This window comes from Lepidochelys olivacea (genome assembly GCF_965140295.1).
Source record: "Lepidochelys olivacea isolate rLepOli2 genome assembly, chromosome: 21".
Lineage (NCBI taxonomy): Eukaryota > Metazoa > Chordata > Testudines > Cheloniidae > Lepidochelys > Lepidochelys olivacea.
In genome coordinates, this window is record NC_140431.1 from 14316365 (window position 1) to 14424299 (window position 107935).

The window sequence follows — 107935 nt, forward strand, 5'->3', positions numbered from 1 at the left end:
CCTCCCTTCAATCACCGCTTGCAGAGGCAATAGAATCATAGAATCACAGAATATCAGGGTTGGAAGGGACGTCAGGAGGTCATCTAGTCCAAGCCCCTGCTCAAAAGCAGGACCCATCCCCAATTAAATCATCCCAGCCAGGGCTTTGTCAAGCCTGACCTTAAAAACTTCTAAGGAAGGAGATTCCACCACCTCCCTAGGCAACGCATTCCAGTGTTTCCCCACCCTCTTAGTGAAAAAGTTTTTCCTAATATCCAACCTAAACCTCCCCCACTGCAACTTGAGACCATTACTCCTTGTCCTGTCCTCTTCCACCACTGAGAATAGTCTAGAACCATCCTCTCTGGAACTACCTCTCAGGTAGTTGAAAGCAGCTATCAAATCCCCCCTCATTCTTCTCTTCTGCAGACTAAACAATCCCAGTTCCCTCAGCCTCTCCTCATAACTCAGGTGTTCCAGACCCCTAATCATTTTTGTTGCCCTTCGCTGGACTCTCTCCAATTTATCCACATCCTTCTTGTAGTGTGGGGCCCAAAACTGGACACAGTACTCCAGATGAGGCCTCACCAATGTCGAATAGAGGGGGACGATCACGTCCCTCGATCTGCTCGCTATGCCCCTACTTATACATCCCAAAATGCCATTGGCCTTCTTGGCAACAAGGGCACACTACTGGCTCATATCCAGCTTCTCATCCACTGTAACCTCTAGGTCCTTTTCCGCAGAACTGTTGCCTAGCCATTTGGTCCCTAGTCTGTAGCTGTGCATTGGGTTCTTACGTCCTAAGTGCAGGACCCTGCACTTATCCTTATTGAACCTCATCAGATTTCTTTTGGCCCAATCCTCCAATTTGTCTAGGTCCCTCTGAATCCTATCCCTGCCCTCCAGCCTATCTACCACTCCTTCCAGTTTAGTGTCATCCGCAAACTTGCTGAGGGTGCAATCCACACCATCCTCCAGATCATTAATGAAGATATTGAACAAAACCGGCCCCAGGACCGACCCCTGGGGCACTCCACTTGACACCGGCTGCCAACTAGACATGGAGCCATTGATGACTACCCGGTGAGCCCGACAATCTAGCCAACTTTCTACCCACCTTATAGTGCATTCATCCAGCCCATACTTCTTTAACTTGCTGACAAGAATACTGTGGGAGACCGTGTCAAAAGCTTTGCTAAAGTCAAGATACAATACATCCACTGCTTTCCCTTCATCCGCAGAACCAGTAATCTCATCATAGAAGGCGATTAGATTAGTCAGGCATGACCTTCCCTTGTTGCTTCAAATTCATGCATTCTTTATTAATTCATCACACAAATAGGAGGATAACTTCCAAGGTAGCCCGGGAGGGGTGGTGGAGGAGGGAAGGACAAGGCCACACAGCACTTTAGAAGTTTTAAACTTTAAAACTTATCGAATGCCAGCCTTCTGTTGCTTGGGCAATCCTCCGGGGTGGAGTGGCTGGGTGGCCGGAGGCCCCCCCCCACTGCGTTCTTGGATGTCTAGGTGAGGAGGCTAAGGAACTTGGGGAGGAGGGCAGTGGTTACACAGGGGCTGTAGCAGCAGTCTGTGCTCCAGCTGCCTTTCCTGCAGCTCAACCATATGCTGGAGCATATTAGTTTGATCCTCCAGCAGCCTCAGCATTGAATCCTGCCTCCTCTCATCACGCTACTGCCACCTTTCAGCTTCAGCCCTCTCTTCAGCCTGCCACCTCTCCTCCCGGTCATTTTGTGCTTTCCTGCACTCTGACATTGTCTGCCTCCATGCATTCGTCTGTGCTCTGTCAGCGTGGGAGGACAGCATGAGCTCAGAGAACATTTCATCACGAGTGCGTTTTTTTCACCTTCTAATCTTCACTAGCCTCTGGGAAGGAGAAGATCCTGTGATCCTTAATACACATGCAGGTGGTGGAGGAGAAAAAAAGGGACAGTGGTATTTAAGAACAATGGGTACACTCTTTCATGGTAAACCTTGCTGTTAACATTACATACATATCACATGTGCTTTCGTTCCAAGGTCGCATTTTGCCTCCCCCCACCACATGGCTAGCCCCTCCCCGCTTCATGTGGCTAACAGCGGGGAACATTTCTATTCAGCCACAGGCAAACAGCCCAGCAGGAACGGGCACCTCTGAATGTCCACTTAAGAAAAGCACCCTATTTCAACCAGGAGACCATGAATGATATCACTCTCCTGAGGATAACACAGTGAGATAAAGAACCGATGTTGTTTGAATGCCAGCAAACATTCACTGCAATGCTTTGTTCTACAATGATTCCCAAGTACATGCTACTGGCCTGGAGTGGTAAAGTGTCCTACCATGGTGGACGGAATAAGGCTGCCCTCCCCAGAAACCTTTTGCAAAGGCTTTGGGAGTACATCCAGGAGAGCCACAAATGCCAGGGCAAATTAATCATTAAACGTACTTGCTTTTAAACCATGTACAGTATTTTAAAAGGTACACTCACCAGAGGTTCCTTCTCCGCCTGGCGGGTCCAGGAGGCAGCCTTGGGTGGGTTCGGGGGGTATTGGCTCCAGGTCCAGGGTGAGAAACAGTTCCTGGCTGTCGGGAAAACCAGTTTCTCTGCTTGCTTGCTGTGAGCTATCTACAATCTCATCATCATCATCTTCTTCATCCCCAAAACCTGCTTCCGTGTTGCCTTCATCTCCATTGAAGGACTCAAACAACACGGCTGGGGTAGTGGTGGCTGAAACCCCTAAAATGGCATGCAGCTCATCACAGAAGCGGCATGTTTGGGGCTCTGGCCCGGAGCGGCCGTTTGCCTCTCTGGTTTTCTGGTAGGCTTGCCTCAGCTCCTTAAGATTCATGCGGCACTGCTTCAGGTCCCTGTTATGGCCTCTGTCCTTCATGACCTGGGAGATTTTGACAAATCTTTTGACATTTCGAAAACTGGAACGGAGTTCTGATACCATGGATTCCTCTCCCCATACAGTGATCCGATCCCGTACCTCCCGTTCAGTCCATGCTGGAGCTCTTCTGCAATTCTGGGACTCCATCATGGTCATCTCTGCTGATGAGCTCTGCACTCACCTGCAGCTTGCCGTTCTGGCCAAACAGGAAATTGAAATTCAAAAGTTTGCGGGCCTTTTCCTGTCTACCTGGCCAGTGCATCTGAGTTGAGAGTGCTGTCCAGAGCAGTCACAATGGAGCACTCTGGGATAGCTCCTGGGGGCCAATACCGTCTAACTGCATCCACAGTACCTCAAATTCGACCGGGCAAGGCCGATTTCAGCGCTAATCCCCTTGTCGGGGGTGGAGTAAGGACAGCGATTTTAAGAGCCCTTTACATCAAAAAAAAGGGCTTCATCATGTGGACGGCTGCAGGGTTAAATCCATTTAACACTGCTAAATTTGACCTCAACTCCTAGTGTAGCCCAGGGCTGTGACTGAGGTTAACCTGAGTCACATTTTCTCCCCTCCTTCCACATGCCCCAATGGGGAGGGGATTGGACGGCAGCAGGAAATTACAACAGTCCTTGTGCTAAATGATTTCCTGAATAATGGGCCAGATTGAAAACTGCAGGCAGTAAGAAAGCAAAGTGTATGCTCTCTCAATGTAATCTTGTAAAAGACACTCCGATACCAAGCTGACAAATGCCCTATATTTCTTATAACAATAACACTAAAAGATCTGCATATGCATTAATCCCAACAGTAGCCAATAGTATAGTTTGCTATGCCATCTATATCTTGCTCTTTCTTCAGACATGTACAATGGTCTCCATAAATAAAATCACCCCCTTTTTTGTTGTACAATTTTTATTGTATAAAATCTAATGCCCAGATCAAATCATCTTTATTTAAACACTAACCACTAAAGTTTTGAAACAATGTAATGTTATAGTTTATTTCCTGTAATTCACAAGTCAGCATGCAGTAAAAATAATAATAAAAAAAAATCTACAGTTGAGGTTTGCAATTCACATTTCATTTCCAAAAAACAGGTCTTGAAATTCCAAAGCACGAGAATTTTCTAGCACTAGTACAGAAAGCTCTCACTCTAAAGGCTAGAGAATACACCGCACTGAAAATTAAAGTAGCATATCTTCTGCACACTAAATTCTTTGACACACATGGGCTCCCCAAAAGTAGAATTCTGGACAACCCAGTTCTTACGTTCCTTATTCCTGGAATCTACTCTCCTCTATATACATGCATTTTAGCTCCCATTAATGTCCTGTGAATACCAGAAAATTAGATTATATGTTCATTTTAAACGTTCAGCGGCACTGAACCAAATTAATCTCGTTTGAATCACCAATGTCAAGGGAGTCAGAATGAATACGGTCCAGATTACTAGTTAGATTTTTCAGGTCTGCTGCATCTTTTTACGAATTTCTTCCAGTGCTGCCTCTCGTTCTCTTAATAGCCGTTTCAGTCGTTTTATTTTTTCATCCCTGATTGTTTCATCCAAGTCTGGTGGAGTCAAAGGGAAAGCATCTTCTCGAAAGGAACTTTCACTAGTCGAAACATCATCTTCAGAAAAAACTAAAGCTGAACAGCAGGTGTCTTGAACTTGGTTATCTTGAACACATGGGTCTTGCTCAGAGTTCCTCCCTAGAGAAGATCCGATAGAGCCTGTGGAATTTTTCTGCTGTGATAAGACTGGTGTGGATGAAATACGCTTGTTAAGTATTACAGAACCGGTGCTGTTGTTTTCCACGCTTGGATTTATGGCTGATTTGACCGTCATTTTCCTTCTCTTTCCATTTTCTGGCACTGGTGAGAGTTTTGCTTTTCTTTTTTTAGTCAAATCCTGTTCCAGGTCCAAAATTATCTGTATATCAAGAAAAAAAAAAGTGTTTACATTAAATTGTATATCATTTCAATGGTTTTATCATCAAGGTAAATTAAGCACATACTAACAACTGTTTGTTGTAGTTATCTAAGGTTACTGTGCTGAAATAATTTTAAAAACTGTTTGATGCAATATGCTCCAAAGTTAAGGTTACCCTTTAGCAAATAAATATTAAAAAGTATGTAAACCGGCAGTGACAAGGTCGGAGCAGATGGCTACAGGAGAGTGATAGAAGGCAGCTACATTAGCCCCAGATTAAGCAGTTCCCTTTCCCCTGGGTAAGGTAACAGGGGCAGTTCCAGAACAATCAGGAACTTGCTGGAACCAATTAAGGCAAGCATGCTAATTAGGACACCTAGAGCCAATTAAGAAGCTGCTAGAATCAATTAAGACAGGCAGGCTAATCAGGGCACCTAGTTTAAAAAGGACCTCACTTCAGTCAGGGAGGGGTGCACAAGGAGCTGAGAGTGAGAGGGTGTGCTGCTAGAGGACTGAGGGGTACAAATGTTATCTGGCATCAGGAGGAAGGTCCTGTGGTGAGGATAAAGAAGGTGCTGGAGGAGTCCATTGGGGAAGTAGCCCAGGGAGTTGTAGCTGTCACACAGGTGTTACACGAAACACTGTAGACAGCTGTGATCCAGAGGGCCCTGGGCTGGGACCCGGAGTAGAGGGCGGGCCTGGGTTCCTCTCATAACCCCCACTCCCCACTGGATACAAGAGGAGTTGACCTGGACTGTGGGTCCCATCTGAGGGGAAAGTCTCTGGCCTGTCCCCCTGACCCACTAGGTGGATCAGCAGAGACTGCGGGGATTGTTCTCCTCCTTTTCCCCCATGCTGGTCAGTGATGAGGTTAGCTGAGTGAACAGCGGCTTTGAGCCACAAGCAAAAGTGACCAAACTGAGGGCTGCCGTGAATCTCTGAGGCAAGCAAATCTGCCAATAAGCGCAGGACCCACCAAAGCAGAGGAAGAACTTTGTCACACTGCAATTAATTAAATGTTACCACTGTGTGTAATTCACTGCTCATCATCCAGTATTCATACCTGAATGGGGCAGGGGTCCTGTCAAATTACTGGTTTGTAATCACGTCATTGAAGACTGTATTATAAGGAAGACCCACAAGGGGACAGAGTTCAGGTTTCATGGGTAAACTCAGCTTTGGTGTTTCCTGGATTTCAAGTGCTTTACTGTGATACCTTAACACATTTTTAATGGAATTTCCTATATTTTTTGAAGAAAGAAAACCCTCCCCAAGTTTCTACTTCCACTGGAGCCAATGGCAAAACTTCCATGGTCCACAATTAAGGACCTCAATGCACACAGAAAATCAGGGTTGGAAGGGACCTCAGGAGGTCATCTAGTGCAACCCCCTGCTCAAAGCAGGACCTATCCCCAACTAAATCATCCCAGCCAGGGCTTTGTCAAGCCTGACCTTAAAAATTTCTAAGGAAGGAGATTCCACCACCTCCCTAGGTAATGCATTCCAGCGTTTCACCACCCTCCTAGTGAAAAAGTTTTTCCTAATATCCAACCTAAACCTCTCCCACTGCAACTTGAGACCATCACTCCTCGTTCTGTCATCTGCTACCACTGAGAACAGTCTAGAGCCATCCTCTTTGGAACCCCCTTTCAGGTAGTTGAAAGCAGCTATCAAATCCCCCCTCATTCTTCTCTTCCCACAGACTAAACAATCCCATTTCCCTCAGCCTCTCCTCATAAGTCATGTGTTCCAGTCCCCTAATCATTTTTGTTGCCCTCCACGGGACGCTTTCCACATCTTAAGTTATCAATGGAGCTTCATCAAATGAGTGTGAATAGGCCCACTTATGGACATTTTAACATTTGGGATAAAGCTTTCAGTATCAATGAAAGAGGCAACCAGAGTAGTTCTCCCAAATCCAGGGAGAATATATTTTTGGATCATCCTGTTGACCTATTTCCCTGTTCAACCATGATGTAAACATACCGACCAAGGTTTCAGCAACTATAACATGATATATATTACACACACACACACACGACAGGCTTCCTCCAAGACAGGACATCTAACAACGTTGGATGTGTGCTGGGAGCTACCCACTTTGCCTAATCAAAGGAGAATTCTTGGCTATCACAGAGTTGCCAGCCTTGCTCTAAGACTTTTAAAGATGTTTATGAAAAAAAATTGGGGAGGTTGCTTGGACCTCTCTCTTCCCCCTCCCCTCCTCTCCTCTATGGCCACTGAGGAGGCTCAACCAATGCACTCTTGTGTTCCCCTATCCCAAACAAAAAGAAGGGGAGGACCGACCCTAGGAAAGCTGCCCTCCTATCCTGCCTAGGGTCCTTAATTATCTTGGCCAGTCCTGGGCCTAGACCTCCCTGGGCAATGGAGAAGAATGCCCCCTGTGGCTGCAGCACTAATTGCTGTGTTCAAACCTGAGTGGTGGTGAGTGAGTCTCTCTCTCTCTCTTTCACACACACACACACTTTATATATGTAAAATGTGCAGGCTTGCAAAATCAGTAGATTGAAGCCTGAATTAGTAATTTAATAATTGCATTAAAAATCCAGATAATTACTGAAAATCAGGGAGAGCTGGCGTCTGATATTATTATTATATCATGAGAAAGCTTTTGATTGGGTAGTGTGGAAATATTTGGTGTCAGACTTTGAACAATATGGAGTTGGATACTGCCTTCTTAGATGCATAAAAGGACTCTTACTTCTATGCATCTTAATGATAATTCTACAATACAATAAAAGTTACTGTACCACTGCAATTATTTCTCAGAAGAAATAAGAGTGCCAGAACAACAGGGAAAAGCCAACAAAGCACTAGTCTTCAAAAGGCAAAGTAGTAGCAACTACTACTCCTTAGATCTAATTCCTATCCTTAATAAAATAATGGAACAAATACTGAAGGGGAGGGTGGTATTAATGAAAGATGACAGAAGCAAGAGCAACAAGCAGAATGGGTTTATAAAGAACAGATCTTTCCAGACAAACTTCATTGCTTTTTGTTCTTGTTTTTTAACTAGATGTACGAAATAAGTGAATGAAGGGACAAAGTAGATACATCACATCTGGATTTCAGTCAAACAGTTTCTGAAGAATTTAGAAGCTTTCATTTAAAATTAAGTTTCTAGCTCTTGTGGTTGTGAAGATATTGTCCTGCACTTGAGGAACACAGCTTGATCTTCCCTAATCTGCAGATTGTGTGATGCTTTAGCAAAAAGGGCTAACATTTTAATTGGGGTACAGACAGAGGAACATCAAGAAGGAGGAGGGAGATGTATATGGCATTGGTAAGGCAACTACTGGAATAGTGTGTCTAGTTCAGAGACTCACACTTTAAAAAAAAAGAAGTTGAAAACTGGAGAGGATTTACAGAAGAGCAGCAGAATAATGGGAGATGTGGAAAATAAGCCTTACAATGAGACTAAAATAAACTCAACTATTTTTCTTATTGATGGAAAGGTTAAGAAGCAACTTGATCATGCTCTATAGTTACCCACACAGGGAGAAAATATTTGATGTCAGAGGGCTCTTTAATCTAGTAAAGGCTTAAAATGATCCAGTTGATGGACGTTGAAGTCAACGAAGTTCAGACTGGAAACAAGATGCAAATTTTGAACAGTGAGTAACTGAACATTGAACAGGTTACCAAGGAATATGGTAAATTCTCCATCACTTGAAATGTTTACATCAAGACCAGAGATAAAATAGTCAAAAGCGCCTACGAGACTTAGAAGCCTAAATCCTGTTTATTTCAAGTGAAACTTAGGCTCCTAAAGAGCCAGATGTACAAAGGAAATGAAGCGCCTAGAGATACAGGTGTCTAATGGGATTTGTAAAAGAGTCTATGGTTAGGTGTCTGACTCCTATCAAAATTAAGCCTTGTCAGCTTATTGGCTGAGTTGTCAGAGGACACGTGACGTCTTGACTAACCTCAGTTCTACTCTGCCCAGTGGTAGAGCCTCTCAAGAGTCTGTGGCTCTTTATGCTCCTTTGTTTCAGATCTGTAATACCACTCACGTGGCTTCAGACATGGTTTTTGTTTGAATGAGCCAACAACACAGGCCTGCTTTTCTTATAGCTTTGGCAATAAACAACAATCATTCTGGTAAAGGCACATGTATTTGGATGTCAGACCAAAAGGCAAGGGTTTGGACTGGAGTGAAGTGAGCTTTCCTGGGAACAAACTCCTGATGCATGTGGGCAATGGACACATTGGGCAACCCTGAGATCAGCTAAGGCAAAGAAATCTTCTTAGTCCCTAGCTGCCAGAATAGAGTGGAGAGAGATACTCCATCTTGAACTTCTGGAAGTGGCTGAATTTTCACAAAATGTATCCAAGAAGGATCTGACTGCTCTGGATTTTGGGGAGGAAGGGAGACCATAATTTAAACTGAGTTGACTCTTTATAGCAACTGGCCTGATGGGAACAGAAAAAAGGCTCCAACACTGATTAGATGATGCAATCTGTTGATGATATGATTTCTTTGATGAGGGATCATGAATGTGAGAAAACAGTTGTCAGAGTAAAAAGGGTCGGAAGGAGGAGGGCTGGAATTCTGGGATATTTCCGTCTCCACAACACAAGAAACACTTGTCTAACAGGATTATGGGCTAACCCTCAAGGAGAGGGACAATTCTCTCACTTTGCCCAACACCACTGACACCCTACCTCCTAACGAGAGAAGACTCTTGATTCCAGCTGGATATTCCCTATCTCTGAAAGAAGTAGACTTCACTACTGGTCTGCAAGACACAATATGCTGGTATCTGGGTTTACTGTACTTAATGCGAGACCTCTGGATGTAAACATGTTGTTCTATTCTTTAAAAACAAGGATAATGAATGCATATGTCAAGAATCTGAAAGAATGATTTCTTCTCGAAGACCTAATTCAGGGTCAAGTCCATGAGGTCAAAGAACTTAAAAATAAAACACTAGGTTCTTTGAAGGTCAGGGCCAGGATACTCAGTCTTGAAGAGAAGACTCTTCCTCAGAGGGATTACACAATCTGACAGCTGTTTGGCACGGCCTGCTGTAGGCCACTGTTGAAGGTCATCCTGTCCCATGTCACTAACTGCTGATTGCTAGGACAAAAACTTAGGTGGACCAACTTGAGGAGACAAGCAAATGTCTTGTCTGATTTAAGACTTCTGTTAGGTACTGAATGGCTGCTCTGGATCATAGGAGACACAGACCTCAGTAAGCACTCAAGTGGATGCTATGATGGTGGCTATTTGAGGGAGAGTTTTACAAGCAAATAATTTCCTCCCACCTCCAGATTTTCATAGACTAAGTTAAAAAACACCGTAAAACTTGTCAAGATAACAGCTCTGCCTGAAGTTCTTGCTGCTTCTCTGACGATGTTAGTAGCAAAAGAGGATCTGCAGGAACCACTGATGGAGGCTGTGAGAGGTGGTTTGAAGGAATCTGGGAGAAAAGAAGTGTTTTTAGCAACCTGAGTGCCATCTGCGTGCCAGATGAGTGGCAACCAACACTGCCTGTACTTATGACAGCTACAGTCTGGAACCAGTGCTGAACCGCTAAGTATGCTATTTCGTCTCCTCTTTCCCTCACATTAATTTCACTTGTGTTAAATTGTAATTTAATTAGCAGTGAAATTCTACTTCTTAAAGTGTAAGCATAGGCTATTGTAGGGATACACATCAAAATACGTAAACACTGAGATACCTTTTCCTCTTCACCATGGTCCTGCTTCTTGGTTGTTATCACCGTTTCTTGTGGTGATGCACTCCAAGAATCATTATTCTTTTTAATGTTATTACTGGAGCACACACTTGCTTCTGATCCTGCAGGAGGAATTCCACAGGGAATTCTATTAAGGTATACTCTCTCCTCTTTAAAAAGACCGAATTTCTTTCTTAATTCATGGTATTGTTTCCCATGGGGTTCTCTTTTGTGTTTGATTTCAGTGGCCTTTTCTGATGAGCACACTTTCTCATTTCGAATCTGAAATAATAAGAATACAGTATATAAACAGAGATACAGCCACTCATCAACACACCTGGGATCATTAAAACATTGACATTCTGGTAAAAAAGTGTTCATTAAACTTTAGATATTGGCTTACTTGGAGAAATTATAATATAATATGATCATTTGTCTTTTCATTGCCATGTTCATTTATTTATTTATTTTAAACCAGCATATAAATTAAAGTTATCAAATCCTGCTACTATACTAACAAAGTGCTATGAGAGGCAAGGTAGCCACTTAACCTAAGATCCCAGAATTACCAAGAAACAGATGACTAAATAGGAAATATTCATCACAACGACACTCTCCTGGATCACAGTGTGTTTGCAGGTGCCTACATTTCAAAGATGACTGATAATTCTAGAAGTTTGGTATTAACAGTTCTCTGTACATAATTTTGTTGTAACCTGATGCCACTCTTAACCATCAGGCCCTGTCACACAACAAACACCTGTTTGAGCATGCACATGTGGGAGGAGAGAAGAAGAGAAGAAGCAACGCATCTGAAACTATCTGGTCTCCACAAAGGCCTCAGGAACTGAGAAAGGTCTGACATAAGGGTACCATAAAGCAGATGACAGAAATAAATTCAGTCCCATTTTGGGTGCAGAGGTACATAATGAACTAAAAAACCCAAAACCAGACCCATAATTTGTAGCAGTGATTTAAAATACATATAAAATGACCATAAGTGTGCCCGGCTCACGTGAATCTTTAGGTTGGCAGAAGGGAGGCACATGCCAAGATGGGACTAGAGACAAAGAAATGAAATAATATTTTAAAATAATAAATTTCTCATCCAGAGGTTCTCAGCCTTTCTTAGTCTGCAACCACAAAATGGCCAAATAAACTGATTTGCCACTCACTGTATCCTACAATCCTTTGTGGGTACAGAAGATTGTGGGATTTGGGTCATGGTATTATTTTTTGGCTATTATGTGGGTTAGGGGTATAAAAAAGTATCTAGTGTAGGCTGGGAAGCATTGTTGCCAGTAAAATTGCTACTCTGTCTCCTTCAAAGTTGCTCTCTGCCTCACCCCACCCCATAACCTAAAGGGAGTGGATCTCTCTCCCTCAGAGCACTACATTTACATACCTGGATTGGGAAGGGGCTGGTGAGTGTCATCTCTCCCACCCCAGCTTGGCATAGCCTGTGGGGGACCAAGCACCTCCTCTTTCCCCACAATGCATTTGGCAAGAAGGAAACAACTCTTGCCTCTAGTTCTCCCTGCCAGCTGAGCCTGGAACTGCTCCGTGCTGCTAAGCAGAGCTCTTATCTCCACTCAACAGCTAGTCAAGAGCCCTGCATGGGAGGAAAATGCTGAGGGCTGCAACACTCCCAGGCCTGGGAATAGCCTCATGTTCCCTCCTTTGCTTCTCCTGAAACTCCCTGTGAGTCACAATCCACAAGCTAGAAAACCCTGCAATAAATAGTTAAGAACAAAAAACAGGGCTGTACTACCCACTTGCCTGTCCCAAAGGGAACAGGTATGACTGGCGTCATATTGCATTGTTCTCTCCTCGTCCTCTGTTGCTATTCTTTTGAATGAGGCACTTAGTGGGACGGTAATGACATAAATAACTTAGCCAATTATCATACAGCAAATATGACTTTAGTTTAGTATGGTAGCACGTCCCAGGATGACATGGTAATTGCTACTCTGCATCGTCCTGTTATCTTCTCTTCTGTCCTTGCTTCAAAACCTTTCCTTCGCTCCCCATACCTGATACATTCTCCTGTCAACAGCTTGTTGCTATGTAGGAAGACTTTGATTTCCTCTACCAGAGCAAAGAGAGATAAGTATAATTTCACCACAGGTCTAGAGAATCAAAGGGTCCGCTACATTTTCATTTTCTACCCTCATGGATTGATTCCAGGAAAAACACTACCAACTCTCACCATGTGCATCTGCAGAACATACTCCTCCTGGAGAAGCTTAAAAAGGTGAAGTTTGCTACTGCACGCAGGGGCATGGGGGGCAGGGGGGTTTGCCCAGGAGCAGACGCTGCATCCTGGTGCAATGAAAACGTGTACAAACCTCACCCCAGCAACCCAAGCTACCCACATAGAGAACGGTTGACCTCAGCAAGGCATGGGGCCAAGCTCAGATGAGGTATCAACTGAATAACCACCTGGTGAGGCAAAAAACTAAGCTGAAGCCCTTGACCTCAGACACAGGTCCCACTCATAGTTTAAACCCACTCCCCACCAGGAAGGAACCGCAGGGAAGAGCTCGATAACCTGCTGCTCCCGGGGACAAAAGGGGAATATGAAGAAAGAACGCCCTTGGATGCAATGAGACTACACTCATTGAGGGATGGGCAGCAGAAGAGGGGGCCTGTAGGAGGATTCCCCCCAGTTGATGGTAGCAGGATCAGTCCAAGGGAAGGCGGTTGTGACAGTCTGTACCCCCAGGTTCACCCCTTTTACAAGACTATGAGAAATTTTGTACAAAGCATACTGTGTAAGGTATCATTTGAAAGCTCATGATTTGCTGATCATTATTGTCCTGGTAAATTATGTGTGGCAATGCTGTATGTAAAGATACAAGATTCCACCATATGATTTTGCCCAGGCCTTGTTCCAGCATGCTCTGGAGCGCAGTCACAAACAAGTTCCTGGCCACACAGACTTTCTGTCTCCTGAACATCAGTGGGAAAGGATTCTTGCACAAGAGAAAGGGCTACAAGAGGGCAGCGCCCCAAATTTTCTCTCCCTTGCTTGCTGCCCATGCCATCATCAACCCCTGAAGAACAACGGAAGCAGCACTGGATTGGGGGAAGAAGGGAAGGGGAGATCCTGACTTAAAGAAGTTCAGCCAGTCCCTACAGGAAGCCGACCTCACAGCTAACCCATCTAAGTGTAAGTTGGCTGTGACAGAAGTAACTTACTTTAGGGTATCAGATAAGAGGAGGCATTGTGAAACCTCTATTAGACAAAGTCCATGAATAAACTCATGCCCCACGCTCCAGACAAGGAGAGAGATATGGCGCTTTCTGGGCCTGATAGGATACTATCACTGGTTCGTCCTCAACTCTGCATCAATCACAGCTCCCCTGACCGATCTGCTAAAAGGCAAAGACACTGATTGGTGTGATGAAACCTTGAATACGCTGAAGATGTGACCAAGCCAGGCGCTGGTCCTTGCCAACCCACACTTCACCCGGGAGTTCATTTTCTATACAGATGCTTCCGATGTTTGCCTGGGAATGGCACTCTCCCAGAAGCATACCCAATCTCATATTTAGGCAGGAAGTTGTTTCCCAGGGAGAGACTGAATTATTGAGAAGGAAGCTGTGGCTATCAAATGGGCTGTGTACTTCCTCAGGTATTACCTGCTGGGTAGTCCCTTTTCTCTAATCACAGACCATGTGCCCGTGCAGTGGTTACCCTCCATGAAGGACTCAACCTCCCAGATTATGCATTGGTATCTGACACTCCAGCCCTATAGCTTCAGGGTGCAGCACCAAACAAGGAAAGAGCATGCAAATGCTATTTCCACCCCCCCACAACCCCTCCCAGGGAGATGGGACTGTGGAAACACTTGAGCAAGAAACTTTTCTGGACTTGAAGAGCAGAGGTATGTGATGGGTTACGCCCCCATCCCACTGATGGAAAGGCAGAGCATCCCTGCACTCAGGCAGTGCCAATAAGGTGCACTTACAGAACATGCTCCATCAGGAAAAGGGGAGCTTAAAAAAGTGATGCTCACTACTGCGAAGGGGAGGAGGGAGTTTGCCCTGGAAGAAAGGCTGCTGGGGACTGGCAGTGAGCTCCAGTAGCAAGGGGAGCCCAGGCCTGGGTAGTGGCTGCCCTTTCCTTTACCCCACAACCCTCTTCTTTGGGGGAAGACTGACCCTGCAAGCCTCATATGGACAAGAGGCCCTTGAAGGCTGCTCCCAGCCAATAACTGGTGGCAAGACCTGGGGAAAGCCAGCATGGACTAGAGATATTTGGACTCAAAAGAGAACCTGGGAGTGAACTGAACTCCTGGCAGAAGGGGTGAGATTGCCCAGAGGGTTGGACTCCCGTAGGGAACCCAGGGGCAAGATACTACGGCAGAGCTCAGGCTGAGGGCAGCCAACTACACCCTATGAAAAAGGATATCAGACCATTTTTTGGTTTTATTTTTTGTGGGCATGTTTTTTATATTAAAGTCCTCACTTCTACTTACGCACTGTGACTTTTTAACTTAACTTTTTACTAAGCTCTTACGGAAAGAAACTATGAAAGTCAATCACTGGCCTTTCTACTTGTGTCTTCCTCCCCTCCAGTTGGATATCATCAGAGATAAGTCTATGGTTGCCTGGCATCCACTTTTGCACCTGCTAGCCCAGTCCCCTTAGAAGACTTTCAAGGCTTCAGTTGGTTTGCACAAATACCTTTATCTCACACTGCAGTGACTCTGCTGGTTCAGTCTTTGTCTCTTGCAAAGTGAGCACAAAGCAGTTTCAAATAAGCATTCCCCTCTTTGCCAAATACCCAGAAGAGGCTGGGACTTGGCTGGTAGGAAAACAGACTGATGGGACCGGACTCACTCTTCCTTCCGGAAGGAGAGCTCCTCCTCGGTTCCACCTGAAAGGGAGCATAGCTTGGAATGAGGGGTATGGTTCAGTAGGAGTTTTTAGTTAATTTGTACCAGATTAAAAATGGCAATCATTGGCTAACAGAGAAGTAAGCTTCCCTTTCTTTCCTTTTCTCACGTTTGTTCATTTGCATAATGCACTCTTACTGATTAAAACCTTATTACTTTTCTTTTTGGTAAATTAAGAAACATTTGGGGGGCAGCATGCTTGTTTAGAGAAAAAATGTGATTTGAATGACACTGGCTTCAGTCACATAGAATCAGGATGTAGAAGTCATTTGGTATAGATAAATGTGGGCACATTTTGCTGTAGACAGTTACCTTTTGTGCTTCTTCACTGAAAGCATAATGTTGTTTTGATTGAGGTGTAACAGCAGTTGCTGCTTTGGGAGAGTGACTCTTCTCTTTGCTGTTAGAATGCATGTTTTCATCCATCACCATTTTTTTAACTGGGTTCACTTCATTTGAAATCCCCCCTGTTGAGGACAAAGGCCTGCACTGGTTTGTAGTAATAATATGCTGATTCACACTTGGTGTTGCAAGTAGAGTGGGTGCAGGTTTTAAGTTCTTTCTTAAATCAGGCTGTGGAACAAGCTTTGTATTTACACTTGGCTTTGGACCCTTTTTGGTAAGTGTCATACCTTTATTTTTTGACAACACTAGATTTACCACCTTATTGGTGATCAGCTGAGATGTGTCCTTTTTAAAAGAAGCATCAGTACCTGGAGAGGCTTGTTGGTCAATTTGGGCTGACAGAACATCAGACCCTCTTTTAGTCAGTAAATACACTTTCCCATTGTACATCACCAGAGCATTATCTTTAATGGGAGTGATTGTCTGGCTTCCACTAGCGCTGTTAGAACAGATTGGTAAAATATTTGCAGAATTTTTTTCTACGTTCTTCATATCTGCCAAGGTTTTCAAGATCTTTGAAGCCATGTTATTTGATGACTTCACAGGAACAAGGTAAGGTATTGATGCCTGGGAATTTTCTTGCACGACCCATTTCATCGGAGTCTGCTGGCGCTGTTGGCCATCAGAAGTTCCCACTGGTGGAACAGAACTCTTTATTGTTGTTTGTGTAGTTGTCATTATTACTGGTTCTGAAACTTCTGTGACAGGTTTTGGGCAAATGGTTTGCAAGCGCTTGGGAACGACTGTTTTCACTGTATTTACTGGTGACACATAAATAACAGTTGGTGTTTTTGTGGCTTCGGCTGCTCCAGAGGCATTTGTAGCTGCAGCTGCAAGTATTTTCTGCTGTACTGTAGGTGGTAAAGAAGAAGCTGGGACAGATTTCACTTCTGCATGAGCTGGTATCTGTAGGTGATGCCCAGAAGGCAGCACAGGAGACTTCACAGTCACTGGAAGACTTTTTGTGTTGACTAACACATATGCTGTATTACTCTGGTTAGATGAAGTTGACACAGCAACATTTTGCAAAGACAATCTATCAACTGAAACAGAATTACTCTGAACATTAGAAACTGGTTTTGTAGTCAAGCTCTCTTTTTCAGGGATCACGCTAACATTTTCCTGTTTATCCAATGTCCTTGTAAGAATGATCTTTCCAGGATTAGTGGACTTAAAAACAGGTATCTTGACAGATGAAGATGTGGTGCTATTGGCAATCTGTGTCTTAAAAGTAAAATGAACTGGACTTGATACATTCCCTTTAGCAGTATCAGGCACAACTGATGACTGAACTAGTGGCATAAAATTTCCAGACGATTTAGAGATTGGAAGCAACTTCAGAAGGTTTTTTCCATCCGGCCCAGTCGTCTGAACTACTTGGTACATACAGCCTGCAATGCTTAAAAAACAAAAGAAGAGGAAGAAGAAAAGAGTAGCGTAAATGATCAGAACACAGATATTTTGATTAATATGCACCAATGATTGTACACAAACCATAGTCTTATCTTGGAAGCTAGATAACTACAGAAAATAACAGATAGTCTTCAGTAATTTCAATGGGAAAACTTATGCTTCTCTAGTGATACACATCACTGCGTCGGCTGTTACAGAACATTGTCACTTAGTCTGTACTCACACCTAATTATTATATACTAGAGAAGAATGTCATTCCCTGCTACTCAGCTAAAAATCAAAAACCCCAAAATATCTTCCTCCTCTGCCTATAAGACCCCTCATTCTGAGGTATAACCTTTCACTGTTCCTGGGAGAAGACATCTCACGACCACTCTATTGCTCTTACATTTACCACTTCCCCTCCACATCCCCATCCACCAAAAAACTGGAGCACTGTGGGGGAAAGAGCATGACGCTGAATGTAAAAAGAGAAGATGAGATATCCACTCCTCTTTCTATGCTTCATACCTCCAGGACTCTGGAGAGAAGAGAAGCAAGAAGCAGGTTGTTAACATTCACGCAGGGAGGAGAGGTAACTGCTGGCTCCCTGTCTGCACATGCGTCCCTAAGTGGGGAAAGCTACAAAGAAAGACAGACTTGTCTATTTGATAACTTATTCTGTTATTTAACCAGATCCACCAGTTCTCACTAGAGGGTATTTACTGCTCCTGCAGCCACAGGGCTCAGTTTCCCCGGAACACCTGCCTGATTGTAATAACCACCACATATACACAGGGGTCTACCAAATTCACAGCCATGAAAATTGTGTTACAGACCGTGAAATCTGGTCTCCCCCATGAAATCTGGTCTCTGGCCGCTCAGCTGTAAAGGCAGAGCAGAGAGTGGCGGCTGCTGGAGGGGCACCGAGCTCTGAGGGCAGCACCAATTCCAGCGGCAGTGCAGAAATAAGGGTGGCATGGTATGGTATTGCCATCTGTATTTCTCTGCTGCTGCTGCTGCTGGCAGCAGCACTGCCTTCAGAGCTGGGCACCCAGCCATCAGCCACTGCTCTCCAGCCATCCATCTCTTACTTCTGGGGGAATTCTGCGCCAAAATATTAAAAATTCTGCACCAAAAAATTAAAAATGCACACAATATTTGAAAATTCTGAAAAATTCTACATATTTTGTTTGTCGAAATTACACAATATAATCATGCCATAAATTATTTTGGTAATTTATTTAAAAGTATCTGTCAGCAAGTATGTCTGTAACAATACAGACCCTTCCCCCCAAAAAAAAGATTCTGGTATTTTTTTTTTAAACCAATAGATTCCTTACTAGGCATATTAATACAGAACTTTGTGTAATTAATTTAAATTACAATAGAGAACTGTATTTCCTGCACCTGTCAGAAGCAGTGCAAAGGCTTGGTGAAGTCAGGGATAATGGAGGAGATAAGGGAGAGGGAGGGAGCCTAGGAGTGAACCTGGAGGATGTTGGGTGTGGATGGGAGGTTTTTCTTTTGGGAGAGGGGATTGTTAGGGTGTTGGGAAGCCTCCCCCATGCAGACCGTGGCTGACCCCAAGCCTCTCCCATTCAGTCAGGCACGTCTGCCCCTGTCCCCGCACCCCTCATCCCAATGGGTCTCTGCAGCCCCTCCTCTCCCATCCCCAGGCTCAGCAATGTCACCCCACTAGTTCCTGAGCCCATGCTCCAGTCTGTCCCCTCCACTAGCCATTCTGAACCCGTCTGTGACCCCAACAGCCCTATGTGCCCCACTTTGACCTAACCTGGTTCTGCAGGCAGGGTGCTGTGATAAACTTCTACTCCTAGGGGAATTCTGCAGCACTGGGCATGGATTTTTGTATTTTTCAGCATAAAAACATTTTGCCTAAGAAGTGCTGCAGTTCCACCTTTTGCCCACAAGAGGCCGCTGTGGCACCACACCAGCGAGCTGTGTTCACGCTGGCTGTTCTAGCGCCACAGCAGCCCCTAATGGGCAAAGGGCAGAACTTCAGCACTTCTAAGGCAAAATGTTTTTTATGCGGGAAAATACAAAATTATGCAAGACATGAATTCTGCATGTCCGCAGATGCTCAGAATGTCCCCAGGAGTAACCTCTCAAGGAAGCACAGAAATGAAGGTGGAATACTACAACTGCCCCTACAAGAGGCTTGCAACCCCGTTTTGGGTTGCGACCCCCAGTATGAGAAACGCTGCAGACAAATCACTACAAAAATATAGTCTGCTCCATTTGGGCTGAGACATACTGACTCCTGGTCTCAACCCCTCAGACAGCACGAAAAGGCTGGGGGAACTTACAGATTAGTTTATGTAAATGTCGAGGGGGCCTTAAGTTATTTAAAAGCTTGACCTCCTTGTGTGTGAACAAGCCTTGAGGAAACATCATGGCAGACTAAATGCTTGATGGAGTTAGAATCAGAGCCATTTTACATATTTGGAGTGAGGATCCAGAAGCACCTTCACCTTATGGAACATGGTGTAGGGAGGGTCAGTCCTCAAGTCCGAATCTCAACTAACTCTCTGGGTTTATGTTATAGCTATGATTAATTCCACCTTCAGGGAGATGACACAGAAAATAACCTGATAAAGGTGCAAACAGAGGCCTCATGATCATTGTGAGAACAATATTTAAATCCAGTCGTAGAAGGGGCTCATAAACCAGAGGGAACACATGGAGCAACTGTTCTGTAACTTGGTTACTGAAGGGTGAATGTAGACTGTCAGCACACTGGAGGGCTGAAAGCCAAGATGGCAGCCATATGGAACCTGATTGATCTCAATGAGTTTTGACTGTTTCAATCAGAGTTGACAGTCCAAGTCCACAACATGAGAGAGTCAATGAACTAGGAAGTAGGTTTTATGGTTCTGATATCAGTTCTGGAAGTTTTGAGAACCAAAACTGCGAAGAAATCCAGGCTGGGGTTATAAACAGCATCTTGGTTCTGTTCCATTTGACCTTCTGCTTCAATAGCATCATGGGACATGCATAGAAGAACTACTGACCCCACTGAAGATGAAGGGCCTCCATCAGCAATGCTGAGTCCAGCTTGCTCTTAAGAACATCTGGAAGTATGTAGTATTCTGTCTCTGGTAAGTGAGCAATCTACCCGGGCCTTCCAGCCCTTGTGGAAAAGGATGAGTCTTTGAGGGATCATTCATGCTTCCAACTGTAGCATCTGCTCAAGAAGTCTGCCAACATATCGTCCTTTCAGAGCGAATATAGAGCCACTGGGGTGATCCAATACTGGATGCTCCACTCTCAGAGTAGGACAATTTCCTGCCACAGCTAAAGAGGTCAGGCTCCCCACTGGTGGTTGGTGCAATACATCATCACCATGGTATTGTCCGGATGGTTTTACCCTGTAGAGCTTTCCTCGCTCTGAAATCTAGAAAGTTAAGCTCTCTGCTCCAGCACTTTGATATGAAACCTCATTTCCAAGCATATTTTATGTTCACTTTGCCAGAGTCTAAATGTTGCACTCCAGTACAGCAGGTAGAAATCTCTGCAGCACCTTCATTTAAATAAATAAATAAATAAATAAATATTTAACATTTCCCCCATGTTTTCATTTTCAATATTCCACATACTTTTGAATTGACAACCCATATCTGCAGTGTGGAAGTTGAGAGTGGAAAATGGAGGTTTTATGAGCTGAGTAGGACACAGATGGGAGTTTTGGCACCAGAAGATATGGGTAAGTACTTCAGCTAAGTGTTTTTGCTTAAATGATCCCAGTGAAACAATTAATGTGGACACTTAAATAGCTGTCATGTTTCAGAATAAAACATCCTATTGAGATGAATGTTTACTTTACACCTCCCAAAGCTATTGTTCATGCAGACTCAGGAAGACAGCACCTGACTTGTGGGTCACACGCAGGTCTGTAACACATGGTTCATATTTTGAAGGTTTCTTTCATAACCACATGGTCTAGAAATTTTCTTCTTTTAGATGCAAAAGCTTAGATTCTGCAGCCAGGAGCAGAATTTGCAGAAAATTCCCTAGCCATGGAACTGCTAAATATCTGGGGCTCTGCACATCTCCTGTGGAGTCCACAGGCACCCCAACCCACTCCCAAAGTGACTATTAATGAAAATAGGAAAGGAGTAAGAATGAACTCCATGATAAGCATGCTCCTCCTTCCTCCACCCCAGAAAGGAGTTATGGCTTTGTTTTTTTGTTTTTAATCACTCAAATGATCACGAACAAAGGAAGAAACAGATGATAGAGGCATTAAAGATAGCGAGTATGCTCTGGACTCTCCATATCTGCTGGACAGAAAGAAGTGAACAGGTGTTTGCGCCATACCCCTAATTATACCTGTGGAACTCTGTGTAAGAGGAAGGCAAAAGGTAAGCTTCACCAACAGATACTGTTTTCTAGACAATTCCAAGCTTGTGCTGTAAAGGTACACTTGTCTTATGGACAATTCGCTAAGGAGGACTAACAAGTTGTAGCATTACAAGACACTGAAAGCTGAACAATGGGGAAGGAAAGGAATTTTTAGTCAGACAGTTTAAAAGTTCTGTTTTGTTTACATCTGTTTAATTCAAACATACACTAAACAATTAGGAGAAAAAGCAGTCTTTGTTAAGATGTGACACTTCTCTTGCTTCATTTAATGGTTGAGAAAGCTCATCATATACACTGGAGATCACTGATGAGTCTTTTAGCAAAACTAGGAAAGACCTGGATTGACATTTCAAATGTTTTTTAAAAAATAATAATAATTTGAATTTTTTAAAGTCTCAACCTTTCTTTACACATCATAAAGTGGGTGGAGCAGAGAGACTTATAAGCCATTTTTCTCCACATTGCAGATCTCTTTTCCTTTAGAGAATATGATTATGAATTATTTTGTATATTTAAATGGAACGATGAGTCACCAGTCAGTCCACTCACATGTGAGTAAATGGCATCTATTTTTTAAAATGAAGCTTAACTCCTTTAGTAAAGAATTATGGGTAAACTCCTCCTATCATTCAAGCAGAACTTAACAGCTCTGGCACTGATAAAGGAACAGGGAAGAGGACCCACCTCCAGTTACTAATTTTAGTTTTACGCTCCTTGGTGACATTGTTGATAAAGAAATCCTTAAAATGAGTTTAACAGTTTCAGATTTTTGTGTTTTTCTACATTTCACTCCCCTCGCTTTTTAAAAATATAAAATAAAATGAAATTTTAATAGAAACTTTCCCTAGTTCTTCAATAAGCCATCCCAATCTCTCACTGCCATTTTACTGTAATTATAGGGTGTCTATTTTCCCCCTGGGGTCATGACTCTTGACAAAGCACTAAATCTTGAATATAAGCCAAACTCTCGAATAGAACATGAAGGTGATGAACTTCCAGGAAGAGAAGCAGTGATAAAATGGTTGAAATCTTCTCTAGAATGATCCGTCCAATTTCTTCAGTATGAAATTTAGGAAGAGAGCCCAGGTGTAAGTGTCCTACCTTTTTTCAGCACGTGACAGATAAAGGAAACTGATATAGGGATGCTACCTTTACTGAACTTAAGAGCCAGAGTTTTTTTTGTCCAGGTGTGACAATATGCATGACAATTTTTTTAAACTTCCTGTTCAGAAATGGGAGTGGTGGGAAGGCAGCAGAAAATGCTTGAACAGGGTCAAAAGTGAACTGCAAAAGCAGAAAAAAATCTGAGTTTGGGCCATTTTTTAATGCTTTTTGTTGTTTTTGATATAGAAAGGCAGTCTGAGGATCTCCATATCAAAATAAATAAATATTTTTTTTTTAAAATCCTGATTCTTTCTTACCTTAGAATAATCAGGAATGTCAAATCTGGTGTGCCCGAGAGGTCACATATTGTGAACTTTCTCAGCTATTAACTGAAGGGGAAGGGTGTTGAATCCTTAAGAACCTGTTCTCCCAAATGTTTATCCAAGCATGTATGTTAATAGGTGTTAGTTCAATAGTTATTTCCCTCTCCTATCTCCGTTTGAACAAAAATAATATTCCCCTGAGTCAGGGTTAACTAGCATGGGATCTCCACTATAGTTTTACCAGCTCTCTATGCTATTACAAAAGGCAAGTCCTCAATTTCTAATGTGAAAGACATAAAGAAGAAAAAAAAGTACATGCATCTCTCTCTGAAGAGGAAAAATTTCAAAACAAGCAAAAGCCAATACCATTTCAGTCCTGCAGGATACCTTAAAGAAGCAAGAGGACACCGTCAGTTTCCCTCCTTATCTTTTAGCTACCTTTTAGTGTGCCTTTAACCACAGTCATCAAATTGTTCATTTTGTGAACGTCAGTGTGATTAAATCCACTAGCGGACAGCTGACTCGCTACAAATTTGTGACGACACCATGATTCAGGCCCCATTCTCTTAACAGGTTAACTCTGAAACCTAAAGATGACAATCTAATGCATATTGTAAATTGGAAGTGTGTGGCCAGCGTAAAATAAATTGAATATAAAAAACAAACTCCACAAGGAAATTAACTGCATATTTTTGATAATTAAACCTAGAAAAACCTAGAAAAAAAAACCAGAAACTGCAGTGGAGGCTACAGGAGCTAAGGGTCTTTCTCCAGAATTTAGGTCCGGCTTGTTCTTGAAAACCTCCAGCTTTCTCTAGAGTACACAGGGCTTTGGCTTTACCAGATGGTTCTGGGAGAAGCATAACAAATCCTTTTCTTTTTCAGGATTGTGAGGACGAGAACGTCTTCTAACTTTGAGTACTCAAGGCTTGTAGAATTGGTGGCTTTTCAAGGAGTTGCAGACTGCCAGAACAAGAATAACTATGTTAACTTCTGAACCAGAGCTGCGCCAATCACAGGAATCATTGGAATGCGTTACCTAGGGAGGTGGTGGAATCTCCTTCCTTAGAAGTTTTTAAGGTCAGGCTTGACAAAGCCCTGGCTGGGATGATTTAGTTGGGGATTGGTCCTGCTTTGAGCAGGGGGTTGGACTAGATGACCTCCTGAGGTCCCTTCCAACCCTGATATTCTATGATTCTATGAAATAAAAAAGCCTATGAAGCCATTGCTGCAATTCCATGTCCACTTTAAATCTTGATACTACACAGCAATCTAATTTCTAAATCTCAGAGGGTGTGAAGAACTTTAGATTTCACAGTCATGATTAGGAACAAATAGAGTCCAGGTATCATTCAGACTGTAGGGCGTTTTCAACGGACTCAAGATTCAATAAGTAAGCTCTGTTTTCACAGTTAGTTGCTTTTCTGGATATTTGGAGGTCTAGGACTAGACAAAGAATGTTTTTTGTGAATAGTTACAACTCTAAAGTGTATTCCAGCTTACCATTTTCCAAACTCATCTGTTTGATAGACTTCTCCTGTTCCATAAGAGTTCCATAGGAAACAACCTGTCCTGATTCACAGTCAGAACCTGATTCTGAGCAAGAGAGCTCCTCCTCACTGTTTTCAGTGAAAAAGTTGATGCAAGAACAAGACCTAATGTGTTTGCTCCATTTTTTTAAATGTATTTTAGACATCATGGAGTTTCCTCAGTTGCCTCTTGGGAGAGAGAAAGAAACACAACAATGTTGAAGGCTAGAACTGCAGTTAGCGGGAAGTAGGTAAACTTAGCTTACTGGAGAGATCAGTGCATCCCAGATCTTTCTGTAACCTGTAGGATAGGGATTCTGTGACTCAGAAGCTACATGTCACTCAGTCACAACAGCATTGCAGCTCTCCTCTCATAGAACTGAATCGTTAGGCACTCCTCTAACAAGGAGCTACCTAGAAGACAAACTAAGCACAATGGTCCTGGCTTAGTTATTGACAGTGATAAGCTATTTCTAAGGACTGTTTAGATTACAATTATTATATTGCACTGATTAGATTTGGCTTCCTCCCTTTAAAAGGTTCTTAACCCATACCTGCAAAGATACTGACTGACAAAAAAGGCTCAAGTGGGAACCAGTAACTGCCCTTCTCTATATTAGTATCCAGTATGGAGTACAAGACCTCTCCATCTCAGAGGTGTAAAAAGGGGAAGTCTTGCTCTGAATCATGCTCCTGAGAGAAACCATCTTTGGCCAACTGAGAGGGATTTATTGCACCTATAGACCCACTACCCGTACCCTTCCCTGGGAATAGCCCTGCAGCCAGTCCTGTCTGCATAAGAAGAGACCCTTCTATACCTTTTATTGGGAGAAACCTGAATTCTGTGTGATGTTCATGGGAGAAGGAGTGAAAGCAGTGCTTGCCCTCCTCCTCACTGATGGCTGCCCCCTTAAGACTTTGGGACAGCCTTTATCTAGTTTGACACTATTGGCTTAGATCCCACTCAGTCTTTCAGGAAAATTGTTGCCTATATACAGAGCAGGTCTTCTGAGACTGATGCACCATGCCCACGATGTCTTTAAGCGACTGACCTAGAGCAGGGAACCACAAACTGGCTCCCAAAATTAAGGAAGTTTTCCTTTGATAAAGCAACTCTGGCCACTAGAAAAAGTTGCCAAATCAAAAGCAAAACACAGGTTTACAAGGGAATAACGTGCTCTCTTCAACCATGAAGGCAAGACCAGGTCTTGTCCATATCTGTGTAACACAAGTGGGCGCACACGCTCTCTGCTGTTCCTAGGTAGCGGAACGGACAGAAAACATACCACGCGCCAATCCAGCATTGGGGCAGAGCAGGGAAAGTCGGCTACACCCCCTCTGCCCCATCCTTCCCGACCCGAATCCGATTCCCATTCCCTGTCAGGATCCAGCGCAAATGTCTCCCCCTGTCCTCGTAACCCTCCATGAGCCCAACGAAGCCTGCTACTTACCCGGCTTCACACTGTGCTTTGAGGGGGCCTGGGAGCCCCGAAGCTGGGTTCGCCCCAGTGACAAACCACAGCCCCCCAGGGCCTCGGGGTCCTGCTCCCGCTGCGGGGCGGCCCTAGCTCAGCGGCAGGCCAGACCAGCTCGCCGGTGCCCTCCCCTGCCGTGGCTGCCGCCTCCAGGCCCGGCCCGGGGGCAGCGGCGGGGCCGCCCGGCCGAGAGGATCCAGCCCGCGGGCCCTTCCCCGGGCACAGCCCCGCGCTGCCCTGCGGGCGGCCCGGCCGGGACCCCCTCGGGGGCGGATACTCACCACTGCGCGGCGCTGCCGGGCCCTTCCTCGGGGCTCTGCGGCGCCCCCAGCGGCGGCCCGGACATGGCGCGGGGGGCGGGCCCGGGAGGCGCCCGGCCGCCCGCGGCGCAGGGGGGCGCTGTCCAGGGCACTCCCCGGGCGCGGCGGCTCCTCCGGAGCGGCCCCGGCCCCGGCGCCAGGCGGGTCCGGCGACTCCCCCTGCCGGGCGCGGGCGGCTCCCTCCAGCGGGGCCCGGCGCTGCCCGCGGCCCACGTCCCTGCCCCGCTCGGCGGGACGGACCCCGAAGGAGCCCGTTAAAACGCACTTCCGGCGGCAGGAGCCTCCCGCCGCTCCCACTGGTCGCCTCGCAGCGGGGCCCTGGGCGTGCCAGCCAGAGGGAAGCAGCCTCCCTCCAATCACCAGCCACTTCCGGAGGGAAAAAAGAGGAAGGAGCGGAATTTGCCGCCCGCCGCCTTTCTGCGCAGGCGCGATTCAAGATCACTTCCGGGTGCTTGGGGAAACACTTCCGGGACGTAGGAACTACTTCCTGTTACGCAAAGGAGAATTGAACAGGTTTATGAACACTGTCCAACATGTGCAGATCAGATCGTGACTCCCCAACTGCCCCCTGACCCCCCCATCACCCCACCTGACCCCCCCATTGTACCCACTAGCCCCCATTGGCACCCCTCATCCCATCCTCCTCAACTAACCCCCAAAGCAGCCGCACTAACCTCCCTGTGGATCCCCCATCACCCCAACTGACCCCCTTCGTTCTCCAACCTCACACTGGCCCCTTCTTTCTCCAGTCAACCCAACAGACCCCCAGTTACTTCTCACTGACCCTCTACCAGGGTTGACAACCCTTCCGGTTTCGCCGGGAGTCTCCCGGAATCGGGCTCTATCTCCGGGAGGCAACTGAAGACAAACTGGGAGATTTTAGGCCGTTGAAAGTCTGGAGCCACGGCAGGGCTAAGGCAGGTTCCCTGCCTACCCTGGCCCTGCACCTCTCCCAGAAGCGGCTGGCACGTCCCTGCAGCCACTGCGGGGAGGGGCAGGGGAATCTCCGCGTGCTGTCCCCGTCTCAAGCACGGACTTCTCAGCTCCCGTTGGCCAGGAACCGTGGCCAGTGGGAGCTGTGGGGTCGGTGCCTGCAGGCAGGGGCAGAGCACGGCATCCCCTATTCCCTCATCCCCGGGGCCCCAGAGACATGCCAGCTGCTTCCGGGAGTGGTGCAGGGCCAGGGCAAGCAGGGCACCCTCCTTAGCCCTGCTGCGCCACCGACCGGGAGCCACCAGAGATAAGCGCCGCCCGGCTGGAGCCCACCCCCCCCCCACTCCCTTCCACTCTCCAACCCCCTGTCCCAGCCCTGAGCCCCCTCCCGCACCCAAACTCCCTCCCAGAGCCTGCACCCCCTCCTGCACCCCAACCCCCTGCCTCAGTCCTGAGCGCCCTCCCAGAGCCAGCACTCCAAACCCCCTCTCGAACACAAACTCCTTCTCAGAGCCCGCACCCCCTCTTGCACCCAAACTCCCTCCCAGAGCTTGCACCCCACACTCCCTCCTATGCCCCAAACCCCTGCCTCAGGCTCAGCCTGGAGCCCCCGCCACATTCCAAACCCCTTGGCCCTAGGCCAGAGCCAGCACACACCCCCCCCGCCCCAGCCTCGTGAAAGTGAGCGAGGGTGGGGGAGAGCAAGTGATGCAGGGAGGGAGGATGGAGGGAGGGGGGCAGGGCTTTGGGGAAGGGGTGGGGCTGGGGTGTTTGGGTTTGTATGATTAGACAGTTGGCAACCCTATCATTACCCCAAGTACTGACCCTCAGTTACCCCTCACTAACTTCCACATTGACATCCCTACACCCCATCACCTCCAACTGACCCCCAGTTAACCGTCATTAACCCCACGTTAGGCCCTTCATTCTACAGTCACCTCAACTGACCCCCCCAGTTACCCTTCGCTGACCTCTCCATTGACCCCCCACTCCCCATCACCCCAGTTGATCCCCAGTTACGTCTTAACTTCTCCACTGACCCCCCCTACTCTTCATCATCCCCAACTGACCCCACAATTACCTCTCCCTGTCCTCTTTCTAGCCCTCCACACCAATCACCCCAGCTGACCCCCAGTCACACCCAACTGACCCCCCAATTACCCCTCATGGACTCCCCACTTCCAAATAATCCCTAACTGACCACCTAATTCAGGGTTATGAATAAAGACAAAAGATTGCTATGGTATATTTTGGGACGCAAGGAAACAGATGGAGTCCTTAACCTGTGAGGCAAATGACAGTATTCTTGTCTCATGAAAAGAGGGTCACAGCCAACCTGGCTGTAAAGTGTTGCAAGAAGTTTTGGTGAGCAATACTTGGTTAGACTTAAGAGTATCTTGTTAATTAAGTCTTAGGCTTTAAAATGAATGTTATGATTTTATTTTATATGTAATCATTTGTTTCCAATACTTGGTTGCTACTGCTTGAATCTCTATGCTTTGTTAAATAAACTTATACTGATTTCACTATAAACATACCTCAGTGCTGTGTGGTAAGCACAGCAGTGATCTGAGGTGGAACTGGTAAGCTGGGATGTACCGTTTCTTTGGAAGCAGCAAATCTGTGACTATCAAAGAGAAGCTCAAAGGGCTCAAGGGTTGGGGTGCACCAATCTGTAACTTGTAGGCTGATGTCAGGGCCTGTGAGGCCTAAAAGGGAGTACTTAGATGCCGTGGCTGGTGGGGTTGGGAAGCTGATCCACAGCAGACACAGATGAGGCTTTCTCATGCTAAGGTAGCGAGGTGCCTCACAACCCAGGGAAGCATCACCCCTTCACCCCTCACTGGGCCCCACATTCCCCAGTCAACTCTCACTGACCCTCCCCACTAGTCCCTTCACCTCCCACTGTCCCTGCTACTTCACAATTGCCACCCAATGACTTGCTTCACTGGTCCTTCCACACCCACGCTGTAAAATGTAATTGTAAATGGTGAATCATCATTGGGTGGATATATTTCTAGTGTGATTCCACAGCGATCAGTTCTTGGCCCTACACTTTTGTCAATGACTTTGAAGAAAATATAAAATCATCACTGATAAAGTTTGCAGAGGACAAAGTTTGGAAGAGAGATAAATAATGATACAGAGTGATTTGGATCACTTGGTAACCTGGGTACAAGCAAATATCCTGTGTTTCAATATGTAAAGTTATACACCTAGGAACAAAGAATGTAGGCCGTACTTACAGGGTGTGGAACTCTATCCTGGGAAGCAGTGACTCAGAAAAAGACTTGAGCATCATGACAGATAATCGGTTACACATGAGCTTCCAAAAGCTGTGGCCAAAAGGGCTAATGCAATCCTTGGATGTATAAACAGGAATCTTGAGTAGGGGTAGAAATTATATTATCGCCTTGCACCCCCACAGGCTCATTTGCTGGGTCAAGGCTTAGCAGAATAAACTATTTCAGAATAGTTCCTCACGGGAGCACTCTTATTCTGGAATGGCGATAGCACTTTAAATCCACACCCACCATATTCCAGAATAACTTCCTGATGTAGACAAGCCCTGACAATCTGGCCCTTAGTGAGTACAATTTTGTTTTCAGGTTTGAAGCCACTTAAGACTAGATTTTGCATTACATATGCCTGACCAATGGCAAAATGCTTTAGCAAACATTATCCCAGATCAGAGGGGTAGCTGTGTTAGTTTGGATCTGTAAAAGAGGCAAAGAGTCTTGCCGCTTTTACATTATCCCAGATGGATTTGTTTATAAAAGCTTTTGCAGAAGAGCTAGATTTGTGGCAAGGTGATGAATAAACTTGGAGCAGTATCACACAATCTCAGAAGGTGCATGACTTATGCTTATCATCTAGGACAATTGCATCAAGAGTGGCTTTCAGTGAAGTAGGTTGTGTTGTAATGTCCCCTAAGCAGTTGACGGGTTATTCCGTATACAAATATGGCATCCCTTGAAAATGTTGCGTTATTCTTTGTGACACAGAAGCTAAGCACATCTAGGGTGACCAGATGTCCCATTTTATAGGGACAGTCCCGTTTTTGGGGGCTTTTTCTTATATAGGCGCCTATTACCCCCCACCCCCGTCCCGTTTTTTCACAGTTGCTATCTGGTCACCCTAAGCACATCCAAAGAGTACATGCGCATATCTGAATAATCCTTCAATCACTACAAATTCTAGGTGATTTCAACATTCTTCTACCGAAGGTATCTGCTGACATGCAGTCCAATGCAGTAAATACTAGAATTAGACAGAACATTTAAAATGAAATAAAAAATGTTGATAACAATAAAAATAATATTAAAAAGGAAAAAAATGGAAAACATTTTCATGACATTTCTCCTTGACTACTAACCAGCTCTTGTAAACACAGGATGGGTAAAATTGGAAAGGAATGATGGTCCAGTGGCTAGGTTACTATTTAGTACTTGGGAGACTTAGTCTCCTGTCTCTGCTCCACTACTGATTCCCTATAAGACCTTGGGCAAGTCACTTAAGCCCAGAAATTCAAAGATATTTAGATGCTTAATGCCCATTGATTTCAATGGGAGTTAGGCTCCTAAATTCTGGGTTCTGGGCCTGGCTCCCACATCTATAAAATTGCCCTGCCCTGCCTCACAGGGGTGTGTGAAGATAAATACATGAATGATTCTGAGATGCTCAGATACTATGGTGATGGTGGCCAGATAATTACTTTGGTCCATAACAAAAAAAATTCATTTATTTTGGTCACTAGCCATTTCATAGAATCATAGAATATCAGGGTTGGAAGGGACCTCAGGAGGTCATCTAGTCCAAGCCCCTACTCAAAGCAGGACCAATCCCCAACTAAATCATCCCAGCCAGGGCTTTGTCAAGCCTGACCTTAAAAACCTCAAAGGAAGGAGATTCCACCACCTCCCTAGGTAACGCATTCCAGTGCTTCACCACCCTCCTAGTGAAAAAGTTTTTCCAAATATCCAACCTAAACCTCACACACTGCAACTTGGGACCATTATTTGTATTTGTCCTAATGAACTTTGAACTTTTATGAATGGATTTACCCTCTCTAATGAACCAATTGATCCAGTTATGGCACGGACTCTGTATTTCCATATGTTAGGACTCTCTTAGTGAAACTTTTTTAGTTTGTGTTAGAAGGAGGTTGTAGTTAAAAAAAAAAACAAAAAAAAAACAGTGTCTCAAATCTCCTTGCATAATCCAGACAACTCACAAAAACTTCTTGGAACGCATTCACCATAGGTGCTTAGATAGCATAGTGATGAGATAAACATAGATAGATTTAAAGGCTATGTCTACATTGGCATACATACTGGGGTACTTACCCATGTTTATGCGCCCACATGTACCCCATTCTCATGCTGAGTGTTCACATATGCTGTGCTTGACATGGGTACAAGCTGTATACCCACATATACCCATATACACGCTTCCACTTTTTGGTATATATGTTTGGCGTTAGCATTTCAGGAGTGGTATTCCAGCATTCTGTGAATTACAGGAGACACTCTAGGAACCTCCTTGCAGTGTGTTATTGGTACTGTCCACTACTTTCACACATTTGTCAGTGGGTGTTTCTGCTGATCCCTATCTCCTGCTAAACTTGGTGGAGGACATAGCAAGTGACTGAATATGTGTTTCTGCTCCTGATCTTTCTTGCAGGACAAATGTGCATGCACTGCATACACAACTGGGGAGCACCTTGGGGGAATGAACTTGGACCTTCCTTACAAATCAAAGATGGGTAACTGTGATGGTGACTGATCCACTGGCATCCCATGACACAGAGATGATGTCCCTTTGCTTAGGATGATGACCCGTTGCTGCAGAACTTCAGAAGGAGGAAACAGTCATTCCTGGAGCTCCATGAGGAGCTGGCCCCAACACTACAGTGGCAGAACACTCAGTTCTGTAGACCCATATTGGACGCTCTCATCTACTCATAATGTAGATGGTTGCCATCACCAAAGGTCCAGAAATTAGAGCTGGGTTCCAGAGAATGGGGTTTCCAAACTACATGGGGGCCATCACTAGCACTCACATCCCCATACTTTGCCCACCGAAAGGAGTGAGTGAATATGTCCGTTGAAAAGATTACTATTCACTCGTTCTTCGAGACTTAGTGAATCATAAAGGCAGGTTCATAAATGCTGAGGTTTGGATACACAGGAAAGGTTCATGATGCAAGGGTGCTGAGGAGATTGAGACTATATTTACAAGGGGAGGAAGGGACTTTATTCCCCAAAACAACATGGTTTTGTATGGTGTTTCTGTGCCCACGGTTACTCTGGGAGATCCCACATACCTGCTCTGGCTAATGAAACCCTACCCAGACATCAATGTCCCTGAAAAACGTGAAATCAACTTCAAACTACAGTTTCAGGATGGTAGTGGTGTGTGCCTTTGGATGGCTGAAGGCTTGTTGGTGATGCATGCACATTCGCATGCCAATATGGATAATTCCATCCACATTATTGTGGCATGCTGTGTGCTTCATAATGTTTGTGAGACTAAAGATGGCTACTTAAGCACAGAGTGGTCACAGGACAGGGCTGGCTTGCAAGGCCTTTACTGACAGCCTGATCCGGTATACTTTCGTACTGGTGCTGGATCACAGCAGACCAGGGAAATCCTAGATGTAATTTGTGCCTACATCTTGGAACAGCAAGGAGGCAGGGGGTGACCTCAGCCTGGTCCCAAACAAAGCACCACATCCCTTCCATCATCATCACTCCCATAACTGCATTGACGATTGTGTCTCAGTGCTTGAGTCTCCACAAAGTCCATTCCTGTCCACTCTTTCATGTTATCAATCCATCTCCTCTTCCATCTACCTCTTCTTCTCTTCCCCTGTACTGTCCCTTACAGGATGATCTTCGATAGGCCAGATGATCTTGTTTCATGGCCATACCACTTCAGCTTGTGCTTCTTCACAGTCATCAGGAGGTCTTCATATGACCCAGTGCATTGGGTAATGATGTTATGGACCTCTTCAATAGTGATGCAGTCAAAGTAGGAGATGCCCAGGATTTTATGGAAGTATCTCATCTCCACTACCTGTATTTTCCATTCAAGTTCTGCCATAAGGGTCCATGTCTCGTATGCATACAGAAAAATGGAGATGACCAGTGCATGCAGCAGTTTCGGTTTGGATTCCAGGGAGATGTTCTTGTTCCTCCAAATTGGCGTTAGCTTTGCCACTGTTGCTGTTGTCTGCACAGTTCTTGCCCGAATTTCTGCCTTGGATCCTTCATCAGTGACGATTGCCCTCAAATACTTGAACTGTTTCACGGTCTCCAGCTTTTGTCCACTTACAGTGATATGTGAGCTGATCCCATCACGTTTGTTTGTCATCAGCTTGGTTTTCTCTGCACTGGTTTTCCATACCGTATTTTGCGGAGGTTTCATCTGATCATTTCACAAGGTTGGCAAGTTCATCTTCGCTACCTGCCAGGCCGTCAATGTCATCAGGAAACCGAAGATTTGAGATTGTTCGCCTCCCTCCCCCCCCCCGCCCCCCAGTGCTGACTGTGCATATGTGATCTTTTAGGGCATCAGTCATTATGCGCTCCAAGTAGATGTTGAACACTGTGGGCAAAAGAAGGCAACCTTGCTGGATTCCAACAGTGGTACGAAACCACTGTCCTATTGTGCCATTGCCTTGCCATACAGTTGTTTAATGGTAAGAATAAGCCTTCAACCAACATTGTACTTCTTCATGGTTGCCCAGAGAACTTCATGCCATACTCTGTCAAACGCCTTCTTGAAGTCAACAACGACAGGGTAGATGTCCTGCTGGTGTTGCAAGTACTTCTCACATAGAACACGAAGATTGAAAATCTGTTCTGTTGTACTTCTTCCAGCATGAAAGCCAGCCTGTTCTTCAGTGATGATATTCTCTGCTTGTGGTTTCAATCTGTTCAATATGACTTTCAACATCACTTTGCTGGGATAGCTAATTAAGTTTATGGTCCGGTAATTCTGACAGAATTGCAGGTTGCTTTTCTTTGGCAGAGTGATGATTAGTGACTGTGTCCACATGGAGGGCCACTCATTGGTCTGCCAGATGTTGTTGCAGATCTTGGTGAGTACATCTATTACTTTATCCACCCTTTTCTTTTTCTTCCCCAGTTAATAAAGTTATCTGTTATTTCCATGCACATTGCACTTTCTACATGTCTCCAGTTTACTATGTTCTATTCACATATAACTGGACAGGAGGAGGGAGTTGGGGTAAGTTGGGAGGGACAAAAAGGACCTTCATTTTTCTATTCAGGGGAGTTATGTGACTTAAGGTACTGACTGGTGGGGCCTAAAGCTGGAGGGAGGGAAACAACAAAACAATTTACCCTTTCATCACAGCCAGAATGAAGGGTCTACACATAAGTAAACAAAAATAACATTTACTGAAACTAGTGAATGTAGAAATGGGGGGAGGGATAGCTCAGTGGTTTGAGCACTGGCCTGCTAAACCTAGGGTTGTGAGTTCAATCCTTGAAGGGGACCATTTAGGGATCTGGGGTAAAAATTGGGGATTGGTCCTGCTTTGAGCAGGGGATTGGACTAGATGACCTCCTGAGGTCTTTTCCAACCCTGATAGTCTATGAACTCTGAACATATTTTTAAAAGCAACTGTGCAAGAAAGCAAAACAGATTAGACTCCCTAAGAACATTCAAACTATAATGACTATGACTTTGTTTTTCTTGGCCTTGAACTCCCTTTCCCCCAGACAAGGGGGGAACGGCTGCAGAAAACAGTCCAGGGGAGACAAACAGGGGCATCTCCTGCATGGGGTTTGGGGGCAGGACACATGATAGCCTTCAGACACAGTCTCAGTCAGGCTCATTCTTCCCCTCCTACATGGTCACAGAGCCTCCCCTAGGAGGGGCTTTGGGTGCCAGTGCAGGGTGCTGTGCCTGGAGTCCTGCAGCCCCCGTCTTGTCCCTGGGGGTGGGGTTTGAATCCTCCATCTCAGCAGCACCCTGGGCTGCAGATCAGAGAATCCTAGAATCCTAGAATCTCAGGGCTGGAAGGGACCTCGGGAGGTCATCTAGTCCCACCCCCTGCTCAAAGCAGGACCAATCCCCAACTAAATCATCCCAGCCAGGGCTTTGTCAAGCCTGACCTTAAAAACCTCTAAGGAAGGAGATTCCACCACCTCCCTAGGTAACACATTCCAGTGTTTCACCACCCTCCTAGTGAAAAAGTTTTTCCTAATATCCAACCTAGACCTCCCCCACTGCAACTTGAGACCATCACTCCTTGTTCTGTCATCAGAACAGAAGCTGGAGGAGGAGAAGATGGCAGATGAGGAGAAGGTGCCAGTTCCCAGACATTGGCAGTGGCTATTGTGGCAGGCAGGACTGAATCCTTTCCACCACCACTTGTACCTGGGAGTGCAACAGGATATGCTTCCGGTCCCTTTGGGCAAGCTCCTGTTCCCTTTTCCGAGTGTCCTGCTCCAGTAACCAGATCATTATTGACTCCTGCCTCTGGCAAAAATGTTCCTCCCACTCTTCCCTTCCTCTCATAAAGTCAAATTGATTCTGGCTCCTTCTGTTAGTGCCAATGAGCAGGTCCTCAAGTGTCCTCCCTCTTCTCCTGCTGTCCTCGGCTGCTGCTCCTGGCTCCCATGCAGGATGGGTTCACCCTTCTCAGCCAAAAGGTCCTACCAAGCCAATCACAAGAGCAGCATTATATTTTTCCTTTCCCTTCAAAGCGGGTAAAAAAATCCTCCTACATGACATAACTTTGCTGTTGAAGGCCACAATACAGACACTTTTCGGCATTTCAGGAATGCAATTGTTTCATTACCCTTATTTCTCAGATAACTTTTGCAGTCCCTCAGAAAGGAGTACCTGCTTAAAATTTTAGGTAGCATGAAATAATAGTTATAAAACAATGTAATGTCTTTAAGTGTGTGACTGGGTGGGTGGGCTGGGGGTGCATTTATTTTAGGGGCAATGTTAATGGTTCCCACTGTCTTTCTTTAAGTCTGGCCATCAACTAGACAGAGAACATAGCAGTTCTGAAAGTACCTGACTGGAAAAGGGAGGTGGCTTCCCAGTCCTGTGGTGGGGATCCAACAATCTATGCCAGCGAGATCTTGGTGTTGCTGCTCACCCCAAGAATGGAGAGGTTTTGGTGAGCTATGAGAACATGGACCCAGAATGTTTGTACTACCACTGGAACTTAAGAACCAGCTAGAGTTTCTGCTGCGCCCCAAATTTGTGGACATATACCTACAGGACTGGGAGGCAATCCAAACAGAAATAAATTATATACTAAGATAGAAGATTGTGCCTGCATGGAGAGGGAGAAGTAAACCACTGCAAATGCTTACCCTTCCCAAGCCAGCCCACACAGTGTCAGGAAATCCAGCCCCTTCATCTAGTGAAGTGCGGAGAAAGGAACAGGGAAAGAAAGAATCACAAAGCAGCTGTACTTTTCCCCCATGAACTTTCCAATCAAGACTGCAAGCCACACACCTTCCCACTGCAAAGGGACACTGCATTGCATTTGTGCAACCACTGGAGCAGATCCACCCCCCACACATAAATATCTTGTGATGCCGGCTACAATAGTGCCACACGAATGCCTGTTCTCACTTTCTAGTGACATCGTAAACAAGAAGCGGGCAGCATTATCTCCTGCAAATATAAACAAACTTGTTTTCAAGCAATTGGCTGAGCAAGTAGGACTGAGTGGACTTGTAGGCTCTTAAGTTTAATATTATTTTATTTTTGAATGCAGTTTTTTTTGTACATAATTCTACATTTGTAAGTTCAACTTTCATGATAAAGAGATTGCACTACAGTATTTGTATTAGGTGAATTGAAAAATACTATTTCTTTTGTTTTTACAGTGCAAATATTTGTAATAAAAATAATATAAAGAGAGCACTGTACACTTTGTATTGTGTTGTAATTGAAATCAATATATTTGAAAATGTAGAAAACATCCAAAAATATTTAAATAAATGGTAATCTATTGTTTAAAGGGGCGATTAATTGGAGGGTGATTAATTGTGCAATTAATAATGATTTTTTAATCGTGCGATTAATTGCAATTAATTTTAATTGCTTGACAGCCCTAGAACTTTTTATGTGCACTGTTTTAACTTATATGTATCCTGTTATAATGTAATAGCAAACATATACATTGCATATACTCCTGCAACTAAATAACCCATCAAAAGATAAAGCAGCTTTGTGGAATGGAAATGAAAAACTTTAACTGAAAAGTGCTAATTTCAAAGCAAGTGGCCACTGTGTGTGATGACCAGTGGTCAAAGACCCTAAGTGCATTTCTCACTCATCACCATCAAAGGAAAAGTCCATGTGGGTAGTGACCCTGTCAGCTTGTTTTCTGTGACAATAAGTGATAAGAATGGATTCAAGGAAAGATCTTTCATCTCTGGACTCTTACAGGGAAGTTTACCAGATGCAAAGTGGAGATTCCCAACGACAATCTGGGTACCCTGAAAAGGCTTTTGGGAAACTGGCAGTTTATTACATCACCACCAGTTTGGGGTATCTGCCTGTTTTCTGCCAGTCTGCCCGGAGGCAGGCACTCACAGTTGTGAACCACTCCAGACAGTGTGACGGGGCAACTTTCCCAAGACTGACTCCCTTTGTTCTTTAATGGATATATTCTAATTCAGCAGGCATAGAAATTCAAGGAAAGGCCAAAGTGAATAGAGGAAGATGGACATCTCTGCCCCTCGGTGCAATCTAAATGGGGGTGGGGATGGGGGTGGGGTTAGCCTCATTAATAACCAAAGCTGCTTGATGTGATTTATACATGACTGTCTGTCAATACAGAAGGGTTTCTTGAAAATCTGTTTTTTAAAATGAGCCAAAACAAATATTGCCACTCTACCCGGTCAAAGGCCTTCTTTGCATCCAGAGATAACAGTAAATAAGGTTTGTATTCTAATTGGGTTGAAAGTACTAGATTTACTACACACTGAACATTATCTACTCCATGATGTCCAACTATAAGCTCCACTCAAACTCTGTGGATAAGTCTTCTCCATGACAATATAGATTGCAGACAATCTACTGGAGTGCTGAAATTGTGTCTAACTAAATTCTTTAGTAGTTCTACAGCTGATTATGCAACTTCTAACAGTGACACTTTGTATTATACATGCCAGAACCCTATTTTCAATGACTTAGAACTATTTTTTCCCCAAAATTCTGCATTTTGAACTCTAGCGGCAAACAATATGAAGTTTGAAGTTTTAAAGTGTAGCCAAATTTGAGTTAACTCTATGCAAACAAACCCACGAACGACCAAACTCAGGCCTTATCTAACAGATTACAATGTCAATGGAAAGATTTAGGGCCTGCTTCAATGGTGATGAAACAGTGGGTATCTGCTTGGTTTACTAACAGCTGAATGAATTTTCATGTAACTTTACAAAAATCTTTTTGCTGACACCAAGTATAGAAATTTCCAAGCCTAAAGAAAAATTTCTGAGTGAGTGAGATGTTTGTAACTGGGCAAAAGTTGCAACTTCATCTGTAGGATTGACAACCACAAAATCTATTACACAGTGAAAAAACTGAAAAAGAGTGGTGGTTCTGTAATCCAAATTAGAATTTGCAGTCCTTTGTCTCCTTATAGCGGCTGGTCCACATGAGACATTTATAAGTCTGCTAATGTGTCCAGCTAATGGATTACATATAAAATTTTCAAAATGGCTAAGTGACTAGGCTCCTAAGTCCTATTTTCAAAAGTGACTTAAGTACTTAGGAGGGTAAGTTTTATTGAAAGTCTCTGGGGCTTAGACTCCTAACTCACTCAGTGATTTTTGAAAATTTTACGCTTCGTCCTTTAGCTCAAGCTGTGAAGTTTCTACCATTGAAGGTCTTGCGTTTGAACCTTATTATCAATCCAAGCAGGGTTAGTGTGATGAAGTGGGACTGTTCTTAATGTTTCCTCTGAATAGTGTGGAGGTGCCTCAGTTTCCCCTAGGCAGTTCTTAAGTATCTAGGTGGTGGGGTAAGGGTGTATGATCATTGCAGAGCCATAGAGGGCAAGTGTGTGCAGGGGTCTGGACACAGAGAATGGCGAACACCCTGTTTCCTGGCAACTGATGGCCTGGCCCTTCCCCCCTGCGAGGTGAGAGCTAAAGGGGTTGGAGAGCAAAGGAATCAGGTGACCTCCTGGCCCGGGAAAGGGACAAAGCCCAGAGGAGGAGGGGCTGGAGGGAGTTTCAGTTTGGGGCTGGCTGGAGACATGGAGTGAAGGGCAGACGTGGTTGTCTGGCTCACTGCCCCCCAAAATGGACCCAGCTGAGGGATCCGGTTCTCTGCACCTACAAGCTCAGTTTTAGACCATGTTCCTGTTGTCTAATAAACCTCTGTTTTACTGGCTGGCTGAGAGTCACGTCTGACTGCGAAGTTGGGGTGCAGGACCCTCTGGCATTCCCAGGAGCCCCGCCTGAGCGGACTCGCTGTGGGAAGCGCACGGAGGGGTAGAGGATGCTGAATGCTCCGAGGTCAGACCCAGGAAGGTGGAAGCTGTGTGAGCTTTGTGTCCTGAAGACAGGCTGCTCACAGAAAGGAGACTTCCCCAGAGTCCTGACTGGCTTCATGGGGAGCAGTTCCAGAGCATCACCCAGGGACTCTGTGACAGTTAGTTACAAAAATGTTGCCCTATGCAGGGCTTCAACTCCAGTAGACCCCATATGCTCAGGATGAGCTTCACCAGATGGAGGAAGCATGTATCTCATCCTAGGAAAGAAACTGCCTTTGTCTCCCTCCAGGGGCTGGTCCACAAATGCAGGTTTATGAATCTGATACTGTTTAACAGCTAGTGAATTTATTCCGTTAGCTCAAGCAGTGATGTTTGTGCTTTCAGCAGCGAAGGGCCCAGGTTCAAACCTGTGGTCAGCCTAAGGGGAGTCAGTACAATCTCTTATTAACATTCCTGGGTCACCCTTTATTACATGATGTCATTTAGAATTTAAGGGTGAGATCTTCACTCTTGCTCTGGCCCATTTACACCACGTAAAAGGAGCAGAGCAGAGTAAAAGGGCCGTAAAAGCTTGGATGCAGTTGGGGAAGGAACTGCAGAAGACAATAAGTAAGACGGCAAGTGTCCAATATAGGCAACTTTGGCCCCAATGTAAACACAGACCTTTGCAAAGATAAGCTGCATAGAAAAAAAAATAGCAGGGGCTATAATAAATGTTATTCAGCCTGAAAGCACAAGGTTGGCTTTCTTTGCGTATAAAACAAACAAAACATCAGACAGTATGGTGAATTATTTTGTATTTAAGGCACTCATCACATTGGTAGCTGAGTGCGCTTTGCATAGCTTAAATCCAGTCACTACCATTGCCAAATATGAACAGTCAAACATCACACTCAAGAGAACAGAGAAAGGCTGATCAGTTGGCTATGTGCTCAGGATATCATAACTCTTAATAAGTGGGAAGCCTGCACAGCGGGATGTGTGGCCAAGTTTACATTTAATTATTGTTGGCCTTTTCCCAAGCAGTAGCAGATTTCAGGGTCTTTTAGGTCAGGTTCCCCCGGAGAAGAAATTGATGATATGGATTTTGTTTATTTACAACCTGTTCCCAAGTCCTGTTCCCTTGAACAAGTGATCACAAACTCTACAAGGGTAACTGCCTCCTGCAGAAACTTCAGCTAAAACACCACTGCTTTGTGACCAGGAAGCAGATGTCTCGGGTCTCCATTTCTTTTGGAATCTTTGTGCTCAACGCATTGTTCCTTGCTCCTACTTCAGCTTCTGGGCTTTACCTGGGAACCTCCATGTCTAAACCTGCTAACCTAGCACTACATAGCCTCAAAAGGTGAGTGTGGGCATCAACCCTCCTTCTGTGCAACTGCTTTACAATACAAAGGAACTTCAGAAAGTGTTAAATTGCCCACAAGAGAGTGTTTTAACCCACACAATCCCCTTACTAGCTGCTTGGGTACAATGACTAGATGGTTAATTTTAACTCTTTCTACGGAGAGTTTCATCCTGGGTGCCTATACAGACGCCCCCTGACTTACGCAATCATTCTGTTCCGGAAAGCCTTGCGTAAGTCGGAAACATATACTCATACATTATGCAAAAATTTACACAACTCAAAAATCCTATTTCTGGTTTATGGAACTTTTTCCGTAAGTGCGTATTTGCGTAAGTCGGGTCTTGCGTAACCCAGGGAGCATCTGTACGTTAATGATTTAATGTGTATGAGATCAGCACCTGTTGGCATAACAATACATTGTCTGGTGGTAATGAATTTCAGAGGTATTGAACTGCTACTAAAGGTCCTACCTCTGGCCATCCCAAGTGTCACCTTTAAGACAGTTAGTTACAGTGCTCTTGATAAACATAGGTCAGAGAGGGAAAGGTGCTCTTTTAGATAGTGAGATTTAGGTCCAGGCCATATGGGGCTTGTGAGTAATGACTGACACCTTGTGTAGCGAGGTGACTACCCCACTCCTGCCCTGATGGGGTTAAAGCAGCCCAGGAGAGGGCTGTGAATGGGAAAAGCAGGCTGATTGGGAAAGCAGCTCTGTGGCCAGCTTAATCAGCGTCCACCTGGCCCTTATAAGAGGGCTGTGGGCCAAAAGTGAAGACAGACACTCTCTCTAACTTCCTAGAGAGAGAAGGACCTGGCTGCCTGGGAAGCTAAGAAGGGTACCTAGGGTGGAGCCGTGCTGGGGAAAGGCAGAGGGAGCTGAGGAGCTCCAGCCTAGCAAAGCCCCAGGCTGAAGGCCTAGTGAAAGGCCTATGAAAGGGTCCTGGGGCTGCAGAGGGGCAGCCCAGAGATAGGCAGAGGCAGCTGGTCCAACCCCCTTGCCGATGATGAGTGGTTCATAGACTGCAGTCTGCCCCAGGGAGCGGGGGCTAGATGGTGACTGGCAGTGGCCACTGAGGCAAGGTGGGGGTAGAGGGTTGGGGGATTCCCTGGGTGGGAAGAGTCGGATTGTGGGTTACTGCTGGGGCAGAACCAGGATGAGGAGGGCACCGGGGTCCTGGAGGGACACGGGGGCCAGCGGCAGGCGAGACACTGGCTGCAGAGGGCACTCCTGGCTGGAAGGGCTGATTCCCAGGACGACCAACAGGAGGCACTGCACCAGTGAGTCGTCGCCCCATGACAACTTGACTATAATGAGGCAAGATCCACATCCAAGCCCCCATTTCCACCTGCAGTTGGCAAAGGTTTTCTGGACACTAATGTAATTCGTACGGCTAGGAGCAGTGAGGAGTCTAACACCACCCAAGACGGTGGGTGTTGACCACATCTGAGCAGATAGGAACAGTAACAAATTGCACCAGTGCTTCCTCTCAAAAATACTTTCCCTTGCTAATGAGCAGCACCTCCATCTTCTCCCACATAAGCTTTAGAGAACTGGCTTTCATCCAGGTCCCCTGGCAACTACTGTGTCTGATGAAGAACCATAGAGCTGAATATCATCCGCATGCCATCTCTTCTCCCAGCAGCTTCACGCAGACTTTGTACAGCACAGGTGACAGGACTGATCCCCTTCAGGCCTGTGTAGCTATGGGATTTTATTCATTCCTGCCAGGTCCTGCAGATGTGCCAGCAACATCTTGTCATGAGCATTGTCAAAGGCCACTGGATGATCCAGCATTATCACCAGAAATGTCTGACCTCTCTCCATGGCTCATTGATTGTCATGATTCATGCCATTTCCATACTAGGTTCATGGGCTCTTTGGGGTGAAGGAACTTGGAGATGCCAGATTGCCGCTGGAGTTGCCCTTCCCACCAGTCCCTCAAGGAGCGTCCCAGAGACACAGGAGGACACCATGCATGATGGTGGATTGTTCTGTGGACTCCACTTTGCATAAGACAGAAAATTCAACAACAACAACAACAAAAATCTATTTAAAACAAAACTACCAACCTCCTCCCCAAATAAAACCCCCAACAAGACAATGGGCTACTCTACTTCTCTTTGAAATGTCACAAACGTAGTGTTTCAATTTAAAGTGACTTTTTGCTTGCATTCAGTTTTAAAAAAATCCCTATCCCATATTTTTGCAGGAACTTACTGTGATGGCACATAGTGCTGCTTTAGGAAACTGGGTGGCAGCCCCCGTTTCACAAGGTATTTAGCACACGTCTAACTTTAAGTACCCGGGTAGTCGTATTGAAACCAATGGGACTGCATGCGTGCTTAACATTTCCACTTGCACATTAGTACACATTGCTGAATCAAGCACTGTGAGCCGACAGGTAGGGTTGGCACACGCAACCAAGTGCAGTTTTAGGGCTGGTCTACACAGAGCAGTAATGTAAACGCTGGGGTGGGAGTGGGATCTTTAAAGTGCACTGCATTACGCATTAGTTGGTCCGTGTAGAACGTGCCGGTGCACACTAAATGTTCCGAACTGTGCTTAATTGTAGTACTAGCCATTCATCCAGTACAATCACTAACTATTTACATGATTCCCCCAACGAAAGTCTGGATCTTCTCTTTGCCATTCTGCAGATCTTGGTAAGTCCTTACAGAATCTATGTCTGTTCTCTATTCCGGGCACGTTTTCCTTTCTTTGGATTTTCTTCAGAGAGTTCATGCTTTAGCCCCATTTCCATTGGATCATCCATGTCATCTAGGGAGGGGGAGAAAAAGGAAAAGCATAAAACCACGGCACAAAAGCAGCTTTGTGGGTAGAGCACTGGACTGGGACTCAAGAGACCTGGGTTTTATTTCCAGCTCTGCCACTGACTTGCAGGGGGACCTTGGGCAAGTCACTTCCCCACACCGCCGCAAATTTCAAGTGGCTAAAGCAGGACACAGCACCACTCAGGTTTGGCCCGTCTGCCCCTCTGTAGATGGAGACAGAGGGACAGCTGGACCAAACCTGAGTGGCGCTTGCAACCCTATGTGCCAGGTCACAATGCCACTTAATTTGGGGTCCTAAGGCAAACTGTCATTCCCGCCGGCAGCCTTGAATGGGGGAAATGTTCACTTCAGCTGGGATGGAGAATTTTGGGGGTCAAAGCAGGAAAGACCTGGGACTGTTGGAAGGTCTGCTTCCCCTGCTCTGTGCCTCAGTTTCCCCATCTGTAAAATGGGGATAATGATACTGATCTCCTTTGCAAAGTGCTTTGAAATTTACTTAAAGTGCTATATAAGAGCTAGGTATTATTATTATTCCTATGGCTCTATCAGATGTGACGTTCAGTGATGATTGCTCAAAGGTGAAATCACACAGCTCAGGTACAAACGTCTTTGCAGGCAATAGGAATGATCTGGAAGCCAGGAACTCTATAGTTTCACTGCTGGCTCTGACACTGACAAGCCATTTCTATCTGTGTAATAGGGATAATAATACTTGCCTACATCACAGGGTTGTTGGGGGGATTAACTGGTGAATGTATAATTCTGACTGTGAGGAGCTTACAGCTAATATACATTCATCTTGGCATGGTAATGCGCAGGAATGGGAATGATTTGTTCCGTCTGAACATACAAATTAATAAGTAGATGCTTAGTCTCTAAGGTGCCACAAGTACTCCTTTTCTTTTTTAGAACTATCAATCACTGTATATTTGATTATGGAATATCTACACTGATCACTGGAGGACACTTAGATCTAATGATACTGTTGTAGCTGTATTTCTGGGTGGGATTCCCTTGTGCAGAGGGGCCAGCACAAGACCTGGTCCCATCACTTAAATTGTATTTCAAGGGCTTACGTGGGCCTTGAGTGGTGCCTTGGGTGGCACAGTGGATAATAAAACTTTCTGTGAGTTCAGGCTAATCCAGACTAGTTGGGTTTTCATCCATATTCTCCAGAGAAGCAGCAGAATCAAGGAAGCTGTAATATCAGGCTGTCATTCATAGCCCTTTCTCTCCCTACTTTGTCAGCAATGGAATCAAAGAGACACCTCCTTTCATTGTATTCACTTTGAAACCCACTCTGCCACCCTTAGTTGGTATGAATACTATTCACTGCCACTGAGCTTAACGGGACAAGTCTTCTGAGTAAGTACTACTTAACATGACCAAGGAATGTGGAATTTGGCCCAGGTGAAATAATATGAAAGAAGCCACCTATTTCACACCACTGTATTTAGCCAATGACTTCTAGAGAGTTTTTTTGTTTGTGTGTATGGCAGGAGGGATAGGGGAGAGAGAGGGCTTTTTAAAAGATCTTGTTTCACAGCCTATAAACCAGTTCTCTGTGAAATTTCTCAAATATATTCAGGTACTGACAGAACCTTTCAGATTTCCATTACCATGGGATACATACAATTACCAAAGAAAAAAGAATATGGAGAAACTTCTGTGTGGAATCATCTTCCGAAAAGATGACCCAGGAGAGATACCTTTGATCAAAAACTTTTATTTCCCTGTTCCAATTGTTCATTCACTAGCTATTTATACTTTATCAGCTGTCTTACAGCTTTACACACCTCCATACGTGGAGCAGTCTCAGGTTTATTGTGTAAGATCTCCAACAACATTTGATTCCCTTTGATATACATTTGTTTCTAGAGTCATGTTTTTTTTATCAGACCTTAAAAGAAATTGAGCAAATGTTGTTCTTTAAAGGCCCTGATCCTGCACCTGGATCTGCGCAAGCAGACCTCCATGCCCATGTACAGCTCAACTGAAAGGAGTACCCAGAGAAGTTTCCCAGATAATTTTTGTGGTTCAGATTTCTTTATCCAATATATCACATTTGGAGCACAAGCACCACATTTACTTACATCAGGTGCATTTCTCAAAATATTTTAGGTCAGATCCTTAGCAGATGTCAATCAAGGGAGCTCCATTTCAAAGGAGCTATGCAGATTTACATAAGCTGAACATCTTTCACTGAGTCTCATTAGTTAAGCGTGGTACATGCTGATCTATGAACATAAATCCCGTAGTTATAGTATTAAGAAAAAAATTATTAGGAAGAAAAAATTGAGGCTTGAGTTGCAGGAAGGAATTAGACTAATTTGATTGACAATGTTCACCTATTTCTTGAATCTGAATGGTGTGGGGCACAAGGGGCTTCAGAAGATCTCTCAGACATGCCTATACAATGCCTGATCCAACTCCTTGATTCGTTATATATGGAGTTAATCCATTTTAGCAAAGAAGAGAAAAGATTAATATATTTAGTGTTGTAAGACAGCAATTCCACTCGACTCTGTCAAAGGCTTTTCTGTAACCATCTTTTTCATAACTTTCTCAAAAGTTTTCTCTAGGCTAAAATCTTCATGTGTGGTTAGCTCAAAGGTGATTTACCACACTGGATCAGATCAATGCTATATATACAGTCCTGTATCCCACCTGCTGTCATACTGGATCAATTCAATGGAACATCTAATCTAGTACAATGTCTGACAGGTTTCTGGGGGATGCCCAATATTTGTGGGGCACAGAGCTCAGCTCTGAGGGGGCACACCAGAAGGCAAATGGCAGATCTTCAGTCCTCCTCACTTGTTGAGGTTGCATAAACGGTTGCCGAGCCCCCTCTAGCCATTAGCTTGGAATAACCTACTCAGAGGCACTGATATACACAAAAAGCTGATCTGCTGAGTAAGAGGAGGCCATTTTTGAAGTGAATTTTCAGACCAGAGCCACAATTTAAGATACCTAAGATAAAACTGTCTTTCTGATGGCTCAGCTGGAATATCTCTGAGCTAAGAGAAATTCTTTTACCTCTTGGCTTCAAATTGACAAATTCAGACTTCCTAATTTACCATTCAGCAAGATGGGACACATTTCTACTTTGGTAAAATCTCACTTTGTATTAAGGGAAGAGTAGGCCTATGGCACAAATTATATGCCAAATATAAATTTAAACAAGGAAATTTATAGATTTCCACAGAAATACAAAATTAATTCCCTAGTAAACCTGGCATGGGAGGGAAAAGTTTAATCTACCTAGAATAAATATGATATCTTAATGATCTGAAACAAAAACACTGAACAGAGTTTTATAACTGTACAGTCTTCATGTTCAGCATCTTTCAATAAAGGCTCCTTAGTTTCACTGCAGCCCCTTGAAACACATGACTTTAAAAGCAGTTGTACTTAGCAATTCTATTAGGTTTAACACTAACAACTAACAATAAGACCTTGACATCAATATGACACACACTCAGGAATAGGCACGGGTTCTAGAAAGAGCCCAGTAAGTTATGATTTCAAACAAACTCAGGCTAATATTTGACAGAAGCATTTCATTCTGACATCATCTAGCATTTTTCACAAGATTACAATAAATTTATGCAAGAAATGTAAAATGTGAGCCCTGTATCTTTTTCATTCTATATCCATGTCTATATCGATCTATATCATCCAAAATCCATGACCTTTGGGAAGGAATCTGCTCAGTCATACTCCAGATGTTTCAGTCCACAATTTTTTATGAACGCAAGGTCTCTTTAGAGTGTAATAAGCCAAGGAGTCTAACTAAATCCCATATTAAAAGTACACCATGCTCCTTTGTTCTTCCCAAAACAAAATGGATACTTAATATACCACCTCTGGAAATCTGGATGGTTCTGATTAACCCTTGTGAACACTCAGTTTCTGCGAGCTAACCATTTCATTTTTACATTCCTCAGCAAACGTAACCCTTTCAATGCCTGTGCACATACAGAACTTTCTTCAGTTTCCATTCACTCCCACAAAGTTGTAATCCTTTCAATGACAGCATAAATGAACCCATTCCCCCCAATGCAATTTTTTTGTGCATTTGTGTGACTGTGTATATGTGCAATGGATAGAGAAGAAATGAGAACTCCACATTCCTCATTCTTAAAAGTCATTTTATACAGAGGTGATCATTTGGTCCACTGGTGACCAGATTTGTAGATCAGTATTTACAGTAGGTAATTGGTGGTATGTAATCTATATTGGATGTACAGATGAAGTATACTGACTGGTGAGATTGTAGTTCGGTGTAAGGGGCATATGGGTGGATACATACAGGATTATTTTATGTGTATCACCTGTGTGACAGATATAGCAATTTCCTATAATATCTTTGGGAGATCTTACTATATTAAGTTTATGTATCATTGTGGGCTAGGGATTGTATGTGATTCCATGGGGGATGGTATGCACAGCCTGGACAGGAATTCAGAACAGTGGGAGGTGATTAGGAAAATTCACTCAGGTTGTAAAACCTCTAGAGACATACCACCTGATCAAGAAGCTGCACATACTGGCTCAAACTGGATTTTCTAGAGACCAGCAGACAAAGAAAGGACTTTTGGATAAATAGCCTGAGTTTAAACTGACTCAGGGGCTGTTTTCTGACCTAGCAAATGGACAGGACCATCTTTTCCAAAGGAGGCCCCAGTTCTTCTGGGGAAGGGTTGGAAGGACTTGACCTACTCATGAAGGTTCTTGTTCTGAGCCAAGATGGTTACTAACTTGTGACTGCAGAAAACCCCTTGGTGGGGTTTGAAGGACTGATCACCTGCCAGAGCCCTTGTTGGTGTGATCTCTGGTAAGCTGTTAGCATGGGTGTGACTTCTTTTACTGTTTTTAATGTGTTTTCTCTATAATGCTTTAGCAGAAAGAGCTGTGCTGTAAGTTAACTGTGGATAATTACACTGTTTATAGTCTCTGAGGAGAGAAGTAAAGCAGGCCTGCTTAGGCAGTCTGACTTTGCTGGGGAATTCACAGTGTAGGCTGGGAGCTGTGCAGCCTGGAAATACCCAGGTCAGAAGGAGAGCGGCACGTGTCTCCGCCCAAGAGAGGTATTGGCTGGGGATCCAGAAGCCTAAGAGTGGGTGACCTGGCTGGACCACAGAGTGGGAATACAGGTGCGTTTGCCCCAAACTATGACAATCTATAATTCATTGTGTCCTTCTGAGCAGGTGTGGAAGGGCATTAAGTGCACCTTGCTGAATCGAGTACTGAAAGCACAAAGGTAGGTTTAGAGTACACGGCCAGGTGCAGATTCATAAACCCATTTGCAAATCTCTCTGAAATGTCTTACAAATCGAGAGATGAAGTAAAATCCATAATATTACTATATGCATATTATAATGTTCACATTATTAAAAACAACTGGTACACATCTAGCATTTCAAAGAAAGAGTAACTTATTATAATAATAATTATTAAAACTCTTTCTTAAGATGAGTTAACACCAGCTGGGATTGAACAATACCACTGTGGCTAAGAGCGCGTTTTATTATCAGTAGAGCCCTGCAAATCTGCATATATCCGCCTTATATCTGCAGATATATGCATCTGCGGATGTGGTTGTATTGTTTACCCTCTTTGCAGATTGTGCATTGGATGCAGATCCAAATTTTTGTATCCGTGCAGGGCTCTAACAGTGAGATAGGGTGCTGGTGCCGATATGGATATATATAAAACGTGGAGTGCAGATCATGGTCTGATACAAGCTAATTGTTGCAGCTGCAGATCCACTTTTTTGTATCTGTGCAGAGCTCTAATGATCAGTTATCTGCACAATTCCAATCATACTGAAAGAGCACACTTTAATTCACAGCCACGGCTAGTACTTGTATGGCAATTACACTGAATGTGCAGTCTCTTAGCTTATCTTACCTCTTGTGAGCTGTGCTGTTCCATACTGTTCTTCTCTGACCTGTTTCATGAGCTGCAGATTACGGTCACTGGCTTCCTTGTGGTTTACCATAGGGAGTGGGTAATCTTGACCTGACAGAAAATATCGGCAGCCATTTCTACAAATGTGATTTATTTAAACACTATCTTTTCAAAAGGATTTGCACCAGAAATTAAAGTATTCAGGCCTTTTTATTTTTTACTCTTCAACTGAATACCAAATAGTAAGCCCGGGAAAGCTGGGAATTAAATTCCCCCCTGTACCGAGGGTGTATGCACCACTTCAGTCTGCGTTTTCTGCTAGTCTCTGCATGAGGGAGAGATAATAAGATAACCAGAAATAAGAAGACCTTAGTGGGACCCAAGAGCTTCTGATGCCAAGTGGCAAGGGGGGTTACAGAAATATCCTGATTCTCAGTATGTACATTCTAGTTCACCAATGAATGTTGTGTGAGGTCTTAAATGAAAGCTGGGGTAAAGATGAGGATACTACATAAGGATACTCTATCAGGAGTCTATATATATATATATACTGAAAATATGTTTTAAAGTCTGTATTAAGGCAGAGTTGACAAACAGGTCTTCTGACAGACAAGGGATGTTTATTCACTGGTTTCTCTGTTGAAATGTACATGAAGTATTGTCTCACTCACAATGGGTCTCCCACCACCTGTTTAAGCTGAATGCAGATGAAGGATTATAAGAATTTCAGAAAGGAACTAACAGGTCGAGAAACACAGCAGAGGATTATCTTGAGATACATATCAAGGCTTCACTGGACTTTATCTGGGAAACAAAAAAGACACCTCATTATCCTACATCTAGGAAGTAAATGGGCAGAATGTTTGCATTAGTGAAAATGGGATCACAACTAACTTCCACTGAAATGCTGCCCCCGTGATGTTAGTTTTTTGGGGGGGAGGTAAACATTTTTAGACAGGTTAGCCTGGTAAGTTTAGTCTCTAGAAAGCATGTGATGATTTTGTTTTATACATAACTTTTTGTTTCCATTATCCTTACTCACTATGTCTTGAATCTTGAGTCTTTGGTAATACATGTATCCTTGTTTTCACTATCAGTGTATCTCAGTGCTGTGATATTGAGCCAGGTGCTGATCCTACACTGAATCACACAAGCTGGCTTGTGCACTGTCCCCTTGGGGACAGCAGACCTCGTGATTCTCTGAGTGTTCTGTGGATAAGGGGCAAGACTCTATAGGGGATCGTGTCAAAGGGGCCTGAAGACTGGGAGGCACCTGTTGTTACCTGCAAGGCAAAGTCAGGGCTGGCATTGCCCAGAAGAGCGTGGTTAGCTGGCAAACAGGCTGGTGATGTCAGGGAGCTGACACCCAGTTAAGCTGGAACACATGAGTTATGAGGAGAGGCTGAGGGAACTGGATTGTTTAGTCTGCAGAAGAGAAGAATGAGGGGGGATTTGATAGCTGCTTTCAACTACCTGAGAGGTAGTTCCAGAGAGGATGGTTCTAGACTATTCTCAGTGGTGGAAGATGACAGGACAAGGAGTAATGGTCTCAAGTTGCAGTGGGGGAGGTTTAGGTTGGATATTAGGAAAAACTTTTTCACTAGGAGGGTGGTGAAACACTGGAATGCGTTGCCTAGAGAGGTGGTGGAATCTCCTTCCTTAGAAGTTTTTAAGGTCAGGCTTGACAAAGCCCTGGCTGGGATGATTTAATTGGGGATGGGTCCTGCTTTTGAGCAGGGGGTTGGACTAGATGACCTCCTGAGGTCCCTTCCAACCCTGATATTCTATGATTAAGTCTCCTTTATGCTGGAGGCAGAGGTGTAACAAGGTGACTCATAGTCCTGTGCACCACAAGAACCGTCACACCTAGATCTTAGTTCCCCCCGTGTCTCTGACACATCGGGAAGTCCAGTTCCTCCACTGACTATGGTTGCTTGCTAGTTGTGGTACTTCCTCCCAGGTGATGCCAGCACATTCAATATCCTCCGTCACGGTCTTCTGCAAGCTCTTTCTTGGCTTACTTTGCTTTTTTCTCCTGTGGGTACCTAATTCAATGCTTGCTTAGTACGCCTCCCGTCTTCCATATGGTGTATATGTCCTAACCACCTGAACCTTCTTTATTTGAGGGTATTTTCTAATATGTCCTGTTCTGTCCACACCTTTGCTCTTATATTTGTTATTTTGTCTTTCTATGAAATGTGTAATATCATGCTCAGCCATCTGTAATGGGCAGCCCCCAATCTCTTTTTGTTAGCCACTGTCATTGTCCAATTCTCTACTCCATACAGCAGCACGCTTAGTACAACTGCATGGTATAATCTAATCTTTACTTTGGCATAGAAACCTCTGTTTGACCAGATGTTCATTCTTCCAGAAGTGGTGTTTGCTTTTCCTAGGCTCATATGAATATCTGTATCACAGCCACCTTCAAATGTCATCACACTCCCCAGATAGCAGAACTCTTCTACCTGTTCAATTTATTTTCCATCCACCTACAGCCTTGCATCTGTTGTCCAGCTTACTTCCTTCATAATCTTGGTTTTCTCTGCATCTACTTTCAATCCAACTTTTGCTGCTTCCTGTTCTAACTCTGATGTAAGGGCAAGCATTCTGGTCCACGTCATGCTTAGTAAAGCAATGTCATCGGCAAAGTCAAGGTTGTGTCACTCATCTCTGCTAACCATCTTACACCATCCATAATGCCTTTTGTTGCCTGTTTCATCACCCAGTCTATTGCGAATGGAGTAGTGATAACACACGCTTGTCTAACTCCTGTCACAATACTGAACCACTCACCCAGGGCTATATCCAATCTTACCATGAATCGACTTCATATAAACTCCTTATTATGTGGATCAGCTTTGTCTGGTATCCCATAGCTTCTAGCAATATTCCACAGGGTCTGTCTGTGGTCACCATTGAATGCTCTCATTAAGTCAGTAAAGTTGATCAAGATGGCCTTTTGCCAAGCAGTAGCTTTTTCGATGCTCTATCAAAGACTGAGTATCACTTCACAGAATGATCTCCCTGGATGGAAACCAGCCAAGAAGTTGAGTTAATTAGAATAGTTATTTTAAAATATATTTTGAATTTTTAGCCTGGCAAAACCTGCCTAATGGAAACAGTATTGGTATTTGGGCACCTTTTGGGCAGAGACCATCTTTTTCTTCTGTTTTTGTACAGCGCCTAGCACACTGGCAGAGTTGCAGCCGCTACTTGAATATTGTGTCCAGTTCTGGGGCCCATGCTGCAAGAAGGATGTTGATAAATTGGAGAAGAGTCAACAAAGAGCCATGAGAGAGATTAAAGGATTACTGATTGAGCTTCTGGAGTCTAGGTATTTAGCTTAACAAGAAGAAGAGTATGGGTTGACTTGATTTCAGTCTATTGGTACTTACACAGGGAACAAATATTTAATAATGGACTCCTCAGTCTAGTGGAGAAAGGTCTAACACAATCCGATGGCTGGAAGTTGAAGCTAGACAAATTCAGACTGGAAATAAGGCGTACATTTTAACAGGGAGAGTAATTAACAATTGGAACAAGGGTTGTGGTGGATTCTCCGTCGTTCACAATTTAAAATCAAGATTGGATATTTCTTTGAAAGATCGGCTCTAGGGATTATTTGGGGGGCAGGTCTCTGGCCTGTGCTATGCCGGGGGTCAGACTAGATGATCCCAATGGTCCCTTCTGGCCTTGGAATCTATGAATTGGGGTCCTGATCAATAATTGGGTCTCTAGGTACTACCTCAGTGCAATTACTACTAATTCCCTTACACTCTTTGAAATCCCAGCCAAGATATCGTGCTGCTATTAGGCGCATATATAGAGAGGGACAAATTACAGCTGCTCCAGTGAATGTCTGCTAGGGGTGGGAGAGAGGGTGCAGATTAACCCTTCCCTCTTGCAGCAGGTCCATGTCGGAGGTGTGGGTACTTTAGGCTGCAGACAACTAGGCCACTGGTGCTGCTGGTTGTGCTAGTGGCCCTGGAAGAACTACGTCTGGGCAGGACGTTACTGGGATTAAGATAGGAGCCGTGATCTCTCCATAGGTCTCATGCTGTATTGAATGGCCCCTCTGCTGGAGGAGCAACCAAGAAAGGCCCTTGAGGCAGAAGTGAGATTTGGAAGCTTGATCCTCTGAGTTTCTTTGTTCTCAGCATCAGTTTTAGCATTCTTTGGCCCGGTGGCTTGCTTAGGAAAGCTCCGAGTGTAGCGCCTGGCATTATAGCCACGTCTGTCAATAGGAGAGGGGACACTTAAAATCAGAGAGAGAGAGAGAGTGGACAAGTAACAGCTGTTCCTTGTTGAAATTTGACATAGCTGAACTGTTCAGTGATAGAAATCAGTTATGCTTTTGTCTGTGGCTTTCTTACTCAAGCACTCAGAGAGGATGCTGCTGGCATAACCACAGCAGGCTTGCTTGTCATGTATCTATCTTAGGTACTTATATGGCCCCTGTTTCTATAGTATCTCAGTGCTTCACACTCTGTAACGTATGAATCTGCACAACACCCCTGTGAAGCAGGGAATTCTGTTTTCCCCATTGTTCAGATACAGAATGCACAGAAAGGCTAAATGAGTTCCCTAAGGTCACAGAGGAAACCTGTAGAAGAGCAGGGATTTAAACCCAGGTCTCCCATGTCATAGGCACCTGCCCTAACCACGGGCTACCCTTCCTCTCCCCGGTTCATGCCTCAAATACAGAGACACAGCAAAATCCTGGCTCCATTGAATAGGAGTTTTGCCATTGACTTTCCGGTTTGCAGCCACAATCTCAGCAAGTTTTCACTGTGCAAAAACCATTACAAATCCCCACAACCCTCCAGCCCCATCCCTCTTTATCCCAGTGTGAAGACACCACAGGGTGATGTATAGCGGCATATTGAGAGGCAGGATGGCTTAGTGGTTAGGGTGTTAGCCTGGGACTTGGGAGCAGTAGATTCAGTGCCCAGCTCCACCACAGACCTCCTGGGTGAGCCTGAGTCCTTTGTTTCTCTGGGCCTCAACTCCCCATCTGTAATACAGGGATGACAACACAACTGTACCTCTCAGCAGCAGAGGAGGATACGCTGAACACTGCGAGGCATTCAGATACTATAGCAATGGGGACCATGTGAGTACATCTGACAGACAACAGCCTGAAGGACTGCATTAGGTTTGGCACATGAGACAATATTAAGGCACAGCAGACCCTGAAGGCATATTGCAGTCTGTAATAACGAGTCATCTTTAACTGAGAGTTGAAACAATCGAAAATGTTAGGCTAATCCATTTCAGAATGTAAGGGCCAAATCCTTGCTGAAAATGTTACGTTTTCATCTCTAGCAAATACTTATTTCACACAACCTGTATCAGTAGCAAAATCCTTAACACGGCCTCAGAATTACCTATAATACATCCTGCCTGCTTCTGTGCCTCTTCGGGTGCTGTCCAAGGCTCGTAGATGTACTTGGAAGGAAAATTCATTAGCACGGGGAGGTATTTTCTACAAAAAAAAATATACACACACAATATATATATATATATATATATAAATTCTGTAGGCAAATACTTGAGTATTTCAGTGCAGGGCACACAAGAGTGCTAAGCAACCATGTTGATATTTCGGCATGTCTCTCTCAACTGTATGAGTTTGGAACAGATCTAAATGAATCAGACAGCAGGAGGTGGCAAGGGAAAAAGGAGAATGCATGCTTAGACACAAATATCTAGTTAGCGCCTGATCCTGTTCTTACTGAAGTCTATTGTAAAATTGCCAATTACTTAAACATGAACCTGCTCAATATCTTTATCAGCAATGATGGGAAACTAATGATCTACAGTGTTTTTCATCAGTAACTCTCAAAATGTATTACAAAGATGGTCAGGAGCGGGATCCCCATTTTACAGATGGGGAAACTGAGGCACAGAGCAGGGAAAGTGACTTGCCCAAGGTCACCCAGCGGGTCAGTGGCACAGGCAGGAATAGAACCCAGCTTTCCTGAGTCCCAGTATAGGCTTCTGCTAAAACGCACAAGGACAGGACCAGAAAGCGTGGTAGGGATTGATACACTATTGCACTAGAGAAGAAGGATGGCCCAGTGGTGAGGGCACTGGCCTGGGACTTGGGAGACACACGCTCAATATTCTGTTCTGCCACAGGCTTCCTGTGTGACCTTGGGCAAGTCCCTTAGTCACTCCGTGCCCCATCTGTAAAACATGGATAATAGCTCTGCCTACCCCACTGGACTACAGGATAATGACAGTTAAGACTGCAAGGTACTCAGATACTACAGTAGCAGGGGCCAAATAAGTACCTAGAATAAAAAAAAAAAAAAAAGGGTTGTTACATTGTGTGTCTTCTTACCGGATATATTGCCCTTCTGGATCTGTGCGTTTGCCAAAGCGGACCGGGCAGAAAATGCGTGTGTACTGATGGAAGAAAGCGCTGGCTGACAGCCACATCCAGTTTCCTGCATTGATGCTGTAGTCTGCATCTAACAGCATCTCTTCAAACACCTGTATTTCATGAGAAATTAAAGAGAGAGAAAACAACACATCTTGGGGGCAGGGAACACTTATGTGGCAAGGAAGTAAAGAATGCAGGTCTGTGAAATAAAGGGCAAAGGCTGGTAAAAAGACACTGGAATAGGGTGCTATCCCTTTAAGGGCAGGGGAGGCTGGGAACTATCGGGATATATTACTAGAAGGAAGTCAGCCTGGGCAGGCTATGGTGAAGGAAAGACCTGCAGGCACCTCGGGGATCTAGGAGCTGGTTAGGAGGCATCAGTAGAGACTATGCTCATTTGTGTATATGTATTTGTTTTTCTCTCTTGTGGCTAGTAAGCTGGAATTAGGCTTTTTATACCTGGAGTCAGGATTCAGGAGACCTGGATTCTATTCCTGGATTTGCTACGGGTCTGCTGCGCGACGCTCAGCCCGTCACTTCTCTTTGTGCTTCTATTTCCCCTCCCAATCTTGGTCTGGTTTATTTAGATTATTAGCTCTGCAGGGCAGGAACTGCCTCTTATGATGCATGTATCTGTACAACGTCCAGCACAACAGAGCCCATATCTCAACTGGGGCTTCTGAGCACTACTGTATTAAAAATAATATAATACTTCTAATGTAACCTTACCACAGGTGCACAGTATAATAAAACATTGCCATGGGTGCAGGGGACTGGACTAGAGGACCTTTTGAGGTCCCGTCCAGTCCTACAATTCTATGATTACTCGACAATTCAAATCCTCCAGAAGATTTGCATTTCACAGGGGCTTCTTCAAAGCACCTTTAGGAACAGGCCAATGAACAATGAAAGAAAAGATTGCGAACCTTCATGCCCTCTTCCCAGCTGATCCAGAGGTCTCCTCGAGTCAGGAAGCAGGCAACAGCGTGTCGAGCAAGGTGGTGAATCCAACCTTCCTGATGAAGCTGAGTCATGATAGCATCAATCCACGGAAACCCTGTCTGAGCCTAAAACACACACAGAAGATTTCAGTCCTTCTGCTCAATACACACAGTACTCCATTCCCTCCTTCACCCCCGGAATTGCTTCTTCTCTCTTGCCCTTTCTTTAAACACATAGGCCAGTCACTTTGTCAGAGGATCAGACATTAGGGGCCCAAACTGGAACCCTTGTTCACACTGAAGAGTGACTTTGCCACTGAGGTATGGGATATTCTGGCACAATGGGCTAGGGAGCAAGAATGAGAATGATTTTAGAACAGTGGTTCTCAACCTATTTTGTATTACCTGGGACACAGGTTGAGAACCACAGCGCACCCCTCCGACCCCTCTCCTATGCCCAGCGCCTCCCACCCTCCAGTAGAGTGGGGCCAGGAGTGGAGCCCTGGGTGGGGGGCCGGGCAGCAGGGACCTGGGCCCTGCTGTGCGGGGCTGGGCAGCAGCCCCAACCCTGGATCCCGCTGCGTGGGGCCAGGTGGCAGGGCAGCCAGGTGGCAGCCCAGATCCCAGCCCTATGGGGCCAGCCGGTAGCCCTGACGCTGACCCCAGACCCCTGCAGAGCTGGGTGGCAGCCCCAGACCCTGGACATCCGCTGTGTGGGGCTGGGTGAAAACCCCGGACCCCCGACACACAGGACTGGCTGCCAACCCGCAATCCCACTGCACCGGGCCAGGCAGCCGGGAACCCGGACCCCACTGTGCAGCTCGGCAGCCTTTAATTGGGCCGTGGGTTTAGAACTGCTGCTTTAAAGCCTAGTGGTTAGGGCACTCACCTAGGATGTGGGAAACCCAAGTTCATGTACCTACTCCAATGACTATTTATATACACAAACTGGAACAGCATCAGCAGGCGAGATTGCGAGACCAGTGGCTTGGGCACTCACTTGCGTTGTAGAAGACCCATGCTCAAATCCCTTCTCCACATCAGGGAGAGGGGGGAATTGAACCGGGGTCTCTCACATCCCAGAAGTTATAGGGAGCAGGCCTCCTCCTCCCCAAAAAGTTTTTTGGGCCCAAACTGTTCAGCAAATTTGTTTTGAGTCAACCAAAAACTGCATGTTTCAGCAAATAAACTATTTGTCCAAATTTTTTTCCCCCAGCTCTGTGATTCTCCCCTGGCTAGCAACTTGCATCATCATAGACACCTATGCTAAACAGGTGTCAAGCATTACCAAATCGGAATGACAGAACTTTGTAGAGACAACATAGGATGCAAGGTTGTGAAGGTTAAACCTGTAGCAGTAGGTCATCAGGGCCATAAGAATATGCAAATGATAAAAATATTGATGATGGTTATATGGACACACTGCACTGAGGGGCCTGGAGCAGGCTCTTTGTTTGTGTATGAGAGCTAGGTATTAATAATTATCACTGTGTACCTCTTATACAGGTTAGGCTCCCTGGGTTTTATTTGGTTGGTTGGAAAACTCTCCAAAGAGTCAACAGGAAATAAAAAATACCCAGGGGCCATGACAGGTGAAACATTACTGCAAGATCCTGGGGCAGGAACGCCAACAGAGTCCTTCATTCCCATCTCCTTTAGAGGCAGATATTGAAGACACCGTTAGATCTCCTCCTCCTTCAACCCTTCTGAATTTTCTCATTGGGGTATTACAGATCGTCAGGAGAACAAGCGGGAATAGGACTCAGAGTGCCCTGGCTTACAGCCCTGTGCTCAGGTGTCTAGAAGGTGGATGGGCTATATTAAATTATCTGGTCAATATAAATCTTGATGAAGTCAATCTCTTTCTAAGTATTTAACTCTCTATCGTACTTTGGGATACCTTTTGCATGAAAGATGCTCTATAAAATGTATGTTGTACCCAGTGGCTTGATTTTATTTAAAATGCTATTCACAGTCCTATGGCATACAGTGTGGTGAACTAGAAACAACCAACAAGAGAAATGACTGTATCGGTTCTCCTCAAATGGGAATTCAGCCCTTTACCGTTCTCCACTTGTAGAGTCTCTCTGCATCCTGGTACCAGTTGATCTGAAGGCAGATGGGGTTCCCCGCCATTCTGGTAAAGTTTGGTGTTGCTGATGCCACAGTATAGAAGAATTCTCGCCATAGAAGCTGTCCTTGAAGTGATACAGGTGGCAGAGAGTGGTTCTTTGACTGCAACAAAGACACAGTGCCAGAGCCTCGACCTGTGGAAGTCATCGTAATTCCCTTGACTGCAGCTGAGCTGCAAGAGGTTAACTAGCACATGAGTTGGCCCAGACAGCACAGCTGAAAACGTCGGCGAGTTTTATAGCCTTTCCCTGTTGAATCCAAGGAGCCAAGGTCTGAAACAAAGTTTGCAGCACCGAAACAGAGTGAGCTGGAAACCCCTAAAACTCAACATTTCCTGGCCAGCTGGGATAATTTTCTGCAACACCCTGACCTTCTAGGATAGATTCATACCAGGATTTCTTCCCAAAGCAAAAATAAAACCCCTACGATTCCTTAAAGCAGACACGCACGGACTGGTCTCTAGTTGCTCGGATTCACGCACTGAAGAAGAGTAGCCGTTTTTAAACAGTTCATGAAGAACCCCTGGTTTATGTTAATGAAACAGTGAAGTCTCATTCCCACAAATGGACCCCTGCGCCCATGCAGACTGTGATACAGTCTCCATGTAGGGTGGCATTTTCCAGGCTTGTTCTCAATGGTAATTTCTTCTCAAAGAAATTGTGCAAATTCTGTACATCTGTTTTTGAGTTATGCACTGATGGAAACTGACATGTTTGCATATACAAGATTTAAGATTTGCAAAGGAGGACAAACTTGATGTTGTTTAGCTTGACCTGCAGCCAAAACACACATAGGTCTTGTCGACAGAGAACCTCTGGGACGTCACTCTGGGACGACATCTTTAGCTCAATTTTAGCTGGTTGAGCTACACCCTAGGCTTCTCCTCCTCCCACCAACTCAATCACTTTAAAGCCTGTACTAAAGGACAATTGCTTTGTCTTGGCTACAGTTTTAGCAAGTGTTCGTTAGATGGAGTTTGGTAACACGCGTTACCATCACACCTTGAAATCCTAGTCAGGGCAAGGCTTTAATCTGTTTAAGGATAATATTTCAAACAATATCGAAAGCCACTTTGCACTGTTAATACGACTGTTGCTGAGGAGGAGACTAGTCTGCTCTAGGAAACTGTTACATAACCATTGCGTTGGCTTGATTTGCACACAGCATTTTCTTACCTGAGCATAAATGTTTGATAATCTATAAAAAAACCTCCGAACTGACAAACAGCCCAAGCTGAAATAGGGACTCAGTCCAGTAGTACTTGGAAGCAGAGAATTTGGAATTGTTCTTGGTTTAGTAAAATTTGCTATCCAGCCCTAAAAACAAAAACAAACAAACAAACAAACAAACCAATTTTAGGTAGAACACCACAATTTATGTCCTGTTAATGAAACAGAAAAGAGCTGTGGGCAGGTGGCTTCCCCACTATACTCCAAACACAGGCCACACAAATTGTGCCCCTTCCTGGAGTTGGGCATTATACGTGAAAAGAACTCAAATCAAAATGAAATACAAAATGTAACCCAAGTCTTTTCCTTAGACTTGGATGACCCGGGGTTCCTCCTTGAGGAGAGCTCAGCCCACACTCTAAATCTCCCATGGAAAGCCACTCCCACTTTTCTTATGGCTAGTAGGGAAATTTCCCCACTGCAATAGTGAATCAGCAAAAGCCACTTTCCAGCAGTATCATCACCTGCCTAGAGGATGAGGCTTTAAAGCCTGTTACAAGAACCCATTTGATACCTATAAGACAAGCCTATCTAACCAAACATTGCACTAGAAGGTGACATGTGAGGTCTCTACTGAGAGCCTGTAGCCCACTGGTCATCAGAATCATTTCAAAATGAATGTATTGATAACTGTTTGCAGTTTTGTTGTAGCCATGCTGGTCCCAGGATATTAGAGAGACATGGTGGTTGAGGGAATATCTTTTATTGGACACAAGCTTTCAGGCTCCACAGAGCTCTTCTTCAGATCTAGAAAGGCAATCTGAGTGTCACAGCTAACTGCAAGGCGGGACATATTGTTAAGCATAAGGACTTAACACAAGTTACAAGAGCCTATTCAAGATATAGTGGGAAATTAACATCTCTGCAGGCATAGGACAAAGGAGAGCTAGTGGGTTACAGAGTGTTGTTACGAGACATAAAACCAGTATCTCTACCGAGTCCATGATTTTTAGTGTCTAGCACAGTTAGGAATTTAAGCTCCCAGGCTCATCTTTATGAGTTAAGGCAAGTCACCAGAAGGTGATAAACATGCTTCTGTTAGGCAGGAGGAAAGAGACCCTCATCTCTCTCTGGGAGGTCATGTGTGTATTGTATATGTTCTGCTACACAATGGAGGCCCATCTACAGTCTGAGCTGAATGCTAATCAAGAGACTGTAAAGTCAACAAGAAAGGAGCACATAGGAAGAAACAACTGGGGGGGTGGGAAGGGGAGGGAATCCTGTTTATAAATAAAGACAATGGGTTGTTGGGGGTTTAGAGACATGCTTCCCCCTTTCCCCAAGAAGATGAACTCTCAGTGTGTTCTGTTCTATGAAAGGAGGGTCACAGCCAACCTGGCTGGAAAACAACAAAGGGACTTTGAGTGAGCTAAACTTCGTTGGACAGGAAAGCATCTTGTTAATTTAAGTCTAGGCTCTAGGATATGTGTTATGATCGTATTTTACATGTAACCATTTGTTTCCAATACTTTTACTTGCTACTTCTCAAATCTCTATTTTGGGTTAAATATAGTTTTGCTTGTTCTCACTGTAAACCTGTCTAAGGGCTGTGTGTTAAGGGGAGCTGTGATCTGAGGCATTTTTGGTAAACAGGAGGGTACTGTTCCTTTGGGAGCAGTGAATCTGTGAATACAGTGCGTGTTCAGTGGAAAGGGGGCTGAACCCTCCAGGGAGATGCTCAGAGGGCTCGGGGGTTGGAGTGTGCCTGTCGCTAACCTATAGAGTATAGAGAGACAGCGGGGCTTGCATAGGCCTAGAGAGGAGTGCTTGTGCTGGCTAGTGGAGTTGGAGAGCTGACCCCCGACAGGCATAGACAAGATGTCCTAATGCTAAGGAGAGGTGGTAGCAAGGTGCCTCACAACCCGGGGTACCCCCGGGAAGCGTCATACTTGTGGCTATGGAACTGGCTGCGGACTGTGCTCTAGACTCTAAACTTCCATTTATATATGACCTGGCCCTTAAAGTTGCAAAGCAAACCTTCAAAATATGAACTGAAAACAAACTAAGGCAGAGATGTCTTCCGGGAACAGTAGGATAAGTGGAATAATTCCACAGTCTAGGGTAACTGCTCTAAGAGAGGGGTGAACGATGCCATTTGTTAATTGGGTGTTAACTCTGAAACCTAATTTTGATCATTAATGACATTATCAACTATTTTGCTGATGATTTATTTGAGCAAAAATGGCCAGCTAATGAGCTTTTCCTACCATCCTAAAGAGCCTGGCTGGCTCCTCAAGGACCAAAAACCCCTACTGCCTCCTACCCAGCTACCAACAATCTCCAGTTTTCCCCATGACAACTGCTGCAATGCAATCATGAGTTCTCAACACACAATCCCGTGGCACCTTAAAGTGACAGTCTGGAGGTGGTATGAAATAAGCTGAATTTAATATAACAATAAATAACTCAAGGGAGACCTGGTTGCTTGCACTGTATATTTTCTCATTTCTTTCAGTAACAACACCTCCAGTTTTGAATTTCTCTGAAGCTGCGGCAGAATTTCCTGTTTGTCACACTGCAGTATTACGGAGCCCCGGGGTCATTCTCACGGAACACGGGGCTAGCTTGCAGCAGGCCCCATGAAGCCTTGCTTAGAGTTCATGGCACATGAAGAGCCATACCACCCTGGCTTATAAATGCATCTCCTAAACTGACCTGCATCCAAAGGGAACCGGGATAAAGACACTGCATTCCAGCTGCTGCCCCAGCTCATTCCTCCCAAGCTTCTCTGTGCACCACAATCCAAAGGCAACAACGACATCCGAGGTAGAATGGCCATTGTTAAATCAAGTACCAAAGGCAAAGGAAGCCCCATCTGGAAAACTTAGTTCTCCAAATACATCAACCTTCTGTGTGAGGCCAGAGACCAGGCTGCTTCTACTCTATGGGCCCTCCAAACATCAGGTTCCCCAAAAAAGCTGACAGGTCTTGTCAGAAGAGTATTCTGAATTTATAAGAGGGTCCACTTGGGTGTGACTGTACCAAACTACACATCTTTTCCACTTAGCCTGGTGGGTGGCTTCTGAAATGCCAGGAGGACGTGAGTTGTTTGCTTGGAGACACCTATGCCAATACATACCAGCCCTTCCAGGAGCCAAGAGTTGGGATGAAGCAAGGTGCTTTGGTGCTGAGTGATCCTTTCTGGCCAGCCTCTCCGCCTGCTGGGCTCAGACCCAGCCATCTGCAGCAGGGCTAAGGGCCATAATCACCTGGGTCAGTTTGGAGCTATTAGCCAGCATCCAGAGCAAGAGGAGAAGACTCACCTGATTTTTCAAGTGGTGTTCTAGTCGCTGTAGCCCTTCAGTTTCTCCCCCTCTCCAGGGGGACTGACTCTCTCGGGGGATTTCCAAATCCTCGGGGAGGGGCACCCTGTAATCTTCAGCCAGGCACAGCTCAGGAGGAGGCTTACATCTCCTAATTTAAAAGAGAGGCTTCTTTCAAAGAGAGACCATGACGAAGAGGAGGGAGGAAGAGCACTTCCCATCCGGCGTGCCAAGGAGATCACTCCTGTCTCCTCTTCAGTCATGTGTCATAAATATAAAGGGCAAACTCCTTTAAAATCCCTCCTGGCCAGAGGAAAAATCCTCTCACCTGTAAAGGGTTAAGAAGCTAAAGGTAACCTTGCTGGCACCTGACCAAAATGACCAATGAGGAGACAAGATACTTTCAAAAGCTGGGAGGAGGGAGAGAAACAAAGGGTCTGTGTCTGTCTGTATGCTGCTTTTGCCGGGGATAGACCAGGAATGGAGTCTTAGAATTTAGTAAATAATCTAGCTAGGTATGTGTTAGATTATGATTTCTTTAAATGGCTGAGAAAAGAATTGTGCTGAATAGAATGACTATTCCTGTCTGTGTGTCTTTTTTGTAACTTAAGGTTTTGCCTAGAGGGATTTTCTATGTTTTGAATCTAATTACCCTGTAAGGTATCTACCATCCTGATTTTACAGAGGTGATTTCTTTACTTCTATTAAAAGTCTTCTTGTAAGAAAACTGAATGCTTTTTCATTGTTCTCAGATCCAAGGGTTTGGGTCTGTGGTCACCTATGCAAATTGGTGAGGATTTTTACCAAACCTTCCCCAGGAAGTGGTGTGCAAGGGTTGGGAGGATTTTGGGGGGAAAGACATGTCCAAACTACATTTCCCAGTAAATCCAGTTAGAGTTTGGTGGTGGCAGTGGAGATCCAGGGACAAAGGATAAAATTAATTTGTACCCTGGGGAAGTTTTAAACTAAGATGGTGAAAGTAAGCTTAGGAGGTTTTCATGCAGGTCCCCACATCTGTACCCTAGAGTTCAGAGTGGGGGAGGAACCTTGACATCATGGTACAGGGCAATGCCACCAGAGCAATAAGCAGAGCAAGAGGTGTAATATAGTCAGGAGTCCCCGTCGGCAGCCTCCTTGAAAAACGTTAGCGGGGAGTTGTGATCAGGAGATGGAATGAGCTACTCCTGCAGCCACTAAAAGAGTCAGCAGCAGCATAGTGAAAAGTCGGGGGACATACTTCCCTCACCTCCCATGGCTGTACCTCTGAGCAGACCCTTCCATGATGAATAAGTCCAAACAAGGACACAGGGAGACCCACTGTGGGGTGACACTGGATCTGGGAAAGCCAGGGTGAGCAATAGGATGTGTCTGAGCAGGGGATGTGCTCACCCCAACCTGTAGTGGTGGAAAGGGTGGGGACATGGACAGATCATTGCCACTGGGACCAGAGTGCAGAGAGGCAGTTCTCAGCCCTGTAGGATGCAGACAGAGGGAGACAGGAGGGCAGCGCTCAGGTCTGGGTCCAGCAACTGGCCTGCTGAGCTCCCTGCCGCACAGCCCTTGCATGGCACACCGTTTCACTCCCAGTCTGCTGTGTTGTGGCAGGGAGGGCCAAGGTGCTTTCCTTCCAGCCCCTCCTCCCCAGCTGTCTTCTCCTAGTCTTGGAGACTGGGAGGGAGAGCATCCTCCCCTCCATCCTCAGGCTTGTAGCTTCTTAGGACAGGTTCCAAGCCCCCTGTTCCTGTCTCTCCCACCTCTGGAGATCGGCCTCCCTAGGCTGTAATAGGTTTTATCAGGGGCAGGAGGCAAAGTCGCTCCTTTCAACTGTCCTCCACATCTGTCCCTTGCTAATCCATCAGGAGGTTCCCCTCTGCGCCTGCCCTTAAGGGTGCTCCTGGTCTCCCAGGGCAGTGGCCCCTTGAGCAACCCCACATTTCTGCTGCTGGGGCTGGCCCCAACCCCTGTGATGATGGATGCGCAGCGGAGTGGGGTGTCTCCCTTCAAATAGGAAGGAAAAGAAGAGGGTCAGTCAGGGGCCCTGAGTCATCCAGCACCCACATCAAAAAGAGAGTTAGGTTACAAAAGGCCTTTTTACTCACCCTGAAACATGGGCGCAGCCATGTTTCAATGGCACCTGGAAAGGAACTGGAAGGCAGTGCAGAGCTCAGAGCACTGGTGTAATGTGAGCCCTTCAAGGAACACAGCACTAAGCAAGCATGAGCCTCTTTAGCTTTCATCATGTATTTAAAAAGATAACCAGGAATTAAAACAATAAGGAAAAGTAAACAGAGCGTAAGAGAACCCATAAGTCAGTCTATCTATCCACCTACACAGCTCTCACCACTGTAATCACAGAATCATAGGACTGGAAGGGACCTCGAAAAGTCATCTAGTCCAGTCCCCCGCACTCATGGCAGGACTAAGTGGGAGTCTCACCATAATCAATCAATTCTATCCTTGCCACACCCCTGTGAGGGCCATGTTACAGATGGGAGCTCAAGCACAGGGTAGATTAAGTGACTGGCTTGTGGTTACACAGGAAGTCTGTGGCTGAGAAATTCCAGCCCAGTGCTCTGTCTACTACACCATCTTTCCTGCCCTGGTACAACTCCCCTCTGGATCACTAACTTCACTGCTTTCAGACCAAAATAAAAAAATGTATCTCTTTGACTCAGCTTCCCTCAGTAATATCTGCGTGCATGAGAGAAAACACACACGCACACAATGTACTCTCGTCTGCTACATCAGCAAGGTCTGATGAAGTAAATGCCCATGTAACCTTAATCCTGGCCCCTTGTGCATTAAATGAATAGAGTTTAGATCCCAAAGGGGCCACTGTGACCAGGTAGTAGAACCCCTGGCAAAACCCAGGCCACAGATTTTCACCAAGTGATTCCTGCATTAACCCTGTGATTTCTGGGTTAGCTACAGCGTATCTTTTAGAAAGAGACAGCCAAAGATTCCAGGTGATGGAGATTCCACCACATCCCTTAGTCAGTCATTCCCTTCCTCCTTCAAACGCACAACAGACCCACCAACGCTCAAGAAACCCACGCTAGTTACATCAGGTGGTGCCAACTACTATCCAGGGTCAAACTTCCCATTCCTAAGCAAGCTCACAGAAAAGTTAGCTAAATGCAAACTACAAGCTCATCTAACTGAATCCAATAATCTAGACCTGGCAGCATTTGGATTCAGGCCCAGAGAGGGGACTGAAACTGCTTTAGTGGCACAGATGGATGATCTCCTTATGTCAATCGATGAAGGACAAACATCCATTTTCATCCTCCTGGACCTCTCTGCAGCATTCAACACTGTCAACCATTGGGCACCACTGTCTCACCTGAGAGAGGTGGCAGGGAAACAGGGCAGTACACTAAAATGGTTTCAGTACTTCCTGGAGGGATGCACCCAACAAGAAGTGATGGGAAACTAAACCTCCACTATTAGACCTCTCACCTGTGGAATGCCACAGATATCAATTCTCTCTCCAGGACTTTACCACACTGACATGCAGCCACTAGGTGAACTGGTCAGAAAACATGGACTCAGCTGCCAGCAATATGATGGTGACACACAGCTCTATCCATCCTTCACCACATATGACCACACGACTACCACCAAGATGGCCCAGTGCTTGGATGAAATCAGCTCATAGATGAAGTGTAGCTGGCGGAAGCTGAACCCGAGCAAGACAGAGGTGATGCTGGTGGGCAGAGCATTTTGAAGAATTTGGTTGAAGGTTCACAGCCACAGTTGGTCAGTTCAGTTCACAGTCAGGAGTACTCTTGGACTCCTTGGTGACGCTAGGCTCTCAGACAGCAGCACTCACAAGTAATGCTTTCTATACTGTCCAATTGGTTAGGAGACTCTGTCCCATCCTGGTGATGATAACCTGGCTTGTATTCAAGACTTTGTCACTTCTCAGTTGGACTACAGCAATGCAACACACCTGGGCATGAGCTTCAGCACTTAAAAAACAGAATTAGTCCAGAACACGGCTAAGTGTCTCCTTAGCATCACAGGCTACCTGGAATATATGACACCCATCCTCTGTTCCCTATACGAGCTTGCCATAGAATGTTGAATCCAGTTCAAGGTCTCAGTCCTTATCTTCGAGGCACTCCATGGCATGGCCCACAGTATCAAAAAGAGCCTAAAGCTCCAGGATGTAGACTGTGGTCAACAAATCCACTCCTCTAGTCCAATGGAACTATCTACTGTAAGGGTAAGGCTTGTCTGAGCAGGAGACAGAACTTCCTTGGAGGTCAGACTGAGACAGTGGAATGAACTCCCACAGGAACTAAGACCCATCACAAACCATATCACCTTCCACTCCAAGAGACCTTGCCTTCTCTAACAAGCACATAGTAACATGTATTTTTTTTAAAAATATCTATTAAACAAGATATTCTACTGCATATGCTTTTCCCTGGGGGAGAGAATGAGAGACCAAGCAACACCCGATGGATGATTGTCACTGCTTAATGCACTGCGGGATGGTGCTGAGATATTATGATGAGACGCATGACATAAGACTTATATAGAATAGAGTTGTTCCAGTGGTTAATTACCTTCACTTGTAAAAATCTATCTGATTATGTCTAGCTTCAACTTCCAGCCATTGACTCATGTCATGCCTATGTCTGCTAGATGAAAGAGTGTTCTGCTAATAGAAGACACCTCCTGAAGTAGGTCTTTATAGATCATGACCAAGTCACTGTCTTCTCTTGGATGAACGAAATAGCTTGTGCTTCATTAATGTCTCACTGCAGTGCAGGTTTTCCAGACCTCAAATTAAGCTTGTAGCTCTTCCCTGAACCCCTTCAATTATTTCAACATCCTTTTTAAAGTATGGACACCAGAAGTGGACACAGTATCCCAATAATGGTCTCACCAATGTCACATACAGAGGTAATGCCACCAATATTCCCTTGCTTACACAGGCAAGTATCACGGTCTTTTTGTTCTGTGTTTGCCCAGTGCCTAGCACAATGGGGACCCAGTCCATAACTTGGTCTCCTAGGTGCTATAAAATAAATAATAAATAAAAATAATAATGCAGTATTAATTATTATTATTATTTTAGCCCTCTTAGCCACAGCTGCACATTCTTTATACATACAACCCGCTATTTAATTACATGTTCAAATAATGCAATATATCATCTAATAGCGCAGAGGTGGGCAAACTATGGCCTGCGGGCCACATCCGGCCTACGGGACCCTCCTGTCCGGCCCCTGGCCCGGGAGGCTCACCCCCAGCCCCTCCCCCGCTGCTCCCCCTTCTCTGGGGGGGGGGGAGGGGGGCGCTGCGAGCTCCTGGGGCAGTGCAGCTGCAGAGCCCGGCCTGACCTGGCGCGGTAAGGGGGCAGAGAGCAGGGCAGGTTGGATAGAGGGAAGGGGAGTTGGGGTGGTGGTCGGCGGTGGATAGGGGTCGGGGCGGTCAGAGGGCAGGGAACAGGGGAGTTGAATGGGGGCAGGGGACCTGGGGGGGCAGTCAGGAAGGAGGGGGGGGTTGGATGGGGTGGCGGGGGGCAGTCAGGGGCAGGGGTTCCAGGGCAGTCAGGCGACAGGGAGAAGGGGTGGTTGGATGGAACAGGGGTCCAGGGGTAGCAGTAAGGAAGGAAAGGGGGAGGTTGGATGGAATGGCGGGGGGGGCAGGAGCAGTCAGGGGACAGAGAGAAGGGGTGGTTGGATGGGGCAGGGGTCCTGGGGGGGGGTTGGATGGGGCAGGAGTCCCAGAGAGGCGCGGTCAGGGGGCGAGAAGGGGGGGCAGATAGGGGTGGCGGGCCATGCCCCCATCCCCTAACCAGCTCTCCATACAATTTTCGAAACCCGATGTGGCCCTCAGGCCAAAATGTTTGCCCACCCCTGCGATAGTGTCATTTAAACTGGCCAAATCCTTCCCTTGTGATGACAAGAGAGAAAGAGCTCTTTACTGGGTTGTCTATTTTTGCTGTATGAAAATTACTTACTGGAAATCCTCAGCTGTAAGGTTTCGTACAGGCATGTCAGGGTCCCCGAGTACAGAGAGAATATGAAGAAATCTTTTGTATGTCAAGGGGGGAGTCCCACCATTCATGTCCAAAATCCTGAACAAGACAAGACAAGAGCACTTGTAGTATGAATATAAACCAAGTAGAAAATGGAAGTGGCAGGTGTCAGTCATGCAGGCAGAGCTGATGAATAAACTGGCTATAGCATAGAGATGGAACATGCCTGTAATGAGGTTACCGGTACAGATGTCACAGTCCGGTGCGTTCATGCAAAGCCCCACTGACTTCAGTGGAATTCTGTGCAAGTGTCCAGGTTCACTTGGACCAATCCACTTGCAGGGTTGCAAGTTTTACAATTTTTAAAACACAATATGAACAGAACTGGAAAGACTTGGTTACCCATGTTGGTTTCCAAAATGTTTTTTATTTTCAAATCCACTTAAAATCTTTGCACTAGCAAGAAATTTAAAACAAAATGGAATTCTCCTGGCCACAGATGACACCTGCAAGAACGAAAGGCCACACAACTCTTTTTGTGGGATGTGGGATGTAGAGGAGTGGAGGAGAAATCAGCCTTATGATGGAAGATAGTGACCACTCAAGGCCTCAATCATGCAATTTGCTTTGTGGGGGCAGAGCCCAGCACCCAGATGGAGTGCCAGTGACTAAAATGGGCCTCTCTACTGCCACAGGGAATTCTCCCCATGGAGAACAAGATGTAGTTTCAGAACATGAGAGATTTCCATCTCTCCATAGCAACCACGAGCAATCATAAATTTAATCCTCTAGCCCAAAACAATTGAATTAACCTATCTACTAGCAATCCTCAAAACATGCAGACAGGGGAAGTTAAAATGTTGATGGTGCCCTCCTTTGCTGTCACTTCTGTCCAGCAATCAATTACTGAGGCCCCAATCCTGTAAAGGCTTATCCACGCAAATATGTTTATACATGCAAATACCCCTTTGAATTCAACAGGGTGCTTCACATATACAGATTTGCTCACATGCGCAAGTTTCTACAGGATCAGGGGTTTATTAATTAATAATGCAAAACACGATTTGATCTCCAAAATTCGTAATGAATCTCTTGTATCTGCAGCCATTCAGTTTTGAATAAACCGCAAACAGTATCTGATTGGTGGTGTTTGCATTTTCATTTCTTTTGTGGGCAAAAAGTTAAGCTGATTAGAAAACCCCTCATGCTTGAAAATAAACACTGATATAATCAGATGAAATGGGTAAAAAAACCATAATTGCACCCTTCCCTGGCGATTTAGATTTTGTTTTTTAAAGAGTAGATTATATAAAGGATTGAACTAAACCCAATAGCCAAAGGGTGCATATTAATAAAACATTTACATTATAACTAGCAAACCAAGTCACAGCCCCAATTCCAATTCATGTGCATTCCCTCCTCTACTCTTTATTGACGGGCACACAATGTTACATTCACCCCAGGAAGCTCAACCCTCTAAAAGCTCAAACATTAGAATCTACAAGAATCAGAATCACTAGGCATTTCCCACCGATATTTGTTAAAGCTAAACATAAACAAAAGATCGTTGCCCTGTGGCAGTTACGTACCGTCTGATGTCATACAGAGTGTGGCCCATCAAAGAAAGCACATCAAATCCCATCTCTCCCCCCAGAACTTGTATGGTCCTCTCCATCTCTTTGTAAAATGGTTCAATCTCAGCATCTAGAGTCACCTGGGTAATGTTCCACATTTTAACACGGTCTCGAAGAACCGACTCATACTCTCCTTGAATAACCAGTAAGCAAGAGCCCAGTTTAGTTAGGTTCCTCTGCAGATCCTCGAGAGACTGCAGCAGGAAATGCCAGCGCAGAGTTCCCATATTCATTGCAGACATCAGGAACTTTCTATCCAGAATGTATACTGGATACACAACCTCTGAGGACTCCAGTGCGGCCAGCAGAGTTGGGTTGTCATGGAGCCGAAGTCCCTTCCGGAAGAGATGAATGGTCCGGTGAGGCATGTTGGGCATTTACTGGAGATCTGTAAAAGAGGGAATTCCTGAAGTGGAGGGATTTCCAAATCCCCATTAAAGAGGGAAGCCCATTAACAGCTAAAACCGAACTTTGAACAGTTGACAGAACTGTAAGAGAACTGATCAATACACACAGCACATTAGCACTGCCAGAAGCTTTCCGCAATTACACTGGGCAGGCTCTAGATTAATATATGACACCTTGCTACACGGGCACAGCAGAGACAGTGAGATTCTTGGGGAAGTGTTACAACAAAAGTAATATCAAACAGCTGGAACAGAGCATCAGATAGGCACATTTGTTCTTACAGATGTAATGAACCCCCCCCCCACCAAAACACACATTCCTCCCCTCCTATTTCCCATTACACACTTCCCCACATAAAATGTACCAGTCTCCCACAAAGCAACGTATCTCCCTTCATTACAAATCAGCAGAGAATCAAAATCAGACGAAACTCTTTCCCGTCTTCCCCCTCCACTCTGGCATAGCGCCCAGCCTTCAGCAATAGTAATAACTAGATCTGGTGCAAACTTTTTGATAGGACAGTTTCCCTTCGAAAAATGCAGTTTTGTTGAAATGGAAACATTTCGTGGGCACATGTCAACTTGGATGAAATTATTCTATGGGGTAAAGTCAAAATGTTTACTTTGGATTCATTTCCTTTAGACTTTTAATATAATATAAAACATTAAACATAATTAATATTATGTGCATATATTATATTTAGGGTTTTAATATAAACATCTAAACAAAACAAATCACAATGAAATGGCTTGATACTGTAGGAACTGATGTTTTGACACTATCAAAACACGTTTTGCCAGAATCGTTGTTTCGTGGAAATTTTCAGCTTTTCATTCCAAAACTAATAGCTAGTTTTTATCTATCACTTTTTATCTGCAGATCTCAGATCACTTTATACCATTATCCCCATTTTACAGAAGGGAAAACGAGGTACAGAGAGGGAAAGTGATTTGCCCAAGGTCACCCAGCAGACCAGTTGCAGGTCCAGGAATGCACATTCAGGGCACATTCAGGAGGATGCCACTCTGGGAGTGGGACTGTCACTTCTAAGAGAGGAGGGGCTGCCCCACCCTCACAGAGGATTTCAGTATTGGGATAGGGGTTAGTAGGATCCTCATATCACAGCTGGGGGAGGGGAGGCCTGGAGGACCCATCTCTAACTACCACTTAAGGGAGGCTCCTGCTCCACTATCCATGGAGGGGCAAAGGGCCAGGGGATCCTAGTGTTTGTGCGTGCGTGTGATAGAAGGGGAGGAGGGATTGTGTGTCTTTCTCTGTATGGGCAGTGCCCAGCACCATTGGTCCTGTGCCGGGAGCCATCTCACTGCTTGGGGGGGGGACAGGGCAGGAGGCCCCCTTGCCACCGCTGGGGGAGCTCACTGCTGGGGGGGACAGGGTGGGGGGGACAGGGCAGGAGGCCCCATTGCCACCCCTGGGGGGATCTCGCTGCTTGGGGGGGAAAGGACAGGAGGCCCCCTTGCCACCACTGGGGGAGCTCACTGCTGGGGGAGACAGGGCAGGAGGCCCCATTGCCACCGCTGGGGGGATCTCGCTGCTTGGGGGGGGACAGGGCAGGAGACCCCTTTGCCACCGCTGGGGGGATCTCGCTGCTGGGGGGGGAGAGGGCAGGAGGCCCCCTTGCCACCGCTGGGGGGGATCTCGCTGCTTGGGGGAGACAGGGCAGGAGGCCCCCTTGCCACCGCTGGGGGGGATCTCGCTGCTTGGGGGGGACAGGGCAGGAGGCCCCCTTACCACCCCTGGGGGGATCTTGCTGCTTGGGGGGGACAGGGCAGGAGGCCCCCTTGCCACCCCTGGGGGGATCTCGCTGCTTGGGGGAGACAGGGCAGGAGGCCCCCTTGCCACCGCTGGGGGGATCTCGCTGCTTGGGGGGGGAAAGGACAGGAGGCCCCCTTGCCACCGCTGGGGGGATCTCGCTGCTTGGGGGGGGAAAGGACAGGAGGCCCCCTTGCCACCGCTGGGGGGATCTCGCTGCTGGGGGGGGAGGGCAGGAGGCCCCATTGCCACCCCTGGGGGGATCTCGCTGCTTGGGGGGGGAAAGGACAGGAGGCCCCCTTGCCACTGCTGGGGGGATCTCGCTGCTGGGGGGGGAGGGCAGGAGGCCCCATTGCCACCCCTGGGGGGATCTCGCTGTTTGGGGGGGACAGGGCAGGAGGCCCCCTTTCCACCCCTGGGGGGATCTCGCTGCTTGGGGGGGGACAGGGCAGGAGGCCCCCTTGCCACGCCTGGGGGGATCTCGCTGCTTGGGGGGGACAGGGCAGGAGGCCCCCTTGCCACCGCTGGGGGGATCTCGCTGCTGGGGGGGGACGGACAGGGCAGGAGGCCCCCTTGCCACCCCTGGGGGGATCTCGCTGCTTGGGGGGGGACAGGGCAGGAGGCCCCCTTGCCACCCCTGGGGGGATCTCGCTGCTGGGGGGGACAGGGCAGGAGGCCCCCTTGCCACCCCTGGGGGGATCTCGCTGCTTGGGGGGGGACAGGGCAGGAGGCCCCCTTGCCACCCCTGGGGGGATCTCGCTGCTTGGGGGGGACAGGGCAGGAGGCCCCCTTGCCACCGCTGGGGGGATCTCGCTGCTGGGGGGGGACGGACAGGGCAGGAGGCCCCCTTGCCACCCCTGGGGGGATCTCGCTGCTTGGGGGGGACAGGGCAGGAGGCCCCCTTGCCACCGCTGGGGGGATCTCGCTGCTGGGGGGGGACGGACAGGGCAGGAGGCCCCCTTGCCACCCCTGGCGGGTGAGGACCCCACCGCTGGGGGCAGGAGCAATTCCCCACGCTCACTGAGCGGAGAGTCCCAGCTGTTTCGTGGAGGGGCGTGGTGGAGCGGCGGCGACCACGTGGTCCCCTTGGAGGCGCGGGGGGGGGGGGGGTTCGGAATGTCCCACGCTCGCTGGGAGGAGGGGTAGGGAGAGCCCATTGTTCTTTGGGGGGAGGGGGGGGCTTGTTACCTGCCTCGCTCCACGGCCCCGGCGTCTCCAGCAGAGCCGGCCTCGCTTCCTGCTTCCGCCGGCGGCGCCGCCCCTGGGAGGCCGCCACGGTCCGTGCTGCCCGGCGAGCCTGGGCGTGACAGGGGCGATGGGGGACCCCGGGGGGGATCTATGGGGGGACTCCTGGGGGAGCTATGGGGGACCCCCGGCGGGGGGAGGGACTGGGGGAGCTATGGGGGAATCCCGGGGGAGGGACTGGGGGGAGCTATGGGGGACTCCTGGGGGGGGGGGTTGGGGGAGCTATGGGGGAATCCCGGGGGAGGGAGGGACTGGGGGGAGCTATGGGGGACTCCTGGGGGGGGGGGTTGGGGGAGCTATGGGGGACCCCCGGCGGGGGGAGGGACTGGGGGGAGCTATGGGGGACTCCTGGGGGGGGGTTGGGGCAGCTATGGGGGACTCCTGGTGGGGGGAGGGACTGGGGGGAGCTATGGGGGACTCCTGGGGTGGGACTGGGGGGAGCTATGGGGGACTCCTGGGGGGGGGGTTGGGGGAGCTATGGGGGAATCCCGGGGAGGGACTGGGGGGAGCTATGGGGGACTCCTTGGGGGGGGTTGGGGGAGCTATGGGGGAATCCCGGGGAGGGACTGGGGGGAGCTATGGGGGGACTCCTGGGGTGGGTGGAGCTATGGGGGACCCCTGGTGGGGGGAGGGATGGACTGGGGGGAGCTATGGGGGAACTCCTGGGGTGGGGAAGCTATGGGGGACTCTTGGGGTGGGGGGGATGCAGGGAATGACACTGCTGGAGTCTGTCAGGACTATTCCATGGTGGATGATGATCCTGGGGCTGGGGAAGGTAAGAGAACTGGGGTGGGGCCATGGAGTCTGAGGGTGGGAATCAGCTCCTGGGTGTTTGATTGCTGAGGGGGAATTGTTGCGGGCAGGGAGTGACAGTGAGATCAGCACACGCTTTTTCCTCTTTTAAAGACAGATGGAAAATAGGAGGAGAAAAGTTGACATGGGCCATGCAGACCTTACACAATGCTTACAATTGTATATTGTCAGTGGGTTTCATTTTGATGAGTCCTAACCTTTCTTTATCAAGATTTAGATTTCAGAAGATAAGCTGCCTGACCCATAGCCCAGTTCCAAAAGAGGAAGGTTACTAGAATTCCTTGTTTGCAAGAGGAATAAGACCATTCCTAGGTTCAGATTTACAGTGGAGATGACAAAATCTGTAATAAGTTCTGAATTTATTTTTATTTTGCTGATGAATGAATGTTGGACCCATTGGTTTTGTTGTCCCCTCCCTCGTGGGGTCTCAGGGACCAGGCTCCAACCCAAGCCCGAACATCAACACTGCAATTTTCAGCCCCATAGTCTGAGCCTTGTGAGCCTGAGTCAGCTGACCCAAGCCAACCACGGGTGTTTTACTGCAGTGTGGATATATCCTTAGGGTTTTTCCCATTAGTTATTTTTATAGGGGTTTTATACTGAATTTTCCATGAACTGGTGACATGTTTCTCTAAGACATTTTACCCAGTTAAGATCAAGCCGGTTTCCTCAAAAGTATCTGGATTATATAAATAGTTTTTTGCAGGTCTGTTTTTTACAGACCAATAGCCTCTATGGTATGGCAAATACTGAATATTTTAAAAATTGCTATCTTAAGCAGGATTTCAACTGGTTGACACTTGCTAACGATGATGTAATTCAAACAGTTGAACTCAACTCTGTGGCTCGAAGGTAAGCCTTGCACCTGACTTATGCAAAGACCTTGGAGGGAATTGCTGCAAGGTGGAGCAAGCAAATTGGCAAATCAAGAGTAAGGCCGAGAAGCCTCTCCTCTCAGGTCAACAAGTCATCTGAGGGCAGAGTGACGTTCCAGAATCTCCAAGACTGATCACCTTGTGGAGAGGAAGTCACTAAATCAGCAAACGGGCCATTCCAAACTTTGATCCAGTCTCCCTGCATCTGAAGGTCCTCTAGAAAGAAGTGCTGAACCATCACTGTCTGGCTCCTTGTCTGTAGTTCCAACTCCTATCCTACAAGGTCCAGAAGGCTGCAAGAGATGAATAGTGTGCAAATCCACCGTCAGTTTAAATTAGCTGTTACCACTCAAGAAAGATTTTGGAGTCATCGTGGATAGTTCTCTGAAAACTATCAGAGAACTCAATTTGCAGCAGTAGTCAAAAAAAGCTAACAATGTTAGAAACCATTAGCAAAAGGATAGATAATAAGACAGTAAATGCCCCTCTATAAATCCAGGGTATGTCCACACCTTGAATACTGTGTGCAATTCTGGTCGCCCCATCTCAAAAAAGATATATTAGAATTGGAAAAAGTTCAGAAAAGGGCAACATAAATGATTAGGGGTATGGAACAGCTTCTGTATGAGGACAGATTAATAAGAATAGGATTGTTCATCTTGAAAAAGATGACTTAAGGTGGGATATGATAGACGTCTATAAAATCATGAATGGTTTGGAGAAAGTGAATAGGGAAGTATTGTTTACCCCTTCACATAACACAAGAACTAGGGAGTCACCCAATGAAATTAACAGGCAGAAGGTTTGAAGGAAACAGAAGGAAGTACTTCACACCATGCACAGTCAACCTGTGGAACTTGTTGCCAGGGGATGTCCTGAAGGCCAAAAGTATAAGTGAGTTCAAAAAAAGAATTAGATATGTTCTTGGAGGATAGGTCCATCAGTGGCTATTAGCCAAGATGGGCAGGGATGCAACCCCATGCTCTGGGTATCCCTAAACCTCTGACTGCCAGAAGCTGGGACTGGACGACGGGTGGATCACTAAAAAAATTGCCCTGATCCATTCATTCTCTCTGAAGCATCTGGCCCGAGCCTTTGTCGGAAGATAGGATACTGGGCTAGACTGGACCATTTGTCTGACCCAGTCTGGCCGTTCTTATGTTTAAATTTCTGTTAGCTGTGAGACATCCCAGTCTTTTAATTTCTTTTTTGTCTGGCTCTGAAAGCGTGGCTGTCGGCGTGCATGGAGAGTTTTGCCTGGGCTTGCTTTAAGCCATGAGAACACATTTTCAACCTCATAACGATATACATGAAATTACAACCTGTAACATTACTGTAACAACAATGCTTAGTGCATCATGAGCCTTCCAAAGACACCCGACATGACAAACCTTGCACTGGATACCACACAATCATATTATAAGGATGAACATGGGGGCGCAGGGTGTTCCCCTGAGATAGAGAGTGTCACAGGGACCCTCTGAGTTACCCTCCCTGGATCACTTCCTACCACTGCTTCTCTCTGCTTCTGGTCCCAGATAGCGGAAAAGAAAACCAAACCATCATCCCCGAGCAAGCTCACAGTTCAGTCCTGCTACTTCAGGGAGGTGTGTCTAGCCTCTTGGCAGAAGCCTTCAGGGTAGCTCTGTACTGTTTTCCAGCCTTCTGAGCTGGGCTTGCTCCCTTTTCAATCTTTTCTCCAATTGGCGCATGCTCTGTAGGTTTAACGGGCTAGCTGGGCCCAGTATTGTCCTAACCCCTTCCATCCCAGTATGGGGTTTGTATATACCATTACAAAAGGGTTAGGGTTTGCCTACGTGGGTAAGTTATACCAGTATAAGGTAAGGTGTGAATTCAACGTGCTGTAGTTATATCATTAGAATCATAGAATATCAGGGTTGGAAGGGACCCCAGAAGGTCATCCAGTCCAACCCCCTGCTCAAAGCAGGACCAATTCCCAGTTAAATCATCCCAGCCAGGGCTTTGTCAAGCCTGACCTTAAAAACCTCTAAGGAAGGAGATTCTACCACCTCCCTAGGTAACGCATTCCAGTGTTTCACCACCCTCTTAGTGAAAAAGTTTTTCCTAATATCCAATCTAAACCTCCCCCACTGCAACTTGAGATCATTACTCCTCGTTCTGTCATCTGCTACCATTGAGAACAGTCTAGAGCCATCCTCTTTGGAACCCCCTTTCAGGTAGTTGAAAGCAGCTATCAAATCCCCCCTCATTCTTCTCTTCCGCAGACTAAACAATCCCAGCTCCCTCAGCCTCTCCTCATAACTCATGTGTTCCAGTCCCCTAATCATTTTTGTTGCCCTTCGCTGGACTCTCTCCAATTTATCCACATCCTTCTTGAAGTGTGGGGCCCAAAACTGGACACAGTACTCCAGATGAGGCCTCACCAATGTCGAATAGAGGGGAACGATCACGTCCCTCGATCTGCTCGCTATGCCCCTACTTATACATCCCAAAATGCCATTGGCCTTCTTGGCAACAAGGGCACACTGCTGACTCATATCCAGCTTCTCGTCCACTGTCACCCCTAGGTCCTTTTCCGCAGAACTGCTGCCTAGCCATTCGGTCCCTAGTCTGTAGCTGTGCATTGGGTTCTTCCGTCCTAAGTGCAGGACCCTGCACTTATCCTTATTGAACCTCATCAGATTCCTTTTGGCCCAATCTTCCAATTGGTCTAGGTCCTTCTGTATCCTATCCCTCCCCTCCAGCGTATCTACCACTCCTCCCAGTTTAGTATCATCCGCAAATTTGCTGAGAGTGCAATCCACACCATCCTCCAGATCATTTATGAAGATATTGAATAAAACCGGCCCCAGGACCGACCCTTGGGGCACTCCACTTGATACCGGCTGCCAACTAGACATGGAGCCATTGATCACTACCCGTTGAGCCCGACAATCTAGCCAGCTTTCTACCCACCTTATAGTGCATTCATCCAGCCCATACTTCCTTAACTTGCTGACAAGAATACTATGGGAGACCGTGTCAAAAGCTTTGCTAAAGTCAAGAAACAATACATCCACTGCTTTCCCTTCATCCACAGAACCAGTAATCTCATCATAAAAGGCGATTAGATTAGTCAGGCATGACCTTCCCTTGGTGAATCCATGCTGGCTGTTCCTGATCACTTTCCTCTCATGCAAGTGCTTCAGGATTGATTCTTTGAGGACCTGCTCCATGATTTTTCCAGGGACTGAGGTGAGGCTGACTGGCCTGTAGTTCCCAGGATCTTCCTTCTTCCCTTTTTTAAAGATTGGCACTACATTAGCCTTTTTCCAGTCATCCGGGACTTCCCCGGTTCGCCACGAGTTTTCAAAGATAATTAGAGCTCCCCATGTGGAAACTTACTCCGGTTTAAGAATGACTATTTTGGTTTAGCTTTAACCTCTGCCAAAATAACTAGCTAAATAGAAAAAAACACTCTTATACTGGAGTAAGTGTCCACATGTGGAGCTCTATTGGTGTAACTACAGCACTTTAAATTCACACCTTGTCTTACATCAGTGTAATTTCCCTCTGTAGACAAACAATAAGAAGGATGCTTTATTATTGGCTCTGAGGATCATCTGATGACCTGGTTTCAGTATTGGGCTACTTGATTCAAATTATAGATTTGATTGACTTTGGTCAAATTCTTTAGTAACAATCGATAACCAAACACAGCTACCTACTGAGGAACTTACTTTTGGTACTAATCTGTTGATACAAGTCCAATCCAATATTGAGGCATGACTTGTTGATTTGATGGAGTTATTTGTTTAGTACTAATAATGATAGTTTAGCTTCAGTGATAATTTTTTGCTTGTTTTTTAAATCTTAATTTAAGAGTTTTAATACAATTTATAAAAAAGAAGCTGGTACTGATTGCTTTCAATAAGCAACATGGGTCCAGAACCTTTAAGGGCCTAAACTGGATACCAGCCTGTTAGATTAAAAGCCAGACCAGAACCCCCCAATAAGTTTATGGTTCTCACAAAATGCATTGGATGACTGGGGTATATGGGGGTAGCAGGCCTGGGGACATGGCCATGGACCTGTAGTGCTGTCCCATAGGACGTGGTGGTGGGTGGAGCAGAGATTGGCTCACATGGGGTTCACTCCGGAGGGGGATTGGGCAGGGACAGGGAGGGTCAGTAAGGATCACAGTAACATCATTATTGCTATATTGGATATAGAAGCAGACTGGATGGGAGCAGGGTTCCCCCTAAAAACACTGCAAATACCCCATGGCCATGAGTCTGGCCCGGTGAGAGAGAGTGTCATTTCCTGGTTTGCTTGCAGCCTTGTTAAGCATGTTTCATGTTATTTACCTCCTTCCTGGTGATCCTTGGGCCCTTCCCAGAATCAGCTGCTATCTCCTTTCTGGGGATCTTCAAGCGATTTGCGAGGATCAGCCCTGGCTCCTTCCTGAGGATCTCTCCTATGTGGCACCAGCTTCCTTATATAACAAGAAATTGAAGAACAGGGTCATCAGACAGAATTTAGGTCACTCCAGCTCTGCTGGCAAAGGCTGCAATTGAGATTATACAATTTCATGTGACTAATACAAGCAGAGGGAGGAACCTTTAGTAAGCTTTAAACAGTCAGATTACAATAGGTCGGCTTAGGACCTCAGGGCAGAATCCACAAGCAAAAAGAAATGCAGCCTCATTTCCTCTATATCAGCTGGTATACTTTTATGTATTTTGGCGAATTTTAAAATGTTTGTCCCGAATGCATTAAAGAGCTGAGTTGATACTGGGGCTGGCAGCATCAGCAGTAAAGACATCAGATTTTCTTCCCGTGAAGTGCTCACATCCTCTAGTGAGTGGGTTTGGGTTAGTTAACTGCTTTGCCGTGATGTCATGATAGTGCTTTTTTTTGGTCTCATTTTTTTTCAAAGAGAAATTACTGAAAAATTGATAGGAAATGTATTATAAACTAGATCTAATAGCCCCACACTGCACTGTTGTTTTTAAATGCTGCTATTCTATACTCGGATTTGATCAGCACGTTCAAAGCTCATATGGGACACACAAGACTGAAAGGCGGTTGAGCAGTTATTGGCTAGGGAGCTCCATGCCTTCTGACATAACCAAAGAAACCTCTCTCCAGTCAGTGGTTCTCAACCTGTGGCCTGCAGACCACTTGTGGCCCAATCAGCACAGAGCTGCAGCCCATGTGACATCATGCTCAGGACCATTCAGGTAGTATTGGATGCGGTCCACAGTGGTAAATAGGTTGAGAACCAATGATAGTAGGACAGTGTTCGGAGCTTTAATAATCTATGAGAAAAGACGTCATTTGGGTCTCGACACCAGGAAAATGATCTGTAGCTGCCAGCTTCTTATTACACGGTGTCAGCCCATTACAGAAAGTGTATTTTAGAGAGAACAAAACCTATCAGACATTTTCAACATCACTTTATGGCTGTGGAAAAGCTGTGGCTGAAGAAGTGAGGTGTAAGATTAGCTTTGTAAGTGGTAAGACCCATAGTCACTGTTTTGTTACACCCTCTTGGGTCATTTGCTGAGAAAGCTTTGCCCTTTAGCTTGACAGTTTCATAGTTCATGGAGAGAGGGAGGCTTGGGCCAGTTCCTTAAGCATTAAAGATTAGAGCTGAGATTTAATAAAAATCACCAGAAACAGCAAGTCCTGGGAAGTGTAAAGATACTCACTTTGAAATGTTAACCCCCTGTTAAATAGAGATATGAGGATGACATTACTGTATAATGTTTCTCTAAAAGCTCATTGTTGTAATAATTACTGTTTTGTCTCTGATATTTACATGGCAAAGATTTGTAAACCTGTTCAAACTTCCTAAATAAAGAGTTTAAAAAAAATTAGTGCAGAGGTAGAATCTGAACCGCTGTGTTATGGGGAGCTAGCATAGTGAGCAGAGTGCTAGGGTGATGAACTCTCAACCAATGACAGTGTGGAGATGGGCTGTTGCATTCTGGATCAATTAAAGCTTTTTATAATGTTGGGGTGCTCATTCCTAGAGTGAATGGCAGTAATCCAACCTGGAGAGCATGAAAACATAAAATATGGCCAGGTCAGCGCTTTACAGGATGGGTTGCCGTCTTCTAGCCAGCAGCAGATTGAAGATGGCATTTTTAACATCCTTTAAAGACTCTCCCTTTCCTTTTGCATCTGAATGGGATCTTTTTGAGGTGGTGTCTGTTGTGTACAAATGATAGGATGTGCTGTTTGTAACTTAATGGCTTTTCTCCATCGGCTGCCATGGCACCTTATGCTGCTGTGATCTTGTTGGCTATTGCAAGCTAAAGAAGTTTGGGTACATGGATGGGATACCACCTACAAATACCTAAATTAATTATAGAAGATGGAGAGACACTAGACCAGTCCGGCTTCCAGTGCAGGATTGAACCATACACTTCAATATCTAGTGTTTTGCCTCAAGATTTAGTCCTAAATTTAATTTGAATGTGGTGGTAGCATGGATTCACTTCAGCCTGACTCTTGTGAGTTTGAAATGCACAGTTCACTTTTTTGCAAATAATTCACCTTCAGATAAACATTGGTCCTCCACAAACATGTATATAGATATCCCTTTGCAAATGCTTTGATCCTTGAATTTCATACAGTGGAACCTAGTTTATCATCATCACACTTGTTTCCTGGACACCATATTGCCTCATAAAGCAACACCATTGTCTGAAACATAGACCAAGGCCACGGTGCACCACACTTACTGAAGGGCTCTGGGCTGGGTTGAATAAATGCTGCACTTATGTAATTTTTAACCAGTCATTTGAACTGGATTTCTTTTTTGTTTATATATTACTGGGGAAAGTATTAGTGTGGCTAGTTTTAATAGTAAGGGCACCTTCAAATCAATTGGAGTATGTCTACCCAGCAGGAAGCAGGTGGAATTCCCAGCTTGGGTAGATGTACCCACTAGCACCTAAATACAGCAGCGTGGGCCAGCTGCCTGAGTCCATACCTAGAGTGGCAGGTGAGATTGCACATGGGCAGCCAGCCTCTGCAACTACACGGCTATTTTTAGGTGCTAGTTGAACAGAACCAGCGCATGTACATTACACCTCCCACCTGCTGTGTAGACAAACCCGCATATGTAATATAAAAATAAACAATGGGATACTGTATTCATATTCTATTTTCATGTTTAATGCAGTAAAGAAAACAATTTGTGAATTTGTCCGAATCAGCTACAGAATTCCCACCTTCCTGCACCAGAGAAAGCACGGATAGCAGGCACCATTGCATGTGGATTGCTTCAGAATACAAAGGAATTATGTACAGGGCCCTGTCTACCTCAGGATGCACTAGGACCAGATTCTGTGGCTAGGCCCCCTAAATTCAATTGCAAGGACTCCCTAATTCTGCAGCAAACCTACCAAACAATGTGTTATATGCCCTTATCTATGCCAAGCCACAGAGAGTATGTTATAGAGTTTAGGTACCTATCCTGTTCTCTAGCTTGTTACAATGCATACTTTGTGCTCTGGAGGTCCCCAATTCATTCCTTGGAATCACATAAGGTGGCAGCTGTTATATTAATTCACTGTATACCCAGGAAATACCCCATCCCCAGTCATCCAACAGCAGCAGCTCGAGCTGAAAATAGTCTCTGAATTACAATTCTTGGATGTTTAGTTTCAATGATAGATTGGTTTCGTTGTGTTCTTCATTCAACGCTGCTCGGTGAAATCCAGCAGTTACAGTGTTGTCTGAGTGGCTTGGCTTAGAATTTCCTTCCTTCACAGCATGGGAGCTAGGAAACGGGGGGGACCTTGTCATCAGCGTCAGCAATTCATCTTCTCGGCCCCCCCAAGCCTTGGCTGCTGCTCCGGTCTCTAGGCTGCCTAGCAGCCCAGCCTGTGTTTTAGATTCCCCACACTTCCCTAGCTGAACTCTAGCTCTTGTTCCCTGTCCCATTCCTGCCCCTCCTCACTGAGGATACGTAATCCAATTTTCTCCCTTTTGTGAGGAAAGTTGTGGAGCGAGAGGCAGCTGCAGGCAGGTCCCAGTAGGGCAGGGAGGCAGAAAGTGAAAAGCTTAGTGTCTGGCAGCAGGAAAAGGATAAATTCAGCAGGAAAATGTGGATTTCTGCGGTATCTTGGAAAAATGCAAGATTCCACAACTGCAGGGTCCAGGACTCCACGGGCCCCAAGTGAGACGGCTGGGACAGTTTACATCTCGTAGAGCCATTGTTAGAGCTTCTCTGCAGATTCAAATAGGCGTCAGGTAAACCAGGGTTTGTCTACACATGCAAATTAATCTGGAATAAAATAGGGTATGAATTTAAAGAGGATTATCTATTCCCAATCAACTCACATATGGACACACTTATTCTGGAATAAACATGCTTTATTCCAAATTATTTCTTAATCAGTCTAATTGAGAACAAGGCACTCTTAGTTCAGAGTGAGCGTCCACACATGGAACTATTTAGGAATAGTTATTTGGGAATAGCTATTATGGCATAACTCCAATGTAGACAAGCCTGTACACACAGGTCATGTTTTGAGATTATTTTCCCAAATGTAAGAGCTAGAAATTTAATTTTGTAAACAAAAGCTGATATTCTGGAGCATGGTTCTATAGCAACGACTGAAGCTGATATCGCAGAATCACACAATACGTGGGGCCTTGTTTACTAAAATACCATGCACATATGGTGCTGTCTAAATAATAAGGCAATGGGTTAAATAAATGTTTGTTTGTCTGTATTAGGGCTGTTTTGTAGGCTGCAGCCTGTCTTTGTCCAGAAACATTTGAGGAATTCAATCATTAATTGAAATTTTATCTGAATTTTTAGGGAATCAGTTTACAAAGAATCACAAAGCCCAGGCTGAAGCCTCTGGAGACTGGTACAAACATTTACTAGGCTGAGACTTACAAATATCCAACCAGCCCTGCTTCCTGACTGCCCCGACCCCTATCCACACCCCTTCCCCCTGACAGGCCCCCCTGGGACTCCCACACCTATCCAACCCTTCCTGTTCCCCGTCCCCTGACCGCCCCCACCAGACCCCCGACCCATCCAACCCCCCCTGCTCCTTGTCCCCTGACCACCCCCTCCTAGGACCTCCGCCCCTAACCACCCCCCAGGACCCCACCCCCATCCAACCTCCCCTGCTCCCTGACAGGCCCCCCGGGACTCTCATGCCTATCCAACTGTTCCCTGCCCCCTTACCATGCCACTCAGAGCAGCAGGAGCTCGCAGCCCTGCAGCCTGGCCAGAGCCAGCCACACCGTGCTGCCCAGGAGGAGCAGCGGCCCAGAGAGCTGAGGCTGCGGGGCAGGGGGGACAGCAGGGGAGGGGCCGGGGACTACCCTCCCTGGCCGGGAACTCAAGGGTGAGGCAGGACGGTCCCACGGCCTGTAGTTTGCCCGCCTCTGCTTTAATGGATATCTTTGGTGTTTGATAAGCAAGGGAGCCATATAGCTGAACTTGGTCTGTTGTTGCCATCATGTAAAGAGAGACTAAAGCCCCATCTTCGTCCAGTTATAACTCAGTCAGAGTAGCAGCCGTGTTAGTGTGTATTCGCAAAAAGAAAAGGAGGACTTGTGGCACCTTAGAGACTAACCAATTTATTTGAGCACAAGCTTTCGTGAGCTACAGCTCACTTCATCGGATGCATAAAGTGGAAAATGCAGTGAGGATGTTTTATACACACTGAGCATGAAAAAATGGGTGTTGATCACTTCAACAGGTTTTCTCTCCCCCCACCCCACTCTCCTGCTGGTAATAGCTTATCTAAAGTGATCGCTCTCCTTACAATGTGTATGATAATCAAGGTGGGCCGTTTCCAGCACAAATCTAGGGTTTAACAAGAACAGCTGAGGAAGGGGGGGGGGAGGGTAGGAAAAAACAAGGGGAAATAGGTTACCTTGCATAATGACTTAACCACTCCCAGTCTCTATTCAAGCCTAAGTTTTTGGTTTTTTTTCTCACCCAGCGGCAGCGTGACTAACCCTGAGCATGCAAAATTTCATGAGTCAGGCTCCCCCAAATCACAAGATTTAAATATATATATATAAAAAATCCCAGGTCTCTTTCCCTTCGCCTTCTCACGTACAAGCTTTTGGGGGTGACGCGACTCTTGCTTCACGACGGGCGCCACCCTCCTGAGAGTGGCTGCAAACTGGGCTGGAGATCCTCAGGCAATCCCCTGACCATAGCAGCTGGGTCGAACCCCCCCGCCCCATATATTGATGTGTGTGTGCATGCACTCGCATGTGTCCAGGTTAAAGTGTGCAAACCCAGCCGGCCCCACGCACCCCGGGGGGCTGAACCCTCCCCGCCCAGTGTGGACGGGGCTCGAGCCCCACCTGGCCCTGGCAGGGAGGCCAGTCACCTCCCTGGCCCCGCCCTCTACCCCTCTGTGGGGAGGGTGCCCGCGAGGAGGGGTGGGCGGGGCCCCGGGACGGCTCCTCCAATCCCACGCCGCGTCGCCTCCCCGCTCCCAAGGTTTGAAGCCCCGGGGCGGGGCCTCCGGGTCCTTGTCCGGCCAATCAGCCCCGCCCTCCCCGCAGATGGGCACCTCTGCTCAGCGACTCAGAGTGGGCCTGGCTGGTTGCTGGGCGCCCCGGGAAGTCCCGCCCCTGGGTTTCGCCCGACGGGGCTGTCACTCGCGTCCCACGTTTCCCCTCGCGCCCTCCTCCCGTTCGTTTGTTTGTGGCGCCGCCGCGAGGCCGAGGCTGCGCGGGTGAGTGGGGGGGCGGGGCGAGCTCGCGCCGTACCGCACAGTCACCCCTCCCCCACACAGGGGTCATGGCGGAGGGGGGCAGTTAGCCCCAATAGGGACTGACCCTGACCCTGGGAGTGGGGTGCCCCTAGGGGGAGGTTAGGGGGGTAGGGAGGAATGGGGGGCAGTTTCCCTGAAGGGGGGGTGACCCCGACTGTGAGGGTGGGGGGACTGTGAGGTGGCCCCCATGGGGGAGTGACCCTGGGAGTGGGGTGGTCCTAGGGGGAGGTTAGGGGGGTAGGGAGGAATGGGGGGCAGTTTCCCTGAAGGGGGGTGACCCCGACTGTGAGGGTGGGGGGCAGGTGGCCCCCATGGGGGAGTGACCCTGGGAGTGGGGTGGTCCTAGGGGGAGGTTAGGGGGGTAGGGAGGAATGGGGGGCAGTTTCCCTGAAGGGGGGGGTGACCCCGACTGTGAGGGTGGGGGGACTGTGAGGTGGCCCCCATGGGGGAGTGACCATGGGAGTGGGGTGGTCCTAGGGGGAGGTTAGGGGGGTAGGGAGGAATGGGGGGCAGTTTCCCTGAAGGGGGGGTGACCCCGACTGTGAGGGTGGGGGGCAGGTGGCCCCCATGGGGGAGTGACCCTGGGAGTGGGGTGGTCACAGATGGGCAGGTGGCCTCCCTGCAGGGGGTGACCCTGACTCTTGGGAAGGGCTGGTCATGTGGGCATGGGGGGCAGTCAGCCCCCATGGGGAGTGACTCTGATCCTTGGGGCAGGTTGGTCATGGTGGGGGGATGGGAACAGTTACTCCCCATGGGGAATGTCCCTGGACAGGGATTTCCCGACCTTCCCCCTCCCCTGGCCAGTGTTGCTAATTTAGTCACTTTCCAGCTAGATTGGGGTGGGCAAACTAGGGCCCGTGGGCTGGATCTGGTCCCTCAGGGATTTGGATCCGGCCCGTGGGATTGCCACTGCCTTGGACTCCGGGAAGCGGCCACACCATGTCCCTGGAGCCTATGGGCCGGGGGCGAGGAGAGCTCCGCACGCTGCTCTTGCCTGTGGGTACCTCCCCCAAAGTTCCCATTGGCCAGGAACGGGGTACCGCGGCCAGTGGGAGCTTCGGGGGAGGTACCCACAGGAGAGGGAAGCACACGGAGCTCTGTGCCTCCCTCTCCCTCAGGGGCCACGCAGGGACATGGTGCTGGCTGCTTCCCGGAGTGGCGCGGCAGGGAGCCTGCCCTGGCCTCAGTGCGTGCAGCTGCCACCCCGGAGCCACTTTAGGTAAGCGGCGCTGGGTCAGAGCCTGAACCCACCCTGTACCCCAACTCTATGCCCTGAGCCCCCTGCTGCATCCCGCACCCCTCCTGCACCCCAACCCCCCTGCCTGAGCCCCCTCCTGCACCCTGCATCCCTTCTGCACCTCAACCCCCTGACCTGAGCCCCCTCCTGCATTCCACACACTTCCTGCACCCTAACCCCCTTCCGTGAGCCCCCTCATACACCCCACACCCCTCCTCTGCCCCAACCCCTTGCCCTGAGCCCCTTCCTGCACACTGCACCCCCTCTCACACTCTGTCCCTGCACCCCAACCCCCTGCCCCAGCACGGCAAGTAATCTCCGCACCCAGATGTGGCCCTCGGGCCAAAAAGTTTGCCCACCCCTGAGCTAGATCTAGTTTTTTAAAATTTCTAGTTGGAAAAAAAATTCATTTTGTTGTTTGGAAATTTGAATTGAAGTTGAAACATTAATACACGCTTTAAAAGCATATATATGATAAAATCTTTGTTCTTGGAAATGCTTAATAGGTTTGAAACTATGAGCAAAGAATAGCTGCCTCCCACAGCTGTTTGTTATGACAGTGCTGGCTCATTCATTTCAGAGAGGTTGGCTGACCTAATAATTTCAAATTATGATTTATAAACAACAGTAAATCATCATAAATTCAAATGCTGATGTTTATTGGTGTTTCATGATGTTTAAAATGTGAGGCCAAGAGTTAGCACCGAATTGCCTTGCCAACATTTGAAAACTTGAAACTTACGAAAAGTTGCTTACAGTAACTGGGCAGCCACAGTACGCTTAACTCCTTTATTGAAACTTCATGAAAGTTTATGCATATATATAGAAGGAATTAATATAATTTCTTCTTGGGATGACTAGATTAGTGTGTTTAGGGACTTTGCTCTAGTATGCTAGATTTGTGACTGGGAAACTTATAGAAATATATGTTTCCTATTAGGCAAGGTTTTTAAAATGCCTTATTTGCCAAGGTCATCTCACATTGTCGCTATCTAGAGAGGTCACTATCTCTGGGAGTTTCTGTACTAAACACTTTTATTATAATTTTTCAGAAGTCAATTGAAATTAAATACATTAAAATTTTTTGATATATTTTGCTTTAGAAAGCTAAAACTGTTTGTAATTTGCATTGTCCTAACAAAAATTTAATTTATTAATTATGACAGTCTGTACTCTTATATTCACCCTCTTTACAAGTCTATGATAAATTTTGTACAAAGTATTCCTTGTGAGGTATCACTTGAAAACTCATAATCTGTTGAACTTTATTGTCCTGGTAAAATGTGTGGCAACATTGTATGTAAAGTTATAAAATTCTATTTTATAAGGCATGTTCCAAGTCTGGGGAACCAGCTTCAAACCGGTTCCCCAGAGACAAAAGACTAGCCAACACTTCAGCCAGGTGTCAACAAAATCAGATGGACTATCACCTGGTTAATTGGCCACTCTTTGGCAGGAAGAAAGGACTGAGTGAGAACTTTACATATTGACAGCAAAACAGATGGAAGTTTCTGTCCTCTAGACTCCTGTCACCTGAACCCCAGCTGGAGATGATCTTCAAAGGGAAAAGAGAACTGTAAGAAATGAGGAGAGAAACCCCAAAACACTCCTCCCTTTCTCTTTGCTCACAGCATCAGAAACACCTGAAGGAGCACTGAACTGGGGAGGCGGAGGGAGCTTTGCTGAAAGGATTCTAACCAGCAAGACTGCAAAAGTAGGGGGAAAGCAGTGGACGTGTTATTCCTTGACTTTAGCAAAGCTTTTGACACTGTCTCCCACAGTATCCTTGCCAGGAAGTTAAAGAAGTATGGGCTGGATGAATGGACTACGGGTGGATAGAAAGCTGGCTAGATTGTTGGGCTCAATGGGTAGTGATCATGGCTCCATGTCTGGTTGACAGCTGGTATCAAGCAGAGTGCCCCAAAGGTTGGTCCTGGGGCCGGTTTTGTTCAATATCTTCATTTATGATCTGGAGGATGACGTGGACTGCACCCTCAGCAAGTTTGCAGATGACACTAAACTGGAAGGAGAGGTAGATATGCTGGAGGGTAGGGATATGATACAGAGGGACCTAGACAAGTTAGAGGATTGGGCCAGAAGAAATCTGATGAGGTTCAACAAGGACAAGTGCAGAGTCCTGCACTTAGGATGGAAGAATCCCATGCATTGCTACAGACTAGGGACCGAATGGGACAGAGCTAGGCAGTAGTTCTGCAGAAAAGGACCTAGGGGTTACAGTGGACGAGAAGCTGGATATGAGTCAACAGTGTACCCTTGTTGCCAAGAAGGCTAACGGCATTTTGGACTGTATAAGTAGGGGCATTGCCAGCAGATAGAGGGACGTGATCGTTCCCCTCTATTTGACATTGGGGAGGCCTCATCTGGAGTACTGTGTCCAGTTTTGGGCCCCACACTACAAGAAGGATGTGGAAAAACTGGAAAGCGACCAGCGGAGGGCAACAAAAATGATTAGGGGTCTGGAACACATGACTTATGAAGAGAGGCTGAGGGAACTAGGATTGTTTAGTCTGCGGAAGAGAAGAATGAGGGGGGATTTGATAGCTGCTTTCAACTACCTGAAAGGGGGTTCCGAAGAGGATGGATCTAGACTGTTCTCAGTGGTAGCAGATGCCAGAACAAGGAGCAATGGTCTCAAGTTGCAGTGGGGGAGGTTTAGGTTGGATATTAGGAAAACTTTTTCACTAGGAGGGCGGTGAAGCACTGGAATGCGTTACCTAGGGAGGTGGTGGAATCCCCTTCCTTAGAAGTTTTTATGGTCAGGCTTGACAAAGCCCTGGCTGGGATGATTTAGTTGGGATTGGTCCTGCTCTGGGCAGGGGGTTGGACTAGATGACCTCCTGAGGTCCCTTCCAACCCTGATATTCTATGAAAAGCATGTGGCGAGAAAGACATTGTACTTTGAATTCACTTAGCCTGTTAAGTAAGTTATTTGTTGCATATTGCCTTTTATTTTTTCTAACCAATTTTGACTTTTATGCGTCATTACTTGTAATCACTTATACTCTTTGTTTCTGTGGTTAATAAAAACTTGTTTTGTTTTTGTCTAAACCAGTGTGTTTGTTTGGGAATCTCCACCTGAGATAACAAGGTTTGTGCATATCACTTTCTGTTTATGATATGAGCTTGCATTGTCCAGTAGAGTGCTGGGCAGTACAAGATGCATATTTCTGGGGGGAAGTCTGGGACTGGAGAGTTTGCTGGTGTTCTGCAGTGTAATTCATGAGTGACTGACTATAGCACTCATACTATGTAGCTGAGAGCAAGTTATATGCTGGAGGCTGTGTGTGAACAGACCGGGAGTGGTGGTTCTCACAGTGAAGCAGTGTAAAAGACACCCCAGGTTCAAAATCTGAGGGGAGACAGCTGTTCTACAGTCCAGATTGTACCCTGGGTAATGGTCACATTCTTATCTGTTTTATAAGTTGCCGGTCAAAGTGAAAATGAAAGATAAAACAATTCAACATTTTTTCCATTCAAAGGCCTCAAAAACCAACCAAGATGAAGAACATACCAAGAATCAGGGCTATATCAACATGTCATCTGAAGGTTCAAGTGGCGTATCTACATCTGAACTATCCGAAGCACAGATAAAACTACCTACTGAAGAAACTGTGTCTCCACAACCTGAAGGCAGTTCCCAATGTTTGTCGGTCAAACTTTTTCCATTTATTGAAGTTACAAAAGATGGCATTTCTTGCAAAAAAGCTTACGAAGAAGGAAAGCTTCCCACTGCTACAATTGGTAATACTGGAGGAGCTTGGTTTGCCAGACCGATCAGCAAAGTCAATGCTGATAAACTACATGAAAAGGCTGCAAAACACCAAGCCTCTGTACTGCATCAAGTTTAGAAGTACTTAATGAGGTGTGATGTTATTGATATAATCTGGGACCATTTAGATCATTGTTGCAACCAAGGTCCTGTAGTGGCACCAAATCTTGAATAAAGGGGGTCAAATGAGGTGTCTAAGACAAGGTTATGGTTTGCTGGTTATGATTATGCTGTCTATATGTGTGTATCATTTTGTAGTTAAAGTTAGAATATTGGCTCTATACTGTCTGTATTTCAAACTTGTGCTGTGCTTCTGGGGAACACTCCAGACAAGTTGGTGTCAGCTCTGCCTAGCCTGCTGGATGGCCCATTAAGGACGATCAGCTATACAAGTGACCCACTGAGAGAAGGCAGACACACTTTGTGACTCAGCAAGGTATGCAGGGACATGCCTATGGACAGAACTCTGAGGTTTTTCCATGCCATGTGATGGACAGCTTGTCCTTGGGACAAAGAAAGAGAGACCACATGGCAAGAGACTATAAAAAGCTGCTGCAGCTCCTCCATCTTGTCTTCAGTCCTGCTTCTTATCTCTGGAGGAACTTTGCTACACTGAAGCATTGAACAAAGGACTGATGACCCAACCCAGCTGCGGATGTACTCCAGAGACTTGATTTGAACCTCCAGTTTATTCCATCACTGCTGCAAGCCTGAACCAAGAACTTTGCCATTACTGTATGTAATTGATTCCATTTAACCAATTCTAGCTCTCATCTATATCTTTTTCCTTTTATGAATAAACCTTTAGATTTTAGATTCTAAAGGATTGGCAATAGCATGATTTGTGGGTAAGATTTGATTTGTATATTGACCTGGGTCTGGGGCTTGGTCATTTGGAATTGAGAGAACTTTTTTTTCTTTTACTGGGGTATTGGTTTTCATAACCATTTGTCCCCATAACAAGTGGCACTGGTGGTGATACTGGGAAACTGGGGTGTCTAAGGGAATTGCTTGTGTGACTTGTGGTTAGCCAGTGGGGTAAAACCAAAGTCCTCTGTGTCTGGCTGGTTTGGTTTGCCTTGGTGTGCATAGAAACCCCAACCTTGGGCTGTAACTGCCCTGCTTTAAGCACTTTGTCCTGAATTGGCACTCTCAGTTGGGTCCCACCAGAACCAGCATCGTTACAGTGAGGCCATTAAGAATGCTGAATACACAACACAGTTTGTGGGAATAAACATGGCGGTCGCATCATACTTTCTATTTAAGCAAGAAATACTGCACACTACAAACTGTAGGTCAGTGTTAAGTGCATTGTCACTTGTTAACCCTGAAGTTAGACACTGGTTCTGAACAAGACCGGCAAATGCTCACTATTTTTCTACAAGAAACTCAACTAACTGGTTAGAAGTATGTGATGCAACTGTGAAAGACTCAGCAGTTGAAAAAGTGAAGAATTCTCTTGCAACATTAAAAAAAATTTGCATACATGGCTGATGCAAGTGGGCGTCAAGTATTAAGTCATTGTATACGTTATCTTGATGTCAGTGGTTGGCCAGCAGATGCATTTCTAGATGTTAAGGTTATAGAAGACACATCGGCTGCATCTGTGACAACCCACATCTTAGAAGAGTTAAATGCTTGTAAATTGGACTCCAACAGATGGCTGCTTGTGCATTTGATGGAGCAGCAAACTTCTCTGGAAGACATGGTGGAGTACAAGCTTTGCTCAGAGAGAAGTGTAACCCTAATCTCTCCTATACACACTGCAAAGGCCATCTACTCCAGCTAGCGCTAGTACGAGCTGCAGAATCTTCAAAAGACTTTCAAAAAGCCATAATTGTAATGACTTTGTTATACTCCTTTTTTTTTTTTTCTCTCCAGCAAGAGTCTAAAAAGGGTGAACGTCTTGGAAGAAACAGAAGATGCTCTGGGACTGAAGTTCAAATTAGTCCAAGAGCAAACCCACTGGCTTTTTCATGAGTGATCCTTGGCTGTTGTTTTAAAATTACTGCAACCCTTATTACTGGCTTTGGAAAGTATCTACCAAGAGGGGACAGATCTAAGTAGTGAGGCTGGTGGACTACTTTTGCTACTACGTTCAGGGAAGACCATCGCTATTCTCTCTCTTGTAAGGCTACTGTAGAAACCACTTGGGTCATTGACATCTGCTACAACAGTAGTAGATCTTTGTCCAGCAATAGACGTACAGTTGGATCAATCAGAGAAATATCCATTGAAAATGTACTGGAAGAAGCAAAGACTTCAATCCAGAAGTGGACTAATGACTCTTCCTTAAGTGAAGAGGACAAGAAGTGTTTGTTAAGCTAGCTGAAAAAGTACATTGACTTGATTCTTACAAATCTACAACAGCGACGTCTGGATTCTACTCAACCTCTGTGTAGATTTTACAGATCCCTGTCTTATAAAACACCGACAATTGAGTGGAGTGAGGCACTGCCAGCAATGGAGCTGCCATGTGCTCAGGACAGAATAGAGAATTTAAATGCAGAGTGGAATGTCATGCAACGAATGAATGAAGATTTGACTTCAGCTTCTTTTTTATCATCACTAGTGGCTCTACCCGATCTTTGTGCTATGTTTCCTGGGATGAAAGAAGTAGGAATTTGTTTCTTGCTACTCCCAGTCACAACAGCTACAGTTGAGCGTTCTTTTTCATCATTTAATAGGATTTGGTGTTATGAAAGAAGTTGCCTTCTGCCTGATCATGTGAATGAACTAATGAGCATATCAACTGAAGGACTGGAAGTACTGAACACATGAGAAGCCACCAAAGATGAACGCACTGCATTTGAGAAGTTCATTAACAGAGCTGTGCAAAATTACAACAAGAAATCAAGAAGGATGTAGATGTAGTGCTTCACAAAAAGGCTTGAATAGCTAATTTCATTTGTGTGATGATTTTAAAATGAGTTAAATCTAATAAAATGCTTGTGGAACATTTTTCAGTTTTTACTATGGTGCCATACAGCCCACCTTTGTCCTCGTGGTCTCGCCCCTTGGCTCTCACCCCTCTGTAAATTTCAATCACGCCCTCTAATTTCAATTCCTGGGGAAAACACAATGTGGGGTGATCATCGGGAGAAGGGAGACAGTTAGCCCTCATGCGGGGGAGGGGGGAATGCTTGATTCTTCCCCACAGCTGGGTGGGGGCAGAGGGATACATAGTTATCCTGGTGGGGAGTGACCCCCTACCACCTCCCCCTGCCACACACACAGGGGTAGATTGTCCATGCTTTGAAGTAGCCACTGACATGGAGTGCAGGGAGGCTATAATTTCTGACAGGTGAGGACCCCCCCACATATTAGGAAGATCCAGATTACTAGCCATCTATCTTGCTGCAGGCAGGGTTGGACCCGTTTTAATTCCCACTTGCCAAAATCTGTTCCTCATTGCCAGTAACTATTTTTTGGCAAATTAGTGACATTTTCGTGGTTCTCTGTCTTGTCCCAGCTGGTGGGTGTTTTTATGTTTGATTGGGAATATTCACGGAGATTGCTCAGGACAGTTTTAACCACATAGATTTGTACTGTATTGCAGCCACAACATGCTTTGATCCCAACAGTCCTGATGATCTCATAATTGGTTACTCAGCATGGTTGATTATTTTGAACGTGTGTTGTACATGAGCTGGCTTATGAGATGGTTTGGTCAGTTTTTAGTTATATAATCATAGAAATGTAGGTCTGGAAGGAACCTCAAGAGGTTATCTAGCCCAGTGGTTCTCAATGTTTTTGAGCTCAGGACCCATTTGTAAATGTTTATGGTCCATTGTAACCCAGTAAATAGTCTAGGGATGGAGGCCTTGGGGTGGTTTGGGTCAGATCCTACATGGCACTCATCCCACAGTGCTGGCTCCTGCAGCTCCTGTGCTGTGGGGCTGGCTGGGCTTGGCTCTTTGGTCTGGGCGTTGCAACCACAATTTGTGTGAGTGGAGTTGTGACCTGGCTCATGGGGTTACAGTGCCACTCGCTCAAATTTGGCCTACCCAGACTCCCGTCGTCATGATGCCTGGGCCAAACCTGAGTGCTGCTGGGACCCCAGAGGCTGCAGTGCCTGGAGCAGGGAGGCAAGCCCAGCCAGCCCCGTGGGACAGGAGCTGTCACTTGACCATTTGAAACGCTCTGATGACCCAATTTTGGGTACCGACCCATGGGTTGAGAAACCCTAATCTAGCCCATCTTCCTGCCCACCCTGCCCTGTTGAGGAAGGATTAATAAAAAAAGATCAAAATTCCATGCTTTAGCCAAGATCTATACCTGGGATAAAGCATATTTTTGTTTTAACCTGGTTAGTACAGTTTAATAATATTACCTAGCTTTTATCTAGCACTTTTCATCACTAGATCTCAAAGTGCTCTACGAAAGAGGTCAGTGTCGTTACTGCCATTTTTACAGAGGAGAAAACTGAGGCACAGAGGTGTGAAGTGACGTGCCCAAGGTCATGCAGCAGACCAGTGGCAGAACTGGGACTAGAATTCAGGTCTCTGGAATCCCAGCCCATTGCTTTATCCATTCTGGTGGACCAAGTCATCTTACTACCTGGTTGGGCTACATGAGGGTGTATAAAATTTGGTTCTTGCTGCCATAGAGACGAGATGTTTTTAAAGAATTCCAAGGATCGTTGTTGTTTTTCGTAGCTCTGTGTCACTCTCAACAGAATAGCTTCTAATATTAAAGGCTAAGTGACGGCTGTTGATGAATATTTAATGGCTGCTTCCAATGACCGTCGTCCTTGCGCAACTGATGTTTGACTTTTTATTGTGAAAGGCAGTACCATATCTACAGTATGAAAGGTGCTAGCTATAAGGTGCTAATTCTTCTTACAATATTTCAGCACGATGCAAAGAACTTCACGACTGAAGAGAGAGCTGCATCTGTTGACCACAGAGCCTCCCCCAGGCATTATGTTCTGGCAAAACAAAAACCGGATGGATGATCTACGAGCCCGTATGTATTATCATCATGGTTTGGGGGTTTTTTTGTTTTTGGTAGGTGTTTCACCAAAATTCTCTCTGCTATGGTAATGTTTACTGGGCAGTGTCTTGGCAAAGCCTCCTGGTGACACATTCACAGGAGTGAATATTTTGTCTGTACGTAGCAATTTGGGGATGAAATTAACCCCAGTCCATGAAATTTTTGTTTGATTCTTGTCCGCTCTTCTTTTTTTTTCTTTTGGAATTCCCCTCTTTATGTTCCCTATTGATTGGATCTCTGGTCATGTGGCTAGGAAGTGTGGACTCGGGGGAGTAGTTAAGGAAACAGCCACACTGTGGTATGCTCCCTTTTAAGTTCTTAGGGACTTATGGTTCTTCAAGTGACATGAGTTACTGTTGCTAGAAGTAGCCGTAACCCTCCTCTCCTGGCTTTTCAACACCACTGAAGGAATCTGTGAATGTAGGGGGTTGGATGTGCTTTGCTAACAAGGTTTTATAGATGGCTTGGAGACTCTGGTTTCCTACTACGAGGAAGGCCAGGCACCTACAGAGTTTTTCCTCCATAACTCGGCCTTTGGCCCTTTAGATTAACTCCATTTCAGGCACTGACTTCCAGAAGAAACGATACAGGGGAGCACTATTGAAGATTATGGCCCTGTAATCCTAAACGTTAGCTTTGCCACCTTAATGGAAGAGACTGCTTGGGTCTCTAGGCCAATTCTCAGTCCTCGTTCTAGGGCTGAACATTAATTCAACAGCTTTTTCAACTAGTGGCTGAAGTTCACTATAGTTATTGTATCATGCTCACAGTCTGAACTTGAGAAATTTTCTCTCCTTCAGAAGTTGAAATTGGCCATGACTCCTGAAGTATGAGAAGGGAGCAAGTATCCAGGCTTTGCTTGGGTGTAAAGATAGAAAGGTCAGCCACACGGAAGGAATTAGTGAGACAACATAACATACTCTTTCTTCACTGTGCAGAGCACTTGCTCAGCCGAGCTCCAGCAATATGATTTTTGTCAGTGATGCGGTTCCAGCCTGTAACAGTCCCATGCCTTTTTTTTTTTTGCTTCCAGAATTAGATATCTAATGATTGTTTAGCCCCCCCCCCCCAGTTCCCACTTAAAACATAGGGGTTATTGACCTTATTGCACAGCAAGGTAGAACAAAACGTTTAGTGACGAGGTGGCAGCGATCACTTCTGTTGGCAGATCCAGACATTGCTACACTTAGAAACGGTGTGATGGGAATGCACGACTGTAGCAGAAGCATGATGGGAGTGTGTGTTGGGAGGGGGACACTTACTCATTTTGAATGTAATAGTTGTCTAATTTTTTTCTTTAAGAAATTTTGGGTGGTGCAAACACGCCATATGATAAAGGAGTTTTCAACTTGGAAGTAGTTGTTCCTGAAAGGTAACTAAATCACAACATCTAGGAAGGTGGGCAGAGGGGGGAACACACCTAGTAAGAAGGATGTTTATTTTTACCTTCCTGTCAAACATGTCAGTTTGTGTGAGATACGAAGAGGTGGTATCCTGTATATTAGGAGGATTGGAGCAGTGGGCATAAAGTATAATAGTTTGGTTCTTTGCCTTCAGTCTCCCTGTTTGTGATATTATCAATCAGTTTTTAGGTAAGAGATTTTATTAATGTACTTATTTATTTGTAATAGGAAGATTTCACTTTCAAACTCCCAAGGTGTGTAACAATGCACAAAAAAAATCTAGAAATACTTTGTCAGGATCCTTAAATTATTTTGATGCCTTTAAATATTTTTGAAAGGAAAAAAAAAGGACCTGTATGGTGCATAAGTAATCTGAGGCAATGAGAAGTTAGCTTCTCAGCAAAAGGGAATTTAATGCCGTGCAAAGGACAGAAACCAAACTGAAAACAGTCAAGGCCATTGTGTTAGAGGGCATGGCCAGAGATGGAGCTGTTTTCTCCAAAAACTTGCTAAGGAGAAGATGGTTGGAATTTGCAGGTGGCTGGGGAGAGGACACTATAGTGTTGTTTGTGGCAAATGGAATGCTAATGGAACTGAAAATTCAATTTACCGGTAGATTATATTTTAAATGAAATCTGTTCCTTTAACACCTTTTCTTTAAAGATATCCATTTGAACCCCCGAAGATTCGCTTTCTGACACCCATCTACCATCCCAACATTGACTCTGCTGGAAGGATTTGCCTGGATGTTCTCCGATTACCACCCAAAGTAAGGCAGTGTTACTCTAGTGGGGATCAACAAGGTTACAGATGATGCTAAACTCCCCTATTGTCCCGGCTGTAAAAAGCGTCACTGATATTTAATATTGGCTCTTGTTTACATGGATACTCATGATACAGGTGACTATATAATGCATGCCATTGGTTACTCACTAAGACCTATTTTTCTTTGCTTTTTTTAATGCTTTAAGGGCTGGGATTTTCAAATGGACCTATGAGTCAGGTGCCCCTCTGAAAATCATAGACTCATAGAATATCAGGGTTGGAAGGGACCTCAGGAGGTCATCTAGTCCAACCCCCTGCTCAAAGCAGGACCAATCCCCAACTAAATCATCCCAGCCAGGGCTTTGTCAAGCTTGACCTTAAAAATATCTAAGGAAGGAAATTCCACCACCTCCCTAGGTAACGCATTCCAGTGTTTCACCACCCTCCTAGTGAAAAAGTTTTTACTAACATCCAACCTAAACCTCCCCCACTGCAACTTGAGACCATTACTCCTTGTTCTGTCATCAGCTACCACTGAGAACAGTCTAGATCCATCCTCTTTGGAACCCCCTTTCAGGTAGTTGAAAGCAGCTATCAAATCCCCCCCTCATTCTTCTCTTCCACAGACTAAACAATCCCAGTTCCCTCAGCCTCTCCTCAGAAGTCATGTGTTCCAGTTCCCTCATCATTTTTGTTGTCCTCCACTGGACTCTTTCCAATTTTTCCACATCCTTCTTGTAGTGTGGGGCCCAAAACTGGACACAGTACTCCAGATGAGGCCTCACCGATGTCGAATAGAGGGGAATGATCACGTCCCTCGATCTGCTGGCAATGCCCCTATATATACATCCCAAAATGCCATTGGCCTTCTTGGCAACAAGGGCACACTGTTGACTCATATCCAGCTTCTCGTCCACTGTAACCCATAGGTCCTTTTCTGCAGAACTGCTGCCTAGTCTGTCCCTAGTCTGTAGCGGTGCATGGGATTCTTCCATCCTAAGTGCAGGACTCTGCACTTGTCCTTGTTGAACCTCATCAGATTTCTTTTGGCCCAATCCTCTAATTTGTCTAGGGCCCTCTGTATCCTATCCCTACCCTCCAGCGTATCTACCCCTCCTTCCAGTTTAGTGTCATCTGCAAACTTGCTGAGAGTGCAATCCACACCATCCTCCAGATCATTTATGAAGATATTGAACAAAACCGGCCGGAGGGCCGACCCTTGGGGCACTCCACTTGATACCGGCTGCCAACTAGACATGAAGCCATTGATCACTACCCATTGAGACGGACAATCTAGCCAACTTTCTATCTACCTTATAGTCCCTTCATCCAGCCCATACTTCTTTAACTTGCTGGCAAGAATACTGTGGGAGACCGTGTCAAAAATCACAGCCTGGATCCTGATACAATACAGATGTAGATGACAGATGACACTGCGGGTCAGTGTCAATTAAGTTGGAGTGAGATCTCCTCTGTGTCACTAGAATTGCTCTCTTGAAATGGCCCAAATAGAAGCTCCAGGGCTAATTGGTCTGAGCTCTGTGCCTCTGTCTGTCTGATAAAGGAAGTTAGCACTGTAGCTGTGGTGAATCAAAAGACTGAGAGCCAGTTTGGTCCTGGAATGTTTTTCTCCTTTGTAGGAGAGGCCATAACCTTATTGGTTTGAGATCCACTAATCTGGCATCAGATGTCTTCCCTGCTTTATAAGCTGACCACCTGGTGGTAACCACGTTATGTACTGCATTGAGGTCTGGAAACTGCAGAGGAAAACTTGTTTTCTGTATGTCAACTAATGATCAGACTTCTCCCTGTTAAGCTCTGTTTTTATTGTTCTGTTTCTGTGAAGGGTGCATGGAGGCCGTCCCTGAATATCTCCACATTGCTGACCTCCATACAGCTTCTGATGAGCGAGCCTAACCCCGATGACCCCCTTATGGCAGACATAGTATGTACTCTTCTTTTGTTCCCTTGGTACAAATGCGGGAGCATGCAAGTTAGCGCAGAGACTATATGGTACTTGTGCTCACTCTTCTATATAGGGAACTAAGAGTGTTTGCAGGTGCTTGATTAAGTGTCTACCCTCCTTGTCTCTTGCTTTATTATTTCTAGTCCTCGGAGTATAAATACAACAAGGAAGTGTTCATCAGAAATGCCAAACAATGGACTGAGAAGTATGCAAGCCAGCAAAATAGGGTAAGAAATGTACCATGCCTTGACTCTGCTACAAAGGAATTGAGTGTAGGCTAATCTTCACATGTATAATCTTGCTAGTCCTCAGGGAGTAATGTGAGTGATGCAGTTATAGGCATGATTTTCAATGCTGTTCTTTTTTTCTTGCCTCTAACCCACTGACCCCAGTGCATTTTTGGATGTCTATTTCAGGTTCCAATTCCAGTATTTTTTTATTGGGAGTGGATTGCCTGTCTTCATAGAATTGAGTTCCTGGGTTGCCAGGGCTGTGATTGTGCCATAATGTGAACTCTCTGAATTTAACTTCGCTCTTTCAGAAATTTTTGTTAATTCTGTTTAGGTAAACTTTACTTTGTTTCCCTGCCCACGTTGTCATAGCTAGAGATTCCTGTGTAAGTGGCCTCGTATACGCTTAAAGTTTTGCCAGTATAACTAGTGTAGACACGGCTTATACCAGCAAAAGGACTTTTTTGCTGATATAACTGCAGCTAGGTGTACACTATAGACTGCTACTCGGATAACTATGTCAGTTGGGGTGTGAAGAGGCGTGTGTGATCCCTGAGTGACGGAGCTGTGCTGGCAGAAGCCCTACTGTAGATGCAGGTATTCCAGCAAAGCTGCTCTTCTACCAGTATAGTTTTTGTCATTTGTGATGGCGTTGGAGTGGTGGTTTTACCATATATGTAGACCATATTCTGCTGGTGTAGCTGTGTCCACACTAAGTGTGCTTTCTTGGTATGGTATATTGATATTCTTGTACCAGTAAAGTGCTCCTAGTGTAGGCATAGCTTGTGTCTACACTAGGGCTCTTTGCTGGTTATAAAAGCGTTCATTTAAAAAAATCACACCCATAACTGACATTTATTATGCTGGCAACATTTCTAGAGTTTACCTGACCTGTGTCTCAGGTGTGTCCTTCCACTTCCTGTGTCTGCTCTGCATGGACTTACGAAAAGTGTCCTGCGATATTTTTAAGAGTTGGGATCTGCCCCAATGTCCTTGGTCAAAATGTCCCTTCCTATTGTACTTGGTGCTGGCTTTCTGTTTGTGTAATATAAATATACAGTTATATTTGGGAAATGTGAGGTCATATGCAGATTATAGAAGGGGATTATGTCCTTTTAACATGGGGATTGCTCATGACATCTGTCACAGAGTGGCTAGCCCCTGTAACTGAGTAGGTCCAGCTCCCCTATGCCAGAGCAGGTGCTCCCAGCTGAGCCCAGTAAGGGGGCAGAGTTGCACCTGACGCTATAGAGGGAGTTCCACTGAAGGGCTGGCTATGAGAAGGACCTGGCTGATGGAGAGTGAGACAGGAAATTGCAGGAGGCAGGACTGCCAGAATCCCTGTCGAGGGAAGGTATTGAAAGCCTGAGATTCAAAGGATGAGCTGAGAAAATGTTTTTGTTGGTTTGTTTAAGTTTGGGTGTGGCACAGTGTTTTGGCAAGCTGGGGAGAAGCTAGGCACTATGTGTACACACTGAACTGAGGGTCCCTGCCGCAAAGACTTTGCAGTCTGAGTATATATAATGAGAGACAGTGGCTGGATACAAAAATATATGGGGGAGCACAACAAAGTAGTGCCATGATTCTGATTAGAGTAGAAAGCAGAGGACAGACACACCAGCTGCCTAGCCAATGTTACGTGTTTTGTAAGCATTACAAATGTTCTAACCCTATATACAGAGGCGTAGAAGGTGCTGGTCACTCCTCTCTGTGGTTTTAGCATGTGGATAAAACATATAGGGCCTGCTATTCAACCCCTTTCCTTATGTGTAGCTTCTGAAGATGGAGCTAGACATTTTAGATCTCCAACAAATTTATACTAGTCATAATGGACTATGCCTCTAGCTGCCCCAGTGCTGTGGTGACACTCAATGGGGGCAAGGGAGTGGGCTGTCAATGCACTGAAGACTTTCTGCAAGGTGGGTTTCCTTAGTATCGTGTTTGTTTGGGAGAGATCTCTTGTGCTGAAGTGTATTAGTGAAAGGATGAGATGATATAACTAGCCATCTTTCTGCACCCTCACCTGATGGAATGTCATGGTCAGGAGACTTCCCAGAACTCCTTTGGCAACATTAAAAACATTTTCAGATAAAGTATTTACCTGAAGTCCTATTAGCCACCTTAAGCCACCCTAAACGTCGGCTCAGCAGGAGTTCCCTGGGATTTTACTCTTTGAGCAAGCTCCTGTATGTGTACAAGGTTGAGGCCCTCCTAGACCTAGAGTGAAAGGAGTGAGGATAACAGGTCTGTCATAGTGGCGATGGATGAGAAACTGCCTCTTGCACAACATGAGACAAATGGTTGTAGGTGCAGAGTGCTAGGGCAAGTTTATAGAGATGAGGTCTCTTGAGGCAGAACAACATGCAGCCAGCCACTGCCCGTTTCCACATGCTCAGCAAAGAGACTGTTTTAGTATTCTCCCCTGGACACAGTGGGAGGGAGTGGGAGGTTGTGGTGGAAGAGATGCTCTAACTTCTCACCATATCAACTACAGAGAGATCGAAGAGGGCTCCTCAGGGTCTGAGTTTTCCATTGTCCTGTACCTTGTGCTGTCACGTAGGCCAGTGTAAAGTGCTCAGATGGCAGTGTTACTCACTTTGTGCTGCCGTGAATGACTGCACCAGGTGCTGGGCTGTGGAGAATCAGGTCCTAGATGTGTGGAGGAGAGGGAAAAGCAGGGACCCTGTTACTACCCCCCACAACCAGCTGCTAGGATGGATCGTGACTCAGAACTCTTCATAGTGCTTGATCAGAGAAGTGCAGCAACTGTGGAATAGCTTCTGTTTATTGACCCTTCAACTAAAATGGTTTTAACAAAGGAGTCAAAGGCAGCCTGCAGCCTCAGTTGCTTAGTGTTTCCTTTTTCCACTCAAATATCCAGCAAGCTGTAGAGGAAACAACTAGAATTGTTTTGCAGTTGTAACAGTAGGAGGCACCTGCACCCATGACAATTGTCTGACTTCTGGAAAATAGCTGGGCAGTCTCGTTCCCCAGACTAATGAAAGTTGTTGGTGCTTGTTGTCCAACTTCCCTTCTTCCTGGATAACGCACTTGCCTTGTTCCTCCAGTAGGTGGGGTATTTGGTTTTGTATTCTCTCGGCTTCTTGTGGCAAAGGGGAGACAAATGGGGCCTGATGTCTGACAAATGGGGCCTGATGCTCTGTGCCTGCCCCTGGAATCACTACTTCCACCAGCCCCTGTTCTACTTGGGCCCTGTGCTCAGCTAATCCTGCCATTCCGTCACATTCCCTTTTTGTCTTTCTCCCCCAAGCACCTCTATGGGCACCCTGTACACCCCAAACATGCTCCCTGATCCTGCGTGCCATGGAGCCATTCTGCTATCCTAACACCCCATTTCTTTTGATGATCTCCCCTAACCTGACCACTCTCCTCCCTTAAATTAGTAATTTACATCACATTTTAAAACTATGGGGAACTAACTCTATATAAACAATCAGCCTTGTGACATTACTTTGTGTAAGCCTTGTCCTCCCCATCTGCATCCTTGAGCATTGTCTGTCCCAAAGTCCTGTCTGACTTAAACTGTAAGCTCTTTATGCAGGGATTGTTTTTTTCATTTGAAAGGTCTGTCTCCTATGCATACAGGTCTTGCTTTTGTGCCTGGCACGTCCATTGCAATGTAACTGTCACGGGAGACCGTGAATGGTGCAGGGTAAGGAGATCCCTTGGGTAACAGTCTCTCAGCCCCATAGATAAGAGCAGTTAAAGTATTACTAGAGTGCACACTTGAAGACTGCCTCAACCCCTATCTCAAGGCAAAGGCAAGCAACCAGTTGGGAGGGGGATTGGGAGGAAGGTATAAAACACTAAAAGGCCAAAGAAATGCCTGTCCCTGACCATAGCACCCCTTCACTCCTTACCCCTTCCATGGGGTACAAAAGAGATGGGATGAAGACCCCCAACCCCCCAAAACAGAACATGACCATAAATTGTAAGGGGTGGGACTATGGGCGTGCATCTCAGGTCTAATTATGCCTGCTGAGGAGGGCTGGGACAGGACAGAGGGAAACAAGGCTCTGCGACGTTAGAGTTATGGGACACATGCTTGCTGGAAACTAACCCCAATAAACATTGCATTGCCTGCACTTTGGATTTCTGATCTTCTGCTTTCTGTCTGCGAGACAAGAATCAAGGGAGAGGGTGAAGGGAAAGCCCTCTAACGCTGTAGACAACGGCTTCTTTCACTATGCAAACCTGATTTGTTCCCTGAACACTGTCCATCTTGTGCACTGAATGAGATGGGAGTCCTCAGGAAAAATAGTATGTTATCATGTAAAAGCAGCAAAGAGTCCTGTGGCACCTTATAGACTAACAGACCTATTGGAGCATAAGCTTTCGTGGGTGAATACCCACTTCGTCAGATGCATGTACTGGAAATTTCCATGTGTATGTGATCATGTAATTAAAGGGGAGGAGGGGAACTTAGGATAGGTCTACACTAGAAAGTTAGATTGACCCAGCTATGTCACTCAGGGATGTGAAAAATTCACACCTCTGAGAGACGTAGTTAAGGTGGCGTAATCGCCAGGGTAGACAGTGCTAGGTTGACAAAATAATTCTTCTATCCACCTAGCTACAGCCTCCCAGAGAGGTGAATTTACTACAGTGACAGAAGAACCCGTTCCATCACTGTAGCAAGTCTCCACACTACAGCTACGCCACTGTAGCATTTCTAGTGTAGACGTAACCTTGTTATGGCTGTGGGGGGGAAACAACCTTGAAAATGTGACCCAAGTGTGGCCATCTGCCTGAGTGAGAAACAAATAGGTCTCAAATGTGAGCTGCCCCATTTGTCTCATGGGTGATGACCCAGATGCCAGTGATGGTACTTTAAATGAAGACCTAGTTAACTGGGGCTGGTTGACATTTTCATAGGAATATGTTTTTTTGGCACATTTCTTGATTATTTTTTTTAATGAAAATTTCAAAACTATTTAATTGAAATTTTTCATTTTGGTTTTTGAAAACCAATTTTTTGAATTTTTTTGATATTTTTCTTTTCTATCTTTTGTTTGCAATTAAATGTAGTAGAATGAATGTCTAGGGTTTGATTTCTCCCTCCCTTCCCCCCCGCCCCCCAAACTTTTTCCATTTTTTCCTTCACTCTAACTCTTCAGACTTCCTGAATTTTGGGAAAGTTCCAGAGTGGCAGAAGGAAACGTAAGAGTGGATGGGACCTCCTGGCTCATCAAGTCCAGTCCCTGCTATCACAGGCAACCCCATCAAATAACGTAGGTCATAAATTTATCAGACTCTGTCTTAACATTAGCTAGGAGCAATGCGGGTGAAGAACCTTTTGGGAGGCTGTTCCAGAACTCACTTCTCTGATGGCTAGAAACCTTCTAATTTTCAGCCTAAATTGGTCAATTAGGGTTGGATTTGCATACCGTAGTCTGAAGTGCTTTGAGATATTTCCCCCCACACACTGTGGTATAAATGTGTAAGTCTGGCAGTAATTTTCTAAGAGGAAGTGCTAGTGTGTCTCCAGGAAGCGCACACTCCTTCTAGGGCAGACTTGATCTTCCAAACTGACTGTGAATGTTACAGAAAAGAAAGGTAACCTTTGTTTGAATCATTTGTGTCTCTTATGTACCAGGCTTCCAAAACTCCAGATGAGGAAGTGACCCAATGTGAAGCTAGCACTCCCAAAGAATCTGCCATCTCCCAGAAAAGGAAAGGAAATGATATGAGCAGGAAGGGGAAAAAATCCTGCCTCGATTCATAGAGGTTTTCTGTGTAAATAAACATTTTTATGAATGCGTAACAATGGCAGGTTTCACTTGTCTCCTGCTTGACCTAATACTTGCGATGGCAGGGGGTTTGTTTTCAAATTAAAGTTTTTTTTAATTTTATTTCAGTAGCATTACATGTTTTGTATTCTTGTTTGTCTTGCATTGTTTGTGCCTAAGTATTGTGAAGGAAGGCAGAATTGGGAATAATAAATCAGTCTTATATGTATTAGAGTTCTCTTGTGATGATGGTTATTGTGTGAATGAGAAATTGCTTAACATTGCCCATGGACAGTATATGGCCAGTCTGGCTTTTTTGTTTTTGTGGTTGATGACAGAGTAGAAATTGGAGCACATAATTAAAGGATGTATTTGAATTTGTAAGTAATATTTTGGTGTTTCCCGCCACAATTGAGACATCAGCACACCTGCCTGTAGCAGACACTTCGGTTTCCCTTGTTGGAGTAATAATAGTCAATGATACGTGAGTGTGGACATATTGTATACTCTGTATCTCACCCTTTCC

The 107935-nt window shown here is 45.8% G+C and overlaps 3 protein-coding genes across 5 annotated transcripts; 1 reads left to right on the top strand and 2 right to left on the bottom strand.

Annotated features, from left to right (window-relative positions):
- Positions 1-3841: 3841 nt before the first annotated feature.
- Positions 3842-33341, bottom strand: LRIF1 (ligand dependent nuclear receptor interacting factor 1; the record flags this gene model as incomplete). The annotated part of the gene is made up of 5 exons (XM_084611586.1): positions 3842-4802; positions 10508-10786; positions 26301-26756; positions 27131-27197; positions 33160-33341. The coding sequence occupies 5 exons, from the start codon at positions 33339-33341 to the stop codon at positions 4335-4337; spliced, it is 1452 nt and encodes a 483-aa protein (XP_084467712.1). The 3' UTR covers positions 3842-4334.
- Positions 33342-40572: 7231 nt separating this feature from the next.
- LOC311511061 (cryptochrome-1-like) lies at positions 40573-74836 on the bottom strand. The gene is made up of 11 exons (XM_084611352.1): positions 74793-74836; positions 71379-71811; positions 69772-69888; positions 63795-63945; positions 60478-60618; positions 59234-59404; positions 57155-57295; positions 56187-56338; positions 55228-55325; positions 49838-49948; positions 40573-43907 (listed from the first exon to the last, which is right to left on the bottom strand). Exons 2-11 carry the CDS (start codon positions 71798-71800, stop codon positions 43810-43812), a joined length of 1602 nt encoding a protein of 533 aa, XP_084467478.1. The 5' UTR covers positions 71801-71811; positions 74793-74836; the 3' UTR covers positions 40573-43809.
- On the top strand, positions 48570-107734 carry UBE2T (ubiquitin conjugating enzyme E2 T). Of its 3 annotated transcripts, none has more exons than XM_084611355.1 (7): positions 48570-48761; positions 97156-97268; positions 98598-98667; positions 99362-99467; positions 101310-101408; positions 101573-101656; positions 107277-107734. In XM_084611355.1, the coding sequence occupies exons 2-7, from the start codon at positions 97160-97162 to the stop codon at positions 107403-107405; spliced, it is 597 nt and encodes a 198-aa protein (XP_084467481.1). In that variant the 5' UTR covers positions 48570-48761; positions 97156-97159; the 3' UTR covers positions 107406-107734. The 3 variants fall into 3 exon arrangements, with proteins under 3 accessions (XP_084467481.1, XP_084467480.1, XP_084467479.1); XM_084611354.1 differs by lacking the exon at positions 48570-48761 and adding an exon at positions 74806-74881; XM_084611353.1 differs by lacking the exon at positions 48570-48761 and adding an exon at positions 87091-87234 and having other exon boundaries at positions 107277-107726.
- Positions 107735-107935: the final 201 nt, after the last annotated feature.

Excerpts from the sequence above, each read along its gene's own strand:
- LOC311511061 (XM_084611352.1), bottom strand. The coding sequence starts at position 71,800 with ATGCCCAACATGCCTCACCGGACCATTCATCTCTTCCGGAAGGGACTT. Across the intron at positions 60,619-63,794 it reads AACACCACTTGAAAAATCAG|GGCTGGATAGCAAATTTTAC; the intron begins GTGAGTCTTCTC and ends TTTTGTTTTTAG. Across the intron at positions 55,326-56,186 it reads CCAGAAGGGCAATATATCCG|AAAATACCTCCCCGTGCTAA; the intron begins GTAAGAAGACAC and ends TTTTTTTTGTAG.
- UBE2T (XM_084611355.1), top strand. The coding sequence starts at position 97,160 with ATGCAAAGAACTTCACGACTGAAGAGAGAGCTGCATCTGTTGACCACA. Across the intron at positions 97,269-98,597 it reads GATGGATGATCTACGAGCCC|AAATTTTGGGTGGTGCAAAC; the intron begins GTATGTATTATC and ends TTTTTCTTTAAG. Across the intron at positions 99,468-101,309 it reads TTCTCCGATTACCACCCAAA|GGTGCATGGAGGCCGTCCCT; the intron begins GTAAGGCAGTGT and ends GTTTCTGTGAAG.